At 49.5% G+C, this 110,115-nt stretch overlaps 7 protein-coding genes across 18 annotated transcripts; 3 read left to right on the forward strand and 4 right to left on the reverse strand.

The window, feature by feature from the left end:
- Positions 1-2,451: 2,451 nt before the first annotated feature.
- Positions 2,452-12,251, reverse strand: anapc5 (anaphase promoting complex subunit 5). The gene is made up of 17 exons (XM_018731513.2): positions 11,862-12,251; positions 10,986-11,065; positions 10,364-10,473; positions 9,494-9,743; positions 9,321-9,384; positions 8,844-8,945; positions 7,863-8,053; positions 7,593-7,674; positions 6,757-6,849; positions 6,461-6,642; positions 6,219-6,354; positions 5,243-5,317; positions 4,995-5,116; positions 4,796-4,903; positions 4,529-4,676; positions 3,819-3,975; positions 2,452-3,692 (listed from the first exon to the last, which is right to left on the reverse strand). The coding sequence occupies exons 1-17, from the start codon at positions 12,060-12,062 to the stop codon at positions 3,481-3,483; spliced, it is 2,313 nt and encodes a 770-aa protein (XP_018587029.2). The 5' UTR covers positions 12,063-12,251; the 3' UTR covers positions 2,452-3,480.
- Positions 12,252-14,023: 1,772 nt separating this feature from the next.
- On the forward strand, positions 14,024-28,398 carry rnf34a (ring finger protein 34a). Of its 4 annotated transcripts, none has more exons than XM_018731666.2 (8): positions 14,024-14,171; positions 17,629-17,847; positions 18,971-19,366; positions 20,769-20,837; positions 22,523-22,724; positions 23,041-23,070; positions 23,208-23,249; positions 26,551-28,398. In XM_018731666.2, the coding sequence occupies exons 1-8, from the start codon at positions 14,166-14,168 to the stop codon at positions 26,736-26,738; spliced, it is 1,152 nt and encodes a 383-aa protein (XP_018587182.1). In that variant the 5' UTR covers positions 14,024-14,165; the 3' UTR covers positions 26,739-28,398. The 4 variants fall into 4 exon arrangements, with proteins under 4 accessions (XP_018587182.1, XP_018587183.1, XP_018587184.1 ...); XM_018731667.2 differs by having other exon boundaries at positions 14,026-14,171; positions 20,772-20,837; XM_018731668.2 differs by lacking the exon at positions 23,208-23,249 and having other exon boundaries at positions 14,026-14,171.
- Positions 28,399-28,411: 13 nt separating this feature from the next.
- Positions 28,412-77,334, reverse strand: kdm2ba (lysine (K)-specific demethylase 2Ba). 8 transcript variants are annotated; one of them, XM_029259593.1, is made up of 15 exons: positions 70,562-70,745; positions 67,751-67,891; positions 65,827-65,978; positions 60,322-60,448; positions 58,843-59,195; positions 57,099-57,185; positions 41,665-41,892; positions 40,643-40,786; positions 39,827-39,913; positions 38,216-38,476; positions 35,658-36,478; positions 35,355-35,518; positions 32,769-32,930; positions 31,465-31,683; positions 28,412-30,526 (listed from the first exon to the last, which is right to left on the reverse strand). In XM_029259593.1, the coding sequence occupies exons 1-15, from the start codon at positions 70,701-70,703 to the stop codon at positions 30,345-30,347; spliced, it is 3,270 nt and encodes a 1,089-aa protein (XP_029115426.1). In that variant the 5' UTR covers positions 70,704-70,745; the 3' UTR covers positions 28,412-30,344. The 8 variants fall into 8 exon arrangements, with proteins under 8 accessions (XP_029115426.1, XP_029115424.1, XP_029115425.1 ...); XM_029259591.1 differs by having other exon boundaries at positions 38,216-38,485; XM_029259592.1 differs by having other exon boundaries at positions 41,665-41,895.
- orai1a (ORAI calcium release-activated calcium modulator 1a) lies at positions 74,401-77,945 on the forward strand. The gene is made up of 2 exons (XM_029259598.1): positions 74,401-74,729; positions 77,330-77,945. Exons 1-2 carry the CDS (start codon positions 74,616-74,618, stop codon positions 77,888-77,890), a joined length of 675 nt encoding a protein of 224 aa, XP_029115431.1. The 5' UTR covers positions 74,401-74,615; the 3' UTR covers positions 77,891-77,945.
- A 2,078-nt stretch (positions 77,946-80,023) lies between these two features.
- On the reverse strand, positions 80,024-84,465 carry morn3 (MORN repeat containing 3). Of its 2 annotated transcripts, none has more exons than XM_018731737.2 (6): positions 84,312-84,465; positions 83,956-84,102; positions 83,063-83,220; positions 82,645-82,804; positions 82,029-82,213; positions 80,024-80,544 (listed from the first exon to the last, which is right to left on the reverse strand). In XM_018731737.2, exons 2-6 carry the CDS (start codon positions 84,098-84,100, stop codon positions 80,482-80,484), a joined length of 711 nt encoding a protein of 236 aa, XP_018587253.1. In that variant the 5' UTR covers positions 84,101-84,102; positions 84,312-84,465; the 3' UTR covers positions 80,024-80,481. The 2 variants fall into 2 exon arrangements, with proteins under 2 accessions (XP_018587253.1, XP_018587254.1); XM_018731738.2 differs by having other exon boundaries at positions 84,281-84,465.
- Positions 84,437-95,931, forward strand: LOC108921948 (transmembrane protein 120B-like). The gene is given in 15 exon segments (XM_018731736.2): positions 84,437-84,468; positions 85,178-85,538; positions 87,115-87,233; positions 87,535-87,651; positions 87,743-87,802; positions 87,956-88,051; positions 88,935-89,024; positions 89,401-89,466; positions 89,649-89,710; positions 90,397-90,489; positions 91,261-91,325; positions 92,119-92,187; positions 93,409-93,442; positions 93,445-93,468; positions 93,471-95,931. Coding segments are annotated over 15 exon segments (1,341 nt in total). The 3' UTR covers positions 93,524-95,931.
- A 1,396-nt stretch (positions 95,932-97,327) lies between these two features.
- LOC108921943 (rho-related GTP-binding protein RhoF-like) lies at positions 97,328-106,177 on the reverse strand. The gene is made up of 5 exons (XM_018731730.2): positions 105,722-106,177; positions 103,449-103,536; positions 98,745-98,854; positions 98,134-98,268; positions 97,328-97,992 (listed from the first exon to the last, which is right to left on the reverse strand). Exons 1-5 carry the CDS (start codon positions 105,854-105,856, stop codon positions 97,834-97,836), a joined length of 627 nt encoding a protein of 208 aa, XP_018587246.1. The 5' UTR covers positions 105,857-106,177; the 3' UTR covers positions 97,328-97,833.
- Between the last annotated feature and the right edge of the window lie 3,938 nt (positions 106,178-110,115).

The following is a 110,115-nucleotide window of genomic DNA, read 5'->3' on the forward strand; positions in this document are numbered from 1 at the left end:
ATGTATGTGCATTATCTCTTCATCAATCAATTTGTTCATCCATCCATCTTCTGTCCCGCTTGTCCTAAAAGGGTCGTGGTGGCAGCAGGGAGGGCAGAGAGGCCCAGCCTCCCCTGTCCCCCGCAACCTCCTCCAGCTCAGCCTTTCCCAGGCCAAATGCGAGATATAATCCCTCCAGCGGGTCCTGGCTCAACCTCGGGGCCTCATCCCAGTTGGCCGTGCCCGGTATACCTCCAAAGGGAGGCGGCCAGGGGGCATCCTTATCAGATGCCCGAACCACCTCAACCGGCTCCTCTCAATGCGGAGGAGTAGCAGCTCTACTCCGAGTTCCTCCCAGATGTCCTAACTCCTCATCCTGTCACGGAGAGCGAGTCCCAACACCCTGCGGAGAAAACTCATTTCGGCCGCTTGTATCCGCGAGCTTATTCTTTCGATCGTTACCCAGAGTTAATGACCATAGGTGAGGGTAGGGACGTAGATTGACTGGTAAATGGAGAGCTTCGCCATATGGCTCAGCTCCCCCTTCACCACAACAGTCCAGTACAGCGACTGCATTACTGCTGCCACTGATCCCAGTCTGTGGCCGATCTCACCCTCAATTTGTTCGTGAAAAGTAATGTTTACTACAAGTCAGAATCAGTTAATGATTAAGAAAAAATTACTGTATAAAATCTAGGGTACACATTTAAAAAGAAAGACCACAAAAAGACTTTTTACTTTATTTTTAACTTTAACCTACATCCCCATTTATACAAATTTTTAAAAAGTGAAAGTAAAAACTCATTGGTTCTACAAACTGATTGGTGACCAATTCATCTTGTTACTGCTCCCCAAAACTCGGGAACACCGGACACAAGCTGTCAACATTTTGGTAATGAGTTGAATGAAGGCGGTCCCACTCCCGTTTGGGTGTTTTTTACTGCCACCTATTGGCACAGTGAGTAAACACAGATTGTATTCATTCTTCAGCAAACAAATTCAAGGAAAGATGTAAGTGGGGGGGGGGGGGGGGGATGTAAATGAAAACATACTGGAAAAATCCTAATAAAACCTTTGAAATTTCACCATTCACAGCATGGGGAGCTCCTTGTGCCCTTACACACTTTTTAAAGTTCACTCCTACCCGCATGTCAAAATGAAGACAAATCACTGCGAGCTTCTTGTAAGCACACAAAATATGAACGAGCCCCACCCGTCTCCATCAGAAAGTTGGGCTGAATCTCAACACGATTCTTCTCTTTCTTCGTCCACCCACCACTTTCCTGAAATATAATAAAAATAATTTCAATAGAATTCAAAATGAATCCATCATATAGCTCCCTCTGGTGTTGCTCAGCCCATAAGCTGGAAGCCATTAACTTGAATCATTTCAAGGCGGTATATCATTGTGTCCAATGTCTTGTCATGGGTAACCATGAGCAACAGGCAAGTTCCTGTGTACAAATGACTTCAGATGAACGGAACCACCCGGTTTCCCACAATGCTGAGAAGGGGGCAGCAAAAGGAGCACCTGACACCTGATGGACCACGGTAAATTTACATTTCACATTTATCTAACTCTTTTCCCCAAACCAACTTATAATGTTAAGCACCTTACCATTATTTACACAGCTAGGTAATTTTTTACTGGAACAATTTAGGGCAAGTACTTTGCTAAAGGGTACCACAGCTGGAGGTGGGATTCAAACCTGCAACCCTTGAGTCTGAAGGCAGCAGCTCTAACCAATACATTACCAGCTACCATGGGGGAAGGCACATTATTAAGCAGTTATGGGATCAGGAGGGACATGGGACTGAAAGACATGGGTTTGAGACCCTTCTTGAATTCCGAGAGGAATTCGGCAGCTTTGCGTGTCAGAAGGAGCTCGTTCCACCACACCGGGGTCTAAACTGAGAAAGAGTGGATTTTCAGTTTCAGACTCCTTGTGGGCGGGATCATGAAACGGCCAGAGGCGGAGGAGCACAGTAGTCTTGCTGGCCTGTAAGGAGTAATCAGGTGCTGTAGGTGTTGGGGTTCAGTCCCTTTGACCATCTCGTAAGCCTTAACCAGTGTCGAGCACTGTCAGCTGCAGGAAGAGTGTAGAGAGGTGAGGAGGGAAGACGCATGGGACGTCTTTGGCAGATCAGCTATAACTCGTACCGTGGTATTCTGTAGCGGGTGAAGAGGGTTTGATAGCAGCGGTAGGAAGATGAGACAGGAAGGAGTTGCAGTGGTCCTGGTGGAATATGACCATAACCTGAACCTGGTGCTCTGTTGAGTGTGGTGTGAGATAAGGGCAGATCCAGCAGGTTTTATTTTGTCTGCGGGACGACGTTGCGGCTTTGGGGCGTCGAGAGAAGCAGAGGCGAGTCAACCGTTACTCCTAGGTGGACAGCTGTCCAGTGGACACACCTCCTGAGAAGCAAACGATCAGTCACCTAAGCAAAGATACAAGAGGAAACATCTGCAGCTACAGGGGTTTTATTTAAAAAATTTAAAAAAATAATAAAAAAGGCATTTCATCCATCAGGAAGACCATAACCTGATAGGCACCGATCTGGTCTTGACCTTCTGATCAACGGAGGACATTCAAAGATGTCCAATGTCACTGCACAAATACAGGGAGAAAGCACCGTGGCCTGCTCTTCCTAGCACATGCTGTCTCTCGCTCGCTTTGGGAAATGCAGCTCTTGTACGCCACCTAGTGGTCTTTGGAAGCGCACACACTTTTGTCTGTTCCATCAGTCCACTTCGCCTTTCAGTCGAATACAATGTTTATGCGCCTCCCTTCCAGAACGTTCTTCCAGAGTCCTTACTGTACCACTCTACAAAAACACAGTGTAACAAGAAGCTTTTTTAAAATTTATCTGACCCCCAGTGTGAGGTTTGTACACTTTAGTTACTTGTATTCATTTACCCATTTAGAAAGCAGGGTCATTTTTACTGTAAAGGTCAGGGTAAATACCCTGATCAAGGGCTGTAAAGCAGGAGGTGGGATTCAAACCCCGAACCTTTCGATGCAAGACGACAGTTCCGATGAGTTTCCTGCCCAAAACCGCTACCTGTGGCAGCCCCCAAAAACAGTTAACGGCTCTCATAATTAATACAACTGAAGGCTATTATAAAATTAATATTCATTCATTTCTTTCGGACACATGAGACGCAGGGGGGAAAAAAAAAAAAAAAGCTGGTTCTGAGAAAAGGCTCAGTACAATTTATCAGCAGTCGTCACCAGCACCATCATTTATTTACTTCAATGGAATCACGTTCCCTGTTCACACTCACAGGCGGGAGCAGGACAAACGGCTCCATTTTTACTCCGCCGTCAAGTTTCTATGGAACAAAAAGGAGTAAAAGTTCACGGCGCTGCCCTTCCTGATGACGACCACCGTTACCGAACTAAAGCGAATCATTTCCAGTTACGCGGCTCCACGAAGAGAGTAACGCTGGAGTGTCAGCGTGACGCCCGGCTGCCTCGGGGTGCAGCGCAGCGCTGCCCCTCACAGGCGGTTGGCGAGGTTGGCGCGGGCCGGCGGCAGTTCCTGGTCCACCATGCGGAAGAGCAGCGCGCACTCGTTACGCTGCGCCGTGTGGCCGAGGGCGTGGTGTAGCCGTGCCTGCAGGTAGTGCGTGTCCCGCAGGCGGTCCTTGCAGCCCATGCGCGAGAAGTAGGCGGCAGCTTCATCCAGCGTCTGCACAGCCTGCTCCAGGCCTGGGGGCGGAGTCGGGTGGGGTGGGTGATGGGCGGTTAATGCCACCGAGCAGAGACGGGGGGGGGAAATCAGAAATGATGACTCAGACCGAATGCCCCGTCCCACCCCTTGAGAGGAGGGGTCACCTGTGCGGCGGTCCTCCCTTCCCCCGGAAACGGCCATCTGGCACTTGGCCACCAGCAGCAGGGCGCGGCCCTTGTCCAGCAGGGCGCCGTGGGCCAGGATGGGCTCCATCGCCTCGTGCAGGATGTTGAGCGCCTGCTCCGGCACACCCAGCATCAGCTACCGGTGCCACGTCCAAGAAGCACACAATGAACACCGGGGGTGCAGTCATCCCCAGAAGAATACAAAGCAACAACCGTCAAACTTCAAAGCGTCGACACCCTGCTGTATAAACAGGTAAATCACTGCAAAGTCGACTACTGAACGTTATTCGACCGATTGGACAGAGGTTTTGCATTTGGACCAGCATTTTCGAGGTCGGATATTCAGATTCGGTACAAGTCCAACAAGAAGAGGTTAAAGTCACTGCGGGGATTCAACCCAACAACCTTCACGTTTAAGTCTGAGTTTGCGATCACTGTACTTCCCGCTGAAGTTCACACTAAACGGTCAAACAGGTCGTTTGCGATTCAAATGAGAAGGAACATTATCTTCATGTCTCCCGCGTCGGCATCTCTGCGCTTCCTCGGGACATCAGGAATGCAGTGTGATCTCACAGTACATGAGCGAGAGTGCGAGTGTGAGTGTGAATGTGAGTGAAACCCTGCATGACTGACCCTGGATCAGTGCGGATCACCAGCTCTTAGTGGATTAGTAGGGTAAAGGGACTGACCTGAGAGAAGGCCAGGTGCAGGATGGTCTCGGAGGCGAGCGCCTGCAGGTGGTGCTGTCGCGCCAGGACCAGAGCCTGCAGCAGTAGCGGCAGCGCCGTGGAGAAACCGGACGACTCCCAGTGGAGCTCGGCCGTGGTCAGCATCACCCTGCCGCCGAGCCAAGGGAGGATGAGTTAACGTTCGGTACCGCAGTAACCGGCAAAACGGTCGTGCCGATCACACGGGACCCGTGTTGCCTGCGCGCGGTAGCGTTCCAACACACCTACCGGATGATCATCTCCGTGCATTTCGTCTTCTCGCAAAGCAGCTGCAGTCTCTGCAGCACCCTGTAGGCATCTGTGGTCTGGTTCTGGGCCTTCATCACCAGGCCTTTCCTATCAAGGGAACAGTGTCGGTAAGGGGTTTGATGGGGGAGGAGCCAGCGGTTTCTCCGGCGGGGGTGGGGTTCGAGCATCCAACACCCACCTATAGAGGCCCTCCATTTGGTCGAGGGCAGCGATGGCGGCGACATGAGGCTCCGCTAGGTGGTACTTGCCGTCATTCATGGCTCTCTCAAACTGGATCTTCAGGTCACACAACATCCAGAGCTGGGGGCAGAGGGCACACGCTCACGCACACGCACACAGCTGCCTTGTGGAACATTCCCGGGGTTGCCGGGGAGAGTGTCGGCATCGACCCAACAATGTAAAACAGTCTTGCAATGAAAAACTTACTTTTGCATGCTGAGTGTGAGGGGGGAACCGCTCCTTCAAGTGCTTCAGGATCTCAGAGGAGGCGCCAAACAGACCCTGAAACACACAGCGGGGTGGGGAGGCAGTCCTCAAATAGAGGACCAGGCCGGACGGGAGGGGGCTATAAACCTAGACCACTCATCTAACACACGGACAGGATTTGTTTATAACTTCAAAGTGTACCATCAATAATAGCTTCCATTTATTCACTGTTCCGATTATGTAAGGATCTATATATAGTTATAATAAATTAAAAACATACTTTCAGATTTTATTTTAGAACTTTTATAAACTTTGATCAACAAGGGTGTGTCAACAAGCATCTGCAATATTACAAGTCTGGTCAAATGCAAATTACTGGGGATACAAGGATAAGTCAAAAAGTACATTCAATAAATTAAATCCAAACCATTTTTTAACGCGGTCTCAACTCCTATTCAGTGTTGACTGTTGAGTAATTCATCCCCTAAACATGTGCAACTTTTCTCATTCTGTTATTCACCACTGGCACTCAGTGACACCAGACAAGAGCTATAAACACTGTGCAATTGAGTTTAATTAAGGCAGTTGTTTCGCTGCTCTCTACCGCCATCTATTGGCTCGGAGAGTAAACACGGGTCACATTCGCCGCTAAGGAGAGAAATTTTACAAAACGGGTCGATGAAAATAATCACTAGAATGAAACAGACTGGATAATGTTTTTACGTTCAAAAATTTTTTCCAACTTGAAATATGAGAAACGGGGGTATAGGAGGGGTTCAGTCCCACCTGGACAATGAACATCTGAGGTTCGAGCAACGTATGGAGAGGCAAAAAAACCAAGCCTTTCTCCAGTCGCTTAGGGCTACATCGCGAAAGCGCTTATTAATTTGCGGTCATCGTTTCTGGCGGATTATCTGAGTGACTTCCTCTGTACCCAGGGTGTTGAGGAGGTGCGGAGGCCCACAGGTGTGTTTACCTGCTCGGCGTGCAGCTCCGCCAGGTGGCACAGGACCACTGCAAAGGCCTCCGTGTTGTTCTGCTGCACCCCAAAGTCAACCTGCTCCAGACTGTTCATGTTGAGCAGCACCTGGGCACACTGCAGCGCCATGGTGCTAAAAAAACAAGGCGCAAGTTACCATCCGGCCAGAAGGGGGCGCTACCATTCATAACCTATGAGCAAAGTCCTGAGAGTTCAAGTACCGCACCCTGGAGACAGACCTCTTGCCATACATCCTCCAGATGGAGGTGGTTTGGGCCAGGCTGATGTCAATCAGCTCAGACAGGCTGTGCTTCCAGTGCAGGATGTCCGTGTCCTTCAGCGCATCCATCAGCATGTTGGCCGCTTTGCCCCCGGTCGCGCCCTGCTGGACGAGCGACTGGATACCCAGGGAGGCCAGGTACTGCGAGAGAGAGGGAGAGAGAGAAGGAAGTTCAGAGAGTTCTCTACACTCCATCCACGGCTTTGAAACAGGACGACCGCGGTCCACAGGAGCTGGAACGCGGTTCGATGTTACCGGAAGGCCAAAGTGGGCAGCCATCTTCACAGAGTCCTCTGTGAGCACCGAGCTGTCCGACCCTTTCATCTGCTCGAGCGTGTAGAGCCAGCTCTGCAAGGCAGGATCAGAGAAACACACACAGTGTGAAACCAAAGCAAACCCTGAAGGTTTCTATAGTAGAGTGGCTGAAGAAAAAATTAAATTACGGTTTTGGAAGAAAGGCTTCACCGAAGTCCTGACCGGAACCAACTGATATGTTGAGAGACCCCAGAAGCCAGTTCACACTCAAAAACATGCAAACGTTGCTGAGCTAAAGCAGTTTGGCAAGGAGCAGCGCGGCCAAGTTCCCCCACGACGACACGAGACCCTGGTCAACAGCTACAGGAAGCATTTAGTTGCAGTCGTTGCAGCTAAAGGTGTTGAACAGTGACTGTGAAGAAGAAATTAATTTAACGTCTGTGACTGTATGTCCGAGAAAATTACATAAAAACAGAAGCGGGACGTCTTCTCTCTCTTGGGCTGCACTGCATTCCTTTAGACTGGGTTGGGAAATCGTGCCCTACCAGGACCACAGCATCTTGTGGATCTCCACGGTTCCTTCGTTGTCACTCGATCCAAAGACCATAGAGCACCATTATCTGGCTTTTGCCACAAAAAAAGTATCGGCCCACCAGAAATGGGGTCCCGCGCATACATTATTCAGACCTGCCCAAAGGAGACGTTTCCTGAGCTGCACCTGGTACCAGTGATCGAAACCCAAAGAGCTTGAGGCCTTTACAGGAGACGATGACATCTAACCCAGGCTTCAAGAGCACGGCTGCTCTGTCAGCACCAGGGTGCGAGAGCGTGCTCACCAGGCAGTGCTGCAGACACACGTGATCGTTGGACTCCTGGGCGATGCGGATGGCCTCCTGCAGGGCGAGCTCCGCCTGCTGGCTGGAGGGTAAAGGTCAACGGTCAGTCTCAATCGATCATTTATACAGCTGGAGCAATTCAGGGTAAGACCTTTCCTGAAGGGTGCTGAAGCTGGAGCAGGGCGTAGGCCTCGAACCAGCAACCTGCAGGTTCCGAGTCCCCGTCCCTACGCGCTACCCCGCAGTTACCGCAACCCGAGAGCCGCTCACTAGTGGCCGAAGCGGCAGTGCAGAGCGGCCAGGTTGAGGGCGGCGTAGCGCAGGCTGCGTCCGTAGCCCTCGTCCCCGTTGCTCTTGCCGTCACCGCCGGTCAGGATGAGCCGGTCGAAGTAGTGCAGCAGGCTGTGGGTGGAGATGAAGACGTCCTGCACCCGCATGCTGTTCAGGTAACTCAGGTAGTGCTGTGCGAGACAAAAGTTACCGTAAGTCCACGGTGTCTTAGTCATCACACCCCCCCGAGATTACCAGCTCTAGGTACTAGTTAACTATCTTAACTGCGGACAGCAGCGCACATCCTTTCAGATGACTTTTAAAAAAAATAAATGAATAAAGAATAAATAAAGATTTGGGATGAAGAAGTCGACATCACCACAGAGGAGGAGTTTTTGGAGAAAAGTTCCCAGGTTTAATTTAGTCCTCATTTTAATGTAGTTAATGAAGCTAATTAATATATTACAATACAGAACTTTTTTAAAAATCATAGGTTTCAGATTTTCATAGCCTAAACCATAAATAAATTGAGACGTTTGTATTACTAGGCTTTTATTGTGATGAGTGACTTTCGAACTACCATGTAACAACGAAAACTTACTAAAAACTTCTTCAGTAAAATTAAGAATTTTTAATTATAACCAAAATGTACACAAGGAATAAACCAACGAACGGACATCCGTTATTTAGCTGTCACTCATTGTAAGGCGGCTTAAAGGCCACTGGAGTTACGAACAAATCGACTTACGAACAGATTCCGGTTCCAACCGTGTTCATAAGTTCAGGAGTCTGTGCATGTGAGGAAACGCCTCTTAAAGAGCTCTGCAGACACAGAGCGGAAGGCGATGGTCACACTGTGGCGTTACGCAGCGTTTGCGGAGCAGCCGTTCGTAGGGCGCCGTTGTTCGCTCATCGCGTTCAGACCCCCAGCGTCACCGATTGCCGTCGGACCAGGTCCTCGGAGCGGCGTAAGGAACTCACCGCTTCGGCGAAGTCGGGGTTGAACTTCAGCATGTTGTTGAGCTCCTCCTGGAGGGCGGCGGGTTTCAGGGCCTTGTTCTCGTCATTCTTCAGGAGGTATGCCTGCGGGGGGCACACCCATGCACGCACGGACACTACTTTAACGATGCAAAAAGAAACACTCAATAGAACAGCCCCCACTTTACAGAGAAACCCCAATATTTGGGAATATTTCTGAACATTTACCGAGTTACAGAAGTTTTTGACATCGACTCCCCACATTTCTGAACCTACCGTCTTATTTCCAAACCTACTGACATTACACCCAAAATTTGAACATCTACCAACACCCTGAATTTTGGAATTTATTGACGTGAGCGACTTACCGGTACCCAGAATTACCCAAAATACTTGTTAACATTTCAACACTCCCGCCGTTGAGGCCAAGCGTGACCTCGTCCTTTCGCCGGCTACGCACGGGTGCGGTTTCGCACGAACCTGTCTGGCGAGGAAATACTCCGCTTGCTTCTGGGAGAGGGGGCACCTCCGCGGGGCTTCGTCGCTGGAGAGAACCACACCAGTGTGAGAACTGACCATCCGGGGGTTCGAACTCAGGCACCGTGACTACAGGGAGAAAAACGACGCTCTCCAAAGGAGGCGGCGTTACATACAGCAGCTCGGAGTACTGCATCGGTCCCGCGTCCGGCTCCTCCTTGTCCATCTTCCCCTCCGCACCATCTTCGGTGCTCGTCAGCTCCATCTCAGACAGTTCCATATCAGCGTCTACCGGGGGTGCAGTCGGCGGGCCCGGCTGGCTACCCAGACAGTCGTCATAGTAACGCTGGAGAGCCGTGTACAGCTTGTACACCTGGCTGAAGGACAGCTTGTTGTAGGCAAGAAGCATGTGTCTCATGAAGAGTCCTGGTAGCGGAACAAACCACCGGCAATCAGTAAATCAATCGATCGCATTTTAATTGCTTCCTTTCTCACTTTCCCACTCTAATGAAGGGTCCAAAATCAAACACCTGCGAGTGCTCCATTTTATCCCCAAAGCGGTAGAATGAGCTCCCTGTGTTCCTCAGAGCTGCCGAATCCCTCCCACATTCAAGAAGGGTCTCAAACCCATCTCTTTGAGAGCCACTTCTCTCCTGATCTCCTGACAGCTCCGTAAATGAGTCCAACACCATCTGCTGTGATTATCTATGTATTTGCTATTTCAGCATCACTTCTCTAGGAGCTACTGGAGGGACATGAACCAGCAACACGGTGGTGTCACGCACACAAGCTGTCAAAGTCGTTTATTTGTCATCTGTACGGTTATACTGGGTACACTGTGCACTGAAATTCTTGCGACGAGGCTCATACAGCTGTGTCCATAATCCAGTGTCTGTGTCGAAAGCTCTTTGTCTGTTGTTGCTTCACTTTAGTTTACTGTGAATTCTAAAATTTAAAAAAAAAAACCCCAACTACAACTAAATGAATAAATACGAATGTAAATGACCTTCAGAAGCGTGCGAACCCATGACCAACACCACACTCACCGACGACACTGGTCTTGCTGGCCTCCGACTCTGCGTCGCTGAACGGGTTCGGAAGCGTGTCGAAAAACGACTCCATGTCCTTCAGTTCGCCGACCACCATCATGTGCAACCTTCAGCGGAGAGAAACAGGTCAGTCTCGGATGCCCTTGAAACATCTTACCTTATGGCCTTAAGTGCAGCATCATCTTACCTGATCCATGCAGAATCACAACAAAAGTAAATATTGTATGTGAACACACTGGGGAACAAGATACTCCATAAAGATACGGAAGAAAAACTACTACTGACTATAAAAAGCGAAGCTCATTGACAGATGACAGCTTAGCGGAAACAAATTAATTAGTTATGACGTCAAAAATAATATGGACAGTTTCCTTCTTTCTTGTACCTTTTATATTTTAAAAAGGTTACACTTTGTAACACAATCACAATTAAATGTGTTCTTTACAGCTGTAAACAATGAAAAACATTATGACTGGAATAGACCTACTGGTTGTAACATTTCTTTTTTTTCCCCTAAAGTATGCAGTTTATGAATTAAGGGACTATAATACATAATGCTGGAAACCTCACGGGTTCTTTAAGGGCACAGTTTCAAGCGCCGTAACATTCGTTTCGATACCTGAGCTTGACGGCAAACGCGGTCTCGGCCGAACACTCCTCCACGGTCTTCAGAAAGTGCCGGAGCGTCAGGTCCGGGCCCTGTGGGTACATACAGCATTCGTCATTCACACCAGCGTCGTCCTGGTCCTGAAGAGCAGCGTCTACCGAGTCAAGTGAACATGATGATCTTATTCTTAATCCATTGCTTTCTTGACTCTCTGTTCAAAGAGACACTCAATTTTAATTATGACATCTATTCCTAATATATAGTATCTTAAATATTATTCATTATATCTTGTATAGAGCCACATCGTGAGGACAAACTCAGAGAAAACAAAACACAAACTGCTGTGTATCAAGTACTCAAGGATCTGCAATAAATATTTATAAAACAGATAGTTTTTTTTTTTTTTGAAACAATGGATACTTTTTGACTTCCTATCATAAATATACAGGTATGCATATCCATATGTACTTATTACACATGAACATATGTATTGTGTACACATAAGTACATACATCTATGGATAGATGTATACTGTAATGACACATAATTTATAACATGTAACTTTTTTGCAGTAGAATATATATTTATTAATATAAGAAGAACAAAGATGAAGACAAAAACAGATAAAGGAGAAAAAAAAAAAAAAAAACTTCATTAATTTGAAGAAACAGCCATCAAGGATGTACTTGACCGTCAAGTTGACGGGCTGCCCAGCCGAGAATAGAATGGTGCAGCAAGGTTGCAGGTTCGAATCCCACCTGTAGTAGCCTTGAGCAAACGTACTTACCGCCACAGTAAAAATTACCTGGCTGTGCAAATGAGTAAAGAACTGTTACGAGGAGAAAAGACGAATAATTAAATGTAAAGGTAATCTGGCTGGGGGGGCACCTGCTGCAGCGGCAGGATGAGCTTGTTGAGACGCCTCCTCTCCAGCAGCGTCATGCGCTTCGAGATCGTCATCTCGTCCAGCAGCACGAGCACGCTGATCTTGTAGGGGGTCACCCAGTCCTTGATGCCGAACACGTTCGCGTGCACCACGCCGTTCGTCATCATCGGGTTGAAATACAGGCTCTCGTGCACGCTCGCCATGGCGCGAGGACAGCGGCGCGCTCAACCCGCGTTAAATACGATCAAATCAGCGCGGCGCGACCATTTGCGGCGAACCGGCGGAACTGCGCGCTCGTCCGCAGGAAAAATTAGAGAGAAAAAAAAATGAAACGAAAGTACCGCTCTGTAGGCTCCTCCTACGCAAGGTAACCAATCGAGTGAGGACTAGTGGATTGAGAGAGAGAGAGAGAGAGAGAGAGAGAGAGAGAGAGAGAGAGAGAGAGAGAGAGAGAGAGAGACGATGCACCGTCCGCCGCAAGAAACAGCGCTTCAGCTCTGAAAGCTCCTCCCCCTCCAGGCCCAGTAGTCGACAGAAGAGAACTGGATTAGGGCAGTGGCTTGAGGGAGATACGGTTCACCGTCCGCCGCAGGAAACAGCGCTTCGGCTCCTAAAGCTCCGCCCCCTTCAGGCCTAGGAGTCGACAGAAAAGAAATGGATTGCGTCACACGAAAACCCTTTCGCTGTCGACAAAATGACACTTGCGCATCCCTCAATTTCAGGACAGAGAGTCGAGTGAAGACTGTTCGATTGAAAGCGCTCTACACTCTCATTGAATTGCTTTGAGCCTCAAATCGTGCTTAGTTTGTGTCTTTGAGCGACTGTCACATTGATACAAGTCTGCGCAGGTTTTTTTTTTTTTTACCTTTTTATTATATATTATTCGTGTTAAGTTGTTAGATCTTTTTCCACGTGTGTTTGTGTTCTATGAAACTATGAAAACTAGGTGGTAATGGAGTGGTGGGTACCAGCAGGATACTGACCCCAAGGTCTGTTTGCAGTCAAATATAACTGATTAATACTGAGAAGACTGAAACTGCACACAGTTACAATGAAAATCATGCTGAGTGTGGAGAACAATATTTTTATGGAAGCAATTGTGCTAGCCGTACATTCAATTTATATATTATATTTTGAGTGCTCTTCTCACCAGGCCTGATTCCTTTTTTATCAACAAATTATTAAGGTATTCCTGGGGTAAAGGATATTACTATGAATACTTTATGTAGGAACATGACTGGACTGTGCAATACAAGCTTTCACACTCTCATTTTTATCTAATTCAGCAGCACAAAATCCCCATCATATTTCACATTTATTCAGTGTGTAGAAGTGGGTGAGTAAAAATTAACCACTGGTGGGTCCCAGTAAACACACGATCACACTATCTGTTACTCTCTACATCAAGTGATATGCTTGCTAGTGTGTGACACACAGGCTGATTGCAAAGTTGCTAAACATATCATCACCTGGAGCTGTGGGAACCAGCTGACCAGGTACAACATCATATAAAAATGACATAGTAAAAGAATAACTAATTTTTCTCAGCTTTGCTGTCATTAAAAAGCAACAAAGACAATACTAAACTGTCACCTTTGATTTTTTTTTTAGTATTATTTCTCTTATTCGTGTAGATATGCACATCTTTGGCCCATTAATTAAGCTTCAGTGTTTTCTTTCATTAGTCATGGAACATCTGCATCAGAAACTGGGAATAGCGAAGGTGGTACCAACAGATTTCAGCACTTAATAATACGACACTGTGCATAATCATTATGATAATGGAAACAGTGAGTGATCTAATGCTGATGTAACTGCAAACCAGTGTAAATATTCAAGAGATTCATGACACTACACTTTCACGGCAACCTGAACCTTATTATCACTGAAAAATCTTTCTCATGTAAAGGTATTTCGCAAACCTTGTCTGAATTTTACAATGTAGATCGATTTTTCACAGAAAAAAAATCGCTCACACAGCAAACGCTTCTGCATCACCAGCGAATACTGTCGCCTACACACGGCCACACGCAGAGAAGGCTGCACCCCTCCCCTGTACACGCCCCTACACAATTATTGGTTTTCGTGAGTGACGTCATAATATATGTTGTGGTGATTGGGGAAGCGCTTGTCTATCTTACGTTTTGTGCTATCATTGGTCTATCCAGCGTCAATCTTATGATGTGAGGCTGTGATTGGCGGAACACGCGTTATGCTCTCCCCCGCGTCACGGAGCTGACTCTTGGCGTTCGTGTGATGCTCATCCTGTCGGTGTATTCGGGAGGATCGCGCTACCCGGAGTGGCTATGAAGGTAGGAGGCTGTGGCGTCGCGGTTTGTCTGTGCGGAGGAGCTGGAGCGCTGGACTTGACCGCAGCGGGCTGCTTCAGGGTCAGCACTTGTTGGCGGAGCCGGCGGTCGGCGCTGTCACGCGCGCCGTGGGTGCAGCCCGCGCGGACGACCGCAACCAAGTCCAAGTAGCAACTCGTCAGAAACGGGAATCTAAAACTGTTGTATTTATTTCCCGAGCCAAGCTGCCGTGGCAGTGCGGTGTCCAATCAATGGCTCCATGTGTGGTTTACTAACCGCGAGGAGCTGAAGTGTCCCCGGGCGCCGCTTAACGCGGCTGAGGTAAAAGTCGGTCCGGTCTGTGTGTCAGCTCGGTTTTGTCGAAGCGACACTTCACTTGTGTTTCCCGGTCCCGCCTCCCTTTCTTCGTTCTTTTTCTTTCTCTTTCTCTTCCTCTTCCAGCCGTCTCCGACTGGAGCGGAGGTGTCCGATGCCGAGTAGTTCGTCGGGGGGGGGGAATAACACGGCCGTGCGCTTGCGGTCGATGCTGTAATTGTAATTGCGGTTTTGTGAATGGCGCGGCCCTCGCGAGGATCCTCGTCTGATGACTGCAGTTGGTCACCAACTTGGTGGGTTTGGGTCTCTCATAGTGGGGGGGCGCTCTGGATCTCGGTCTTAACACTTTTTGGGTCGGGGGAGGGGGCACATTTTGGGTCTCAGCCCTTTTGGGGACTACTGGGTTCTCTTCCTTTTGAGGGCCCCTGTGAATCTCCCTCTTCAGCGGGAAAAACTTCTGAGTCTGAAAAGGACACCTTTCGGGGGGTATTTTGGTCTGTTCCCGTTGAAGTGCGCCAGACCCGCGGAGGTCGGACACCACGAGGCGAGTCCGCGCCCCGTCCCGCCACCGCTTGACCTCACGAAGGAAAGAGGTGACGAGGAAGGCGCGGGACCCTTCGCTCCACTAGTCCCGTTCCCTCCTTTGTTACCTCTTGTGTTGCTGTTCGTTTGTCCGCCTCTGGAATTTCGAGCCCGTCTGAAATAATGGTACAATAATCTATCGTTCCACTGTGAAAACTTGAAGAGGAAGAATTTCCGAGGCCTGACCCTGTCGAACCCTGCGTCGGGGTTCGACCGACTCTGGGAAGCGGCCGTGTCCAGCATCTCAACCGCGGCTCCAAACGCACGCGTCGGCGTTTTTCCTAAACGGCCCGTGCTTCGTGTTTGAGGTCGAACTCCCGAAAGCTCCTGCGGTTACGTATGGTGTTAAAAGTAAACCTGGGGATTAGCGTAACCAAGAGTGAACCAGGTTGTGTAACACACACACACACACACACACGCTGGTTAATTGTGCTGTGAGCTGCGGAGACCATCGCTTGTTTAGCAGCAGGTATTTACCTTAATTTTTTCAGAGTTTCTTCCCCCAGGTATCATAGACCTCGGCTGAAGGTGCACGAAGGAGACCGATTGCTGCGCTGCCGTGTTGTTTCACGGACACCGGCCTCCTCGGTCACCCTGTCACCAGTTGCACGATGGCCTTGCCCCTACATGAACATCCACCTGATTTCCTACCATAACCATGAATCTTCAGAAGTGCTCATTAAGAATGCGGTTCTCAGGGCTTTTATCTGAAGCACTGCTTAAAAATTAAAAAGCCCAGCATGCTCTCATATGCATCAATGAAAACAATGAATTGCTATTTATAATTTCCCATTTTAAACCGGCGGGCTGGTTATGAGAACTGTTGGAGTTACCGTGCGCCTCCCGTACAAACTAACGCCATTCAACGTGTCACTTGGATACTTGCGTCCCAGAAGACGGTGCTCATTGTGACGCTATTGCCGTATCACTTTGAGATGAATGCCCCGTTAGCGCTTTGTTGACCCATCCGTCATTTGTACGCACTTCTTAAGAGCTAAAATGCGCCTCTTGAAAACCTCGCCGTCTTCTTTTGTAGGAAGTGCACTGGATAGTCGTTGCGGGTGCCGATCAGAGCCGTGTCTGCACCGTTTGTCTTGTTGTTTTTCACACAGAGATGTATTCCTCCCCCACCCGCAAACCCCTGTGGTGGGGAATTCACTTGTGGCAGCTTGTCGGAGATGCCTCTGACGGTTAATGCCCCGCTCCGGGGTGCAGCCGGGGTGGGCAGAGGAGATGCGGCTACGTGACGAGTGTGACCAATCCCTCCGAAAACGCCCATGAAAGAGTCGGGGAGGTGAAAATGCTCTGGACAGGTGACTGAGAGCAAGGACCGGAGCAGGAAGTTCGGTCCCCCTTGAGCAGCAGTGGAGGGGCCAGGTCTTCCCTCGTTCTCCCTCTGATCCATCCATCCATTCATCAGCTTCATTCATCATTTTTGCTCCCATGTGCAGCTCTGTGCTGTTTGCCCACCTCCTGGCAGCGATCCACACAGCACTAAGATTTTTTTTTTTTTTTTGCACTTCCGGTGGCTGCGTCTCGGGAGACACGCCACCGAGGCTCCATGGAGCATTCCCTCGGTCGAGCGCTGAGCTGCTTTCGGATATTGTGGGAGTCGGGAGTCAGTTTTACTATGGTATTTCTCTGTTGCCACCCATGTTTTCAGCCAGCCAGGGGATCCCTCTGACTTTGCAGGCCTTTCTAGGTACTGCTGTTGCACAGAACTAGTCTCCCACCCCCACTGTCTCACTTCTCTCTCCCCTCAGCACCCATTTTCAGACCTGTGGGAGAAAACCTGCCTGTAATTAGGGCTTTAATTGGATGCCGAGCTGCTTTAGTAGATTACATCATTACTTATTTACTCAGCAGAAGCTTTTACCCAAACTGGCGTGATGTACAGCTCATGTGTATTTTTCCTTGCCCAGTTTCTACAGCAGGATATTTCCGCGGGGGTTCAGTGTCTTGTTCAGCACTGTAGCAGCAGCTTCCTTCCCTGCTTCCCTGTCTAAATGTACTCCTGAAAACTCCTCAGCAGGAAGTCTAGATATTTTGCTTATGGGTAACACGGGATGCAGTTTGTTACGAGCCGAGGTCTCGGTTGAGGAGACGTAGCTGTTCTTCCTGCGAATGTGACTCCTAGGCAAAAGACGCTGGGTGGCTTCTCCGGCAGCGCCACGTGCTCCGGACCGTGCTCCTCCCACTGTGCCGATAATTGCTCCATCGCGGCAGGGTTTGCTGCCATTTCTCCTCTCTGCCATGAACCCGCAAAGCTCTTATCAAGTCCCGTTGTTTAGGCCCAAAGGCCTCAGTGTCTCATCTCAATGACAACACCTGCAGTCCAGCATTGATGTCCTGCATGTGGTGCAAGAGCTGATTTCTGGACCCTCAGAAGAGTCCAGGACTGTTAAAAACCCCATATTAACACTGTGATAGTGTTTCACCATAAAGGACCATCAAACTCGTGGTGTTTCCTGGTCCAGTCTGAGGTGTGATGGAACTGTATGATGATGCAGCAAGGAGATTTCCAGGAAGTGACCTCATGCTGTCTCTGCCTTGTCCTTCGCAGGCGGGGGCCTCCTCTATGTGGGCTTCGTGCTGCGGTCTGCTGAACGAAGTTATGGGCACCGGGGCGGTGAGGGGTCAGCAGTCGGGCTTCGGAACGGGTGCCGGGCCCTTCCGCTTCGCCCCCAGTGCTGGGTACTCGACCTACCCCCCCACGAGCACAGGCAGCCCCAGCCTTGTGTGCAAGGCCTGCGGCCAGGCGTTCTCCGTTTTCAGGAGAAAGGTGGGTCACTCTGGCGTATGTCCTCGTCCTTGCTGTGTCAGGTGTGTGTTTTGCTTCTCAATGGATCAACCTAGCCTGATTAGTGAATGACCTCTCTGGTTTGGCCGTGCCCAGTTAATCTGCACCATCCAGGACAGGGGAAGCTAAATGTGGGTGGTTACATCACCGGGTTAAGCAAAGACAGAAGCCGTACCGGCAGGGCAGCGCAGCAGATTAATGACATGTATCACACAGCACCACTGAAGGGTTTCTCACCCTTGTTTGTGATAAACTTCTTCTATTTCTCTGATTTACTGGATGTGAAAACTCTTATGGTTATATTTATGTTCTTATTTAAAAGCTGTCATGCAGTTCATGAGAAAAAATCTACATATCACATTGTTCTCATCCCCTCAGTGGTGAGATGCGGACCACCCCAGACCCTGTGACAGTGGTCCGTTGGTTTTGCTGACACTTGACGCTGAAGGAATTCAGGGTGCAGTAGTACTCCTGCCAGGGTGTCTGCTGCAGGACTGATTGGTCTGTTCCTTTGGGAGGATGCCCCCTACTGGCCGCCTGCCACGGTTGTCGGAATTGTCTAGTTCAGCATGGCAGCGCTCCAGGACCCAGTCCAGAATGGCACTGACGGGTGTTCCTGTCCCTCAGCACTGCGTCGCCATGCCAACGGGCTGTCTGTTCAACGGCTGCGCTCCCGTTACTGCTTGATGCTCGTGCACGAAGCAAGGCTGTGCTTCTGGTCCGGGTGTCTGGAGATCGGAGGAAACAGATAGTGTCAGTATGAGAGTGAGACATCTGTAAAAGACATAGATGTCTGCTTTTTAAACTGAGCGCCAGTTTCAGAGAGCGAACACACCAACTCTGGCACGGTTTAAAAAAGCAGCATGTGTTCCTGGTCGACCGCACAGTTGGCGCTGGGAGTGGCACCTCTGCTCTGTTGAAAGGCCTGCTGTTCTTCAAGATTGCAGTACCAGTTCAGATCAGTGCAAAGGGAATAATCACATGGAATGTTTAACCCCCCCGGCAGTTCAACTGCAGACGGGCACATGGGGTGAGGACATCACGCTGTATTGGCAGGTATAATGTGCCCAAGAACCTCCTCATGTGCATTTTCCCACTCCTGCAGCACATCTGTTGCGACTGCAAGAAGAACTTCTGCTCCCTGTGCTCCGTGCTCCAGGAGAACCTCCGCTGGTGCTCCACCTGCCACCTGCTGCGAGGCACGGCCTTCCAACGGCCGCAGCTTATGCGCCTGCGTGTTAAAGACCTGCGGCAGTACCTGCTGCTGCGCAACATTCCCACCGACACTTGCCGTGAGAAGGAGGACCTTGTTGACCTGGTGCTGTGCCACCAGGGGGTGGCATATGGCGAGGATGAAGAGGAGGAGGAAGATGGGGAGGGGGAAGAAGACCCTGACTCAGGAGGGTCCCACTCCCTCTATACCCCACCCCTCACAACTATGCGCTCTGCCTCTCAGGGAGAACTGCTCGGCAGAAGCGAAAGCTCAGGGACCAACCACCAGGTGCGTCTGCCCCTCCCTCACACACAGGTATATTTGCATTGAGGATAGCAAGGGTTTGGCTTGCTGAATGGACTCCCTCCCACAAGGAGGCAGTGGTTGTCTTCATGAGGAGTTGCTTCACCTTTCTATAAAGTGCTTGTCCTGCATCTGCCAAGAATAGAAGTAATTCATTGTTATTGAAGGACTGTTTAATTTTTCCTTGAGTTTCAACCTCTCTCCGCTGCTATGAAGAGGTCAGTTTAGTATTTATGTTAAGAGGCAGTAAGCTTTAAAAGGTGCTTATTTGATTTTGGGATGGAAGTGCTTTCCTAAAAAGGTTCCTCTGAACAGGAAGTGACATCAGCATTTCAGTGTTCCAACGGGTGGGAACTCGGGTTTTTTGGCCTGATGCTGGTTCTGAAGAGCTCCGCAGGAGCAAAGGGGCTCACGAGGTAGGATGGAGTGATTGCCATGTGGCACATAGCCGGAGATCCAGTACGTTCTGGTACGAAGACAAATGTCCTCACAGGGAGGATGCCTTGGGGGTGGGGGGAACACGATTAGCTGAATGACTCTTTTTACCAAGCAATTTTATAACTGGCTCTTTATTTGATTAAGAGCCACAAATGGCAAAGCTGGCAGGCGGAAGTGGCTCTCAGGGAGGCAGGGATAGCAGGATGTTGGGGAGGGGTGCGGTGTGGAAAGAGGACTGCAGGTGTGTGTGTGTGTGTGTGCGCGCGTTAGCACGTGCACTTGTGAACGGGCCTTTGCAGCCTGATGCATTATTCAGACATGCACATGTTGGGAGCTCCTGTCCGGATTCCATTAGGGTACAGTGCCCTGCGGTGGAATGGTCCTGGGAGCAGGCAGTGCAGTTGAGGATCGTGTGTGTGTGTGTGTGTGTGTGTGTATGTGTATGTGCACCTCTCCTCACCAGTTAGACAACCTGAATATTCTGCTTATTATCTCTGGCTCAGTTCAGGGTGGAGCCAAGTGAGCCAGCTTAAGCAAAGGATCCCTTTAGACTAGTTGCAGTTTGGATTAAACATTATGCATCTTTTTTTTAAAATGACTTTTGTTCCTCTTTCTTTTAGCAAGAAAGTCAAGGTAAACAAATATTGCTTAAAAATCCTGGAGTGCTCTTGCTGGACACTTGAAATGTGTTCCAGAAGTGGAACTTGAGCAAAGTGTCTCATCAGTAATTATATTTCTGTGCAAATTCAAGGATGCCTGCACAACTAACAGTTCTAAACTCTCACATTAATGCAGCCAGAATATTTTTACTGGCAGGGTTCTTGTCAAAAGACTTTCTCGGACATTCACTAGGAGGGCCCTCCACCGTGGTCCTTTCTTTTAGCAGTGGGTCGAGTGGCGAGGTGAGGTGTTCAACGGTTCACGTTTTTTTCCTCTCCCTTTGTGTCAGCAGCAAGACCTTGGAGAAGCCACATCCATCTCGCTCTTGAACCTGGAGACCAGTGGGAACACACAGCAGGTGAGACCACTTGCTGAAAAGGTGTGTGTGTGCGGCTCAACCAAGTTGACTGACCCAACAACTAGTCTGAAACGCTCATTATGACGTACAAAGTTCTTCTTGCCACACCTTCAGCAATTAAAGTATTTAATTACACCAGATGTGAAAAATAAACTATGTAATGAATGAGTACTTGCAGTAATACATGGAACTTGATCAGATATACCCTGCAAGTTGCATTGGACAAAGGCGTCAACTGAATAAATAAGAATAATAAAATTGTTTCATTATGTTTGATTAAATGCTTAAATGTAAGTTTATTTGTCCATATCTTGGTAACATTTAAACAACCCCCATCCATCCCTCTGTCCAGAGAAACCCCTTGAATGTCAGAGCATATCGAAAGCATATTAAATACCTTATGAATGCTCCCTGCTATTCCAGGCCCAAAACAGGTCCTGTAATAAAATTCTCTGCCGTTTTTCCACTACTTAATATTTAGTTGTAATTTTTATTAAGACCGCTCTGTGAGAAAGTTGTCAGTGACTGATGAGGTCAGCAGGAAGTTTCTAGACAAATTTGTGACATCTAAAATTCAAGACTTTTGACATGGTAAAATGGATGACTTCCCCAACAAGGAAACCTAGCTTGTCGTGCTGTTGGGGCTTGTGTGCATCTGTGAAGCTGGAAGCTATGCCATCAGTAGTCTTGACAACCAGAAGGGAAACCCAAGACAGGTTCTAGCAGAGGTGCTAGACTAAATGGTTTCCACCCATCTGGGCAGCAGCGGATGGGCAGTGTTGGAGGCAGAAGATCACACTCCATGTGACAACGGCAACAGAATTGAATCTACACTGCGCAAAAGAAAGGCCAGGCAATCTACTTCTGTATCTTGCCAAGAAAACTTGATGGACAGTGAACAAGAAACTCAAAATAGTGCTGGAAGATGGTCCCCTAGGTCAGAAGGCACTCACCGTACTACTAGGGAAGAGCAACTGGTCAGTTCTAGTACGTCTACTGTTTGTGACGCTGATGGATCAAAGTCGCAAGGTCGTCCTGATGCTGATAGGCTAGACCGAAGGAAAGGATCAGAAGCTGCAAGGATATGGTCAAACGAAGATGTTTGTCATATTTCGGTCATACGGTTCGAAGGGAAGGATCACTGGAGAAGGATGTCATGACTGGAAAGATCGAGGGTACAAGGCACAGAGGAAGACCACCAATGAGATGGATCAATGCGATTAAAATGATGACAGGGCGGACGCTCGAGGATCTCATCAGACTAGCACAAAACCGAGCCCTTTTTAATTCATTGGTCTATCAAGTCACCAAGACTCAAACCTGAGTTGATGGCACATGACAAAATAGATGACTTAAGTATATATATTGTGCATCTTGGGTATTTGTGGATTAAATCACATAAAATAAAAACTGTAACTGACTGATGACAACATAAAGTATTGGTACAAACAGCCCATGTCTGAGATGGGTGAACTTTAGCTTATCGGCAGAGACACAGAAACGTCTCGAAGAGCCTCCAGAAGCATCCGTTAAACCTTGGTCAGAAAATCGATGGGCTCAATCAGGAGCTCAGAAGTAATAAAAACACAGCTGATGCACAGGGTCTCCAGGAGCGCGCGCGCTGTGTGTGCGCACCGTGTGTGTGCGCGTTCATTCCTTACAGCTGTTCCCCTCCACCCCCCCAGGCTAGCCCAATGGCACGGAAGCGGGCGCGTGCCTCCCTTTCGGACCTCTCCAGCCTAGAGGACGTGGAAGGGCTGTCCGTGCGGCAGCTCAAGGAGATCCTGGCGCGCAATTTTGTCAGCTATTCAGGATGCTGCGAGAAGTGGGAACTGGTGGAGCGCGTGAGCCGCCTCTACCGTGAGAACGAGCAGAACAGGAAGTCCAGTGAGCAGAGACGTGGCCCGCTACCTGTGCTACATGCTCTGCATGCCCTGCGACTCTGAACAGCGCTGCATTCACACACACTTTACACACTCCACTCCCTCTACATGCTCCTTACACCCCTAGCACTCTGTGTACATGCTCTACACCCTCTCCTTGCTCTCCACACATTGTGTGACCTCATTGATCTAATATCCGGCTTGATGCATGAGGATCCATGTGAATCTCTCAGAGCAGGACTGTGTTTAATGTGTAGATTTCATTTGGAATATTTGTCATAAAATCAAGTGATTTTAACTTGTTTCCCATTTCCTTGCAGTGGAAAATGTGAACAACAGCATAACTGCAGGTAAGACCTTGTTGATTTGCCTGTTGGATTAATTAGTTCTGTACCCACACAATCTGCTGCAGCAAAATGGAGTTGATGCACCGCTGTTTGGGTCAGATGTCTAACAAGCGTTTTACTCCCCCCAACAACCACAAAAGTGGTTGCATACCCCCCGCCCATCTGCAATGGTGGAATTGTAGGTAAGAGACCTCAAAAGCATATGTGCCACCTGTGGGTCCTCACTGCCATCCACCTGTGCTGCGTCATCCCCATCCTGTATCATGGTTTGCAGGAGCAACAGCATGCATTCAGTGGTTGTTAGAACCCATGCTGGGGCATGCCTGGGGATGGGTTAGCAGTCAGGCAGGAAGTCCCCATATGCAAAACTAGCACTTTGACCAAGCTGCCTGTCATACCAGATGGCCAAGATCGCCATCTAGAGCAAACCTCAACATCTAAAAAAAGGCAAACTTAAGGTTACATCAGTGGGTACTAAGTATGGTTGTGTATGTGACAAATAAAAACCTGAAACCTGGGTACCGTATTGCAGCTCTGTGACTAAGACAAGGGAAGGGAGATTCACACACTGAAAGAACTAAACTAGTCCCTTGTCATAAGTTAAGCCTTCACATTGGCAAATGACCTGTCAAATAATGTTTGGAGTTTTTTGATTAGGTTCTTGGTTATAGCGATCATAAACTAGTTTATTAGGTTAATTTAGAGCTACATTAAAATGAAGTCTAATTTAAAATGACTGAAAATGAACATCAGTCTCTACAAACACTTGTTGAATGCAGATTGTTCATTAGGTTATCCCATAAACATGTCCAGCGTTCCTCTTGTTGTTAATCACCAGAGTGTTGGCACCAGATATGAGCTGTAAGCACTGTGGAGGGAGGTGAGTTCATTTAAGGTGGTGCCATACTCCTCTTCTGCTCTAGGTGGTCTTTACTGCCATTTACCAACGTGGCAGCTAAACACACATTATGTTTATTTTGCTTCAGGCAGAAGTTTTGCAAAACAGATAAAATGTGATTAAAACCAAAGTGGGAAAATTTAGGAAAATTCCTAACTCATAACTGGAAATGGATTTTTATCCATCACACCAACTTGATCATACCAGTTGTCTGATGTACAAATATATAGTTTCATATGTGGGGGACAAAAGCAGTGTGAAATTTTCTAATTGGCTTTTTTATGAGTGTCATCTGCTGCCCATATTCTAGTAAACATTGTTTTATATCCCTAGCTGTAGTTTTAATATTATTTAATATTATAGTTCTGTGTTAATCACTTGGTTAACTTTAAAGTTGTTAAACGAAGGATAATTTTTTTACTGTTTAATATAAAAAGGAAATTACTTTTCTGTAATTTCCTTTTATATTTATATTTGTAGTTTTCTGTAATTAGCTTTACATCTGTACAGATGGCTAATCACCATGGTGCTGTTATGCAACACGTAGCAAGGTGTTTAACTGTTCCAAGAGCCTAATTTGTGTGTTTGTCACTGTATACTCACTGAAACCCCCTCGCTACCTGGACCGTCACTTTACCAAAACCAGAATGAACCGCCACACATGCGGCTTGCTTAATCCGAGGGACTCGTGGGCTTGGGCTCATTGACCAGACAGCTCTTACTACTGACAGCATGACGTACTGGTACTTCCTGCTCCAGCTGCGACACCCCTATGGTGCATGATAGTGGCTGAGGAATGATGCATGCTGGGATGACAAATGTCATAGCCTCACCCCCTGCAACCCTTTTTATGTCCTTCATCACATCTTTATTGTCATGATGACCTGTCATGCCTTTAAACATTCCTGCAGAACCGCTTATGGGAACAGTGATATTCAGCAGATATGCCCCCACCCCCCCATGTAGGAAAGGAATACAATAGTTTTGCTTTTTTGTTGCTATTTATGTGGAATTCTGTAAAAACGTGAGGCCCCGCAGCGTCTTTGGACTAATTAATTAGGTTTCTTTAAGCACAGCATGTCCTGCGTTGTTGTTGTCAACAGTGCAGTTTACCGAGGACAAATGAGCAACTTTTAATGAGCTCTGCGATCTGGCCTTCCTGGAAGTTCTCAAAGTCATTCCTTCCCCACCTTCTTGTTTGCCAAACTATTCGCAGGCGTCCTGGAAAGCGGACGGCTCTGCTCGCTGTCTCAAAATCCGCCACCGCTGGTCAGCAGGGGCCGGTCCATCGGCTCCACCGATGTGTTCCCTGTCAGGTTGGGTTAGGGGTTTTCTTTTCACAAACCCACTCTCGGGGGAATGTGTTTCCACGAGAACAGAAAACATAACGGAAGGTGAATCAGTGCTCTGCCTGGGGGAAGGTCTCGCTTTTTTGGGAAATGCTCGTGAAAAGGTGCACGTCATGATCCTGGTGAACTACTATGTTAGCAGGAGCATCGTTCACTTCCCTCATTTCACACTCAAGTGAGTAAACTCTTCTGGGTTTTTGCGCAGTGTGATGTTCCAAGGTTTTATTTTAACAAGTATATTTAACAGTCAGTAAAGTAAATGCTGGCTCTGAGACTGGAGGAAGGTTCCAGAATGCATACATTGGAGCAGCTTGTAGTGTAATGGCTAGAGCTCCTAATCCAAAGGTTGCTGGTCTGAATCTCACCTACTCCTGCAGGACCCTTCAGCAAGGCATTTACCCAAAATTGCTCCAGTAAAAATTACCCAGCTATATAAATGGGTAAACAGTTGTAAGTGGCTTTGGAGAAAAGCGTCATATAAATGGCATTAGCTTCATTTACATTTAATAATTTTTCTTCTCTGGGAGAAGGTGCCAAACTGGGGGAGGCCTCTGAGGCTTTGAGATCTTGTTCTTGGACTTTTTGTAGCAGAGGAGGATAATTAACTTTTGTTGGAAGCTCATCGAAATACCCCCCGAGCTCAGTTCCTCATCACACACCCTGACACTTATCACCTCAGTCCTGCCTCCGAGTGTCCAGACACTTCTCTACAGCCGCAAATATCTACTGTCCAGGAGGAAGTAAGTATTTACGGAGACTCAGCTAGAAGTGAGTACACGTGGGTAACCTTGTACTTTGGTTTACTTTCAGTTGTATGTGGCCTTGGAGAAGTGCTTCTGTCACAAGGAGATGTGTCCCATACAGGGGTTTCCCAGGTTACTTTTACACAAGTGTCCTGCTTCTCTGGGACCTGCTGCAGGAAAGCTGGGAAGGCATGGCTCTTCATAAAACTACTTCTGCAAACAAAATTTGGCTCCACCAAGTGTACTTGCCTGTTTTACTGTTACTTTATGCTTATTACACCAAAAATGTCATGTATGTGTTGTTGTAGCCTGTGTTGCCATATTCCTGCCCATCGTCATGTTGTTGGGGGCGAAACCATAGCAGTGATATTTTGTAAAGCCTTTTTCCCCCCCCTTTTCAGGGCTGTCTCCATAAAGATCTCTCATGTTTGATTGCGGATTAGACTTCTGGAAATTTTTGACCACCTCCCCTACTTGTCATCCGTGTGTGCAGGCGGGGAGCGACTACAGCTGGCCAGCCAGGACGACAACCTGTGCCGCATCTGCATGGACGCCGTGATCGACTGCGTGCTGCTCGAGTGCGGACACATGGTGACGTGCACCAAGTGCGGCAAGCGCATGAGCGAGTGCCCCATCTGCAGGCAGTACGTGGTGCGCGCCGTGCACGTCTTCAAGTCCTAGTGGCTGCACCTACATCGCGCCCCCACCCCCACCCCCAGCTCTTCCTCCCTGAACCAAGGGGAGCGCGAAAGGAGGCGTCGACATGTCCGCACCATCACGGGCCTCACTGTGAAACCGTTCCCTCCACTTCAACCTTCAAGACGAAGCCACGGTCCAATGGTCGCATCACTGGCTCCTTTTGGATTTTTTTGGCTTGAATCAGCTGTCATCAGACAAGGTTGCCAAAGTGAATTTAAGAAAAGATGGATTAACCCCCCCATACACACTGCTATAATTTTTTACAATCTTAAATTTAAAATTTAGTTGACCTTCGGACCTTAAGCCCTGTTTGAACTACTCTTTGACCAAGGAATATGGAAATCCCAAAGTCGGCACCAAAGCGGCAGCGTCCTTCCAGCAGTCAGAGCGCCATGCGCTGCGTCACCCCTCGCCCTACAGCTCCCGTTGCTGTAGGGATTTCTTAAAAAGTTGTCGTTGCACTTTTCCCGCAGTGTTTGTGCACTGGAAACTGTCTGTTGTTCGAATGTGGGCCACCGGTCGGAAGTGCAATAATGAAATGGACCCCATGGACTCCCGTTCCGACCTCTGAGGGATCTGGAGCCTTCCGCCTGAGTTCCGGCTAAGTAGAGGCACCAGTGAGCGGCTGCGTGTCGCTAGGACTCTCTATGCAGGCCTTTACCGGCACTCTGGGACAAGGGTCAATAAGGTGCCAAACCGGGGACCAGGGCAAGTCTCCGACAGCTCCCTGTCAGGCTCTCCACACCGTGGCTTGTGGGGGGGGGGGGGTTAGTGTCTCGCGTTTCCCACAGCGCCGCATTCTACAAGCTGGGATTCAACATCAGCGTCTGTCCTGCATCTCTCTCACACACACACACACACACACACACACACCTGTCTGCTGTCCAGGACGAAACATCCGTGCACATGCTCATTAAAATAAAGTTGCAATATTGTAGCTTCTATCTTCATATTCTTGTCAATTTTCCTGTCGTTTTTCAGCAATGATAGTGTTGGCTGATGTTAAAAAAATTTGACACATTAAAGACAGGTGATATCTCCATTTGCATTCAGTTTTCCAAACTATTAATACTAGTTTGATTTAATTGTGTATCTTTTTTTATATCTCCCCCCCAAAGTGGCAGGAAAAACCTGAAATGTGTTGATGGTTTTTAGTTATCTTTACCAGATAGTAAGAACTAACTAAAGATCTGACTGCAAGTTATTACTGATGCTTGTGGAACATAGAGATGTATAGAGGAAAAGTGAATTGCTGTACAGTTGCATATATTTCATAACAAGATGTACATATATATTTTTCCATTTGCTTTGAATTTTTTTTTTCCCCCTCCTCCTGACAGTGTCCCTCAGATTGACTTTATTTCCAATAAGTAAAGTTGTACTGTTCACTGGTTTTAAACGTTTCTGCGGTTGGTTTGATTCATGTCTGTTGACTGTTGAGAGCTAAGCTCTGTGACTCGGGTTCGTTGCTTCTGACCAGATCCGTCTGAGGGTTGGATTCCGTTTAATTCTTACCGCTTCCCTGGAGGCCTGCGGTTTCTGAGCCGTTTGGTGAAGTTGGGTCTTTGTATTCCAGAATGTTAAACTTTTTACGTTTGTGATTTTAACAACTTTAATAAACACACAGTATATTAACTACAAATACCTCCTGATTTTTTTTCTATGTTTACGTCATGAATGACCCATGTTGGCTTGGCTCTGTAAGACCACACCTCTAGGAACAGACTTCTGCTTTCCATGTTTTTTTTATTTCTTTTTTTGTTTGGTGTTAAGGCTCAGTGAAATGCCATAATGTGGAGCCACAAAGCACAGTTAATGAAGCAGTTTCATCAGGGGGCTGAATTTGTCTCCCCATTTTCTACCTGAAGCAGTCCTCACCCTCATCACTGCGCGCGTCCATTTCCAAGTGTGTTCTGTTGAGTAGCTCTTGCCTTGACAGTGAAACATTGTCGCCTGTTCTGTTGCTGTGCTTTGCTTTTGAATCCTGACTTCACTCTGACTTTAGAGTGTCACACGTACATCTCACAACGGCTACACACACACACACACACACACACACACACACACACACACACACACACCCCAGCTGTGAGGTGTCGACCTGGGCAGGAAGTCGATGTTGGAACCGCTTTTCGCAGGGGGGAAATGGTGCCAGACTTCCTGCATGTGTGCAGAACCAAGTTTGTGGGATTACTGTTTCTCCAAATAGATGTTATAGATAAGGTACCTCTTGCTTGTATCTACCATGATCTTTAACCTATTTAAAATTTGTGGATGTATATTACAGAATTTGAGAGATGCAAGTGGCTGCGTGGCTATGAGATGGGCAGGAAGAGCAGCACCACATGTGTGGGAGGTCACTTTCTTGGGTGGTACTCTGCATCACCAAGGCTTGGATTTTGAACTTAAATGTCTGTTCCTATTACATGTTCCTCGTGTGAGTTGACAAATCATGCAAATTTTAGGTTACAGAGTAAATTTGTTTGTAAGCCTGAATTCTTGCAAAGGAGCGTTTGCTGTAAAAGGGAAGCCTGTACTGCGAAACTAAACACCACGACCATACGGTGCACCGGCTCTGGACAGAGCACTTGCAGTTGCACACTGTTACCAAAATACGTGTAACGTCACGAAATGTGGAACCTCCAATGAAACAGCCACTCACAACCTCTTCATATAAATAGCTGATAAACCTTGGAAAAAAATAGCTATGTTTATTCTAATCAAACAGTGCAAATAGTTTTTTTTTTTTTTTTTTTTTTTCCTTTTTTCCTTTTCCTTTCCTAGAGTTCCCAGGTATAAAGACATTGAAATGGACCGAATATCGAGTGCTAAGAAAGGGAGAGAGAACCTGTGTACCGATATGCTGGGAATGTCCACGTCAGATACAACACCACAGCATAAATTAACATGAACACCTTCACGTGGACAAGCGATCATAGGCAGGACTCTACAGCAGAGGTTCTTCACGTCAGCTGAAGGCGAACATCGACACAGGTGGGAAACGGAACACCGGGGGGGGCCTCCAATACTGCATATATAGAGCTCAGAACACAAAAATATTCCATACAAAAATATTTCTGCGTGATGTATGAGGTTTGCATTGTAACAAATACAATAAAAAAAAAAACAACCATAAAACCCTACATCAGTCATGGTCCTTGTTTCATTAAACACAATATGAATTTTTACAGCTTGACAATTTAAAAGGTCAATATAATTTCAACAGTACAAAATGGCAAAACATGCTTTTTTTTCTTTTCTTTTTTTTTTTTTTTTAAACACATTTTCCAGATACCCAGACACCAAACATGTTGAACGTCATCTTTCGGGCACCCGTTGGCTTGCACTCCCAGTGCACGTGTTCGCGACCCTCCGCTTGGGTCCCAGAAGGGCAGCACGGCCATTTTCAGTCGTGAGCGCTTCCCCACGTCGCCCATCAGCGCCCACCTTCACATTTTCAGACGGGGTTCTGCTTTCCGTCATCGCTGCTGGTTTCCCCTGCTGAGACGGCGGTTCGGAGGCGCAGCGCAATGGCTCGCGCTCACCGGCAGGACCATTCGCAGGACACAAGCCTGTCCTGGCGTGGGGCTAGCTGAGCTTCTGCAGCAGTTTCTCCTCGGTGAGTCCAAACTGCACGCTCACGGACATCTCGGCCACAAAGCGCTCGCAGCCCGTCTTCGTCACCTGCTTGCAGAAGCGCAGGTCGATGCGACAGATGTTCCCGCAGCGCTTGAAGTAGGTTAGCGACTGGTCTGTGACCCTGTTGCAGACTGCACAGGGCAGGGGTGAAAGGTCAAAGGGGAAAGGCAGGAGAGGAAAACGGTGTGAATCCGCAGGCTGTCGGACACAGGAAATTTCCTGAAGAAACGACCCTCCACGATCATACAGAGATCTGCAGGAGGTGGAGGTAGGGCAGTGTGTTCGGCATGAGACGCACAGGTGGCATAGTGCTCGGAACTTCCACTTGAAGACTCTGGCTTGAAACCCCACACCCGTTGATCAAGGTACTAACCCTCAAATCATAAATTAAAATGGGCTTCTCGAGAAGGACATACATGCTAAAGCTGTTTATCCCAAGTGGGGTCGCGGCAAACAGGAGCCTAACCCGGCAATGCAGGGCGTAAGGCCGGAGGGGGAGGGGGGACACCCAGGATGGGATACCAGCCTGTCGCAAGGCACCCCAAGCGGGACTCGAACCCCAGACCTGCCAGAGAGCGGGACCCGGCCAAACCCATCGTGCCACCATACCCTCCTCTCGGAAAGTAGCTTTTTACAATTTTATTTACACGCCTGCTTTAACTGGCCTGATGTTTGCTTCCTAATTCAAGCTGCTCAAATAACCACGATTCATGAAGTACCGCCCCCACCTGGTTAAAGAAGCATAGACACGTATCGAGACTGCGGTGCTAGTGAACATTGAGATGTTCGTTGTTATATATACATTTATTTATTCAGCTGACGCTTTTTTTTCCGAGGCGACTTACAGTGTTAAGCTGCTTGCAATGATTTTTCCATTAATATAGCAGGGTCATTTTTACTGTATCACTTCAAGGTAAGTGCCTTGATCAAGGGTACTACAGCAGGAGGTGGGACCTTTGGTTGCACAGCAACAGTTCTAAACCCCACAGTACCATCTTTTAGAAAGAAAACAGGCACAAGACAAAAAGCGACGTAAATGCAGACCGGAGTAGTTGCGTCCATCTCCTACCTGACAGGTTGATCTCGGTGAGGGAATCGCGCGTCGTCGTGCCGGCCGCCGTCAGCAGGTTCACCGACTGGTCCGTGATGTGGTTGCAGTAGCTGAGGTCGAGCCGGGACAGCAGGGGCATGTGGCGGATGATGAGGCGCAGGGAGACGTCAGTGATGTCCAGTCCCGCCAGCCGCAGGTCCACCACGTTGCGCAGCTTGCTCCGGCTGTCCAGCTGACCTGCGCATCAAACCCTGCATTTATTGGTCTCGAACGTTGTTCGGAAGAGCTCCGGTTAGTTGGATTAGTCTCAAAACACTGCGGTACAGAACGATTATTATGGGGGATCCATGTAGGTCTTGGAGTTCTAGGGTCCTTGTCCCCGGTTGTGCATAAGAAACACCGTTTAAAGAGACTCCCCAACTTACAAACACAACTGGGACTCTGAAAATGATACGCTGCCTCCGTGAACTCCCATTCGATGCTGATTATTGACTGATTTCTTCCAGAAATGTGTGCAGTGTTCGTCATCTTGTTATTGATCACTGACGCCCAGGAACACCAGACACGAGCTGTAAACAGCGTGGAAGCCAGTTGAGCTAAGGTGGTCCCACACTTCTATTCTCTTTCAATGTTCTTTGCTGCCATCCTCCAGCTCTGGCTGTTAAATGAGGTTGAATTCATTCAACTACAGAGATTTTAGCAAACTGATTAGGGAAGAAAGTGTAATTAATAAATAAAGAGGGAAATGTTTGCCCGGTTGTTCAGCTTTCTGCTGAGAAGAGTGCTCTATAGGAAATTAATGAAAATATGAAAAAACTATATGCATTTCACACAGGCAGAAGCTGGAGGTGGAATAGTTTAGGACAGGTTGAGGTTGAGGTTGAGGTTCAGCTCCCCACTCCCGCTGTAGCGCCTTCACTCTGAACTGCTTACATAAAAATAGCCAAATACTGCAAGGCGATATAGATAAAAGTATCAGTTGAGCATCAGATAAATAATTTAAGAAAGACCTCTAAACACAAAGAGAGATCTCAACATCTAGAGCCTGGAGAACCTCTGAACTTGTGTCGCTGCTCTTGGCTCCAGCAGAGGTCGCTGAGGAGCTGCTTCAGAAAAACGACCACATCATTTATTCGCACGGCTGTTATTAATTTCTCAAAATTTGTTGTATATTATCAGCTATTTAAGGAACTGTCTGTCTAAGGAAACCAATTTTGGTCAAGGGTACAACTGCAGGACCTGTGCTGTGGATTTCACCCAGGAGATCCCTGGAGGTCCCGCAGTGACCGTGGGCTAGCGACCGGTCCGGGAGTCGGTTGTACCTGGTCTGTTGTCGGTCGGGGGTGAGAGCAGGTCCCTCATCTGGGCGTCCTTCAGGCCCTCCACCCACTGGACGTCCAGGGTGCGCAGCAGGGGGCAGCTGGAGGTGCAGAGGGCCGAGACGGCCACCCAGGAACAGCCAGCCAGGAGCAGCACACGCAGGCCTGGGGGGGAGGGATGGCAGGAAGGGGTCGCGTCAGAGCAGAGCGAGGAGGGCAACATGCCCTCGAAGGTGTCTGAGATGAAGGAGCACATCCCCCCCCCCCTCGGCTCCTTCTCTTCAAATCCAGCGAGACCACGGCCGGCCCTTCCCTCCCGGCCCATCGAACGCTCCAATCCCACCCTTGGGGGGGGGGGGGGGGGTGATACAGGGCAACAAGGACTCAAACCTCGAGGCACGAAAGCATCTTTTTCCTCCAAGCAGTGTTCCTTATTCTCTGAAGGCCAAATCATAATCCATATTGATGTTAATAATGAACCTTAATATTAAACAATCGGTATCCGGCTAAGGGGTGCGGTGGCGCAGTGGGTTGAACCGCAGTCCTGCTCTCCGGTGGGTCTGGGGTTCAAGTCCCGCTTGGGGTGCCTTGCGACGGACTGGCGTCCCGTCCTGGGTGTGTCCCCTTCCCCCTCTGGCCTTACGCCCTGTGTTGCCGGGTAGGCTCCGGTTCCCCGTGACCCCGTAAGGGACAAGCGGTTCTGAAAATGTGTGTGTGTGTTTGTGTATCCGGCTATTAGCTAATTCAGTGATATCTTTATTAATGCGTCACCAACGACACCTATTTGTTTAATCGTGCTGCCGTTTCCACCTCTATACTCTCTGTTACTTAGATACGCTCGTACACATCCCTCTGACTGTGCTGCACTACTCCTGCCGTTAATGTAACACTTATATGTTATTTCTTTGGAAAAAATACCACTATATGATGACATATGTGGTTCACTTCCACCACAATTTCCAATTCGATGTATGCTGTGCTTGCCTAATAAGGTTGTCTCCACACATGTGGAAACGCTGTCGAGTTCCTGTGCGACTCTCCTGCTTCCAGGCCACTTTGGTACAAGGGCACAGAGACCGTAAAGCAGCGGTCAGGACCCGGTCCCTTTGAGCGCGCTAAGCGGTCAAGAGGAAGGCAAGTTCACGTCTCAGTTTCCATCACCTTGACAACATTGCTGCAGCCTCCGGGCCCTCGACTGAACCTGTGTCATCTTGTGGTCTTTGCCGCATCAGTAACCAGATGCTTTACAGGCGGGGGTGTAGCTATGGATTGTAGGGCCCCTGAAAGTTGACCGTTGCACAGCCACCCCCCCAAGGGGCGATAAAAGCAGGCTGACGCATGTTGCACCTCGTTTTCCACACAGCCTTTGCCTCCCAAGCCGTGCATCGAGAAGGAAGTTTGCGGCGAAGCAGGATGATCGAGAGTCGTCTTTATCGAGGCTCCCAAGCCGACCCGTTTGATCCCGAGCCGCAGGGCCCTCTTTCTGCTCCTTTCCCGGCGACATCATCGATGTTATCAGTCTGTCTCGGGCCCACAGTGACGAATCACTTTCAATTCTCTTTATCTTCAAAAGCATCAACAAAGGGACATTTATCGGGGAAACTTCGACCTTATGGTGAAACCGCTGATTCATTTAGCAGTGGTGTAAAAGTGGTGTATAACAGCGTATTGCGGGAACATAATGGCAGCTAAACTCTCGGACCCTGAAACCGAGACAGCGGGTGGCGTAGTAGTATCCGCTGCAACCATTGGACTCTAAGGGCTCCAAGGACTCAGATTTGAATCCCAACTCCTGCTGTGGGACCCTTAGTCAAGGCACTTACCCTGAATTGACACAGTAAAAATCACCCAGCTATGTACGTAAATCAGTGTAAGCCTCTTTGCAGAAAAGCATGACATAAAAAATTGCGCTCCTCCCCATTACTGAGTCATTGATACCTCGTTTTTCATGTATCCGATCAGTGATTATTCATTCAATAATACCATGAATCGTTAACAGATCCAGATTTTCATAGCTGACGACATTTGGTTCGATGAAATTTATTGAGATCACATTTAAAAATAGTGCTTAGCGGCTCTGTAAGAGACTGAGGCACAGTGCATTGTGGGAACGGTGTACCCACGCTGGCACCCTACAGTCTCGACTGCATAGCCACATGTTTGGTTTGGAGTTTGTGCACTTTTTTGTATCGCTGTACTTTAATTTTCTGATTATTCATTTATTTCAGTATGACACGTGGCCTTTGTCTTCCTCTAGTCTGTCCACACACTATCATGGTAAAATTTACTTCGCTATGTCATTTTTTTAAAATATGTATTATAATGCTGTCATTACTTGTTCTATTTTAATATTTTATACAACTTCTTCCTTATGATATTTTGCATCGTTTAGGGCAGTTTTGGGTGAACCTGGGATGGGCTTGGAATGGATCTGAATTTTTCCCTATTAGAGAATACATAATTAGTAATTTTTTATCTGATTTATTTCATTTTCAGGAACGAATTAGGAGCGGATATTAGGGGAATAAGCGTGAATGTAAATGTACTGACCCAAAATCCCCCCAGCCCCCACCAGCCCCCATCACACACCGGGCAGCCGGTTGATGAGCCAGCTCAGCTGCTTCTTGGAGATGTTGGTCCAGCTCAAGTCCAACGAGACGGGTTGTCGCCGAATGATGCCGCTCAGCATGAGAGGCGTGATGGACTTGCTGCGGTTCAGGTCTATCCTGGTCCACAGCCGCTTGTCGCAGCACCTGCAAGGCAGGACAATTGGTGAGGGCTCATGAGTGACACCTCAATCATGACAAATTCCTCCAGGACTGATATGGACAACACTTAGGCTGCTTCTCAAACCTGGGATGGGAGGCACTGGGGGGTCACGCTCATACTCACCACCGGTTCCAGGTCTTGCAGACACGCATGCAGACACATAGCTCCTTGTGGCTCAGGTAGCTGAAGATGGCCATCCACACCTCTCGCCGCGCCATGTGGGCCTGGCCATCGACCAGCGGCAGGCAATCCGGCGGGGGGCTGATGGGCGGCGGCCGGATCACGTGGCGCTCCATCTGCACGCCCCTCGGGGGGGAGCGACCCCCCTGTGAGCGCCGGGTGACACCCAGCAGAGGGAGCGGTTGCGGGACAGGGCGGCGCTGCTCTCGGGGGGCGCCGTTGGTTTCGCGGCCCCGGGGCCGGAGCCACTCTGCCGCCAAGTCGTTGCCGTTGTTGAGCGACCGCTTGGGCTCCTCGTTCTCGCTCTCGGGCTCCGCCTTGAGCGGCCGGCGGTTCTCATTGGCCAGACAGTCCTCCGTCTTCTGGATCTCCTGGTTCAGTTCCTTGCTCAGCTCCTTGCTCAGCTCCTTGCTGGGGAGACTGCGCCGGCGTCGCGCCCGGGTTCGAGCCTTATCCAGAGGGTCACCAGGGACCTCTCCGCTGGGCCCAGCCCGCGGGGAGCTGGACCGAGATTGGTCACTCTCGCGCACAGGTGTCCGCAGCTGGGGTGTTTGCGACTCTGCTCCAGCGTCCTCCTCCTCTCGGTCCCAGATCGCCTCCCCGACCTCGCCTGCTACTTTTTCATCCCTGTGTCCTTCCGCTGCTGGCTCCTGTTCCCGTTCAGACTCTGCTTCCTCCTCCGGTTCCTCGCACTCGTCCTGCTCGCTCTTTATTTGGGACAGCAGTGTGGGTGACACTGGGTCATCTGACAGCGAGGACTTCCTCTGCGAGTGGAAGGAGGAGACAGGCTGAGGAGGTGAACGATAGCAAGGGTCACTCCATGTTCCCATGGCAACCAAACCATCCCAGAAGGCCACAGGTGACTATGAGAAACATGATAAACCACGAGAAAAAGTGAGACAGATGCCTTCTGTTTGACCTTCTCTTACACTACTTGCTGGAGAGAAACTACTCATTGCAGAGGTCGGGAACATCAGCTATAACACCTCCGTTATTGTATTCAAGGGTAAATATTTCCGGAAACATCCAGCCATACTAAAAAGCATTGAAAACAGTTCCTTTCACTGAGGATTTACTTTTCTCCCCTTTCATCATGGTTGGGAGGTTTTTTTTTTTTGTTTTCTTCACCTCAGTTGCCCGCTGGCTTACTTGACCAATTCAGCTGTATGATATTCCTGTTTCTGCAGCTGTGCTGCTGACATCTGAGCAGGTTGAATGAAGAAGGAGGCAGACGACCAAGATTATCCTATACCAAAGGACTCAGGGACAGCACCACAGCACTGGGACACCACACGGAGGACAACTAAATGCTTAGACAGCACGGCTCTGACCATCTAACCCCGGAGATCCAACTTGGACTGAAGGACCAGAGAGATGGATGGAGAATATTTAATTACTCCTAATCAACTAACTAATGAAATATGTTAAGGCTCATATTTCCCTGCATATGTGCCTGAACATTATGGTCTTGGCAACCTTTTAAAAAGATCATTTTAATCTAATGAAGCTGAACTGCGAGGAGGGGGCAAGGTCTCTGCTGGCACATCTGGTGTTTCACTCGGCTTCGTTTCACTGGGGAATCAGATTCTTGTATAAAAGTAGAAATGCAAGCTTGGAGACAGTAGAACAGAAAAAGATGAGCATAGATAGAGTAGATACACAGCAGAGAAAGCAGAAGATAAATATCAGAGAGCATCGATATGGAACAAAGAAAAAACATGAGTGATCACATGAGATAGAACAGAGACAGAAGAACTTTCCAGATCGCATAGAAAAGATGCGAAATGGAGAAAGAACATTTTATACGACATAGAACAGACACAGGATGACAGAACTTTGGATGCAGCATCTACATGGTTGCTTCATCTTTTCAAAGGCTCCGTGGCTGTCAGCCCAGCTCCTCGACCGCACCCAGCGCCCCCGCAGCTCAACTCACTGCTGCCTCGGTGCTTCGCTGGCAAAGCACTCACACCGAGCAAAGCTTTACTCTGCGGTAGCAGTAGAAAACCTGCAGAGCCCATACAGCGAATCACCTGACGAACAGGTGACTTTGCTTAAAGAAACTGGAATATCAAGAAAAAAAGACACACCCTTGTTGGCGCGAAGAACCCGATGTCCACCTGGGGCAAAGCGAGGAGTGTTTCAGGGCGCAGATGTGAGCCTGCCGTAAGGTCTCCTTCCAAATATATCTTACTGTTCTTTCTCAACCATCTTGTTCCAAGAGGGAATTCGGCCGCACCTTACATCAGATCTTCTCGGCACACGACTCAGAAAAAAGGAACTGAGCTGAGAAGGAGCTTTTATTCAAAGCTCACTTAAGCCATCAGTCTGAAGATGTGTGCAGAAGTATTTCAGCTGTAGCAATTCACCCCCCTCTGGGTGCTTTTCTCAAGCCTTTTTGGTATTCAAACCCCCAACGTTCATGCAAAAAGTCCACATCACCTTTGCTGGATGCCTACTGGATCATGGAAGAGGAAGGTCAAAGGCCACTGGCTCCCTACCTTCTTCCTGGCATTAGGGTCGGATTCATTGTCGAACAGCTTCCTCTTCTTGCGGAGTGGGTTGTCCTCGGACCCTGGCGGAGCCGGGTCACCCGAGGGAACCACAGGGGGGCGCTTCTTGGGGCTCGGCTCCTCAGCCTTCTTCTTGACGGCACTGCCGACCGGGTCCAAGTCCTCCTTAACGTCACGGTTCATCCGCTGCTCCTTCAGCAGCGAGCCCGGGAGGCTGGACGCATACTTGAACCCTGGTCCTCTTTTTTGCTTGTAGGCCAAAAGGTAGGAAAGAGGGACAAAGACAACTTTATACCTTATGCCTACAGCCACTTGAAACCCCAGGCAGAAAGAGGAGAGTTTACCACACGTATCGAAGTATTTGTCACAAAGGAGAAAGGCGTGTGTCCCTCTCTTTGTCATCGAGATGGGGCTTTGGGTCACATGACTGACTCGGAGCTTCACTTAAACAGGAAGCAGAAACCACAAAATAAAGGCAGAGTGTTTGTTTTCTGGCAAACACACACAAGCCCTCGTGACGGAGCGTTCATCGCTCCTTCTGCTCACTTAACTTTGCACCTGTGTTTCGCGGCACACCGGCACCTTCCAAGAAAGCCACGAGGGAACAAATGACAACGGTGATGGGAAGAGCGAGGAAATCATGGCCCAGAAGCCAAGATGTGTGCGTGAGTGTGTGAGTATGTACGTTTCCCTAAACCTGTGGGAATGTTTTTGAGAGAAGCGTTCCCAGAAGATCAGTAAACATGGAGACCCTGGTTTGGTTTGATGTCACACTTAGAGGTCTGAGCATCTGCCTGGATGCTTCAAAAAGAGTGTCTCACTGGGATGACAGCTTTCTTTCCAAGTCCATGGAGAAGGGACTGAACGAGGAGAAGGTGCAGATAATGGAGGACTATGAGGGTTTTGATATACTGGGATGGATTGTGAAAGGTTGAGAGATGTTTCTGAAGTATTTTGAGGTACTATGAGAGTTGTGAGATGTTGGGATGGACTGTGAGATGTTGAGATGTGTTGGTGAGGGATTTTCAGGGGCTGTGAGATGTTGTGATGGATTATGAGGGAGTTCTGGAGTGTTGTACGGGGGAACATCCTTCCTTCCTGACCATGCTCTTCTAACCCTCTTCTAACCCTGCAGTGTTTGCACGTCCTGACTGAAGCCTCCTTCCATGGGAACATCTCCATCTCCTTTATTTTCCTGCAGATGCACATTTCCTTTAAGAAGTTATGACTCCCGAGTACTTCATCAAACATGAGCAAATCCACTGCACCCAAAGTTACTGAGGTCTAACTCTACATTTATTCATTTAGCAGAACTTTTCTCCAAAGCAGCGCACAACCCAGGGTGAACAATAGTGCATCGACAACGAAGAGCTTCAGATACAAAACCCACAGTTATCAGTGATACCTAAATGTCCCAAACAACATTTTTTAATATTATCTACAGCCCACTTCTGTTTTTCTCCATGTGTTGCACTATGGCCAAAGCGACATCTAAGCACAGTGCAAAAGTTGCAGTACAGGACAAGAGAGTAGGAAACAAGAGCACCTGAACGACGGGCAAAAAGAGGACTTTCTCTTTAAACCCACGTAGATACTTACTTTCCCAGTCTTCCCCGCATAGTTGCACTTGGGGCACTCCCAGCAGTTCGGAAGCTCGTCATTCACCACGCCGCCCACGTCTTTGACCTGTGGGGTGCGGGGGAGGGGGAGAGGGGGTGAAGCCACATTGGTGCTCACAGCTGAAGAAGGAGGGGGATGTGCATTGGGGTGTGGCACCTAAAGGGGAAGTGAAAGCTGCAGGAGAGTGACTAGCCCCTCCCCCATTCCCCTCCCTGCACATTGTTGGCACCAAAAGATGGGTAAAAAACCCTAGTTGGATGCTGCTGAACACTACGGCAGTTTGGCCATCTTTCGTGGGAAGACACAATGCTTGAAGCTTGGAGCTGAGCTGGAAACTGCGAGGATTTTGCTAGAAAACAAGGTGGGAATTGGATGAGAACTGGATTTGGATGGGAAGTAGTGGGAAATGGGAGGGAACGGCAAGGGACTGTTGCGTTCAGCCGACAAGACCCAAGTCCAAGCCAGCGATGGCTGCACATCTCCAAAGTGTCAAGAAGATCTCTGACTGCAGACTTGGTTTACATAGCTAGAATCTAACCTTGATGGTCACCATCACAAGCTTGAGTGAAACCTCACAGTGGAGGTCAGTGCATCGAAACTCAACCTGAGCTGGTTAGTTGAACTGTGATAACTTGAGCTAAACTGTCTTTAACTAGCCTGAGTCAGAGCAAGTGTAGCTGAACTAACCTGCTGCAACCAGACCTGGCCTAGTTTGACCTGAGAGGTACTGGTTTGTGACCCCTCACCCCAACCCCTCCCCTAAACAGCTCCATTCTCATCGCTCTTGTTCCTCACCTTCAGGCAGGCAGGGTGCACGATCTCATTGCAAATGGAGCATTCCATCAGCATCACGTTGAACTTCTGCTCCTCCTCCTCCAGGGTATCCTCCTTGCCAGCCTCCCCGCAGACCAAGCACACGGCGGTGTGTGGCAGGACGGGCTACAGGGCCGGGGGGGGGGATATGTGGGGTTAGGGTCAATTTCCAGCTGATGAGTCCTTAAGAAGAGGAAGGCTCTATTCTCCAAAAATTGCTCCGGTTTGTCTCTACTCAGTGTGGACGCACTGCCAGACCGGCACCGGATCCAAGAACGAAAGTATACCGACGTTCTGCAGGGGCAGTCAAAACCCCAATTAAAAATCAATATATTGATTGTTCCCATAAGCTATATGGACGAGCTGGACCTGCAGTTCATCTGCTTTTATCCCAAGGTTAACTGCTGACACATCATCCAAGGCAACCTCACCATTTCCTCCAGTACAAACAACCAGTCACAAATAAAACAGGACCTGGTGTTGAGCCCTGATGCACCAAACCGCAGCTAATGAATTTCTGACTTGTGTGCATGAGTACACACCTACACACACTGCATTCTGTAAGGTCCTTTTTGGAAAAGCAAATCGCCATCGCCCTCCTCGGGCAGGTCCCTCATGAAGGACCTCATCAAAATGGACCATACCCAAGTGACCACACTGCACTGACACGGCTTTGGAAGGAAAAAAAATGCAAATGTCATCTTTCCACACCATCTGTGTTACTAGTAAACAGAAACAAGTCCAGCTGTACACTCAGCCACAGGCAGATTTTAAAGGTCTCTTTTCAGGCACCACAAAGAGATCATGAATTGACTTAATTAAAGCATCAGAAGTAACTCATTAATAAAAGCATCACGATCCATGTAAATGCAAAATGTTAAAATCCTCTGGAAGTAGTTCAGCAACTCGGAAAATGCTGAATGTAGAAAAGAGACACACACTAAACTGCACTTCTCACCACCTTCTGCAGAGAAGACCCAACCTCAGAGGCCCCGCCCACTCACCGCTATGCACTGCCTCATGATGCAGGACTGCTTCATGCGTCCCGGCCCACCAAACTTCTTCATGTCCTTGCAGAAGTGGCATTCTCCACACTCGGTCCTCAGGCAGGCCTCACAGCGGCGGCATCGAGTCCTCCGGCGGCGCGCCCCCGACGGCCCTCGACTGGCCGCCAGCTTGACGGCGCCAGGCACGCCCACTTTGGGAGGCTTTGGCCGATTTGGCGGCCGCTGCTGCTGCAGTCCAGAAAGGTGGGGAGGGGAAAGAGAGGTTTATTTGTGAGAAAGAGAAGAGAGATGATCGAGAGATGGAGGAAAGCTCCATCTACACTCACAGAGTGAGAACTTTCCCATGATCCTTCCCCAGTCCTTCATCCGGCTTCATGGGAGCAGGTTCAACATGCTTAGCTGAAGCCCCCTTTACTGCTCCATGGATTCCTCTACTCATCCCTCCACCACCGTATAACCACCTCCTGCAGTCTCTGTCTCCATCATTACCCAACAACCATCTTTAGTCCCATGGATTCCTCTACTCATCCCAGCGACCGGTGCCACCTGAACCACCTGATGCTTGAAACTTGAAAGACTTTGCTGAAGACATTCAAGTGCTCTACAAGAGAAGGTCAATAGCAGGACCGTCATGACCTTTGACTCTCCACACTTGTGACAACTTGTCAATTAGTTCATAGGCCAGCAGGTGGTACAGTGATACTGGTTAAAGCTACCACCTTTCCCTCAAGGGACCCGGGTTTAAATCCATCCTCCAGCTTTAGCACGTTTAACTAAGGTACTTAACATGAACAAGCAAAAATTACCCAGCAGCATAAATGGGTTGATCACAGCAAATAGTTTATTGTACAAAGCTAACACTGTAAGTCACTTTGAACCAGAGTGTCAAATAAAGGTAAAGGTATAAATGTGTTTGGATGAGTAAAAATCAGACGAAGCTCTGGAAGCCGCTACATGTCGAAAAAACGTTTTTCCAGCAGTTTAAAGAACGCTGACACAAATTCTGTTAGTTTCCAAGTCCTTGTGTGCCAGATGCTTCTGCTGCTGCCAGGTGGCCTCGATCGGAGCCCCGGCTGTTCGGCGTTCTCACGCGGCGACCGATTCTTCAGACAGATAACACTGCACCTGAGCATCGTGGGTAAAAGTACTTTCACTCTGCATGCATCACACGACCAGGTCAATAAGAGCAGCAACAAAAATGGCCCGTCACTTTATGAACGCCGATGTTGTCTCCGATGTTAGGGCGCCCTCTCGTGGCACGGAGCGCCATCGCTCTCCGGCATGTTCTCCAGCAATTCAAACAGTTACATTGTTAAGCTGCTAAAAATAAACTCAGAAAAACTGCTGGCGCCACCTAGTATCATTTTGTCAGAAACATTTTTTCTCGCTTTTGTCGCAGTGGGTGTGGTGTTTCCTCGGCTCGGCGGTGGGCGGAGCATCGGACCTCTGAATGAGGCCACGCTGGGAGTGGGGGGATGGGAGTCGGAGGGCGACTCCCCCCCCCTTTGACGCCGAGTGCATTTCTTTATGGGGTTGCTTCTCAAGGGGTCATGACCCTCTGCATGCTGGTTTTTAGAGAGCACTGGCAACTGGACACGCAGGGCTGTGACGCTGCGGTTCAATCAGAGCATTTTAACAAACATTAATAAATACATTTTTAAAAAGCCATGGGATAAAGGGAACGAAGAGATTAGCTTTATTTTTCCTGTGGGGGAGGGAGGGGCAGACCACAATGAATGTGTGACCATGGCTGGTTGCCAAGCCTCTTGTTTCTGCAGAAATGCTGAGCAGGAGCGAAGGCGGGGCGGGGTCCTCCCGTTGTACCAATAAACCATGTAATCAGTCGAATTTACCTCTGCAAATATTTCCAGCTGTATAAGTGGGGAAACGGAAAACCGTAAACCATGCAAACGGCTACAGACGCAAACGGTCGTGAGGCAGGAGCTAGAAGAACCTGAAGACGGCAGCCCTGCGTTCCAGCCCGAAATTATGGACAGTTAGAGTTTGGGATGACACCCTACGGATTTATAGCGGCCCCTGTCCCCGACTACATGACTCAGACCCCACATGGGTGTGGTCGCCAGTTACTGACCTGAGACTCCACTGTGACCTCAACCCAAAGAGGCTGCGGATAAAGACGAGCTGAGACGTATTTCCACACCGCTCTTTTACCGTAAACACGGTAACCCAAAATTCCTGAGTTGATATTCAGGTCATCAAACAAACGGAAGATGAATTCTGAAAGTGTAAACAAGTCCTGGTGGTCCTGCTCAGGAGCGTTCATTTCATACACAACGGAACGCACTTCCAGTTCACACACTGTTACGTTCGTTCATTTGCATGGTACTTTACTCCAGAACAATTTACAGCGATTTGCCCATTTATACAGCAGGTCATTTTTACTGTACCGGTTCAGGTTAAGCGCCTCGATCAAGGGTACTACAGAAGGAGGGAGATTTGAGCCTGGGTCCTGAGTCCAAGACTGATGGACAGAACAGCTAATAATTTTGCCCCTAACAGTAGTTGCTTTTTCTCTTGTTTTGACCTGGAAAGTTTACCAATGTGTTCGGTAACGGAGTTGTGTTCAAACGGCTGCAATTCTCACCTTTATCACTCAGCTCGTTCTAATCATTTATTCACTTCTCTGACACTTTTCTGCAAGGTGACTTATGCTCTGAGGTCTGTTCATTAAGCTAGTTACACTGATTTACCCATTTATACAGCAGGGTAATTTTTACTGTATCAGTTCAGGGTAAACACCTTGATCAAGGGAGGTGGGATTTGAACCAGGGTCCTTGGAGGCAGGACAGGAGCTCTAACCACTGCATCACCTGCTGCACTTAATCCAAGGACCCTCAGTGTACCAGGATAAGTAGAAAACATCAGATTTTACCACAATGTTTTAAGTGCACAGAGGTTGCAGTGAGAGCTCAGGTTTACCTGTCCCCAAGACGTGCCAAGAGCGCTGGATGTGCTATCCCACAATGCACTGCTCCTCCTCCACACCGAAGCAGAAGTGGATGCTTAAGACTCGACAGCAGGTGGGAACTGAACCTGACCTCTCTGACCCCAAGCTGGTGCCGTCAACCGCTGCGCCCCCTGCTGCACCTACATTCACACACTCAACGCTCCAGGACAGACTGCTGAGTCGCTCTGCGGCCCATGCACCGATGTGCTGACTCATCGCGCTGCCCACGCTGACTCAGCACGCTCTCCTACGGTTTCCCTTCCGAAGAACGTGCTGCACGTTGCGGGTCCACAAACACCCATTAACCTGCGAACACGCGGTGAACCTCCATCCCCGTTTCGGGATGCAGCGGCGCTCCCACGCTAACTGCCGCGGCCAAGCAGGCGGAAAAAATGAAGCGTGGGAAAACCTCCGGCAAGTCCACGGAGACCCATCGTCTGCTCGGCCCAACCAGCTCGGCCCCCGCCGCTCGAACCCGCGCCTGTAGGGAGCTGAAATAAGGGGCAGCTGCCATGAGAGGCTTGTTGTTCAATGTGGGGGGGGTGGGGCATGCTGATCTCACAGTAGCACCATTAAGGGTTGAGAGCCACCCCCCATTCCAGTTTTTCTGGTCTGATGACGGCGGTGATGCCGGGTCACCGTCCCTCTAGCATCGTGCAATTATCTGAACTGAGAATAAACCGGACAGCGCGGGGCGCTAGAGAGCCCAGTGTGTCCAGATACTGCGGCTGTGAAAACGTTGTGCCGCTACGACAAAACGGACTCGTCATTCCTGCTGTTTGACAGCTCTGTGATGACACATCCGTGACTCACGGCACAGACATCCGTGCTTGTTTTCACTTTCTCCCCACACTTTCCCATTGTCCTCGGCGTCCAATCAGCTTCACGCCAAGGCCCACGAGCTCTGCTGCGCAGAGGAGCGCTGCGACACTGGGCCAACAGGGGGCGCAGCGGTTACGGCTGCACTCCTTCGGTCAACGACCTGAGATTCAGTCCCACCTCTTGCTGTAGTACCCTTGATCCTATTTACCCTGAAGCGGTACAGTAAAAATTACCCAGCAGTACTGATGGGTAAATCAGTGTAAGTAGCTGAACGCTCACAATTGCTATGGAGAGAATGTCAGATAAACAGTTCGTATAAGTGCGAAACGAATAAGTGAGAGGCTGAGCTCCGAACGGGTCCAGCTGCCGTCCCGGTGTGTCTCTCGGCGAAGATGATGCTCGTTCGGCGTTCAAAGCGACATCGGGCTCCATTCCCACCGGGCGGCACGTGCTCCTCCCTCTCCTTCATCAGCCTCTCTTAATTACCATGTTTTGGACTTATCTTTTTTAAACAGATGAGTCTTGTGACAGCCAGTGCTGCTCTTTTTCTTTGTAGCAAAAATTACTCTGTTCCACCGCGGTATCTGGACCTGATACACACGGTTGTAAAAGGCACAGGTGATCGACCAGGGAGAGACAACGTGACGCACCAAGTGGCGCAGTGCTTAGAGTGGTCAGAGGACCTGCGTTCGGACTCCCATCCTCCTGTTGTACCTTGTTATACCAAGGAATTTACCCGGCAGTGATACAGTAAAAACGACCCTGCAGTACAAATGGGTAAATGAGTGTAAGTAGCCTAGCGTACAAACCTAACGGTAACAGCAACAGAAACAGACTTTTACACCCCGGCACACGACAGCTGAACAGGGGTTTAGAAGCCCTGGCCCTTTTACAATCAGTACGTCGGGATGCCAGACCCCGCTGCCCCACGCGGGTTCCCGCTCCAACATCCCTCTGTAATACGCTAAGTGAGCTCAGCGCCCCATTACCATATTTTTCAAGAAATGATGATCTGCACGTGTGGATTGCAGCTGTTTCGCTGTGTGCTCAAGGAACACCCGTTCCCGCGTGGTATTTTTGGGGTAAATACGAAGCACAGACTGTTGAACGTGAACTCATTGCATTAAGCAGGTGGAATGGGAGGAAACAGCAGTTTCAAATATGAGACCTTAAAGCAACAACTGGTGTCACAGTAACATGTGCAGCAGGTGTGACAACATGGTCTGGATTTTGAACACCATATTGGTGTTTATTACAGTAATAACTTACGCGACACGTTTCTCCAAAGCAGCTTAGAGCATCAGGGTACTTACACTGATTTCCCCATTTACCCATTTATAGAGCAGGGTCATTTTTAATTTTTACTGCATCAGTTCAGGGTAAGTAGCTTGATTAAAGGTACTAGAGCAGGAGGTGGGATTCAAACCTGCAACCTTCGCATTTAACGAAGCAGCTCCAACCACCACACCCCCTGCTGCCCCACCGAAGTAACTATATCTGTTAAAAACGCCTTTGATGGAGCAGCCGATTGGTCACGTGTTCAGCGATAATGACCGCAGCGTCATTTCCGATCGGCCAAATCGACACTAAAATTTGCCGTCGTCATCATCGTCATCATCGTCATCAGCATCATTCGCTCCGCTGAGTTTTGTGCCGTAAATGAACAGCGTTGGTCCGTTTTGCGCGCGGGCCGGTCACAGTTTTACACCCTTTTAAGTTTACTTATTACTGATTGTTGAAAAATGAACAGCTTATCAAATAAAATTCAGATTTGCTGTTCATATCTTACACTTCGAAGGAGAAAACGCTAACAGAACCAATTTAATTGTTCCATATTTCAAAATGTACAGTGCAGCAGGGGGCGTAGTGGTTACAGCCCCTGCCTTGTGTGCCTGGGTTCGAAGCCCATCTTCTGCTGTAGTACCCTTGATCAAGGTACTTAACCATGATACGGTAAAAATTACAATGCTGTAAAACGGTAAATGTGCGCGCGAAAAATTTTCTCGATGGTATCGACAGAAACCCTGGGCCTGAAAGTCGCTGTTACCATCATTTCAGATGCACCAGGTCATGTGACCAAGGTGCGCGAACCGTGCTGAGATACGGTGAGTCTTCATGAGCTCCATACCATCCCCAGGAGTGTATGTGCAGCTGCACATATGTGTGCATGTGACTTTTACACCAGTACTGTACACCAATATAGCAACTGTTGCATGTGGTGCATGTACACGTTTTACAGCGTTAAATGTGGTATATGTGCCCGTTTTACACTGCATGCGGTGTACGAACACATTTTACATCCGAAGCTGAAAGTTTGCACGGGACCAGAGCGTTAATATTTGCGATATTTGAATTTTACACTTCCATTCCCTCTGCATGAAAAACAGATCTTCTTATATAAACTGTAGCTGCTTCCATGTTGATCGCAAAGCGACCGAACGTCTTCCTGTAACAAGTTCCACCTGTCAGCTGAGGGGTGTGAGCGCAGTGTGTGAGGGAGGGCACGGCGCTCTTGTCCCCCCCCCCCCCACCAACAGCAGAAAGAACCCGGCGGGTCAGAAGGGTCCGCCTCATTGTTCTTCTCCACGGAGGCCCCTCCCCCACGGAGGCCCCTCCCCCACGCCAGCCCGCCGCCTCTCAGATCCCTTAAAGGGCCAGCGTGCCATGAGGCGGTGAGCGAAGGGTTAAAATCCCATCCACCTGACGGCAGAGGTGGCGCATCATGGAGCCGCACTCCTATAGCATGCGTACGAGAAACAGGACGCCTCCTTGGCTGCGGTCGAACGTTTCCTCCCGACAGGAAACACGACAACGCGTCACCTGTCACCTTCCACGTGTTCCGCACGGCCGCCCTCTTTCCGATAAACTACCGCGAGTGTGTCTGTGTCTCGGAGTGTCCGCGAGGCCGTCGTCGCCGCTCGTCCAGGCGTGCGTCCGCGGCGGCCGAGGCTCGCAACCAGCCGGGCCGGTAGGTCAGGGCGAGGCAGCGCTACCTTTACTACGGTAAGCGGACGTAACTGCCGGGGCCCGGAGCGGGAGCGGTGCGTTTCAGGGCCCACGTATCGCAGGGCGCTGGTGGAAAGAGCCCCTGGGCGTCACGCGGTAAGAAGCCAGGAAGCGGCTCCCGCCCACAGCGCCCGCGTGTGCCAGGGGTCAAGGGTCACGCGAGAAAGACGCGGAAATGGCCCTTCGTGCCGTGCCTGGGGGGGGGCTTCCTGCCCAGAAAACAGCGACTCCTCGTACGCGACGAACACACGGCTGGAAAACCACGTGACACAACAGCCGCCCCCTCGGCCCCTCCGCCCCCCGACACGTTCCGGGGCGCCTCAAGGAGCCTTTGGCATCTAACGCACTTGTGGACATGCAGACGCGGGAGATCGCTGGAAAAAAACTTTCAAAGATACTTGGATCAAGTTAGGTCCACTCCGACAGCGCTAACAAAGAGAACACACACACACACACACACACACACACACAGAGCGTGGACGAGCACTCGGCAAAACAAGATCAACACGGCACCCCTTGCACTCAAAAGACGCAGGTTTGAATCCCACCTCCTGCTGTAGTACCCTTGATCAAAGTACGTATCCAGAACTGATACGGTAAAAATTACCCTTCTGTATAACTGGGTAAATCATGGTAAGTAATATAACATGGTAAATCGCTTGGGAGAAAAGCGCCAGATAAATGTAACACACTTTTAGCTCTTCCTTGTGGAGCGATCCACCAGTTTCCCTCCTCCCACCAGCACCCCTCCTCCCCCCTGTGCAGCGCATGGCTTCCTTAGGCATCAGCCCCCCCCTCCCCCATAGGCCCCCCTTTAACTCCTCACACACACACACACACACACACACACACACACACACACACACACACACACACTCCCTTTGCTCCGCCACAAAAAAAACACAAGCGGTGGAACGAGATAAAGGGACGCAGGGAAACGGGAGGAAGGAGAGGAACGTTGAGCCTTCGCAAAACACACAACACACACACACACACACACACACACACAGACTACAGCACACTGCACTTTTCATCGACGGCTCCCTTTCCAAACTGAGGGAGGGTGGGAACAGAGAAACCCCAGCGCTCGAACCCGACACCCCCCCCCCCCCAGGATCTGACCTGCTCGGCCTCGGAGTCATAATCGTCCTCGTCGGCGCTCAGTGACAAGGCCATGGCTGTGTCATCGTCCGCCCCGCGCGCGCCTCACTGACACGGCTCGCGGAGCCGCGAGAGCCTGCTGCCGCCTGCCGCCCGCTGGGCCCTCCCCTCCACGCACGGAGGGGCCGATCGCACACGCAGCCACACGGCCGCCGCCTCATGAATATGCGCCGGGGAGGGCCCTGCGAGGCGGGGCCCAGCCAATGGAGAGACAGATGGCGCTTGGATTACAAGGTGCTCTACAATGGGGGCCCCTCATCAGCTGGTCTTACACTCCTTACACACTGGCGGGCTGGGGGAAGGAGGTGGGGGGGGCACGGGGGCCAAGGGGTGTGTGGAAGACCACGCCACACGGACTTCCTCAAAACACCCCGCGTCGGGATCGAAACAGAAAGGAAACCGCGAGTCTTACGGCTTGGGGAGCGCGTGTTCTTTCGCACCACTTGTGGAAAGCGGCCAGACTGCGCCCCCCCCCTCCCCCCGGCCTCCTGCTCGCACCCCCACCGGGGGACGATCGGTTGCCGCTCGCTCGATTGCTCTCCCCTTAGTGTTGGCAGGGGGCGAAGCACGGGGCAGTTAAAGGATTCGCTCTGAGATCATATTTGCATGACAATTGACAAACATGTCACACCTGGTGACACCCCCGGGGGCCACTCTGTTTACAGCGCTTACTGCATCTGTGCTGGCAAAACACGGTTAATAAGCAGCGCCAAACGTAGTACACGGAAAGAGAGACGGTCAAAGTTAGCCGGACTCAAAAAGGAGGTGAACAGAGGTCTCGTGTGGATAAAAAGAAGCCACTAAACGTTGCAGAAAGAAAACGAGTTTTTGCAAGATAAACGGAAAAGTCTTATCGCTATAATATTAATGAGGAACAGCCGCCAAATGTGGCTCATGATTCCTGTTCCTGGATTAATGGAGAAACATAAATGAACTGAAGTAATCATGAAATACAATTGAAACAATTTATATGAATAAAACTGTGAATTTCACAAATTTAGCTCCAAAGGACTGAAGGTTGGTGGTTCAAGGCCCACTCTCCACTGATTTAGCCTGCACAGCTGTATACACACACACACATTTTCTGAACCGCTTGTCCCACAGGGGGTCGCGGGGAACCGGAGCCTAACCCGGCAACACAGGGCGTAAGGCCGGAGAGGGAGGGGACATATCCAGGACAGGATGCCAGTCCGCCGCAAGGCACCCCAAGCGGGACTCGAACCCCAGACCCACTGGAAAGCAGGACCCGGGCCAACCCACTGCACCACCACACCCCCGCACAGCTGTATAATTATTATTATTTTCATTATTATTATTATTATTATTATTATTACTACTACACTAGGACCTTGTGCTGCAAACATCAGAGTTAAGAATTTTCAAAGATTTTTTTTAATAGAAAAATTTGTTGTCTTTTTTATTTAATTAACTAACTGTTGCTGAGTTTATGTCGCCCGCAGTTCTGCATCCAGCCATTAGTTGGCAGTAAAACACACCCAGATAGAGCTGGAATGTGGGACTGCACTCATTTAACAGGTTTCCGTAATGTTTACAGCTCATGTTTCCTCTCCCTTAGTGCTGGTCGTCAGTAACAAGATGCGGAGCGTTGCACACGTTTGTGGGATAAATTAGTCAAACAGCACTGAGTTTAGGAAAACAATTTTTTTTGTCATTTTAAATTAGTTTTAACCTGGTATAGCTCAAAGTGAATAAACATATTCAAATAAAAGTCTTAAAGTGTATTTTTTTTATTTATTATAGGTACACTTGGACCGCAGTGTACAAACACAACTGGAACCAGAACTCTGTTCGTAACTCAAATCGTTCATAAGTCCAACCACTACGTCACAATCAATGAAAGCCTAATAATACAGGCATCTCTCGATTTATTTATGTGTTATGTACAAAAACATCAGGAAAACCTGTAATGAATAAAAAATTTGCTTTATTACATTTTTATCAGCAGCTCATCAGATACTTTACTTTAACCAACATTAAAGTTAATTCTACATAAAATCCATGAACTTCACCACCTCCTATTCGATGTGTTTCTGCTTTACACATGAGAGACGTTGCCATGTACCTCCTGCACATCAGGTACAAAAGAAGCGTACCGAGGGATCGCGCGGGGATAGCAAATTAAAATGTTTGACCTTAAATACTACTTGTTTCATTTGCGAATGAGGAAACAGCAAAATTGGCAATGAGCATAGAGTCTGTTCCTCACCCAAACGTGTAATATCCGACTCTTGAATATTCATTGAATATATATATTTATCTTTTAATGATCATTGATTTGCAATTTTTTTCTTTTAACTGTATTTTGTGCACTGCTCTACTTTCTAAAGTTTCTGCAGACCTGACCTGTATTTCCATTTGCCACCAGTAGTTGGCAGCAAAATGCACTCAGACAAAATAGAAACACAGTGTTGGTGCTCAGGGGGACGGCTTCACGGAGAACTGCTAGACTGATGTCATTCAGGATGCTTTATATTTACTATAGTTATATCCGAGACTTTTACAGAAACTGCCCCGAATATACATCAAAGTATGTTTCTATTATTACGCTTTTATTGATTGCATAGGTAACGAAGCAAACAGAAAGTTTACAGACCAACACATTGCGTATGTGGTTTTAAGTTATAAAAGACTATTTTAGTATATGTGCTGCCAAAGTGAGCACAAATGAAAATGAAAATGAACATTAAAGTGTTGTGATGAACTGGCATCCAGACCGTGATGTTTCCAGGATACGCTCTGGAATGCAGTGACCCTGCATGGGATGAGCGGTTGATGGAAATAAAATAAAAAAATTAAAAATGTTACTGCAGATTTTCAATTCAGAATTGCTTTATCCAAGATCTTTACAGAAGCTAAACTGTGAACTAATCGAAACACATCTGTATTATTAAGCTTTTATTGTTTATGCCACAAGGGGGTGCGGTGGCGCAGCAGGTTAGACCGGGTCCTGCCCTCCGGTGGGTCTGGGGTTCGCGTCCAGCTTGGGGTGCCTTGCAATGGACTGGCATCCCATCCTGGGTGTGTCCCCTACTCCTCCAGCCTCGTGCCCTGCGTTGGCTTCAGTTCACCGCGACCCCGCTTGGGACAAGCAGTTTCAGTCAATGTGTGTGTATTCATAGTTACAAAAAGACTTCCATCTCCATTTGTGTTTATAAACCTAGAGCCCAGAGTATTATGTTTTTTAATTATTATTTTTATTATGGTCTCAGGTCTCACATTTTACCTATTAATAGCTGTGCTCTAGTGTGCTACAGGTGGACCGCATGTATTGCTGCATTCAATGGATATTGTATTTATTTACCACCTGCAGAATCCAAATATGGTGTAAAATGATGATACTTCTAAAAATGACCGATAAGCACAATTTATGCATGCAGTTCGTTGGTTTGACAGTAAGTCATTCTCATTTAAGCAACGTGTGCGAGTTCCTGTATTCACTCTCATATATAATGAGGTGTGTTTATTTAGGGGGAAGAAATGTAATTTCAAAATGTAGTCGTTGATATATTTTTTTACTGCATATTAACGTATTTATGCAAAGTGTAACATAGTCATCATTAATAGAGTTCTGAAGGGCACTAATTAAGCCATAATGAAAATTATACTATTGAAGTGTTTTTTTTTCCCCAACTTATCCTCAACTCTACTGCCCAATTAATTAGAAAGTATTTTTTGTAAGTTATAGCTATATTCATGAATTTTGCATTGCCATAACTCATAAGTAAATCGAGGGACGTCTGTGATTTGTTTTATTTTAAGCCTTTATTTATTGTGACTTTAACGGAAATGAGACTTTGGACTTATGAACAAATTGGGTTAAGAACAGGTTTCGGCAGAAATTGCGTTTGGAAGCCGAGCAGCCGACGTGTTCTAGAATCACTGAGAACCTTCTTTTGTTTCACATGCATGAAGCAGCGAGGAGGCCCACAGCTTGTCCACATGTGTGTACGAGTCAGTCCTTCACTCCCTCTTCCCTCCATACTGGCTCCTGTCCAGACATAAACTCATTTACAAATGCGAACACATTATTTCTATTATTACGCTCGTCGTAGCTACTCGAGGAAAATGTTGCAAAAAGGAAGGCATTTCCTGGAGCTCGAACCTGCAACCTTCACATCATCAGCCCGAAGGACCTGTGGTGCCTGCTGGCACACCAAACACGTTGCATGGAAAATACTAGAAAAATGGAGTTTGACAATGAAACTAGGGGAATTACAGGGTTCTGGTGTCTCATCATTGTTACACACACACACACACACACACACACACACACACACACACACACACACACACACACACACACACACACACACACACACTCTCTCTCTCCCTGAATACTTCCTCCTTGGCAGAAGTGCCTAAACATGTAGCGCGGTGCAGAACCATGCTAGACATTTTTAATAAAGCGCAGGATCATAAATCAGTCCTCCATAAATCCATTTCCAGCATTCTTTCTCCCCTTTCTTTGGAAGCATCTTCTGAAACCACTGACACGCTTCTGCTGCCAATTACTGGTCACGTGGCGGTGAGGGAGGAGGGGAACCGAGGGGCGGAGGGGCTCCTTCACATCAGGAGCTGGCAGTCATGAGGAAGCTGGCGTCACGCGCAGGGTTTGGATCCCTATTTCGGTCCGCAGGCCACGCCTCCCTCGGCGCCGTTACATTTATTTCTCCATCTGACACTTTCCTCCAAAGTGACTTGCTGCATAAAGACACTTGCACTAATTTACCCATGTATACAGCAGGGTAAGTACCTTGATCAAAGATACCGCATGGCAGTGCGGTTCAAACCTGGGTCCCTCAGGTTCAAAGGTGGTAGCTCTGAGCACTACGCCCCCTGCTGGTGATGTAACCTGCGCACCTTTCTGCGGAGCTGTGATCCATGATACGCGTCAGAAGAAAGAAATGGTAACCAGGCGCCGATCCCGGTGTTACTCTGTGACGCTGTTCACCCCGGGCCATCGATGCAGAGCGACGATGTAATAACTGACAATATTATTATATTCACAACTGGCATATGAAGTCATCCATCACTCATTTCCGAAGCTGTTGTCCTCATGTACCCGTGGGGTCCTCGCACCGCAGCCGTCAGACGTGCGGGAGCCTCCAATATGGGGTGAGACCTAATCGGGTCCCGTTACGCCCTCTGGCCTAATAGGAGCCAGGCTGCTGCCGGTGGCCTCGTCCTTCGGTGAACGAAACCTCACGGAGAACATCTGTCTCAGGATCACGGATGAGCCGATGAAGCCCTGACGGATGAAGGATCGTTCAGGAATGACACCCCCCCATGATGAAGGTGTTCAGGCGATAGGGCTTCACAGTACATGTTGAGTGCGTAGCCTTATGGGTATGAACTCTTATGCAGACACAGTAGACAGGGTAAGGTACACCCCGTACACTCATTTTACCTGCTTTCTTTTTGTTCTCCAAAGCAAGTTACAGTGTTAAGTTGCTTACACTGATTTACCCATTTATACAGGTGGGTAATTTGTATCACTTCGTGTAAACACCCTGTTTAAGGGCACCGCAGCAGGGGGTGGGATTCAAACCAGAGATGTAAGAGTCCAAAGGCAGCAACTCTAAGCACTACGCCACCTGCTGCATTTGCAGACACACCACAGACACATCCAGTAACATTGAAGTAGTAGCAAATATAAGGTGACAAAAGTCTGCAGAAAACGCAGTAAATACCATACTTTTACTCACAGGGCGTCTAAGTTATATGAGCGCACAAGTGTAACCGGAAACAGTAGAAAAAATATATTACTGTAAGATATATAAACAGATACCAGTGTAAAAGCTTAACTGTACTCTACTAACTGTACTCTACTAGTTCTGATTCTTAAAATTCCCGCAGGTGTGATTATCGATTATGACGTGTGCATCAGACGCTGATACACCCGTGTATGCAGCAGGGTAATTTTTACTCTATCAGTGCAGGGTAAGTGCTTTGCTCTCGTTGGTGCAGGGGCACCAACCACTACGCCACCTGCTGCTCATATTGAGTTATCGAATGATGACCCCCACCGGAAAGATCGTGATGCGTCCAGGTGTCCGACACGTGCGGGCAGAGTCTCGAGCGACGGACACGGCGGACCCTGCTGGCGGAACGCGGACTCGCGGAGGCAGCGCTGAAATGAGCCCCTTTTCCTCGTTACGCTCTCATTAGACACTCCACAGCCCCCTCCCCCGAGTGAAATTATGCAAATGACTTTCACCTGAGCTCCAGGGAGAGCATGCTGGGAATAAAGATAAAAGCGGCGCTGACATTAAACTGCTGCCACGGTGTGAAGTATGATTCTGCGTGGGCCTTTTTTTAGCCGATTTCCCTCCGCGGTGAAAAGTACAGTCGTTCAGCGCGGTACAAACATAACCTTGCAGGAGCCGCCGGCGTTCGCTGGAACGTGAAAAAGAGGCGCCCTTTGAAATCACAGCGCAATAAGACGGCGCCTCCAACTTGTTTGCAAGTGCAAAGTCACTTTCACGACTAAGTCACAATCAACAAAAGATTAATTGATAATAATGCAGCCGTCCCTTGATTTATGTATAGCTTTAGTTCTTTAGAGACGCTGGAAATTGATACAAATTATCCAATTGGTTATATATACAGCATGCTGTATATTTAATAAATATTTTATGAATATGTTACAGAAATATATATAACATTTAACTTCAAACTAAGAATAAAAATAATGATTGAAAATAAAAATGTAAAAATTAATGTTTTATTTAGAAGGGGGGTAGAGTGCTGTGACGGGTTTGTCCTGGTCCTGCTCTCTGGTGGGTCTGGGGTTCGAATCCCGATTGGGGTGCCTTGTGACGGACTGGCGTCCCGTCCTGGGTGCGTCCCCTCCCCCTCCGGCCTTACGCCCTGTGTTGCCGGGTTAGGTTCCGGCTCTCCGCGACCCCACTCGGGAGAAGTGGTTTTAGTCAGTGTGTGTGTGTGTGTGTATATACACATCATCTCCGTATTCGGCGCCAATTGTTGACTGATCTCATAAACTTCTGCGAGGTTTCTCATCACGCTGCTGACCACCGACACTCAGGAACAGCAGACGTGAGCTGTAGACACCGTGGAAGTGAGTTGAATTAAAGCGGCCCCACAGCTCAGCTGCTCTTTACTGCCATCTATCCGCTTGGAGGACAAACAGAGGTCATATCTGCCCCACAGCGGACAAATATTAGATACCGATAAGAGTAGGAAGCACAAAAAAAGAAAAATTTTAAATCTTTATATCCTTGTAACACAGCGGTCACTTTATATTCAGCAGCAGTTAAAGACACACCAGCAGCCTGTATCGAAACCTGCAGCTGAAACGATCGCCCGGCTCGTTTCATCGACGACCACCACCGCGTTCGCTTCGCCACGCAACTCGGACGCACGTGAACCGCACGGCGAAGGTGACCGCAGCCGACGTGCCGGAAGGCCGACCCCAGGGGCGGGGCCCTCTTACCTTGACCGCCGCTGTGGGCCACCCTGCGACAGGGACGCCGGTCAGAGCCATCTGGGGGTCTTCGTCCGCGCGCTCCTTCAGGACCGCCTGCCGTGGGGTCGCACGAGAGGACATGTCAGCGACTCTTATCGCTCCCGAATCAGATGCCCGTTTGCACGCGTGGGCCACGGAACCCAGGGAATGCTGGGTAATAATGACTTGAGACGGCTGCTCAGCGCATCTCGTCCGTAACTCTGGTTCTCGCACTTGTCCAGGTGTTACCTGTGCGGTTTCCTAGGCAACTGCGGGGCCTGTCGGTCACATGTCGAGGGCAAAGTGCATGTTAGTGAGCTTTTGTGTGTTCCCTTCTGTCACAATGTGAGGTTTTTACACAAAGCTGCTTACACTGATTTACTCTGGGAATTTTTTGCTGTCTCAGTTCAGGTTCGGGGGAAACTACAACAGGGGGTGGGATTTGAACACGGAGCCGACTAATAAAGTTCCTAAAACCAGGAGTGGGGGGAGCTGACGGGAGCAACGTTCACTGCGGTAACAGCTGGGGGGGGGGGGGGGGGGTCACAGTTATTATAACTATTATCACCATTATCACAGACATGACTATTACTGTTACTGATACTTGGTTTTAGGGTATTTTACAAATCTTCCCCTTTGTGCGTTGCCCGTTTACACAGCAGAGTAAATTTAAGTGGTGTGATTTCGGTGAAGTGCGACGCTCTAAAGGCCCCCCAGGTCCGCGCTCCGGATCGCGGCTCTACCTGCTCCCCCTCACATTGTCGGCGCGCCTTTCATTTTCCGTTCTGTGCGGCAAACGCCTGCAGTTTTCGAAGTAAAAATGAGAAAGGAGCGCTGTGCTCGCGAACAATGTGAGCTTTCCCACAAAAGGGGCTCTTTTGCTCCTTAATTCTGCTGAAGTCGGACGTAGCCCCAAAGCGCTCGCGGACGACGGCGCCGCGGGTCCCGGGTGCGGACCACGTACCATCGTTTGGGTACTGTGTCTGGGTACATCTGCTCCGCGCTCCATGTTTTACCTTCTGGGTGTACTGAGCGCCGGTGTGGTTCTGCATGAAGGATTTACACGAGCTCTTCACCTTACAAACACGTGGGACTGGGTGTCTGTTCACAACTCGATTTGTTCATAACTCGAAAGCCAGTTTTAAAAATGAGCCACAGTCAATGAAAACTCAATCATACAGATGTCCCTTGATTAATGTACTGGTTAGTTTCTGTAAAATTAAAAAAAATAAAACTTAAATTGAAAACTAAAATGAATTAATGAGTCATACCTATAATTAAGGTTAAATAAATATTAAATTAGATTTAATTTAAAACGGGTGAAAGTAAAAACCCGACAAACCCCACAAACTCTTGTTCAATACTAATTATGGACGGATTCATCCCATGAACACGAGCGCCGCTCCTCATCTCAATCACCAGCACTCAGGGAGCGCAGACACAGGCTGTAAACACTGTGGAAGTGGATTGAATGAAGGTGGCTCCGCACTCCCATTCTGCCGCGGGCGGTAATGCAGCTAAACCCTGGATGAGTTCCCTCCACCTGAGACAGACTTTAGAAGCTGAAAATAAATGAATAAAATGCTTGTATCTCTGAAGATTCACAACTTTGCTGCGTCACACCTAGGAGGGCTTGTAACACAAGGACCAGCGTAAAGCGACAGAAATGGTAAAAGCAGGTGAAACACGCGGTCGAGACCGCTCGCGGTGAAGGGGGCGCCGGCGCTCTGACCGTCATGTCCTCCAGCAGAGCCTGGGGATCCTCCGGGGCCATCGATGCGCGCCTCCCGCCGTCCGGGTACGACTCCAGCTTCTCCACCAGGGCCTTGAGCCCCTTGAGTTCGAACTCGGTGAGGTGCGTCCACCTGGCGGTGTGCTCGGAGCCCGGAGAGCCGCACGGGGTGTTGGCGAAGTCCACCAGGCGCTCTCCCGGCCCGTAGGGGGCGTCCTGTTTGAAGGCGCTGGTGGAGGCCGGGGGGAAGGGCTCCTCCCTGCCCTCGGGTCGCCCCCCGTAGCCCCCCCACGGACCCCCATCCATGTCCACTCTCGCTTCGCTGCAGATGCTCTCGCTGCTCAGCTGCCTCTCTGCATGGGAGACAGAACAGGCCAGAGCGCAGGGGTTCGAGTCGCCTCCCCGTGGAGGAAAACGGGATGCTATGACATCGCCGTGGCGATGTATTATACGGATGTATTCGCATGGATGACGTGACCAAAATTCTGCCAGAAAAATTAACATTTCATCTGTATGATAATTCAGAGAAATGTTTAGGTGTCTGGACACCTTTTTGTGCCCTGTTACATTTTGATACGTGACCACACCTGTGATACACTGTAACCTCTTGCCCCTCCCTTGAGGATGTGGACGCATTGGTAATTTGTCACTGTTCCCTTTTTACCCTGGTGTGGCCCCTGCTCACCAGTAATAAATATACTTAGCTGATGCTTCTCTCCAACAAGCTTAGATTTACCCATTTATACAGCTGGATCATTTTACCAGAGAAATTCAGGGTTGGTACCTTGCTCAACAGTAGTATCGCTAGAGCAGCGGGATTTGAACCTGTGACCTTTGGGTCTGAGGCAGTATAACCATTATAGGAGTTCCCATATACATCTATGTGTGAGATCAGAGGATGAAGAGAAGGGATTTTTTAATAGAGACAATAAAAAAGACGAAAGATCAGTCTGAGCGCAGATGATTGCCGAAGTCCCCCTCGTTCGACACGTTAACACGCGCGTTGTTCCCGACGATCCGACACGGTTCTCAGACGGCAAAGCTATGCTATTAATACTTTGTTCCCGGGATCGGGGAAACGCCTCTCTTGGCCTGCAGGTGCGCTGACCGATGAGAGATCATCCATTGTGTGGATGCGATGGGGAAACATGGGCAGGAGCGCGAGCGCAATGAGCGTGGAAAGGGTCTGGGTTCGATGGCAGGGGCCACGGTGGGGGTTGGGGTGGGGGGGATTTTGCCCATTGGAAAAGTCATCGTGGGATCGGTATTTCGCAGCGCGGTAGCAGCGGTCAGACACATCATTCAGCGCTCAGTGAAGAACTGGACCTTCTTCCCACTCATGAAATGAAAGAAGGACATGAAGGCGATGGGCGGAAACCTCGGCGTGGTTAATAAGTCTCGGAGAAAACCACGGTAACATTAGAGTAACTTTAGCCAGAGCTCACCAGTTACACATTTCCATTGTTAATATTTGCTTACCAATCAGCATCGACTCCCCGGGAGAGTCCTGGCGGCAGTGCGAGGGTGCGCTGAAGCTGGGGGGGGGCCCCTCTAAGACATAGCGGCACATGGCATAGTCGAAGGGGCCGCAGGACGCGGAGCGGACCTGAAAGAGAGCAGTCTAGGCCTCAGGTCATTCACGTACGGTCTTCTTCCAGTCCGCTCCGGGGGACTTGTAATCGAGCAGCAACACAGCTGGTGCAGAGCTTATGGGCGTGGTGCCCTGGTGCCCTGGGTTCGAACCCCACTGCTGCTGCAGTAGTGTCGGTCAAGGTATTTACCGTGGATTCAGAGAGTAAAAACAGGACAATTCATTCTCAGGAGGCATGAGAGCCACACAAGAAGTTCAGGGTCAGCAGGTGGTGTAGTGGTTTAATGTGCTGGCTTGCAGATGAAGGACCTGGGTTCAAATTCCATTTGCTCAAGGACCTTCCACTGATCCAGTACAGTGAAAATTGCGCACATCTCACAGTTACACAACTCTCCAGTTTACACAGCGGGGTAATTTTTTACCGTGTTCACTCAGGGTAAATGCCTAGATCAGTGGTTCTACAGCAGGAGATGGGATTCGAACCCCAGTCTTTCGGACACAAGGCGAGAGAACAAACCACCACACCACACCACACCACACCACCCCCTGGCTCTAAGAAGAATCATTAGGTTTGGCTGGGAACGTCGCCCCTTTCTCGCGCTGGCGCTGGGCTCCCGTTTCCTCTCGCATCCCTGTTTTGTTCTTGGCGCCGTCGCCGGCGGTAAAAATAGACGGCCCATCGTGGCTGTTCTCCTGGGCAGAGCCAGGGGACGGCATTCTGGGAATTTATGGCCCGCTTCGGGGGGAGGGGGACTGAGTTCGGTGTCTTCGGATGTTTCTCAGGAGAACCACAATGCTCTCTGACGCCCGATTCGTACCACGGCGCCCACTCAACCACCCCCCCCCCCCGACCCCTTTCATAACGCCGAGAATGGACTGAGCTCCAGGTAAATCCAATTTTTCTTAGTCACTCCAGCGAAAGCCAAATATACTTCACAACGCAGAGGTGGTTAGGCACGACACGCAGTTCGGTTCATTCCAGTCGCACGCTTTTGGTCCTCAGCATTTACAGATGAATTGGAATCAAAGGTCTGTTCGTAACTTGATTTGTTTGTAAGTCCGACCACTACGTTGCAACTGGCAAAATCTTCAAAATACAGATGCCCCTCCATTTATTAAGAGACTAAATTATGTAACAGACTTCGATAAAGACCTAATGAATTAAAAATTAGAATGAAAAACTTTTATTTGTACTACTACTGCAGGACTTATATTTTATTGTCTTTTAATAACTTCAAACAGCATGTGCCGCCTTCATCAGCGTCTGCCCACTTTCTTTTTGTTTTATTATCTCTACAATCAATAAAATATTATCTGCACAATCAATAACAGAGACGGGCCCTGATTTATTTGCCGTGAAGCTTCTGTAAAAGTCTTGGATACAGCGATAAGTAATAAATACTTTGTCAGACTTTTTTTACTTTAACATTTGTGATAACTCTAAGCTGCATTAAAAATAAAATTATTTTTAAATTAATGTTTAGAAACAAAAAAAATTCCAGAAACCCCTCCTGTAGATCGATTGATCACAAAACTTGCAACATTTCTCGTCTTTTTTATTGATCGCCAGCACCGAGGAGCCAGGAAGGGGGCTGAACTGAGGCCTTTCCGCATCCCTGCTCTCTTGGGCCTTTGGGCTCTTTAGTGCCACCTAGAGGCTGGTGCAAAAATGCAGGTTGTGTTTCCATTTCTTGGAAATAGACAAGAGGAGAGACAACGAAAAGAAATAAATTCACAGGTAAGGAAAGGTTTTTGTGTCTTTGAAAATTTGTAACTCAGATGTTTGTAACAAGAGGACCCAGTGCACTCTGGAACACCAGCACAGTCATAGCAGCAGAACAGTCATCTGTGGGGTATCTCTGGGGTGTCTCTGCGGTATCTCCACAGTATCCCTAGGGTATCCCTGCAGTATCTCTGGGGTATCTCTGCAGTATCCCTGGGGTATCTCTGGCGTATCTCTGGGGTATCTCTGCAGTATCTCTGGGGTGTCTCTGCGGTATCTCCACAGTATCCCTAGGGTATCCCTGCAGTATCTCTGGGGTATCTCTGCAGTATCTCTGGGGTATCTCTGCAGTATCTCTGGGGTGTCTCTGCGGTATCTCTGGGGTGTCTCTGCGGTATCTCCACAGTATCCCTAGGGTATTCCTGCAGTATCTCTGCAGTATCCCTGGGGTATCTCTGGGGTATCTCTGCGGTATCTCTGCGGTATCCCTCTGACCAGCCCCTAATCATATCACTTTAATATTTAAATTGCCTTCTTGGCACAACAAATTGTATACACTTGTATTGCGAAAGAACTGGTTCAACAGTTTCATGAACGGTATTTCGTAACAAATATTAATTAAGCGAATAAAAAACCATTAAACTCAAGGAGATAATAGGCAATAATAATACATTGTGTATCGCTGACAAGTGACGGCAGAAACTATGGCCATTATTACTTGTTAAAGTACTTCACTTCTTTCTAATCAGGCCTCGAGCGAATTATTTCGGAATTCGTTTGAAGGCGAAGCAACGGGAAAAGCAAACAAGTCGCTGAAGGGATTCATAACATTTTCTGAGCAATTTTAATGCGCAGATGCTGTTCTTTCATAACGGAAAATTAGCAGTAAATGATTCATTGCTCAACCCGGCGACCCCGAAATCTGCTCACGCCGAGGCGTCGGGAAGAACGAGGAAAAGTCCGGAACAAACGTGGCGAGCGGCGGTAAACAGCGGTGCGCACACACCGTTACACCTGTCCGTACACACCTGCCTCACACACACACACACACACACACACACACAGAGCGGAGTTCAAAGCGCACCGTAAAGGACGCAACGTTCGGTTATCGTCGGGTTTGACACAACTAAACACACAAACACACGCAACCATAGTTTGTGCTCCCGTCACACGCCTTACTATATTATACTCTAGAACACACACAAGCATGCAGACGCATCACCTCGAGGAAAACACGCGCACTAAGGAACGCACACGTTAACGTGCCAGCAGGCTCACGCGGATAGAAGCGAGGCGTGGCATCGCTTTGGGGGAAACACACACACACACACACACACACTTACAGACTGGCCTTTGGCTTCACTCCTTCAGATAGGCTCTTGGTCTCATGCTGGGAGCACTAGAGAGGACGTGTCAGTGGCAGAGAGCCGACCTCATCCTGTGTGTGTGTGCGCGCGCGTGCCATGTGTACCCGGCTTGCCACTCTCCCCGCGCCACCACCATTAGCATGCACATCCAGATCCTCAATATTACAAAAATGCAAATGATCGTTTTCTCTCCCCTCTCTCTCCTTCTCCCTCTCCCTCTTTCCCCCCTCTCTCTCTCTTCCTCTTTCTCCCTCCCTCTCTCCCCTCTTTCCCTCTCCCTCTCTCTCTCTCCCTCTCTTTCCTGCTCACTCTCCCATCTTTCCCTCTCCCTCTCTCCCTCCCTCTCTCTCCCCCTCTCTCTCTCCCTCTCCCTCCCTCACTCACCTCTCTCTCCCTCTCCCTCTTGCTTGCTCTCCCTCCCTTTCTCCCCTCGCTCGCCCTCTCTCTCCCTCCCTCTCTCTCTCCTGCTCTCCCCTCTCTCTCCCTCTCCCTCTCTCTCTCTCTCTCTCCCCTCTCTCTCCTTCCCTCTCTCTCCTCTTTCTCCCTCTCCCTCTCCCTCTCTGTGTAATAACGTCCAAATTAGAGCAGCTAAAGGCTTCCCAGTTTCTCGCTCCACTCCTGGACAATAACGGAGCGAAGCGGAATGCCGTAAACAGATCTTTATTAGCACCTTAGTAACGACACCAAACATTGTAACCCCTGTAATGAAGCACAGAGTCCACGCTCGCCGAGCACCTCGGGGCACCAGGCGGCCGCACAGACGCACGGACACACACACACACACACAGTGCAGGCCTTCACACACCCTGTACACTCGCAACATATTTCAGTCGCCTTTTGGATGAAAGTGTCAGCTCGGCAGATAAATGAATTATTTAATCCCCGGACTCGATTCGAACCCGACCGCCTCGGCGCTACGCTTTCCGAACATCACCGCCGGTTACCCAGAATCCTCGGCCTGCGAAAAGGGCCGTGCGTTTCTGCAGATGACACGAGCAGTTCGGGGCTCTGCAGAGCGAGCGCATCGTCCCAGGACCGTTCGCTCGGCGATTTCAGGCAAAAATGGGCAGCAAATGGAGGATGGAGGCGAGATCTAGACATCGAGGGTTTGGGCGTCCGGAGAGATGCGTTTTGGGTAGAACTTCGGTTTTGAACAAGAGCTCTCCGGGGCGTCGATGCGTCACGCGGAAAAAGCCGCACGGAGCCCGTTTCTCCGTCGAAACTCAGCCGTTCATTTTGTCCACCGTAGAGGACATTGGTTTTTCGGCGACACCTCCCCGACGTTACGCACCGCGGCGCCGAGTCCGAACGCACCCGGCAGAGGACATTCTCTGCTTTTAAATGATACCACATGTTTGGGGGTGGGGCCTGGAAAACCTCCTCGAAATACATCCAAAAACATTTTTTGCTGGATTTAATTGAGTTACGCACGATGAGAGTCACACCGAACGGCTACGCGCTGCAGGAATTTCACATAAAAGTTACACAGCGAGCGCCGCGGATACACGCTGTCCGCCCTCCTCCCGTGACTCACCGTTCATTTCTGTCCGCTCTGGAGGACGTATGTTTTTCGGCGTATCTCCAAAACTGCACACCTTACAGGGGCTTGGACGGCTTACTACAAATACGGAGATGATAGACTGCAGCTAAGGGTTCCACACGATGAGGGTCACGCCAAGGGTTGGTGTGTGCGGACCAAAAAGGTGAAGGTGTCCTCCCGCAGACGTGTTCGGACTGACCTCTGAAGGTCTGGAGATGTGGGGCACCGGACCATCTCGCACCGGAGACGCTGGAGACCTACTGGCCTTTCGCTGCTCGCTCACAGCTGCTGATGCTTGGAGGCCAAATAGAGGCATGACTCACACACACACACACATTCACACATAATGTAATATTATGAAATATATAATACATCTCAGAATATTATCATTATTATTATTACTAGCAAGTCGCAACTTCTGCATCACAATAAAGGTAAAACTGAATGTTCTCCATAGATGTTTTACACGACGATTGTCCATCACGGACGCCCAGGACTCCAGCCGCCCTCTCTGATCTATTCCGAGCCTCATCCGTCACACCTCCGCCCTCATAATCTGCCGAACCCGAGTCACTGGGAATGTCCCCCCCGCAGGGGGCGCCACGACACCGTGTCATATGCATCTTGACCAAGGTTGCTATAGCAGGAGGGGGTTTCGAACCCGAGACCATGTGTTCAGCACTCAGTGTCACTGGATCCTGGGATTATGGTTAGGGTTAGGTGTTAATTCTGAGCAAATGGGGATCTTTTGGGCGGAGCTTACCTGAGGGTGGAAGGGGGCGTGGCCCTGATTCAGTCCCACCCCCTGGCAGTCTTCCGCGAGGTCCCCCGGGGAGACATAGCTCCGGCTGGACGACAGACCCCACGTCCTGCTGCTGGGAGAGGCCCCGCGGTGGAGACCACGGTCCAGGACCCCTGAGGGAGAAGGGCGACCATCCGCAGCATCAACAGCGCATCGCAACCCCGCAGCGGCCAACGAGGGACAGTACTGTGATTTTACCGCGCTGCGCCTGTCCGGCCTCAAGAACAGTGACCATTCTGTGGTGTGTGTGTGCGTGTGTGCGTGTGTGCGTGTGTCTGTGAGCACTGTCTGTCTGGACGACCGCCCCCAGCAAACAGACTTTTCACATCAAGTTAAAGCGACTAAGAGACGTTCGCGCTCAGAACGGATGGGTCCCACGATCCTTTGTGCGTCGCGACAGCTCCCGATGCTGCCGGGTCCCGGCACAGTGACGCCCGGCTGTGACGCCGTAACGGGTTCGAGCCCGGCTTCTTCGAGCGGAAAACTAGAAGTGCTGACTGCTCATAAAGAAAAGAGCGACGATGTCCGGTGACTGACGGCACAAAGGAGTGTGTTTAACGTTGCCGTCGTGAGCCAGCGGGTGGCGTACCGGTTAGGGCTTGTCTTACATCCAATGGACGTGGGTTTGGATCCCTTCTACTGCGGTAATACTGATTCTGATTACAAGGCAAAGGGTCTAACTTCTGCACCACCTGCTGTGCTCTAGACTAAGACTGTAATTCATCTTGGACAAAGGGGTGTGATTAATAATAGTAATAATAATAATAATAAGAATAATAATCATCTTCGGCTCGCTGCCATTGGGTCCCGCTGGTCTCATGTGTCTCCGGGCCGGGACTCTGGTTCTGCTTCCATTAGTGGAACATTTCGTCAGCTATTTAGCGGGGCCGTCACGGAAACTGCCAGAATGATGCCCCCCCCCCCACGTCGCCCATTCCTGGACCGCCGAACGCCATGAGACACCTCTTTAAAATTCCTCTTGGGAAATTCCACGTGAGAATTGTTGGTCCCGCTAACAGCGGAGGGTTGAAAGGCTCTCGGGGAACCTCAGCCGATCATTCACGTGCTCTCTTGGTTGTTAGCGTGTGCTGGCGCCGGCAGGCCGTTAGTTCGGAACCCACAGGACACGGGTGTGGAGACTCTCCAAATCCAGTCCCCTTGGACACCGGTAGCAATTAGCTTTAGCCTCTGCAGCCGTGAAAATGAGTGACAGCTGTCACCGAAACCACTGCTCCCTTGCTGTCACTTTAAGGAATATTCCAGAATTCAGGAATACTACAGTATGAAACAAGATCAGCGAATGCTTGGCCTCCTTCGTTTTGCTTAGTACGTGTCACAGGAAGTAAAACAAACAATGGCCGCTGGGAAACTCATCCTTCTATCTGAGCACTTTCACGAATTTCTTGGCCGCTGCAGGGTCGCGGTGGTCCAGAGCCTATCCTGGAAATGTAGGGTGTGAAACAGAGTATATCCTGGACAGGTCAGCAGTCCATCAGAGAGCAGCCCCACACACACAGACACACGCATGCAAAGGGCAGTTTAGAGTCGTCAGTTTCCCCCAAAACACAAGTCTTTGGTCTGTGGGAGGAAACCAGAACACCTAGTGGAAACCCACACGAGTACAGGGAGGACATGCAAACTCCACACCGACTGAGCTGGATTCGAACCCACAGCCCAGAAGCGTTGCAGCACCAGCAGTAAAACTCCTGCGAGTGGAGCTGCTGTCACTGTTGTCATGGTGACGGGGTCGTCCTTTCTAAGCAAGACAGATCTGACAGCAGCACCCGGACGAGGCCTGTTGGTTGGCGAGGGGTTCGAGGGCCCGGCAGCGCCATCGGATCCCTGTCCGGCGAGCGAAGGGACGACGCCGAAGGAGGAGACTCACCTTCTTCCTGCGCCGACGTGATGCCGGGGTCCTTCTTCTCAGAAGCGCCGTGGACGTCAGCGCGGCTTCCCCACGCGGTCAGCAGACAGAGTCGCCCAGAGCTGCAGGAGAGCGAGGGTTCGAGCTGTGGGTTCACGCCTCCTGCTCCCAAACAAAGAGCCCATCGTCATGTTGCACAACGGCATGTCGCAATGTGGAGCTTAAAAAAGGCTCTGTGTGATTTTCTGCAATTTCTGCACCCAATTTAGTCGTTTCCATGGACAGTATTAGACCGGACTTCTGCACAAACCTCACCAACCCCCCCGCCCCCACCCCCGAAATGTGCCTGGAACCAGAGACCCGCTCCTCACTTCTCCAGTTCACATCCACTCCAGCTCAGGGCCAGAAGGGTGGCAGGGGGCGCAGCGGTTATGGTACTAATGCCCTCCTATACTCGAACCGTTGGCTAAGGTGTTCACCCTGAACTGGTACAGTAAAATTAACCCTGCTGTGTGAATGGCTAAATCACTGTAAGCAATTTAATGTTGTAAGTCGCTTTGGAGAAAAGTTTAAAAAAATAATAACAATTAAACAATCAGATATTATGTGACTTTTAATGTCAGGTTTGTACAGAAAGCTACTTACACTGATTCACCAATTTGCATGGCAGGGTAATTTTTACTGTATCACTTCAGAAGTACCTTGATCAAAAGAGTGGGATTTGAACCCAAGACCTTCAAATTGCCTTTATTTGTTCACTTGGTAAGGGGGTGCGGTGGCACAGTGGGTTTGGGTTTGAGTCCTGCTTGGGTTGCCTCGCGGCAGACTGGAGTCCCGTCCGAGGTGTGTGTCCCCCGCACCCTGTGTCGCCGGGTTCGACTCCGACTCGCTGCAACCCCACTAGTGACAAGTAGCTTCAGGCTGTGCGTGTGTTTATTTGGGGCTTTTCTCCAAAGCAGCTTTCAGTGATTTACGCATGTTGTACAGCAGGGTCATTTTTACCATGTCAGTTCAATGCGGTTTGGAGTTCTACAGCAGAAGGTTCTACTTGAACCACAGCTGGCAGCTCCAACCACAGCGCCCCCTTCTGGCACCTGTCTCAGTCGCAGTGTATGCAGCAAAAACACGTTGAGGTTGCGCAGCAGCTCGGGTTCGAAAAGCGCCGTCATCGCTGGAGCGGCGGGTCCGAAACAAGGACCACGCACAGCAGGTCACGAGGCGCATGACCGCTGGGGAAGAGCACACCGCGGTAAACAAAATGTACAGCAGTAGCTGGAAGCGGAAAGTGGACCAGACTGCAAAGAGCAGGACGGCGCAGGGGACACTGGACCGCACTGAAAGAACGTCTTTGGAGCACGAAACGGTCCTGTGATGCTGAAGGAAAGGGAGGGAACGGTTGCGGTCTTTGCCCTGCATCCCCTTTGCTGCCCGGGGCACAAAGATCGGGACTTGATCAAAGACCCAATGGCGCTAAAGCAAGTTACGCACCGGCTCAGTCCCAGCCCATCTGAGACTCCATTACGACCAGGTGCCGTCCAGCACAGACTGGTAAGACCGTAGTATGACCAGGTACAACCAGCATGAGTGCTGTAAGAACACAGTGAAAACCGGTACCTCTAACACACCAAGACCTGTAAGTGAAACAGGGTACCATCAACAAAGTGAGATCTGTAAGACCGCAGTAAAACAGTGTACGACCACCGAAACAAGTTCTGTAAGACCGCGGCACGCCCAGATTGCTTCAGGTTTTGCGCAACAGAAAGTTTTGGACCAACACCCTCCTCGTCTGTAAGGATTCGGTGGAAAAGCTTCGACCCGAGAGACAGAAATGAACCGTAAAACCGGCATCGTTCCACTGAAGACCGAACCGCTCCGTTCAAACTGGGTTTTGACCTTGTTTTACAGGAAGGTCATACGGGGTCATGAGGACACCGTAACAGGGACTTGTTACACTGTTCATTGAGGTATTACTTCTGAAGTTCAGGTGTTTCATTTACTGCTGACTGGAACTCAACCATCTCGGAAACCACCATCGACCGCAACACGAACTTATTTACATGATGCGTTTCTCTATGTAAACAGCAGGGTAATTTTTACTCCATGGATTCAGAATAAGTACCTCGATCAACAGTGTGACCGTGGGAGGTGGGATTCGAACCCAGGTTTTCTAAGGCCCCAGGTTGCGGTTAGAACCACTACACCACCTGCTGGTTTGACTAAGCGCCCTATGAGGGATACTTTGAAAGGCCAAGACCAGCACTTCCGGTGCCCCGGGTTCGAACGTAGTTTCACTCCAGACTTTTCTCAGCTGAATGGAACCCGAAGCCGGTCGTTGCCCCACCTACCCACAAACCCCTTGACCACGGGGACCGCGTTCCAATCATGGTTCCCACCGACCGGGAGCCGAGTTGGTCCAGTGTGTCCTCCTCACCACAGGAAGGGGCAGGGTGGCGCAGCGGGTGTGGGGGGGGGGGGGGGGCTTCAGGGTGGGGGTGGGGGTGCAGTGGGGTCCGAACTGGTGAAGAGGTTGGACCGAGTCATGACCTTGATGTGGGATGATGGAAAAGAGGTGTGCGGCTGGCAGCACATGCACACACACGCACACACACGCGCACACACACAGGGCCCTGCCAATCAACCATGCGCTGAGTAAACAGAAGTAAACAGGAAGACGACACCGCCGCCCCCACCCCCACACCCCCACACCCCTACGCCCCAGCTGGAGCCGACCCGTGGACATGGCGACGCACCAGGGCAGAACAGCAGAGCTCCCCCCCCCCACCACCCGCCCACCCCACCGTGGCCCCCAGCTGCCGAGCGAAGGACACCCACCTGATGGCCCCTCCTCCTGCGTCCAGGGGCCCCGGAGCCTCGGCCCATGTCCCCGGTGCCGGGCGAGAGAGAGAGAGAGAGAGAGCGATAGACCTTGTGTGTGTGTGTGTCCACCGTCCTCCGCCGTTCCACAGAGCTTCATTGAGGGAAGGAGAGACAGAAGGAGGGAGGGAGCAAGCGAGCGAGCTCGAGAGAGAGAGAGAGAGAGAGAGAGAGAGAGAGAGGGAGCGAGCGAGCGAGCGAGCGAGCGAGGGAGGGAGGGAGAGTGAGAGGGAGCGGTCAAGGGGCTCCGATGTACAGTGTGCTGTCTCATTCTGGCTTCCGATTGGCTGAGCAGAACCCCCCCCTCCAAGCAGCTGCGGCAGCCAGTGAAGCAGCGAGTTCCAGCATGGAGGAGCTGGCTGCCTAGCAACCGTGAGGGTGGGGGGTGGGGGGCATCTGTAAGGGCCAGGCGGTAGCGATTCCGCACTGCTGTTGCCAGCGCTGCATGGAGCAGGGAATGCTGGGAGGAGTGGCGCCTGTTCCTGAACTAGGGACCTCGCGGTTGGACCGCGGTCCAGCAGGGCACCGCGGCGAACGGAGACGGGACACCCCCCAGCGCGGTGCAAAAACTCACCCCTGCACCAGCCGATGGAAGGAGTTATTTTTAAAGGTCCAGAAATAGCCATTGTGTGTGTCACATGATCTGTCAGCGCGCGCACACACACACACGCACGCACGCACACACACACACACACACACACACACACACACACCTGGTACAGTGACTGAACATACAGCTTGACCGAAAGACCCTCATAAACGGCAGACAGGTAATGAACACTCTTAAAAAACACACTGCCTAAAAACAGGTGGAAGGGAAAAAATTTTTACACTATCTATTACCGTGGTTATAGAGTGGTAAGAAAAGACAGATATAAAGAGCTTCCACACATGGTGGCGTAGTGGTTAGAGCCTGAACCGATACAGTAAAAATGACCTTGCGTACACATGGGTAAATCGGTGTAAGTGGCTGAATATGATGACCCGACACCGTGAATGTCCCTGGAGAAAAGTGTCACAGGTAAACGAATAAATATTAATAATCGACCAATCAGGGCGCAGAGGGCCGTACCTGGCAGCAACGGTTGAAGATGTGGTTGAGTTGCGGTTCATGAAGGTCACGGTCGCAGCACAGCGCTCCGTTGGGGGTCGTGACCCTTGGCCCGCTCGCCGCCCCACACCCCCAGCCTGTGTGCCCCCCCCACCACCACCACCACCACCACCACCACCACCACAGACCGCACTTCTCCTTCACGCAATTATGCTGACAAGACAAAAATAGTTCTCGTTTTTTATTTTCGTTGTCTGGATTTGCTTTTCAAATCGGAATCTAATTTTAATCTCCGAGTCTCATTAGCGGACGAGCGAAACGAGTTTCAGCAGCACGTCTTCCCACTTTCACGCGGACTTATTTCGCATCACCCGAACTCTGCTTGTACGAAATTTTGGGAAAAGTCCTCCCTCACTGCTGACACTGAGCGTCCAGCGATTTTACACGGTGGTGACGATCGTGAGACACATACATATTCATATACATATACATAACAGTATATATGCACATACATACTGTGTATATATACTTGTTAACTACAGCTGGGGGGCACAGCAGTTACAGCTGCTGCCTTCCACTCGAAGAGCCAAGGTTCAAATCCCACCTCCAGCTCTAGTACCCTTGATCAAGGTACTTATCTCACCAAACAGGTAAGATGGTTGTGAGCTCAACACTGCAACCGCTTTGGAGAAAATGGTCATAAATACCTGAAAGTGTCATTTCGTCGAGCTTCTTGTTCGGCATAAGTCACGGTGTAAGCTTTGTACACTGATTTACCCATTTACACAGATGGGTATTTTTTTCTGTATCAGTTCAGGGTTCGGTAACTCAGTCACCTTCATCAAAGGTACCACAGAAGGAAGGGATCGGAACCCTCATTCCGTGTCCTGGATAGTGGCGACTCTAACCGCTATGCCACCTGCTGTCCTTTTTAAGGAAGACTCCAGTCTTACACGTCTCTCACCCCGTTCACTCCATTGGGGGGGGGCTGCTAGTACACTGCTCTTTCAGCACACTACCATGGGTGTCCCGGGCACAGTTACAGGTAGGCATAAAAGGAGGTAATTTTATATGAGGTAAAGTGCATGTGAAAAAAGTAGAACGGAGGTGAAAAGAAAAGGTCGAAAACCTGGGTAAAACCAGACAAGGAAAACCACAGTAAAACACACGTAAACACCCTTATACCCAAAATGAATTTGCGCAAGAAAAACTATCCATAAAGTGGGGGTCCGGATAACAAAGAAGAAATTCCCATTATTCCTATAGGAAACACGTTAATGCGTTCCTGCACCGACACATGTTCGCGTATCAACTGTTACTGCGCTGTAAATGTAACTAAATACATGTAAATGTCATAATCTCTACAAAAATGGGCCTTTGAAGCAAACCAGTCGACGGTGGGCAGTTTGCCCGTGTCCGCGGTGTGATGCGACCTGTTCGGTGCGTCACTTAATATAGTTAGTGCGCTCCCAGCATGCTCAGCGTGACCACACACCTGTTTGCGCGCCCGCCTGAGCAGGCGGCTCGGTCGGTTACCGTGGTGACAGACGTGTTTACCTCGGATTTGGCGCAACTGTGGACTGAAAAAAAAAGGACGATCGAGGACGGAGTCCTGATACCGGGGCAGGTGGTACAAATTCCTCAAGTCCAGATAAGTGACAGTCCATATAGTGGCTTTCTATGAAGCAGGGGGTGGATGCGAACATAGTAACACAGTAAAATACCACAACACATGTACACACCCTACAGGCCTGTCCCATATAAAACTTCTCAAAGCTGGAAGCGGACGCTGCGTGCATGGGACACGGGACCCGTCCCTGACGTCCAGAACATCTATGTGAAAATGCGCCATAAAGAGACACGCAAGTGGGCGAAATTAATAATATTTTCCTCTTTTCGATGCGATGCGATGCGATGCGATGAAGACTCCGAGACATGATCGTGCGGCGCTCGGGGATCCGCGGGATCGGGCCTGCAGTGTCTCTGTGCCGCCAGCATCAACATCGCCCCGCGGCGCCGCGTCTGGCCTGAAGCGCGGCTGGTGCGCGTGTCGAGCAGGACATGTGTGAAAAGCCTGTTACGAACACACAGATTCAAGGCTACGGGTGAATTTAAAGTTAAGAACAGATGCTGGAATTCTGGAAGTTTCGTGAAGCTCCTCCCCCACGCTCAGTGACTTCGTGTTCCTCTCACAAAAGAAAATGATTTGGACAATTTTGTTAGTGACCTCTTTCCTTCTAACACACCAAATTTCCACAAATGATCAAGAAATTGTCACTATAATTTTTTCGGCGTCTCCTACGCCAGGAAACCTGTGTTCTTCAGGCTCTCCAAGGGCCTCGACCCCCCCCCGCCAAATACTCAGGTATTTTAGCCAAAAGGAAAGGACGATTTTTATTTCATTGGGAAGTAGAACAATTTCATACTGGATGTCCTGGGTGTCATATGGAGCATAAACTATATACCCTGGAATGTAACCTGTAATTATATAATATATACCATATACCCGCTGGGAAAATAACGTCTAATTATATAATACTTTATATACCCTGGAATATAATCTATAATAATATGGACTGACATATTCAGAAGTTCGGGATCATTTACATTTATTCATTTAGCAGAAATAGGTATCATTTAGAAATATCCGTATAAAATGTAGCGGCACTGATCGCAATTCCAACGATTTCAAGAAGGAGAAGAACAACGTGACCGCAAACGTCTCAGTTCCGCGCAGCGAGTCGAGAGCAGTTCAGCCCGGCGGTCTCGCACAGCATTGTGGGTAATGGGCTTAGCAGCCGCCCCCCTCCCTCCACACGCACTCCGCTCTCTGCCGGATCCAGAGCCGCCCCGAACTCCCAGGACCGGGCTGGGACCGCAGCGGGTCGCCGAGGCTGTGAGACAGAGCGGGCGCGAGTGCAGTGCGGGGTCCGGGGTTCGAGGTCCGAGGCACGAGGCACCATGAGCGTGAACGAGCACTCCCTGCAGGCGCTCTCCTGGAGGAAGCTCTACCTGAGCCGCGCCAAGCTGAAGGCGTCGAGCCGCACGTCGGCGCTGCTCTCCGGCTTCGCCATGGTGCGTGTCCCCGTGGCGGATCCCGGACCCGGGGCTAGGGCCGGGGCCGGGCTTCTCTAGCTCGCTCTCTCTCTCTCTCTCTCTCTCTCTCTCTCTCTCTCTGTCACTTTTGCCTTTTTTTTCCCCACTTCGCTCTGCGACGTTCGGCTCCGCGCGGCGCGGCCGCCCCGGCGCGCGCCACAAGTGTAACGAGCGAATCGAGTTTCGCGGCAACTTTGTGTCCGCGGCGCAGTAAACAAACAAACAAACAGCTGCGGCGGGAGCTGTCACTGAACGAACACACAGACACACACACGGTGTGGTCGCGCTCCCTCGCTGAGTTTGAAGGTCCGCTGCCGGAACGCGCGCACACGACGCTCCGGCCGCGCTGTGAACGGACGCGCTGGTCCCGATCCGACGCGCAGCGGACCGCAGATCCCCCCCAGGGGGCACGAGCGCAGGAGCCCCCGGCTATTTCTGGAGCTAAAAACCCCTCGTGTCCGGCCGATAGTGACCTGGCAGCGGTGACCGCAGCACTTGCTGTAATTGTGAATGGAGTCGTTTGTGTGACACCGAATACTGAGTAATAAGTAACTAACAGTGAATACAATGAATAACTGATTATGTAGCAGTGAGTGTTAGTGACTACAGTAGTGGCTCTGGTTCTTCACCCAGTAATGACTCTCATAGTGACGCCGTTCGTTAGTGCAGTAGTGGCTGCAAGGAAGGGCGACTCTTCAATGGTGAATGAATATAGTTACTTTAGCAGTGAACGCTGTATTGTATCTGCTGTATTCCGTCGACTGAGCAGCACTTCTGAAAGCGAATACGCTGTAACGGTGGCGGTGAATGCAGTTACGACTAACAATATAATAGTGACGATTACTAAACGCATAAGCGACGTGCAATTGTCACTATAATAGTTAATACACCAGGGGGGCACAGTGGCACAGTGGGTTAGACCGGGTCCTGCTCTCCGGTGGGCCTGGGGTTCGAGTCCCGCTTGGGGTGCCTTGCGACGGACTGGCGTCCCGTCCCGGGTGCGTCCCCTCCCCCTCCAGCCCCGCACCCTGTGTTGCCGGGTTAGGTTCCGGCTCCCCGCGACCCCGTATGGGACAAGTGGTTTCAGATATGTGTGTGTAGTTAATACAATAGTGACACTAATAGTGACAGTGATTATTTGCATGTTCAGTAGTGACCGCACTGATGAATGCAGCTGGAACAAAAATGCAACACACACACACACACACTGGCTGAAGCCGCTCATCCCATATGGGGTCGCGTGGAGCCAGAGCCTCACCTGGCAACACAGGGCGTAAGGCCGGAGGGGGAGGGGACGCACCCAGGATGCGACGCCAGTCCGTCAGAAGGCGCCTCGAGCAGGACTCGAACCCCAGACCCACTAGAGAGCGGGACCTGGCCAAACCCAGTGCGCCACCGTGCCCCCCTTCCTAATAGTGACTAATTTTAACTAAAATACTGAGTGCTCCTATAACATTGACGGTAATAGTGACAGGTAGAGTGAGTTATTGGGTGTAATATTGAGTGCAGTGGCGTACAGTGAAATCTGTGTGTTTGTTATGTGCCAGTAGGTGTTTGCTTCACTTTCCTGTTTGAGCGCTGATCGCACTGACCGAACATCTCCGTTCCCCTCCTGCTGCGGTGATACTCATTTTTCAGTTGTGAAAGATGAATTCCCACGTGAGGGTCAAGTATCTCCTTTTTCGGTAACCCCGTCCAGCGGCCCCCGCCACGTTTCCACGTGCTCCTCAACAGTTGTTTAGAGGCATTCTGGGAGAATGACTCGCGTTAACACCGCATGCCTGGTTTTGACACGCCCCACTGGCTACATGAGCGCACGCAGGTCCGCGCTGCGGCGACGCCTGTAGGTTAAAGCCGAGCACGGACCGCGTTGGCAGCGAACGCGTTTTTTCACGCACCGCCGGTTGGACCGGAATATGCGCCAGCGCACCATGGTAACTCCTCTCCTGCAGATTAAATATGAGAAATAGACCAAATGAGTGTGGAAATGGCATCTCGGCTCACGGAGGCACGGGGATCAGCGGGTAGCTCTGGTACCGCAGGACTCCGGGGCTGTTGATTTGGGCATGGGTTCGAATCTGTGCGGACTTTGTGTTCGCTGTTTTGTTCCCACGGTTCACAGACGTGTTCAAGAAAGCGATGGTAAACCACTTCCGTACCCTTGCTTACCATGGAGACCATGCGGCCGGCCGCCCTGACTCACCTTAGCCAACCCCCCACCAGCTAACCAGCGGATGATCCTTCGATCGTGTTTTTTCTACTCGTATTAAACATCGACGGCCTAACGATTAAACTTTAACGGTTGAATTATGTACAAAGTGTCAAACCTTCTGCATCTGCTCCGTTAAAGACGTGAAGCGTCAGAAATTCCCTGGTGCGGAAAGACGACTCGACGCCGCAGGAGAACTTCCACGCGCCCCGCTGAACTCGTCCGGCTCTCGTGGGCCGCGTGTCATATTCGAGGCGACGCGCGGTGTGTTACGCGGGACCGAAACGGCGCGCGTGAGCTGCGACGCCTTCGGCTCCGGGTGACGCTCGGCGCATCGAGGCCGTGAATAGCGCGCTGCTCTGTTCTCCAGGTGGCCATGGTGGAGGTCCAGCTGGAGGCCGACCACAACTACCCCCCGGGGCTGCTGATCGCCTTCAGCGCGTGCACCACGGTGCTGGTGGCCGTGCATCTCTTCGCCCTCATGATCAGCACCTGCATCCTGCCCAACATCGAAGCCGTGAGCAACGTGCACAACCTGAACTCGGTGAAGGAGTCGCCGCACGAGCGCATGCACCGCCACATCGAGCTCGCCTGGGCCTTCTCCACCGTCATCGGCACGCTGCTCTTCCTGGCCGAGGTGGTCCTGCTCTGCTGGGTCAAGTTCCTGCCCGTGAAGCCGCAGTCCGGCTCCGGCAACGGCACCATCAGCGCCGGCGAGGCGGCCGCCATCGCCTCCACGTCCATCATGGTGCCGTTCGGCCTGGTCTTCATCGTGTTCGCCGTGCACTTCTACCGCTCGCTCGTGAGCCACAAGACGGACCGGCAGTTCCAGGAGCTCGAGGAGCTGTCCAACATCACGCGCCTGCAGAACGAGTTGGACCACCGGGCGGAGGCCGCCACCCTGCAGCCCCCCGCCGCTCACTTCCCGTGACGACACGGGTGCGAGGAACCATGTGGCCGCCCCCCCCCGCCCCCACCTTGAGCCATCCTCCAGACTTTGAATACTGTAAAAATAGATTTTTTTTAGACTTTTTTTTTTTTCTTTTTTTTTTGTTAAATGTTTGGTGTCTGCTTTTTCTCCCCCTTCACCCGTCCACGTATTCGCTCTCACTCGCCAAGCGTAGCGGAAGTGCGTCGCCCCAGTCAGCGCTGCGCTCTCCACTACACTCATTTACTGCTGCAAGGGTGTAAAAGGCCTTCGTATCTCTTAAAAGTGCTACTTCAAACATTTAGACGTAAAGGAGAGGTCAGAAAGGTATTTTTCAAGAAACGCAACAAACGTAGCTGTTTATATGTTAAGTTGGAAATATTAAGTAGCTAAAGGTTTTTTAGTGTTATTGTGACAGAACTCGCGTATCGGGCCCTTGGTTTTATTTTATATATTTTTTTTTTTAGTTTTTTCCACTCGGGCCACTTGATAAGGTCTCAGCTTATCTGTCCTCAGGGGCTATTTACCGCGGTCTTCCCGTGACTGTACAGGTCACATTGTATCGCTCTTTTTACTGTAAAGTGCTTAGAGAAGTTTCCTTCGAAGACACTGTACAAAGTGTAGTTTATTGTTGTTACATGAAAACGTGTAGGAGCACCAGCGAGACCGAAGGGTATTTTCGTATATTCGTACTCACCAAGGGGTAACTTGCTAGTTTTGCAACGGACATCAGTGACATTTGTGCCATAATGAGGACAACTCTTTGCACTCCCCTCACTTGCTTTGACATGGAAAAATGGGGAAAAAATAGAACCTCCTAAATTGCCAGTTATTTCGGCCTGTTTTGATGCTCATTTTTACGATGTGGATTTTGTACTATAGCAGGAGCCACTTAAGCCTTTGTACACATTTCTTATGAGTTATTTTCATTATTCCTCCTCATGGTAAGAGTAACGTCCTCCTCCTGAACGTAGTCGAGGCGTTTGCACAAGTGCCGGGGCTGTTTTTCAACCGTCTTTTTACGAAGGCACTGAATTTGAGACGCAGTACAACACTGGACTTCTCCGTTTTTATCAGCTGCTTCTAATGAAGGAAGGGGGTACTTTTCTCGCCGTCCCTCCTTGTTCCTGCACCCTGGAGATGGAATGATGTCTTCTGCTGACCCCTCACTCCACCCATGCTGAACACGGGGGAGGGAGCAAGACGAGTCAACGCTGAATTAACGTGGTGTTTCGCACATCCGCTGTGGGAAATGTCGATATTGAGACACTGGAGAGATGGGAGCCGCGTCGTCTCCGGACCTCCGATGCAAAACATGCGCCGGAGCTCTGCCATCCTTCGCCGGTGACCCCGTCCCTGTCCCCCACCCCTCCATCGGTCCATGCTTTCCTAACCAACGTCGCCATCCAACAGCAGGGTCTTCGTCGGCCGCCTCCCATCCCGGCGCTCCAAAGCTAATTTTGAAAGAGCTGCTGTGAGGTGGTGGTGATCTCCTCTCGTGTCGCCAACCAGCACGAAACTGGTCACTGAATCACTGTTTGCCAAATGTGGACTTTTTAAAAGGAGTTCCTTGGAAAAATAAATTATAACAGCACTTGTTTTGCCTCCACGATGGCGCTCTCATTCGCTTTTTAATGAGCGGTTATGGCTTATTGCGGTGTAAGGTGCATATAATTGCAGCCGTTTCTGATTTATATTTTTTATTTTCATTTATACTTTTATTTTTCTGCCATTACATTGTATTTGGTAGTCGAAAGGAGAAAACACCAGGAGTGCTACAGCATCGAATGTTGACACTTTGCAGCTTTCAAAGTTCAGGTTCCCCCATAATGTGTGAGTGAGAGAGAGAGAGAGAGAGAGTGTGTGTGTTCCACTGATGTATGGATGAGTGACCCAGTGTAAGTAGTGTATCTACCAGTGTAAGTCACCGCGGTGAATAAGGTGTGTGGGCTCATAACACTACATAGAGTTCATTGGAGGTCACTTTGGAGAAAAGTGTCTAAGGATTGGCTGGGTCCTGCTCTCTGGCGGGTTTGGGGTTCGAATCCCGCTCGGGGTGCCTTGTGATGGACAGGCATCCCGTCCTGGGTGTCTCCCCTCCCCCTCTAATCCTGCGCCCTGTGTTACCGGGTTAGGGTCCAGGTCACCCCGACCCCACTTGGGACAAGTGGCTTCAGCTAATGTGTGTGTGTGTTTAGTGCTCAGAGGAATCACCTTAAGAATCACAGTGGCGCCACTACATCCTAGAAACATGTTGCCGTAATACAGAGGACAACCTGCATTTTAGCACCCTGAAGAACACTTTTACATTTCTGCGTTTGGCAGATGCTTTTATGCAAAAAATGCTGTGCGTTTGAAAATATGTACCAAAATTCACTATAAAGTGTATACAAATCCCGTCTGTTCAAAAAATATCATGCAATGAAACCAGGAGTGCTGATCCACAGAGCTCGTGTCTGTGGCCGTGGTGTCGGGTATGGATATTGCATATTATTTTTTTCCGCAACAAACTGCACGCAAAAGGCCTCGAGTTCATCCCAGTGCGTCGCCCGTCCCGTGGGCTCCTGCCGTCGCCGAGACGTGTCGTTTGCGTCCTACTCCGCGGACGCCGTCGCCTGGGCTTCCTGCAGAACCAGCTCTGGACTTTGCAGGTGCACCTTAACCACAAGAAATACCCTCAGGTTCATACAGATGCCTTACAATAAGTTTGCTACATCTTCAGGAGACAACCAAAAATAAAAAAAAAAGTTTTGGAGATTTTGAGGGGTGGTGGCACAGCGGCGCAGCGGGCTTGGTCTGTGCCTGCTCTCTGGTAGGGCTGGGGTTCGAGTCCTGTGTGGGGTGCCTTGTGATGGACTGGCATCCCGTCCTGGGTGTGTCCCATTCAGCCTTTCGCCCTGTGTTGCCGGGTTAGGCTCCGGCTCCCCGCGACCCCGTATGGGACAAGGGGTTTCAGACAGTGTGTGTGTGATATTGTATGATTTCTAGAAAGTTCTCTAAGGGCCACTCCAAATCACGTGGTATCACGTCAAAGCACACAATATCCTAACGTGAATTGGGACCTGGCACCGTAGCGCGTACACTTTGGGAGATATCGCTGAAAAACAAATGTCCTCTGGAGTGGACAAAAGGGAGCCCTAAAGTATCCATCGATTTCTACCTGTTGAGAAGCGTTTCTTTAAAGGTCGGGGATGTGGAGTCGTTGATTTTAAGTGATCTTGAGAATTAAAAACAACGAAACGCACGCGGCGGCGGGCATCGAAAATTATCTCGAAGTCCGGAAATCCCTCCTTTCCCACCCAGGAAACGACAGTTAATTACTAAGGGCTACGGCTGGGCGCGACTCCGTCAAATTCTTGCTCTCGGTTCCTCTCGGGAGTCACGACACGTTACGGTTGGACCCCTGCGGGCCGTAACCTGTGCACTTCGGTTATTTCAGCTGGCTTTCCCACTTGTTCTGCTGCGCTCCACCCATTCCGCCACGCAGACCCGCTAATCTCGCTTCCGCTCCCGTGACTCTGGGTTCCTGTCGTGCAGAGATGCCCCAGTGAGCCAGCGAGACGCTTTCGCCACAAACTGAACGTCTGTGTTTCGTTTTGGCCGGATCAGCCTCGGGGGGCATCGGGTCTCTGGAGAGGCTCAGATCCTGGAGCTCAGAAAAAATGATCCTTACTCATTTTTCTCACCATTTTCATGAATAAAGTGAGGTTTTTACACTAAGCTACTTAGACTGATTTACCCGTTGATACCTTAGGGTAGTGGGGGGGGCGGTGGTGCAGTGGGTTGGACCGGGTCCTGCTCTCCGGTGGGTCTGGGGTTCGAGTCCCGCTTGGGGTGCCTTGCGACGGACTGGCGTCCCGTCCCGGGTGTGTCCCCTTCCCCCTCCGGCCTTACGCCCCGTGTTGCCAGGTTAGGCTCCGGTTCCCCGCGACCCCGTATGGGACAAGCGGTTCACACAATGTGTGTGTGTGTACACCTTAGGGTATTTTTTTTACTGCATCAGTTCAAGGTGAGTACCTCGATCAAGGGCAGTGCAGCAAGTGGCGGGATCTGAACCCGTGTCCTTTAAACGCAAGACGACGACAGCTCTGAGGACTGCGCCACCGAAGCGTAATGAAGGTATTACCATGTTTCCCTGTACCTTGGGAAGGGGGTACATCGTGGGGCTGGGGGCCTCCTCTCTTCTGAAGTCAGTCACCGCTCCGCACTTGGCGACGCCCTTCATCCACACGCCCTCGTACAGCTGACCTTTATCCAGGAAGTAGAACTTTCCGGGGCCGTGCTTCTTGCCCTCTTTCCAGCCGCCTTCGTACCTGTTCTTGTTGGCTTGTAAATTGAGAGCGCAAGTTCAGAACCCTTTTTGGCGCAACCTCCCGAGACCCAGCAAAAAAAAAAAAAAAAAGTTTCTGGATATATTTCGAAGATTTCTCGGAAGTTGTCCAAGCCAAGCCCCACCCCAAGTATGTGATGATATTTAAAAGCATGAAATGTCCTCTACAATATGTATTTTTACCACTCGGAATGGCAATATTTACACTTTGGGAGATGCACTGAAATAAATGTCCTCTAGAGTGGACAAGAAAAAGCTTGGCTCTTAGGGGAGTAGGGTGATTAGGATAAGGGAGGTTTTTTCTTTAATTTTCATTTTTCATTTTTTCACCTTTCATCGTGTATTATTTTCATACTTAAAATATGATCTGCCTGGAGAAAAACAGTCCAGGAGTTTCGAAGGCGTCACAGCAACACGTTCGTCTCACCCAGCAGCAGCATTCCCTGTCCGTGGGGGGCGTCGTGGAGCCACTGTCCTTCGTACATGTCTCCGTTGTCGTAGTACATCCTGCCCCAGCCGCTGCGCTGGTTCTCGTGCCACTCCCCCTCGTAGTAGGCCGAGTCGCTGTAGAAAAACGCGCCGGACCCCTGCATGGAACACACGCTCGGCCACACGTGAGGATCAGCATCAGCGAACCCGCCACTTTGTCTCGCTCACATCTCACACTTGAACCGTCCCGAGTCCTTTTTACTCCTCGGCGAGGCTACTGTCCTTTCGAAAAGCCGTTACCGCTGCAACAACCCCGAGTGACTTTGGGTCAAGCGTATGTGAAAAAGTTGTGCGCTGCGTGTGCGTGCGTGCGTGTGTGTGAGAGAGAGAGATGCGATTGTAAAGGCAGTACTAACATGCTTCATGTCATTTTTCCATCCTCCTATATAAACCCTGGTGTGCTCTTTAGACTCCGGGTCCATCTTGCACATCGTGCCGAAACCGTCCCTCTTGCCGTGCAGCCAGTCTCCGTCGTAAACGGTCCCATTCTTTTTCCAAACGTTGGTGCCCTTTCCTGAATAAAAACAGGAGGGGGATTAGCTGAGGATGAGCCCGAGCAGCACATCATAAACCCGCTATGAGAAGTCGTTAACGGGACAGAAGGGACAGCGTTTCTAAGGATGATGTTAAACGAGGTGTGTTAAAATATGGTAAAACGTGCAGTGAGGAGCTGAAGTACTGGAAGTAAAAAAATATATATATAAATACCAACACATATAAATGCATCTATGCAGTATGCGTATATATATAGCATGTATGAAAAACCCAAGTTTTTGCATGAAAGGGGTATGAGACCAATACTAACTGTACAGATATTTTACACAGTAATAAATTACACAGAAGTTTATTTGGACCACTATTCATGTTCAGCTCCAATTAAGGGGATTAAATGCATGTGAAGATATTGTTTGCAGACCTTACCCAGAAATAAAAGGTGACATTCTGTGCCTTAGCCTCATACTTTTTTTTGTATGTGAGGGAAATACTGAATTTGACCCTCCTGTCCCAGTACAGTACTAACGGGTACTAAGTACCCTCTCTGTGTGTAAATGACCGTGTTACTCCTGGGCGGCTTAGTTACTCCGCTTCTTCATGAGTGCGGCCGAGTAAAACCAACGAGACAGAAAAGCACCATCGACGTCTGCCACGAAGCGCGCATTCGCATCCCCACGCACGGGGTCCACGCGGCCCAACCTGGCGCCACGCTCCACGCTTTCCCGTGTGTGTGACTCGGCTTTACAGCGTGTACCGTGCTTCTTGTCGTGGAGCCACTCGCCCCTGTACTGATCCCCGTTGACCCAGTACACCGTGTGTCTCTGTCCACATCTCTGCACCTTCCTGCCCCGCACCACAGTGGGGGGGGCTTCTTTAACGACTCTCTTCAGGAAAGGCATTGCTGGAGAAACAAACACACACACACACGCACGCACACCTGTAACTACAAACACGAAACTGTCCCAGCAGCTGCGCACGTGTGTTCCAGCTGCCAGCGCGAGCAGGTCAGCGAAGGTCTGTGTGTGTGCGTGTGTGTGTGTGTGTGTGTGTGTGTGTCCACCAAGCCCCCCGCCCCATACCCCCAGGAAGGTTCAGCAGCCCCGAGGGTACCTCAGCAGGACTTCACTTTGCTTATTAATAATTCATACGCTCAGGAGAAATGGCAAGTCATTGAAGAAACGCGCTGATAAATGGTGAGTGAGCGGCTGGGCAACGGCGCGGCGTCCCCGGTCACCATGGCAACGAAGCCCCGCCCTGTGAGCCACGTGTCTCGCTGCCGCTGTTTATGAACCTGATGATGTGTCTCACACTGGTTATCGTCATTTATTACAACACGCTGTTATTACATCTTATAGCACAATGTTCACAGCGCTTCGTTGTAATTTTTCACCATTTTATAGAACTCGGTAACATTTATTTTATTGGGTTAAAACAGGAAAAAATTTAAAAAAAAGCGAATTAATACTGAAGGAATCTTAACCCTGCTGACTCTGGAAGGAAGGAAGAAACTTGTCGCATGTTTCACAAATCTTACTTGTTGCATTTCCAGTTTATACTGGATAATGAATAAATAAAAAATAAGTGTAAACACCCAACTTGCTGCCATAGCAACATATTTAGTGATATGTTTTATATTTATATGTTTATGTTTTATTTTTGTTATTATTACGACGGCCTTTTGTTTTTGTCACGAATTAAAAATACGATACAGCAGGGGAAAAAAAAATCAAAGAAGAATCCCAAATAAGTTTCTAACCGACGAACAACAGAAGCGGCCGCCACTCAAAGGGAAATACGGAGCAAGAGAGACACGCGCACAACGTGACGGGACACGTGACGCGACAGTGTCGCCGAGCGCTGCCCCAGAACCGCTCGTCTTTGTGTGTCAAACGCTCTCCTCCTCGCGCTCAAGTCCAACGACAGCGCCGCCGCAGCCCGCGATGCGCGTAACCCCGTCGTCCGAGGCGTGACGTCAGGACGCGCGTGCGCCGGCGCGTGCGCACACGGAGGTCGCGAGCTGGGAGAGCTCGACTCGAGCGAGAGGAGTGTGCAGAAGGGAGTGTGGGAGCGCACGGCTGTCCCGAGCGGTGCTGTCCGGAGCGCGCTCTGGTTTTTTTTTTTTTTTTTTTTTTTTTTTCTTCCCTTTTTTCCTCCTCCCCCCCACTTCTTCTTCTTCTTCTTCTTTCCCCCAGCCGAGCGTGGAGCGCGTGCTCGGCAGCCGCACGAGACAGGGCGCGCGGAGGGAGTCCCTGGAGGAGGCGTCATCATCATCATCATGTCGCTGGGAGGTGTCGCGCCGAGTGGGAAGAGGTCGAGGCGGAATTTAAAGAGCTGCAGGTGAGCGAGCGAGCGAGCGCGCGTGCGTGCGCGCGCGGGGGTCGCCGGACGCGAGGCTGCACGCGCACTGCTCGTTCGGACCGCTGTGTCAGCGGAGTTTCCCCGTGGCGCGTGGGGTCATTAGCGGTCATTATCAAACGAGCCTGAGGCTGACAGCAGCAGCGGCGTGTATGATGATGATGATGATGAAGATGAAGGGGGGGTGCCTGGCAGGGGGCTCACGGGTCCTGTGAAGGTGCACATGTGGCAGAAGTTATGACTGTTAATTAACATTGTTACACTTGTGCGCAGCACGGGTTTTACTACATCACTTCACAGTAAGTACCCGCTCTGTGTGAAGCAGGAGCAGGGAGTGGGACTCGAACCCTCGAACCCAGGACCTCAGGGTGCCGCGCATCGCCGCTGTCCCTCGACCCCGCCGTGATGTTTCTGACCCGCTTCCTCCGGTCTCGCTGACGCCCGCAGCTTCTCGGCGACATGGACACGTTGGCCTGTTTACGGGTGGTCGTGTCCCCCCGGACAGTAACGGCGTGTCCGCCCCGTCCTTCCTGTCCAAATGTTGATAGAAATCACAATTATTAATTATTAATGACCACGATTACTGTGGCCACCAGCAGTAACCCCCCGAATCTCAGTCACTTTCCTACGCAATCATGTCTCAAAACTGTTAACGTTTCCAGATGAATTTTCCCTCCAACTTTACTGCAACACGTCAACTTTGTAAAGTAGAGCTTGTAAAACGTACAGTCAGCATTCTTGCCTGTGTGTGAGCGAGCGCACACGTGTACTTTGTCACTTTTCGCTGGTACGTTTTAGTGACATTTTAACATTTCGCTCCAGTTTCTGTGAAAACATGTAGAACAGTGTTATACTTTCTCTCTGGTCCCTCCTTTCAAACTGCTCATTTTATCAAGGGTACCATGGTGCCGCACTGGCTGTGGGTTCGAATCCAGCTCAGTCAGTATGCAGTTTGCATGTTCTCCCCGTGTTTGTGTGGCTTTCCTCGTGCTGCTCTTGTTTCCTCCCACTGTCCAAACACCCGTGCTTCAGTTGCCCTGAGCGAGTGTGTGTGGACTGGCCTCGCACTGCAGTGTATTGCTTCTGGAATAGGCTCTGGACCACAGGGACCCTGCAGTAGAACCGGTGGTTATTAATAAAAGCAGGGTGAATAATCGCATCGTAAGCGAAGGACGGTCGGGTTCGAATGCTCCCGTGTTTCAGTTCCGTTTGAGAACCTTTCTTTACATTATTTGTTTATCTGGCAATTTTCTCCTAAGTAACTCACGACGTTAAGCGCGTTGCGATTATTTAGCCGTTCGTACGGCTGGGTAATTTTACCGGAGCAATTCAGGGTAAACGCCTTGCTCGAGGGTACGAACCTGCGACCTTTCAGCTGTCCCACAACCTCACAGATGTGGCAGTGAGATGACGTTCTGGAGAAAACCGCTCGCGGTTTTAATTAATTTAACTTCCTTCCCTCAAACCCCAACGAGAGGACGCGTCGAGCAGGAATCGGTAACAAACTCGCAGGATTCGTCTGGATTAATTCGCCTTTTTCTCCTGTTTAATTCGCCAGGAAAGCCACAAAGTGTACCGGCAGAAGCTGGAGGAGCTCACGAGCCTCCAGGCGACGTGCAGCAGCTCCATCAGCAAGCAGAAGAGGAGTCTCGCTGAGCTCCGGCGCGGTCTTCTCAGGTGCGTCCGCAGGAGGCCTCCTATCCCCCCCTTCGTTAACGCTATTTATTAATTATTCATTCAGTAATGGTGTCTTATGGTGATAGTGAACTTCACAGCTGGGTAATTTCTACCGCACAATCATATACCTCGATCAAGGGTCCTACGGCAGGAGGCGGATTCGAACCCGTGACCTCTAGATCGCAGGGTGGCGGCTCTAAGCACCGCGCCCCCTGCTGCCCCTGTATGGTGTTTGCTAGTGGCGTTCTCATGGTTTCTCCGTGTATCGCGCGATCGGGGTGACGACGTGGCCCCGCCCCAGGTGTGCGAAGACGAGCGGTCCCAAGGAGGCGGAGCAGATCCACGCCATACAGGCCCAAATCAAAGAGCGGCAGAACGTGTTCTTCGACATGGAGGCGTATTTGCCTAAACGGAACGGGTGAGCGCGCCGAATCTCTCGGTGAAGAATTAATGTTTTAAAATGAGCTCGCGGGTGAGTGTGATTGACTGTCTGCGGCGGTCTCTTTCAGCTTGTACTTGAACCTGGTCCTGGGGAACGTGAACGTGACCCTTCTCAGCAACCAGGCAAAGTAGGTCGTCCCCGTAAGACCGGAGTCGGTCCGGCAAGCCGTGTGCGCGGTGAAAAATGCGGGGGTTTTTGAGCCCCCTCGCCGGGATGATGGAGAAAGTCCGCACTCCATAAACACACACAAGCGCACACACGTCTGTTCCCTGTTTGTCAGGTTCGCCTACAAAGACGAATATGAGAAGTTCAAACTGTACCTGACCATAATCCTGATGCTCGGTGCCATAACCTGCAGGTTCTTGGTGAATTACCGGTGAGTTGTACACATTTACACTTTATCCAGGGTGAAGGAAAGTGTGAGATGATAAACTTTTTTTCCTTCACCTAGAAACTAATTCAAATCCATCTCCAAGGCTGTAATATCTATGAAACCAGTTTAAAAGGAAACTTACCATGGTAACCCCACCATTCGAGGAGGGCAGTCGCCTGGACTCTTCCAAGGCTGCTGTTGTACACCTTAATTACATTTGCACTTTCCTCTTCACATTATGTTAAAAAAATTGTTACAACAAAGAAAAACAGTTTGAAGCAGAATGAACAAAAGTGGAATTAATAAACATCAACGATAATGAACAGAAATCAATGATGCCGAAATATGGCGACACGGCGCTACAGCGAGTAACGCTGCTGTCTCACAGTGCCTGGGTGGTGCGAGAGGACGTGGGTTCGATCTCCGCTCGGTCTGTGTGGAGTTTGCATGTTCTCTGGGTGCTCTGGTTTCCTCCCACACTCCAAAGACATGCTGCTCAGGTTCCCCCATAGTGTGTGAGTGACAGAGAGAGTGTGTGTGTTCCACTGATGTATGAGTGACTGAGTGACCCAGTGTAAGTAGTGTATCTAGCAGTGTAAGTTACCACGGTGAATAAGGTGTGTGGGCTAATAACACTACATAGAGTTCATCGAGAGTCGCGTCGGAGAAAAGTGTCTGATAAATAAATAAATGTAAGTAAACTGCACTGCAGCAATACACAAAAAAACACTAAAATTACCATTCAGCCACCTGTTATAGTACAGTGTAATTCACTGTGAAAGTTGTTAAAGCGTAAAAGTGGTGAAATAGGATTGAATAAACATTTAAAGCCCCCCCCCACGAATTATTCATAACGAAAAACAGAAACACGTGTCATCTCTTTCAGTGTCACAGATGAGATATTCAACTTCCTGCTGGTGTGGTACTACTGCACGCTGACCATCCGTGAGAGCATCCTTATGAGTAACGGGTCGAGGTAGGACTCGTCAGTGGAATAATTATATATTATTATTATCATCAACCATGTTTCATTTGGGTCCATTCTCAAAGTTGCCTGAATTGCTAGGTTTGTACGCTAGGCTACTTTTATAGAGGAGGGTAATTTTTACTCTTATCGTTTACAGCAAGTAACTTGATCAAAGGTACTACTGTAGGAGGGGGATTCAAACCTGCAACCTTTAGGTCCAAAGGCTTACAGCTTTAACCGCTACACCCACTTGCTGCCTCTGCTGGAATGGTTTTGAACCCCTTATAGAAGTTCTTCACATCATAGTGTGTGTAGCGGGTTCAGTGACACTCTTGGTCAGATGATGGGTGACGAAGAGGCTCCGCCTTCTCTGTTCCCTCTGCAGGATAAAAGGCTGGTGGGTTCTGCATCATTACGTCTCGACGTTTCTGTCGGGGGTGATGCTCACGTGGTGAGTTACCGGCACCGATTCCTCAACTCCTCCCACAGGTGGATGTGTGTTGAACTTTTACCGCATCTTGGGGTGTTTGTCCCAGGGAACGATCTCAACGGGTTCTTAACCGTTCAACCGTTAAGAGGGCGCCTGCCGATTAACCTCACGTGTTTGTCTCTGTTGTCGTTCCTGTCTCCAAGGCCTGATGGCATGATGTACCAGATGTTCCGAAACCAGTTCCTGGCCTTCTCCATCTATCAGAGTGAGTGTTGGCTGAAAGCCTGTCCTGCAGATGCCGTGCTTGATTAGAGGATGGTGAGGTAACGGTCCTGACCGCTGCGCAACACAAAGGAACCAACCGTGTCTGAGTCCACAACAGCTGAGCAAAACCGTTCTTCTAGAAATGCTTATATGCCGCTGTAGTCCCTTGTTCTTGGATGAGAGTGACTTCACCTTTAATCGTGGCTTGTGTGATGGCGTCCAGCGTACGATTCGTCGCTCCATTCCATGTCAAGTCTTCTCTTCGGTGTTTTCAGTATCTTAGGTCCTTGTCATTGGTCTTCCATTTTTTTTCCCTAACTTCTGTGAACCACGTCCACGCATACCACCGCTGCGATCACAATGACATGGAGACCTTTGGCCCACGGCTTGCTGCAGGCTGGGTGCTCAGCGATGGCATTTGGACCAAGTTAAATTGGGACACAGTTTGTTTACGCTGGCAAGCAACCCTTCGTCTGTTGTAGGACGTCGGCGATGCCCGTTGACGGAGGACGGGGACGCGGCCTCACGATACCTTTAAAACATTCTAGGGATGATTTGTATGAGTTTTGTTCCTTCTCCTTGATCTCCGTCTCTGGAGGACCAAGGAAAGACCCCTTTGAGACCCCAATTGAGACCTCCTGTTTGCCTAGTTGAGGTGACTCATCTTTCTTCGTCTTTCTTCGGCAGGTTTTGTCCAGTTCCTGCAGTACTACTACCAAAGCGGCTGTCTGTACAGGTTACGGGCACTGGGGGAGAGGAACCACCTGGACCTCACCGTAGGTAAGGTGCCTCCACCGAAGCGGTGGGGACCCTCTCTTCTCGCTCTCTTTGCACCATGTCAGTCGACGATGCTCCTGCTGGGGGTCTGAACGCTGCACTCGAGCTCAACTTGCAGACGTCTGGAAAGCACTGGTTTCTACTTGTGATTTTGTTCATGGCGTCCTTAGATCTCGGTGCTCGCTACCACATTTCCTCCACTGCAAGACACACGTTTCTCAAATATTGACAGCTTGAAAACTGGGCTGCATCTTAGTACAATCAATGGCACTTCAGAACCTTGTGTTGAGTAGAACCTACATTTGGCACAAAGTGATGTTTTGTGGGAAGACACTGGTGTCAGCAGTTCTGAATCCAGCAATGATTCAGAAGAATTTCATATTGGAAGTGGTTCACGGGCTAAGAACAAAGGTGAAACACAACGAGTAAATGAACCGATGACTAAACAAATTTTGACGTCATTTATTTTTTGCATTTCGTCTTTCTCCACTGAAAATGTATGTAAAGCCAAGCTAAAATAATTAATCATTAGTTATTAATTTGTTTCACAGTTTGCTCAAAATCTTTCCCGCGGCGTTGATATTTTTTCCTTCTTTTTGTGAAGATGCTTCTCTGAATCTAGGTGTTGGCTTACAGTCCAAGGGGTGTTAGAGTAACGTAGTATGGTAATTGTGCTTCTTAAAGTGGCAGTCACTTAATTCTGCAGGTCTGACCCCATTATCTACCTGTTCACTGCCTGTGTGATTGTGTGTTTCCGGCCTCCTGTTTCCACAGAGGGCTTTCAGTCCTGGATGTGGAGAGGACTGACCTTTCTTCTGCCCTTCCTCTTCTTCGGCCACGTAAGCACAGCCGCAACGAGATCAGCCGTCGCTTGTTCCGGGGGTGGGGGGGTCGTAGGGAGAGATGGAGAGTCATAGAGCGTGAAGTCATTGGTGGACGTTCGTCGCGCCAGCAGCCCAGAGGCTGCCGTGCCAGCAGAAAATTGCACCCACTTTATGTGTATCGTGTCCTGAAGCACAGTTCGCTCCAGTGCCGTTGCAATATCATGTCATGCCCTTTGGGCTAACTCAGCACCCACCTTGCACTGCGAGTCCTGCCAGCCCGAGTGCCAGTTTCCATGACCGTGGCTTTCAAACTTACGTACCGATCTACAATGTAATGTATTTTAGTGTAACATTCTGTCCTGGAGAAACACTCGTTCTCAAGGCTAAAGATAAAGCAAACTGCGAAACGGAAACAAATGACACACCAAGGCATGTAATACATAACTAAGTTAAATAAATGAATAAAGACATCAACAATATTGAGAAGGTATAAAGTATAAATGGGGGCAAAGGTGTCGGTAACTTAACGTTGTCGCTTTGGAGAAACGCATCGGCTAAATGAATAGATGAATGAAGCTCACGGAGTGGGGAGCGGGCAACGGAGGAGAGGACGCCGTCAAACTGGGGAAAATGAACCTCTGAGGAGCAACATAGGACCGAACTAAGCCGATTGGTCGGCCCCATCAAATTAGCGTGCGTCCCATCCATCTACCAAGGCGAAGATGCAGTAGAATTGTAGCGATGAGATGTGTGTCGGGAAGTGTACTCTGATCCTGTGTGCTAACGAGAGTCTGTGTTTCCAACCCAGTTCTGGCAGCTGTACAATGCCATCACTCTGTTTGGATTGTCGCGCCATGAGAACTGCAAGGAATGGCAGGTAATGGTCCGAAAAAATCGCACTTCAGTACTTGTTAAGCTGTCATTTTACACTTATCCCCGATATCTGGGCGTAAGTCATTCCCGAAAGTGGGCCAGATATCAGAAAACCACATAACTGAATTAATAAATAACTTATTCCATTGTTTATTATAGAGAAAAATTCAAATTATTTCCAAGCCCACCTTGAGTTTACTTAGAATAACTGTAAATGATACCGAAAAAAATAGTGTATCACATTAAAATAGAATAAGTAACAGTGAATAACATCATTATATGAAATCATTTTAAAAGAGAATGATTTCAAAATCATTCTCTTTTAAAAATGCTGACAGCTGGTAGTATAGTGGTTAGAGCTGCTGCTTTTGGCTCCAAAGGTCATGGGTTTGAGCTCCACCTCCAGCTGTAGTACCCTTGAGCAAAGTACTTACCCTTTATTGCGCCAATAAAATTAGCCAGCTGTATAAATGGGTGAATAATTATAAGCTTGTGATAACTGTAACCTTAACATTGTAAGTCACTTTGGAGAAAAGCGTCCGCTAAATGAATAAATGTGAACGTGCTGCGAGTTTGGAGGGATTCAGAAAGGCCATCGCCATATATCCATTTAAATACTGAATGCATAATTAGAAAATTAAAGCCCAATGGTGCAAAACAGAAAACGTGATCACTTAAGTACACAGGCGAGCGCCAGGCTGCAGCTGAGAGCGTGGGTACACAGTTCCCACAATGCAGTGACGTCTCAGTCTGTGTCAGGCACTGTGTGCTGCAATTGTAAAATACAATTACGGTTTATACCGTTGGACGCACGGTCACAATCGGGATAAATGAAAATCTGGACCGATTAATATTTATAAATGTTATTAAAATTTATTTATATTTATCAGGGACCAGATAAGAGCGAATAACGGCGATGAGTGCAGTGTGTGCTGCAGTCTCATTGTTATTAAACTGTCCGTCTCAGGAGTTTGACTGCTCTGTTTTTCAACGCTGTTTGGATCGATATTGTTTTTTTTTTTTTTTTTTTTTTTTTGGATGTCTCCGCGTTATTGGGCAAAGTTCTTGAACCATGTTCTGCTGTGTTAATCATTTACTCCAGTAGCCCCTGTCTCTCGAACCTTGTGTTTGTGTTCGTTCGGAGCGATTTCTGCAGGCCGCTCGGCGACGGTCACGTGGTTTGAGGGCTGGACCGTCTCTCCCGGTCACCGCGTTTGTGCTTCAGGTGTTCATGCTAGCGCTCACATTCCTGGTGCTCTTCCTGGGAACTTCCTCACCACGCTCAAGTGGTCCACCAGAAATTCCAGAAGAACTCGGAGAAGGCGCACAAGAAAGAGTGAAGAGCAGGAGAGGAGCATCACGCAGAGCGGAGCAGATGGTTGAGGAGACCATAAAGTGGCAGTAATGAAGGGAGCGACTCTTCGAAGAGGCCAGAGAAGACTTTAAAACCCAGCACCGTCGCGAACCGTGAAGAACGAACGCTCTGTGACCCTCGTGAGATTATGGCCGAGAACGAGCCGTCCATGAGGTTTTAGCGTGGTGCGATCGATTCCTTTAAATTGCTTCAATTGCACTCGAGAACGTGAAGACCACTTGACCAGTGAACCTTTACCCTCGTGAGCGGTTTTGTTTGTTGCCTCAGACTGATTTGTGTGCTTGTTTGTGCATTTGGACGGTTGACCTTTGTTCAACTTTATGCAACACTGAAAAATGAAACGATGAAACACACTGGCTCCTCGAGTTACAACCATTCGAGTTACAGATTTTCAAAAATAAGAACGCTTTGTTTTTTTAAAAACCATATTTTCATATGGTTCAAATTATATTGTATTTTCTTATTGGTTTCCTCTGGTTTCTATCTGTAGCTGAGCAAACACAATGTGTGATTGTCATGCAAGTCCATAGTTGGCAGTGAAGGGCACCCGAGCGGAATAGGAGTGTGTGACCGCCTTAATTCAACTTACCTCCACAGCGTTTACAGCTTACGTCTGGAGTTGCTCAGTGCTCGACATCGGTAACAAGACGACGAACGTTGTACATGTTTATGGGATGAATTTGTCAACAATCCACAATTTGTGGGGACAGATTTTTTTCTTAATTCTCATTTTCAGTTTTAAGTTAAAATAAAAGGGATACAACTTTTTCTTTTCTTTTAAATTCTGATTTATTGTAGCTATAGCCATAATTTCACCCATAAAAATTTAAGGTACCTCTGTAGCATTAATCTTTTAAATGACTGTGACTTAGTGGCAAAAACAACCGGGGATATGAACAAAGCGAGTTACAGACAGTCCCAGCTGTGTTCGTAAGTTGAGGAGCCGGTGTATTTAGAGCTATACCTCAAGATGCAAGTATAGATGTACTCTCACTTCATGCTGTTGCCCTTTGGTTGGAGTGCATGTGTCCCACTGAAAACATCCAGCTGTGTCAACAGCTATAAATCCTTCCGCATTGTGGTGTCCTGTGTCCCACAGTGATGCTGATACCGGGGCATTGTTGGGTCTTACCCTGCTGAGCACTTAATCGCAATGCAATATCAGTTACCGTTCGGCGTGAGCTGGCGTGGTCCCAAAGCGGATGTCGCGGGTCGGACACAGAGCCCACTTTGAACGCTGTCGCTGGTGACCTTTTGGAGGATTTTACCACGTTTTGGACTGCAACTGTGGTGGCGTTTTGGCCGGGAGGCTGGGAGCGTGGTGTCTCTGCAAACCTCAGCTGACCTTTCACGAGAAGTAGCCTATAAAAAAGTCGCTCCTCTGCTTGCGCTCCCTCTAAACTTTCTGTAATGTGAGATGTTCCAAAGCTGGTGAGACCCATGGGAACACCATGGTCACTTGTGGACACGGGACGTCTGCAGACAGGAAGCCCAGGACACAAACACACATCACCCATGAGCATTCAGCCCTAGTCACACACTTCTGCACTGATTTTGGTTCAGTGCAACATCGAGTATGAGATCCGTGACACGTTGCCACGGTAAGGTGTGTCGACCGTGGTGCCTCTTTATAGCAGTGTCTCCTTGTTAATCCAGAGGTGCTCTTGGTTTGTGAACACTACGATTTACAAACACCGAGTTCCACTTCTGAACAGTCTGTCGCGTTTATGAACACTCACTTATGAGCAGCCTGTCCAATTTATGAATACTTTTATGAACAGTCTTTCCATTTTATGAACACTTTAATTTATGAACAATCTGTCGCATTTATGAACACTTTCACTTATGAACGGTCTGCCCAGTTTATGAACTGCTCTTTTGTTATTCACACCTATGATTTTCAGCGGTGTTTAACGGCTGCTCATGCTGGGCGAGGGGGGTTCCGCTGAACATCCAGACATGCGGAGATCCACGGGAACCCTGTCCACAGTCTGTTTTTTCAGCACCTGACCAGACATGGTCCTGGAGAAACCGCGGTCTGTGTCTGTTCAGTCAAATAAAGCATTGTTTCCGTCACAAGGCACGGTGAATATCCGAGCTGGTGTTTTTGCCTGTATGCGTTGTGTTCTCTGCTGCTGGGCGGGTGGTGCTCGGACGGTCGACGGGGCCCCGGCTTCACCTTGTTACCCTCGGTGGACCCGGGACAGAATGAGAGAGTCATTTCCCTGTTGCACTGCAGTAAATCGGTGTACATTACCGTCGAATAAACACGTCTGATAGATGCTTCTCCTGTCTCCTTTTTTTCCTCACGTATGAGCGAGGTATTAATACCACTTACGTTGGTGTTAGTTTAAATTACTCTGGTAAGGGCAGCAGGTGATGTAGCGGTCCACCTCTTGCTGTAGTGCCCCAGATCAAGGTACTTACCCAGAACTGATATAGTAAAAATTACCATGCTGCATGAACGAGTAAATCATTGTAAATTTGACCGTCTACCATTGTAAGTCAACTAGGACAAGGAGGTCAGGTAAAGGCTAATAATGATAATTGACTTTAACTGAAGCAGTTGCTCCAGTGGCAGTACCACATGGGGGCGCTATTGCAGATTTTTTTTTTTTTAAATCACTTCTGCCTCAATACAATTCATCCTTTGTTAGCCATGAAATTGGCTTTTTTTTTAAATCAGAACAAAGATCAGTTTTTGTATTGGATCCAAGTTACTTCCTATTACTACTGCTTCTGCGGGTTAAGCCTTTTTGAGTCGAAAGATGAAGATGAATCGCATCACGTGTGCGAATGAAGTGATTGCGGCGCAAAGGAGGGTCCACGGGGTCCCTGAGGAAACCGGCGCTCAGGCGACCCAGGAGCCGATGTTGATTAGACCCGTGCGCTGCCTGCATCGTGTCGGGGGGGGGTGATGACAGACAAACAATTTTAGAAATGTTATTTCCTGCTCTGTGCTGAAAAGGTGAGGTTTCGACACCGATTCGGCCACACGAATGGAGCCGGACGTGTTTAACTGGGTTACGAAGGTCGACATTCCTGTCGTGGAGTGCATTCTCAGCAAAGAAAAAAACCCTGTTTACCACGATTGTTACTCTACAGGTAGACCTGACTTCCTTCTAAAGATGATATCGGCGCAAAACAAGCCGTTGTCTCGCCAGCCCCAGCTGCTTTCAGTTGCATTTATACCGTCGATCTGTTCCGAGAACTCGTATTAACGATTCGCGGGACGGCTGGTTTCCTCTTTCCGCAGCACATTTCGGACGCCGTGGATACCGTGTCGACCGCGCTACGCAGATGTGTATAGCTGAGTTATGAAGGTCGACGTGCTTATCATAGTGAGCATTCTGGACATGGGAAAGGCCACTATTTGTGACACCTGTCAGGACAGCAGGTGGCGTGGTGGTTAGAGTCGTTGCCTTGCACTCAGAAGAGCTGGGTGTGAGCCCCCCTCCTCCTTTAGTCCCCTTTATCAAGGTACTTACCCTGTATTGATACAGTACAAATGACTCAGGTGTTTAAAGGGGTAGATCAGCTTTAGAAGAGGTGTCACATTCTTCATAGTACCACTATAAAATTGTGCATAACATTATATCATAACATCAGTTTATGGTAAGTATTAAAACCATTTCTAAAGCACAAGGTGGTAAAATGTTGCAATGTGACTGCATTTCAGTATATTTCAGTGTCTGGTGTTTGTGGTCGGGTTACGACAGCCATCGCAACCCGAGCTTCCCTGTTACCGCAAGAATGCGTTTGAACGTTATGTTGTTGTATCTCATTTATTAAAAACGAAAAAGCTCGTTCGCTTCCGTCTGCTGCGAGAAATGTCTTTGTGGGCAACGAGGCAGGGATCTCGCTCTGCGTCCGTCAGAAAACGTCCCCCCTGGGAAGCAGGTAATTGTGGGAATGTGGCGTTCTTCATCCCTGAGTTCAGGACTTGGACGTGGTCACGGTCAGCATGTTTTCGGGGCAAAAGCGGTACGTTTAGAGTGGAGGAAGTGGAACCGCATGGCTGTGGAAATTGTGTGACGTTCGCCGCGGTTGATCGCCTTCTGGAAGACTTCCGAAAGGGCCGCGGCTCAGGGTTCCGCCCCGAAGAGGTCGTCTCCGACCGGTCGTCGAGGGGGAGTTGGAGGATCGCAGACCCCCCCCCGGAACCACGGATACACTCCAGCGACATCCTGTCCTCTCGACACGTAGCGAACGCCGTACAGTACGAGTGCGAACCACCGCTGGCCTTCAGGTGCAGAGGCTCCCCGCGGTCGAGCGTCACAGGACGACACACGAGTTGTTCTTCTTGTGCACCTTGCGAGACGCCGCCAGGGCCCGCTTGACGGCCTCCCGGAAAATGTCGTCCACGTTCTCCTGGTACTTGGCCGAGCACTCCAGGTAGAGCTCGGCGTTGATGCGATGCTTGGTCTCCTCACCCTGCCCGCACACGGACGAGACGCATTCACCGACACGCGAGACACACGGGAGCGGACAGGGTGCTGTATACCATGGTACGTGGATAGCAGGAACACCCTGCAGCACGGTATGAGCGTGTTAAACCCGGACCTTCCCCTTTACCTGGAGGTAGGTTATAGGAGCCTGACCCAAAGACCGCAGCCTCCTCGTCCGCTCCTTGTCCTTCCGCAGGTCCGTCTTGCACCCGATCAGGAGGATGGGGACACCCGGGCAGAAGTGGTGAACCTCGGGGTACCACTGCGCGAACAGGACATCATCATCAGCAACTCGGCGAAGGCAGAAGAGTGGTAGCAAAACATTAAATTATCCGAATCGACTTGAAGTTTGAGGCTACTTACACTGATTTACCCATTTACAGAGCTGCATCATTGTAATTGTATCAATTCAAGGTAAGTACTTTGATCAAGGGGGTGGAATTTGAGCCTGGGACCTCTGAGTGCAAGGTGGCAGCTCCAAACACTACGTCACCGGCTACAAAGACCTGGGTGGGCGGTATCGTACTATGTTTAGCAACCGAAAGTACCGAAGGCTGAACTCGTAGCCTTTCCTTGGCTCCCTCAAGTACCCTTCTGTAAGTGTAGCGTCATTCCTAGAGTCTGAATCCATGTAACCCGGATACCGTAGCCGTGCCGCAAAAAACATAGGCGTGGGCCTGTTGCCACGGACACCGCGGCCCCGATGGGGTTGGGCACACGCCCGGCGGAGGAGGGCACCTTGATCAGAACGTTGTCGAAACTGGTGGGGCTGGTGACGTCATAGCAGATAAGCACGAGGTTGGCGTTGTTGTAGGAGAGCGGTCGCAGTCGATCGTAGTCCTCCTGGCCTGCAGGGGGCACACAAACACACCCTATTAGTACCCTTTCGTGCTTGGTTGATGGGTCACGTTTGGTCGGTGGCCCCAAGCGAGATTCGGGACTTCGAAGTGTTCAACAGGCTGTGAGCTGGAGCACATGTTTGCTGTACTTTATTGGTAGCTTTTCAAATTCCGATCTCGATTTTTCAGCAACTCCCTTCGTTTCGCCAGTATCTTCCTAAGAATATGTGTGACCCCACAAAACTCTAACACTTTAGCTCTGGCATCTTTTGGAAACACCGCAGATATTGCGAGGGGTGTGATGGGGCAGCGGGTTTGGCCGGGTCCTGCTCTCTGGCGGGCCTGGGGTTTGAGTCCCTCTTGGGCCGCCTTGTGACGGACTGGCATCCCATCCTGGGCGTGTCCCCTCCCCCTCCAGCCTTTTGCCCTGTGTTGCCGGGTTGGGCTCTGCCCCGACCCCTCTCGGGACAAGCGGCTTCAGCCAATGTGTGTGTGTGTGCAGATATTGCAAAGAAGACAAACACGCAGTCTGAAACCACCTGTCCCAGCGAACCGGAGCCTAACCCGGCAACGCAGGGCACAAGGCTGGAGGGAGGCGGGACGCACCCAGGACGGGACGCCAGTCTGTCGCAAGGCACCCCAAGCAGGATTCGAACCCCAGACCCACCAGAGAGCAGGACCCGACCAAACCCGCTGCGCCACCACATCTCCCTTGAAGACAAACTATTTAATTTAAAAGAATTTTTTTTTTTTTTTTAAATCCACATTTCTTTTGATACTGGAAAGATGTTCAGTTTGCTCTTGCCAACAACACAACGAGAGGGGTTGCCAGAGCGCGGAACATCTGCAGCACCCTGGTGCGAATCGAAAAATGTTTCCGCAAAACGTTGACGGCTGAGAAGGTACCATGGTTCAAATGTCAAGAATTGGAGTGAGAAAGTGTTCAAACTGCATTTTTAATAATCCGTTACTCTGAGCGTTGATCGAGGCCATATTCCACCACATTCTGCGCGATCCGCAGAAGATGCGACAGGTAGGAAGCAGGACTTTGGATTATTTCAGTAATTACAGCCTATGAGAAACATTGCAAATCATGAAATATGATATCAGTCCCTGGATTAAAACACGTAACTTCTGGTTTTCGACGGTGCGAACTTTGCCCTCGAGGTGGGGCGCTGCACAGGGCGCCTGTCGCACGATATTAATGAATTTATAGATAAGGAAATACGTCAACGCTGACTTTGTGAGATAATGAATTTTAAAATCTCCCTCCAACGGAGCCTTCAAACTTCCCGCCTTTTCCCAACCCTGTTGCCCTCCTTTCTTCATTTCCACCTTATTTATTTTATTCATCCTCTTTACGGTATTGCTCTACCTCATTCATTTTCATTTTGGTATTTTAACACACTTAACACTTTGCTTTCGTGTTTCGCGATGATGTTCACGGAAGTGTCTTGTACTCCAGCATACAGGACAAGGGTGCGAGCTGGAAAGAACCGGATGATGAGTTTCGGACAATGACTCTCACCGCTTTATTACTGTAAAATAACCCCCAGTTGTACCGGCTGGGACTTTTCCACCACACTTACAGCACACCTGTCATAAAATCGACGTGGACGATGGGCTCAGAACATCGGCCCTCCTGCTGGGATCACTGAGCTGAAAGCCTCTGGCATGAGCTTAGGTTTGAGTTTCTCCGCTGGAATGCCGAAGGTCGGTGGAAGGCAGCTGCCCACTGAAGTCTCGTTTCTCGACGGGGAAGACAAATCGGTTCCATGGGGGTCGACAAACAGGCCCACGGAGTCCCGCTTCCCATCACGCCACATTCCCGGGGGGCCCCGATTCGCTCGTTCCACACTGGACTTGTGCGCTCGAGGGGTGACGACGGAGAGACATTCGCGCTCTCTGCTCGAAGAAACGTGCCGTCGTTCACCACGTCACCGAGCATCCTGCAACACGGCCGGGGCAGGATAACCGAAGACGGCACGGAAACAACACCGGTTGCCATAGCAACTTTGTCACACAAAAGCAACGTTTTCATCCTCATCAGAAAGTTGCAGAAGATGGTGTTTTAGCCCCTGACACATTTATTTCATCTCACGGCAAATGGCAGAGATGAAAAAGGGTGTTTACTCTCTCGGGCTTTCCGGAATATTCTGTGAAGAAAAGGCGCCCGATCGCTGTCTTTTCACTTTGCGTGCAGCACAAATAACTGGACGGACGAACACGGTTGTGTTTGAAGTAAAGACATCCAGTGTTCACACTGATCTACTGGCACAATAAAATGGGACAATATGGGGCTCTATTTTTTTTTTTTACTATAGTAAAATACAGGTGTGGCAGGCTGGCCACGCCCCTGCCTGACTGAGAAATGCACCTGAAGAAGACTCAACCAAAACAAGTACCAGGTGCAGCCAACAAAGAGAAATTAAGCTGCTCACTTGGAAAGAGTCTTCGGTTCTGACACAGGAAGGTTGGACACAGATTTCTGAGTTTTGCAGGGCGTTTGAAGCGCTGATAGCGAAGGACGTACTGATCCGAGTTCTGAGAACATCGCACGTTCGGTTCGGTCAAGTCTTCCGTTTTGTGCTCGTCATCGAGTTTTACTTCTGTCTTCCGTTAATTTCTGGTGGTTTCTTTCATATTTTGCAGCAGACAGACTACCGTGTTTTCTGTTTGTGAACATGAGCAGTAAGAATTGTGGAAGGTACTTTACTAGTGTAATTATCGACATCTGGAGTCCCGTAGTTGTGACACATACAGTACGTAAGTGATGATAATACAACGTAGAGGAACAATAATCAGAGAAGGCAGTTCGCCAATGAATTGTGATCACAAAAGCTGCGTGGCAACTGAGGAGAGGAAAACAACAACTCCCCGGCCAAAGAACTGGGAGAAAAATATACCCCCGAGGGTCCTGCTAGCATAAATCTATGGTGAAGGTTATCGGTTTTCGTTGCAAGATTTTTTCCTAATTTATTTATTTTTTTAGGAGAGGGGTTATTAGGAAAATGTGAAGAACTTCTAATCTACGTCTGTGGGCCCTTTGTGGCCTTTGAGACAGGTAATTTCACCTGGTTTTTACAGGTGTTCATTTACTAACAAGCCCGTTTCACATTCAGGATCTAGTTTTTACGCAAAAAGGCTGAAATAAATACACACGATGCTCAGCTTACAAACTCAACTGGGCCTGGACGTCTGTTTATAACTCCATCTGTTCATAACTCCAAAGCCACATTTAACACTAAATCACCTGAATCTAAGTTGCCTTGAACCTAAACTGCACTCACCTGCCATAAGTCTCTCCACCTATTAATGGGTTATTATAATGAGGCTGATTTCAGTAAATCCCCACTCGCTGCTATATAAATCCGCCTGCGCAGAAATGATTCACTGTTGTAATTCACTGTGGTAAAGTGGAACAAGCATGAAGGAACTCCTGTAAAAGGTTATCGAGATACGACTCAGGTATCAGGCTCTGAAGAACAGGCTTCTTCTGATGACACCACATCCTCTTCCAGCGGCGGCACGATACATAGTGCCCCCCCAGGACAGGGTTATTCTGGGTCGCGACGTCGCGATCACTTCCTTCCTTCCTTCCCCCGTCTCTCTGCTTCACGTTGGCAGCAAGACTCTGCAGCAGGACGTTAGAACTAAGCGACATGTGGTGTCGTTTTTCATCATCTTCACCTGATGCTTTTCTCTGAAGTGATTTACACTGATTTATCCATTTATGTAGCAGGGTCATTTTTACCGTATCAGTTCAGGGTAAGTACCTGGATCAAAGGTGCTACAGCACAAGGTGGGATTCAAACCTGCATCTTTCAGGAGCAAAGAGTGCTGTGAGCCGCACTCTGGTTCACTAATGTCAGCGACTGAGGATTGTTGCTCCTAAGGCCCCATCTATATTCAGCACACAGCTGCCTTGGCCCCCCGCGGGATTCTGGGAGTTGGCCCCGGCGCTCTCTGTGAGCTCCTCTTTGTTTGGACCCTACAGGTGAGTCAGAGGTCGTACAAGTCATCAGTCAAACTGCGAAGGCTCCCTAATCCTCACTCTTTCCGGGTGACACCAAAGGGCGAAGGCCAGTCTTTCCGGAAAACTCTTCACGTGTTTCTCCGGCAAGTACCGAACCAGCGAAATGTGGTACCAGTCTTTAGGGTGAATTAAAAATAGCGCAGCTCCGGGATACTCAATCCGCACAGTTACGTAGAGCTGTTATAGAGTCTGAGTCAGATGCGTAACCTTCCCGTAGCCTCCCTTGGGTTGGCGCTCGTCCTGGGGCGTGACCCCCTGCCCTCCTGTCTTATCTAGGCATTTGTGGAATGCCGCGTTAAACAAAGTCCACGGGTGCCCCGCGCGCACCTGGTTCCCATGACTCCCTGCACCACCAGCTGAACCGAGACCGGAGCCACCCGCCCCCGCGCTGAGCTCCGTGCGGGTGTCCGCCGGGTCATTACCGTGTTTTTACCCCGATGATGTCAGTCCTTGCATCACGGAGTTGTTTGCGGCCGCGCCCGGCTCCTCCATCGCATACCTATCTGGAAAGGTGTGTCCCGCTAAAGGTGGTGCTTCTGGAAGCGGAGCGACGGGGGAGAGGCTCACCTGCGGTGTCGTACAGGGTCACGCCGATCTCCCGGCCCCCGTGCGTCACGCTCGTGGCGAACTTCTCAAACACGGACGGAGCGTATTTCTGCAAGAGGCACACGCGAGTAAACAATAATCATTCATTTGCAGAAGGCATTTCTTCGAAAAATACCACTGCCTCCGTGTAGACTGGATGTTTCTTTTATAGGACAAATGAAACAGTAATTAAATAATTAATTATTAAATAATAATACATAAGAAAATTGCTACAGCCATGACTTCAGTATAGTTATTTTTCATCTTTACTGCAAAAAAAATAAATCACTGGGTTCTCAATGGGTTCTTTAATTTCAACTATGGTTAAAATAAATATGGTAAATAAGGTGCCAGTATTGCTTTATTAATAAACGTGTTGCTGGAAGCTACACGGCAGCGTCTCCGTAAGACCCAGCCTGTCGTTTCCGTCCACTCCGGAGGACGTTTGTTTGTCAGCGTATCTCCGACACTCTACACGCTACACCGCTGAGTCACAGTGGACCTTGTAGAGGACATTCCGTCCTTTTGGGTGATACCACACATTTAGGTGTGAGGCTCGGAGAGCTTCCTACCAAATCCTGGAACTTAAATCCAAAACCTTTTCTCGCTCACCAGTCACAAACATCTCGATGGAACCGCGGACACAGTCGCGGGCCTTCAGAGCTCAGAGCCCATTGCCTGAACTCCTGGTACTGCTGCACCAAAGAGGGACCATCACTAAGTCGTGCTTGGGTCTGGGGGGGGCTTGGATCCAGTTGTTTACCCAACTAGACCACATCTCTTATCAGAAGAGACATCACATGGGGAAAGTGGGTCATAGCTGTGCGCGACTTCCTCCCCCGGCTGACTGCGGAGGGGGCGCCACGGCTTGTTTTCCAAACGTACGCGGTTACCATGACGACAGATAGACCTATTGTCGGCCTGAAGTGCTCAATTTGACCAAGTAATCCCCCCCTCCCCCGTGTCGGTCCCACATCAGGAATCGGTGTCCACAGAGAAACAGTGTATGAACGGCTCAGAGTTGAACTCACATTTAAGTGAAAACCACATGTACTTGGCTCTTTTACCATAATTTAAGTGAATAAAAACTTTACTGTGTGCTCATTTGATCGGAAAAACAAATTCAATTTCTGATCAGTGAGTTTTCAGTTTTAAATTCACACACACTGACTGAAACCACTTGTCCCAAGTGGGGTCGCGGTGAACTGGAGCCTAACCTGGCAACACGGGATAAGGCCGGAGGGGGAGAGGACACACCCAGGACGGGACGCCAGTCCATCGCAAGGCACCCCGAGCAGGACTTGAACCCCAGACCCACCGGAGAGCAGGACCCGGCCAAACCCGCTGCAACTCCCCGCCTCCCCAGTTTTAAATTCTATACCAATAAATTGTTTACTTGCATAGTAAAGCGATGGAACGAGCTCCCTCTGTGCCTCAGAGCTGCTGAATCCCTCTCACATTGAAGAAGAGTCTTAAACTCATCTCTTTGAGAGCCACTTCTGTCCTGATGGCTCCATAAATGAGTCCATCCCAGGAGCTGTAGGGCATGAGGTTGGTACCCCACGCTAGTTCATCACAGGACACTCTCACAGTCACACACAAGGGCCATTTAGGACGACAAGGTCACATGAATTTATGACCCCATAGTGTGACCCACTGCGACGTGACGTGGGAAATGCTGAGAAGCTCCACCGTGGACCTGCTGATCTAAAGCGACGGTGAACAAGAGGTGCCCATAAATGTTTCCCTGGAATAACAATGGAAATGGAAGAGATGACAGGTCTGAGTCTCGCAGCTCAGCGTCACACGAGAGGAGGGAGACGGTCGAGGCACCAGAGACTGCAGACTCCCCCAGCGGAGCTGAACCCTCAGAGATCCGTTTCCTTAAAGTTTCAGTCGTGAAAAGGCTCCAGGTTCCCTTTTAAACCACATTAGAATTTTTATATTTATTCATTTGTCTGACACTTTTCTCCAAAGTCACTTATAGTGTAAAGTTGTTACCCTGATTTACCCATTTATACAGCAGCGTAATTTTTACTGTATCAATTCAGGGTGAGCACCTTGATCAAAGGTAGTACAGCAGAAGGTGGGATTTGAACCTGGCTCCTTTGATAGCAAAGTGGAGGCTTTAACCACTACACCACCTGCTGCCCCAGATGGAGGGAAGGACAGGTGTCTGCTGGACCTGTGCTGGACCTTCTCTCCAGGTGCTATAGCTCACCGCACGCGCACACACACACACACACACCACTCACCTCTGGAAAGCGTCCCTTGGCGTACACCATGAGGAGCGAGGTCTTCCCGCAGCCTCCGTCGCCAACGATCACAAGGTTGACCTCCTCACGCTGGGGGCTGCTGCCAGAGCGGCCCCCGGGAACCTTCTGGGTCATCTTCTTTGGACGGTTGCTCTGAGAGCCAAGCGGTGCGCTCAGTCCCAGCTTCGGCCAGAGACCCGTAGCGCAGGAGCCACGTGCATCGAAAGTGTCGCAGGAACAGGTGTCTCCGTGCGAGAGGCGCGGGATAGGTGTGCCGTGACGGGCGAGAGAGGAGAGCGAGCGGGTGAGTCAGCCTCGAACCCGCCCTCGTGACGGCACCGTGCCGGGCGACACGCTCGACGACCTGCGATTTGCGCGCCGGGATCCTCCGCCGCGGCTTGCCCGCACTCGCCTGCTGGCTTTCTCCGGAACTTGCCGTTCGGAGCAACCTGGCGCCCCTCCCCCGCCCATCTCGGCACTGGGGGAAGGAGGGGAGGGGAGGGGGGCAGCGGTGTGCCGCGCTCGCATGGCTGCGAATTCCTACCGCACCCTATCGCTGTGTTCCCGCCAAGGCCTTGAGGCCTCCACACACACAGAGAACAGCTACACAACTTATAAGAGCATTTCTCCAGTCTCTCATCAAGCTCATTGCTTTTGAAAACACCTGTGCGGCTCATGATTTGTGTACCAAAAGTACGGTTTGCTGGAATATTAATGACACTGTTCGCCTGTACTGTATGTAGGATATTTCATAAGAACAGAAAGATGTTTGTTTTCCAGCTTTGGTTCCAGTAAATCCAGTTATTTCCAGTGACACTCTGACCAACTCCAATCTGAGTGCTGGAAAATCTGCTTGACTGAAATATCAAAAACAGAATCTATTTATAGCACACACATATATATATATACACTACAGTATTTAATACATAATAAAAAGAACCTTTTGTTTTATAAGCTTCACAAAACCCTAAAAGCTCCGAAACACAGCAAGAAAATAACTATAATTTTCACAGAAATTTAGAGCTGCCCGCTTGCACTGGAAAGTCGCAGGTTCGAATCCCACCTCCTTCGAATTACCCAGTGGTATAAATGGGTAAATCAGTGTAAGTAGCTGAACGCTGAGGAGCACAGAATGGGCTGAATGAATAGATGGCGAAGTAAACGCAGAGTAGAAGGAGAGTAAAGCGAATGATGTCATCTGGTGCCATCTAGAGGAACAAACCACAGATCTGACTGACTGAGCTCTGTGTCGGCTAAGGGTTCAACAGAAGGTGCCTGTCTCCTCATGGCGCCGTGGCCCTCGGCTCTGGGTTCTTTTGTAATGTTTGTTGCTTTCGCTCAGATTTAGATGTTTTACCCTTCCTGTCTCCATGTGTTTGTGTTTCTCCACGCTACAGCATGAGGGGACAGTGTGTTGTGTGACATCATGTGCGTCCAGAACTTCTGTGGGAACATCTCAATGTGTCATGTATCCCCAGAAGACGCCCGAGAGCCCACCAGGGCCAGTCTCCACAAACAGCTAGGTAGATTGTGAAGAGCACCTGGGACTGAGACCTCACACGTCACACACTAGGGATCTGGGCCATCATTTCGGTTAAAATGTCCACTGTTTTTCACAGTTATTCATGACATTTGAAAACTGTATAAGCGAAACATTTATTATCATTAGCACTTATATTAAATTTTACCACCAATGGCTGTGGGGGGGGCGTGACAGTTGTTTTATGTTTATTCATTTAAGTGATGCTTTTCTCCAAAATGACTGAAGCTACTTACAATTATTTGCCCATGTATAGAGCTGGGTAATTTTACTGGAACAATTCAGGCTAGGTACCTTGTTCAAGGGTAACACAGCTAGAGGTGGGATGTGAACCTGCAACATTTCAGTCCAAAGAGCAGCTCTAACCACTACACTACCAACTGGCCCCTGAACTGTGGTAACATTTCACATTTTTATTTATTTAGCAGATGCTTTTCTCCAAAGTGACTTCCAACAAACTCTGTGTAGTGTTACCAGCCCACACACCTTATTCACCGCAGTGACTTACACTGCTAGATACACTACTTACAATGGGTCACTCATCCATACATCAATGGGATACACACACAGTGGGGGAACCAGGACAGTGTCTCTTTGGACTGTGGGAGGAAACCAGAGCACCCAGAGGAAACCCACACAGACACAGGGAGAACATGCAAACTCCACACAGACTGAGCGGAGATCGAACCCACATCCTCTCACACCACCCAGGCGCTGTGAGACAGCAGGGCTACTCACTGTGCCACAGCCAGGTAAGTAAATCCTGACATGATTTAAAGTACCCAGCTGGCAGCTGTAAATGGATAAAAATGTTAAGATTAACACTGTAAGTGTTAAGTGTGGGCTAAATTAATAAATGTAAACGTAAAATGCACCCTTTCCAAATGCTCACTGTTCCTCACTTCCACTTACAGGCCCAAACTGTGATTTTTGTACGAAAAACGCGCACCCCCCGCTGAACGGACCCCCGTTATACGGACATCCTTCGGAATTCCCGCATCTCCTCTCGCTATGCGGACTCCGCTGCACTAACTAGTCCCCGCGGATGAACACAGCGACAGCCGCGCGCTCACGCTGAGCATGCTGGGAACGCATTCTACCTCGTTCGGTGTTACTGTGAAGCTGTGTTCTCCGCGTCCGCCATTTTTACTGTTATTTTTTGTTTTTGTTTTTTTTTTTTTGTTTTTTTTTTTTTTTTTTCCCGTTCGGAGCGCGTTTGCTGACCGCAGTCGGACGGAGCGAAGTTATGACGAGAACTACAGTATAATGTAGGGCGCGAGATGCCGTAGAACCGCTTCCCTGCTGACGTCATGGGACATTCAGTCGCAAACTCCGCCCCCAGAGGCCCACAGGCCGTGGTCACATTACCATCTGTGCTGTTTTTTTTTTTTTAAAACTCATTTTCATTCGGTTTAAATTGCCGCACATGTCTTACGCGGATTCACAGGTGTTAAAAACAGAGTCGCACTGCTGTCTTTGTGTAATAGAAAATGTGAGGAAATAAGAAAATATGGGAAACTAAATAGTGGGACATTATAAGTCTTAGAATAATGGTACACACACACACTTACATGTCCTGAGTGGGGGGTCACAGGAAACCGGAGCGTAGCCCAGTAGCACAGGGCTGGAGGGAGAGGGGACACACCCAGGACGGGACACCAGTCTGTCGCAGGGCACCCCAAGCGGGACTCGAACCCCCCCCCAGCAGAACCCAGCCGAGCCCGCTGCACCACCACACCCCCTGATAATGGTACTGATATCACTAATTATTATATCATTCCTGGTTCTGTATGTTTAGGTGTTTTGGAGTGAATGTGTCATTCCGTAAAGGTCCTTATAGTATATCGGCAGTAGTCTGTTCAGTATTTATACCCCCCCCCTTACAAAGAGTGTTAGGAGGGAATTGGGTTCGAGTCCCGTGGAAGGGTGCAGAATGAATGGGTCTGTATACTGCCGAGTAAAGGGACAGCGCAGAGATTATAGGGTGTTTTCTCCCTGTTTCACTGGAAGTTGAACAAACAACAAAATAGGGGTGTGTTTCTGTGTTCGTTATTGTCTGTTATGTTTGTACTGCCTTTATTAATATATTCTTCTTGTACCTTGTGGTCACGTTAACATGACGTTGCCCTGTTTTATTCTACTCTGTGTAGTGTTTGTTTCAGCTTGGAGGAGCTCCTTGCTGAGTCATCTCTGTAATGACCTAATTAACTGGGATGGGTTGCGACCCAACCTGTCTTTTATAATGTATTTTATTTACATCCACAATTACTTCAAGCATGGTTTCTCTCACACTCTAAAAATGAGCCCCATATATTCCGGGCGGGACTTTAGTGCAACAAGTAAAGATTGCATCATTTACTGAAATATGCTGAATTCTTTGCCAACAATGTCTGGGCAGGACTGGGATGTTTCACCAACAGGAGCTATTTCTTCGAGGTTTTCAACCTGGGTGGGCAAAACCAGAGCAGCACATGGTTCTTGGGCCACTTACCTTTAATTAGGTAGTTGTCTTGTTTAGCAGTAGGAGAAAGTGGGGTTTGAACGTCAAACAATTGGGTTACGAGGCCATGCCATCACCTCATGCATGAGTCACTCCTACACTGGATACTCTGAGACTGGAGCCATACTGATACTGTGAGTCACAGGAAGGTTTGTGCTCCAAACCCCTGTTTTTGCTCAACCAGCTCTACTGCTGCTGTTTTTTTTTTCTGCATCTAAAGCTGGATATTGTGTATATGAATATTGCAGCTATTTTGGTTAGCTTGTTTGAAACATTGTGTTGGTATATATGAACTGGTGATGGTGATCTTGCAGAGGGCACATGGGGACAATGTAAACATTACAGTTTTACTGT

The sequence above is a fragment of the Scleropages formosus genome, chromosome 17 (assembly GCF_900964775.1).
Source record: "Scleropages formosus chromosome 17, fSclFor1.1, whole genome shotgun sequence".
NCBI classification, from domain to species: Eukaryota; Metazoa; Chordata; class Actinopteri; order Osteoglossiformes; family Osteoglossidae; genus Scleropages; species Scleropages formosus.

Excerpts from the sequence above, each read along its gene's own strand:
- anapc5 (XM_018731513.2), bottom strand. The coding sequence starts at position 12,062 with ATGGCGAGCGTGCACGAGAGCCTGTATTTCAACCCGATGATGACGAAC. Across the intron at positions 9,744-10,363 it reads CAGCAAGACCAGTGTCGTCG|GACTCTTCATGAGACACATG; the intron begins GTGAGTGTGGTG and ends TTCCGCTACCAG. Across the intron at positions 4,677-4,795 it reads TGCACGGAGATGATCATCCG|GGTGATGCTGACCACGGCCG; the intron begins GTAGGTGTGTTG and ends GCTCGGCGGCAG.
- rnf34a (XM_018731666.2), top strand. Across the intron at positions 22,725-23,040 it reads CGAGCAGAACAGGAAGTCCA|TGGAAAATGTGAACAACAGC; the intron begins GTGAGCAGAGAC and ends ATTTCCTTGCAG. Across the intron at positions 23,071-23,207 it reads GAACAACAGCATAACTGCAG|TGGTTGCATACCCCCCGCCC; the intron begins GTAAGACCTTGT and ends CAACCACAAAAG.
- kdm2ba (XM_029259590.1), bottom strand. The coding sequence starts at position 70,703 with ATGAAGCTCTGTGGAACGGCGGAGGACGGTGGACACACACACACACAA. Across the intron at positions 65,979-67,750 it reads CACGTCGGCGCAGGAAGAAG|GGGTCCTGGACCGTGGTCTC; the intron begins GTGAGTCTCCTC and ends CTTCTCCCTCAG. Across the intron at positions 36,479-38,215 it reads ACCCTAATGCCAGGAAGAAG|AGGAAGTCCTCGCTGTCAGA; the intron begins GTAGGGAGCCAG and ends TTCCACTCGCAG.
- orai1a (XM_029259598.1), top strand. The coding sequence starts at position 74,616 with ATGAGCGTGAACGAGCACTCCCTGCAGGCGCTCTCCTGGAGGAAGCTC. Across the intron at positions 74,730-77,329 it reads TGCTCTCCGGCTTCGCCATG|GTGGCCATGGTGGAGGTCCA; the intron begins GTGCGTGTCCCC and ends TCTGTTCTCCAG.
- morn3 (XM_018731737.2), bottom strand. The coding sequence starts at position 84,100 with ATGCCTTTCCTGAAGAGAGTCGTTAAAGAAGCCCCCCCCACTGTGGTG. Across the intron at positions 82,805-83,062 it reads GGAAAAATGACATGAAGCAT|GGGTCCGGCGCGTTTTTCTA; the intron begins GTTAGTACTGCC and ends TGTTCCATGCAG. Across the intron at positions 82,214-82,644 it reads ACAGGGAATGCTGCTGCTGG|CCAACAAGAACAGGTACGAA; the intron begins GTGAGACGAACG and ends TCAATTTACAAG.
- LOC108921943 (XM_018731730.2), bottom strand. The coding sequence starts at position 105,856 with ATGACCCAGAAGGTTCCCGGGGGCCGCTCTGGCAGCAGCCCCCAGCGT. Across the intron at positions 103,537-105,721 it reads CCAAGGGACGCTTTCCAGAG|AAATACGCTCCGTCCGTGTT; the intron begins GTGAGTGGTGTG and ends TGCCTCTTGCAG. Across the intron at positions 98,855-103,448 it reads GACCCTGTACGACACCGCAG|GCCAGGAGGACTACGATCGA; the intron begins GTGAGCCTCTCC and ends TGCCCCCTGCAG.